This window comes from Sciurus vulgaris (assembly GCF_902686455.1).
Source record: "Sciurus vulgaris genome assembly, chromosome: 1".
NCBI lineage: Eukaryota > Metazoa > Chordata > Mammalia > Rodentia > Sciuridae > Sciurus > Sciurus vulgaris.
The window spans coordinates 63,576,995-63,721,173 of record NC_136461.1 but is presented as its reverse complement, the minus strand read 5'-3'; the positions used below and the strand labels follow the sequence as shown (position 1 = coordinate 63,721,173).

At 34.9% G+C, this 144,179-nt stretch overlaps 3 protein-coding genes across 3 annotated transcripts; 1 reads left to right on the top strand and 2 right to left on the bottom strand.

The window, feature by feature from the left end:
- Positions 1 to 6,877: 6,877 nt before the first annotated feature.
- On the top strand, positions 6,878 to 19,559 carry ASB17 (ankyrin repeat and SOCS box containing 17; the record flags this gene model as incomplete). Its single annotated transcript, XM_079100653.1, has 3 exons — positions 6,878 to 7,275; positions 16,851 to 17,130; positions 19,353 to 19,559. 3 exons carry the CDS (start codon positions 6,878 to 6,880, stop codon positions 19,557 to 19,559), a joined length of 885 nt encoding a protein of 294 aa, XP_078956779.1.
- Positions 19,560 to 33,113: 13,554 nt separating this feature from the next.
- MSH4 (mutS homolog 4) lies at positions 33,114 to 128,591 on the bottom strand. Its single transcript, XM_079128899.1, has 19 exons — positions 128,418 to 128,591; positions 115,864 to 116,024; positions 114,243 to 114,353; positions 106,511 to 106,626; positions 105,459 to 105,632; positions 100,459 to 100,631; positions 90,498 to 90,565; positions 70,545 to 70,619; positions 68,970 to 69,034; positions 67,515 to 67,684; positions 65,434 to 65,570; positions 64,337 to 64,440; positions 63,217 to 63,341; positions 61,290 to 61,490; positions 57,337 to 57,455; positions 55,917 to 56,045; positions 40,081 to 40,255; positions 38,284 to 38,372; positions 33,114 to 33,353 (listed from the first exon to the last, which is right to left on the bottom strand). Exons 2-19 carry the CDS (start codon positions 115,933 to 115,935, stop codon positions 33,159 to 33,161), a joined length of 2,298 nt encoding a protein of 765 aa, XP_078985025.1. The 5' UTR covers positions 115,936 to 116,024; positions 128,418 to 128,591; the 3' UTR covers positions 33,114 to 33,158.
- Positions 128,592 to 134,689: 6,098 nt separating this feature from the next.
- Positions 134,690 to 142,155, bottom strand: RABGGTB (Rab geranylgeranyltransferase subunit beta). The gene is made up of 9 exons (XM_079138992.1): positions 142,089 to 142,155; positions 140,735 to 140,842; positions 139,230 to 139,427; positions 138,670 to 138,775; positions 137,898 to 137,950; positions 137,700 to 137,810; positions 136,837 to 136,962; positions 135,680 to 135,829; positions 134,690 to 135,223 (listed from the first exon to the last, which is right to left on the bottom strand). Exons 1-9 carry the CDS (start codon positions 142,089 to 142,091, stop codon positions 135,083 to 135,085), a joined length of 996 nt encoding a protein of 331 aa, XP_078995118.1. The 5' UTR covers positions 142,092 to 142,155; the 3' UTR covers positions 134,690 to 135,082.
- Between the last annotated feature and the right edge of the window lie 2,024 nt (positions 142,156 to 144,179).

The window sequence follows — 144,179 nt, the reverse complement described above, 5'->3', positions numbered from 1 at the left end:
GTACAAGTCTTAGAGTGAGCATATTGGGACCCACTTTTTCTAACTTCCCTTTGAGAGTCTTTTTTCCAGATTCCACAGGCAAACATTCCAAATTTCCAATTATGTTTTATTACAGGATAGGAAAAGAAAAGTCCAAGGTTCAAATATGAACTGGTTCATTAGAGATTATTTTAACAAAATATAAAAGTTTAATTGGGAACAAAATTTGGCTAAAGATTTTTATATTTTGTTGATGTAGGGATAAAATATAATATTTGGTTTCAAGTCTCTATTCAACCAGTGATGCTAACCAACAGAGTGAATGCTATACTAAAAAGATAGACTAGTCTTACTTCACTAGCCTTACTTCTTTACCCCTAACTGGAAAACAGGAAGGAGTTCTCACTCATAATGTGATTTGGGCATCATGTAACTGGTATTCTCAGATAGTGATAGTCATTGAAAAGGTTATTTTAGTGAAGAGTTTTATCTCCCTCATGAACTCTTATTGATTTTCATTGCAAATTATTTTGTCCAATGACATTAATTCCTTCTGCCTAGATATCATCTGACCAGATATCCAAAAATAAGAGAGTTCAGATTAATAATGTTTTACTCTAGTCTTTCTTCAATATCTTTTAGCCAGTTGCTCCCCTTTCCCTTAAATGATTTGTAATGCAAATGAAGAATCTGAGAAGTCACAAGTTAGATTCTGACCTCTTAAATTAACTTCATTTAAATAGCTCTAACTACAGGAAAGAGCAGACCTTCTTGCTTTTGGGTTGAAAAGAATCACAATTTGAAATGTCAGTTGCCTCAGGCAGGCACATCACATTGAGTTGTATTTAAAGATAGCTTAAAGCTAGCTTCACACTGAATTATAATAGAAAAGTCACTGAAGTCATCTCTCTTCATCTACAGCAGAAAAAGGAGAATTTTAATATTATTTAATATTGGAAAATATGGTTCATGGATATGTAACAGTCCACTAATTTCACCTCTATATAATAAGTGTTTTTCTTTGGAAAATAAAAAAGAAAATTATAAAGCTATCTAATAACATACAATTTGATATCATATCAGTGTAAATATAAATTAATGTGATGAAAATATAGAAAAGTTAATTCAGTAAATATTTTGGTTTGGTAATGATGAAGAGTTATACTTAATGATTATACAAGGGGCATAAGACAATAAGACAAAAGGTTTTTGAAGTCTATCAGTATAAATTGTAAAAACAAGTAAACTGTGTCAGAAAAAGTTTTAAAAAGATCTCTCCTATTTTATGTAGACCCAGTTAACATTCCCTGCTTAGGCCACTAACATTGTTAGTCGGTTTTTCATCACTGTGACAAAATTCTGAGAAGAACAATTTAAAGGAGGAAAGATTTATTTCGGATCAGGACTTCATAGTCCATGATCAGCTGGCTTCATTGCTATAGGCCTATGCTGAGGCAGAGCATGATAGTGGTGAGGGCATGGTAAAACAGAGCTGCTTACTTCATGACAAATGGGAAGCAGAGAGACAGAGAATGAGGAAGAGCAAAGGCAAAAAATACTCTTCCAGGGTATGCCCCTACTGATCTACTTTCTCCCACTAAACCTCTCATCTCCTACAGTTTCTACCACTTCCCAATAATGTCATCAACCTCAAAATCATTAATGGATTAATCGTTGATGATGTCAGAGCCCTCATGATCCAATCATTTTCCAAGAGCTCCACCTCTGAACATTGCTGCACTGGGGAAAGCTTTCAACACTCTGAGCCTTTGGGGAACATTACAGATTGAACCCGTAACAAAGTTCAGAGGTAGGGCTCTTGGGAAGTGACTGGATCATGAGGGCTCTGACTACACCCTCTTCTCTCCTCTTAAGTTTTTTATAATATTGATGGAGTTTAGGACATGCCACTCCAAAATATGGCAACAAAATATGGGTAAGGAGAAGCAGGAAGGCCACTCTCACCTTCCCTTCACGCTTCTTTTCTAAAACAGGCCACGAAACCTAGAAAGGACACTCTGACCTTCTTCCCTCTCTCCTGAAGACCAAAGAATGACAGAGGTCCTGCTATATGCATACTCAGAAGGAATGAATGTCACACAGGGACCTATGACGAATCTGAGCACAGACCTTGCTAAGTTTCCCCCAATTTATTACTATTACATCATATCTTTTCGTCTTCCAATCATACTTATTTCTTCATGACTATCCACAAAAATACACAGATTTCATGGATTCTTTGTGTTTTCATTTCAGAAGCCTCTTGTTACCTAAATCTCATATTACATAAGCATGTGTATCTTCTCTTGTTAATCTTTTGTTATAAGAGTCTCAGTCATGAAGCTTGCAAGGGGAGAGGAAAAGATATTACTGTTTTCCTCCTACAACACATACATTGCCTTAAATTATTTGCTTAATATTTCTTAGTCCAAAAGAAAAATCAAGACTACAGATAAAGGCAATTTAGAAAATAACATGTCTAATTAATAATTTTAAATTAAAATTATTAATTAATTTAATAATTAAAAATTATTAATTTAATTTTAAATTAAAATTATTAATTAGATTGTAGTCTAGGTGATTCTCAAAGGAAAATGTATAACTAAATATTTTTATTAAACTGAACTAAAGAGATAATAAAGAAAAGGAAAATTAGCAGTCAGGAAACTATTAACAAGGGAAATAGAAAAAGAGAATAATATTAATAAGATCCAAAATCAAAATATTAGTGAAAGAAGACAGTATTATTTCATGCTTCAGCATTTCTGGTTTCTTTTAGTTTTCTTTTTCTGCCTCAGGGCATTTTCATAAACTACTTCCTCAACTTAGAAGAAATATTCCCCTTTTTTCACCTAAACAATGCTTCCTAGTTTCTTTGAGATCTTATTTAAACATTATTTCTTCAGAGACGTTTCCTTGATACTGAATAAGCCCTTCCTTGTATGTTTCCATTACATCCCAGTGCTTATAGTAACTTAACCTGCTCATAGCCTGCCTCCCTCACTAGACTGTAAGCTCTACAAGACAGGCACATCTGACCAGTTCACCAGAGGCCTCTATGCCCAAAAGAGTGCTCTGCATAGGAGCTTGGGTTTGTACTAAATGAATGCATAAGTGAACAAATGAATGGAAGCCTTGGGAGTAAATAAAATCAATTAGACAAATTTCTAGAAATTTGAATACAGAAATAAAAAAGAACCAAAACATACCAAGTTAAGAATGGAAAAATAACAGTTGTTATAAGGAGATTATAAATATTTTCAGAGAGTATTATGTGTAACCTCCTGTAAACATAATTTAAAATCCTACTAAAATCAATAATCTCCTGAAAATATTTAAGTCATAAAAAAATTACACAAGAAAAAAATAATTCAATAATCTGGGAATGATTTTAAAGTTTTTCAAATGTTTTATATATATATATATATGTATATATATATATACACATATACACTCTGCACTCAAAGAACAAATGTGATTTTATAAAACTAGCATAATCTAGCTTTAATAAACTAGATATGACAAATACAATACAAAAAGACTTAAACCAATCTCATTTATCAATATAGCAATAAAAATACTAAATTGTATCAACTCAGCTATAGGAGAATATTAAAAGAATAAGATTTGTTGACAAGAGGGGCTTATTTTTTTAATTCAAAGAGGGCAGAGATTTAAGAAATATCATTCTATAATATGAGTAGGCCAAAGGAAAGAAAATCATATGATAAAATCAATAGATGAACAAAAGAGGACATTTGATTATATTTAGTATGTTACTGATAAAAATACTTCATTAATCAAAAATAACTAAGATTACACTTATAGTAAAACAGAACAAGAAGAAAGGAGAGCAAAGAGGGTCCTTCATCCTTGCCATCTGCAACTGACTTGTAGAGGCTACCTGAAACACTGTCAAGAATTCCTAAGCTTCTTTCAGGTTCAGCAAGAAATAGTCTGCCATGGAAATGAAAGATGTCTTGCTGCATGGCAAAAACTGGAGAAGAGTAAAACTAATAAAAGAGTCTAGTAAGATTTCTGATAGTAAAATATGTATGTAAAATTCAAAAGTTTTTCTATAGTCCTGTAATAAATAGCCAGTTAGAAAACATACCAGTGATGCAGGTGGCTGAGCAGGAGCATGCATGTTTGAAGTCAGCCTTAGCAATTTAGCAAGTCCCTTAAGCAACTTAGAGAGACCCTGCTTCAAAATCAAAAATAAGAATGGCTGGAGATACAGTTTAGAGGTAAAGCACAATTGGGTTCCATTCCCAGTGCCCAAAAAGGAAAAGAAAGTATAATGGAAAATCTGAACACTGAATACAAATAAAAAAATATAAAATACATAGGAATAAATGTATGATGAAATGTATTAAGGTCTTCTATAAAGAAAATAATGAAACTTTATTGACTGACCTAAAAGGGGGATTTAAATAAACAAATGGGCATCTCAAATTTCTAAATGGAAAAATTCATTTAAACATCTTTAAAAAGATATTTATTTTCCCCATGTTAATTCATGTACCAAGTACAGTTTCAATCAAATATGAGAGAATTTGACTGCGATACAAAAACAATCTTGAAGGATACATCATAGAAAGAGGATAAAGTTGAACTGCTGCTTATTAGAAGAGACCATAAAATTAGAAAATTCTTGTGAGTACTGACACAAAAAGAAGAAAATAATTACATCTAATGCACAGAAAGTCCAGAAACGTTCATTCATTAGATCTATATATATGGTATGTGACATAGGGAGTATTTTAGTGATCAAAGGATGACAAAGAGCAAGGTTTGGGAAATAAAATTACATGTCTATTTCATGCAAAACCAAAAATCAATCTGAAAACACTGAAAAGAACTGATTATATATTAAAAAAACACCAAATCTAGGTGACAATACTACACAATCACACCACTCACTTATGATTTACTTATAAAATGCTTCTCTGGTAGAAGAACTCAGCTGGCCATTTGTCCTTGACACTACTCCTTAGGTAGGTGATGCCCTCTTCTTTGTGTAGTGCTATTGTGCTGTACCAGTTCTTTATTCCCAATCCTTGTTAGTACTCTGAGATTTTCCTGATATGCTTCCACTTAACAAAATGTAGTTGCATTAGATCAGTCAGGTTATAGATTTAACTATCTAGTAAAAATTAATTACCTCAAGGACTAATGAGTGATAATCCTGCCTGCATCAAACCCTAGTTTTACAACTTATTAGACAGCATCTTGGGCAAGTCATTCTTGCTCGAGAAGCAGTATATCTCAGCCTCCTTACCTGTGGAGTTATTTTAAATATTAAAGGAGTTAATTCTAAAGTATGTTAAATAGTGCCTAATATATAATAAGTGGTACATAAAAGTGAGCTATTATTACACACAGTCATACAAAGGTGCCCATAATATATTATTTTATAAATTAAAAGCAACTCATAGAACTACGTGTAATTTTATCCAATTTGTATAAAATTAACAAGTATAGAATAATATGCCTATATATTATTTCATATGTACATTAAAAATAAAAATATTTAAAAGGCTATACATAATTACTAACATGAATATCTCAAGAGGAGATTTTCATTGACTTTGTTTCAATTTTTATAATTTTTATGTATATTATTAAGAAATCAATAAAAATAGTTCAATTTAGAAATACTTTTTTTTAGAAATACATTTTTTATTGTAAACAAATGGGATACATGTTGTTTCTCTTAGAAATACATTTTTGAGAAAATAAAGAAAAAGAAAATAGAGGAAAACAACTCTTGGTTTTTATGACAGTAGTTATTAGGTTGGCATGGTGAGAAAAAGACTTCAGAATTTATTAAATTAAATGTAATATTAGTAGAAGTGTATTATAGTAAATCCAAAGTTATCATTTCCTCTTACTAAAAGGACATCAATTGTGTGATTTAAAGAACAATGTGGAAAAGGAAAAAGGGAACACATGAGTGCCTTTCAAAAATGCTAATACATATATGCTAGTAATATATAAACCCAAGGTTGTCACATGTAATACTGGTAACTCTGTGAATGGCATAAAAAGGTGGCTGAAACATAAACTACTAAACAACAATAAAACAACCATAACATATTTCCCCTTTGTTTTATTGGGGCAAGGATGCCATACCAAGCTGGAAGTACCTTTAATGCACAAATTGATATATATTCTCCTGGTTTTAAGAAGAATAATCTCTATAAAATATAAAATCCAAGACAAATTTCTGAATTTTATTTAATATTGTATTTCATTATATCTCTCTGAGAATGAATATGCACGTTAGCAAGTTACTTCAGCTAACAAATCAATCTCAACCCTAAAATAACCTATGAAGATTAAGAACAAATGGTATTCACACAGAACATAAAGACAATAGTACTTGTCTATTTGTTGACATGATAGCTTATAAAACAATCAATCTGTTTATTAACACTTAATGTATAGAATGTGCTTTTAGTCTATTTTCTACTTGTTTACATCCTAGTCTAAAAAAGAATAATGAGCTTGATTAATATTGTTTAATGTAATATATAAACTCTGCTTTCAGGACTTGAGAAACATACAGAGTAGCTTAAGCTGAATTTTTGGGAAATTGAAAATACTGTATCTTAGCTCCTTCCCCTATGTCATTTCTGTCCAACATGTCTCTCTCAAATGTCACCAGTTACATATAGGGTCTCAAATTTCTTGCCTATGCTGATGACAGTTCTGCATCTATTGTGATGTCATTCAGTACTTTATGATAATATTTCATTTGATATTTTTTACCTGGCTACAGTTTATAGGGCACTCTGTTTGTGGAGTAAAGCCTACACATTATCAAAATATGTAACTAAAGGATTACAGTATGAGTACCTCTGATTTTATTTCTATACTGCTGCCTTAAGAAGCAATGAGTAAATCTAAATTATGTCGTAAGACTTCTTTTCCAAGAAGCAATATATTCTGCAATCTCATTGACAAAATTGTTAAGAGACCCTCTTTGCAGTTTTTGGGTCAGTGGGGATACCACTGTTATGAACCTAGGATTTACAGAACGCTGGCAAAAATTCTGAGGTATGTCGACTTGGATGGGTTTGACATACTACTCACAGATTATATTGCATTTGTGGAAAAATCAGGATACCGTTTTGAACTAAATTTTAATCTTGAATTTACTGAAATATGTGTGAATACAATTCTGTACTGGGTTTTTGCCAGAAAAGGTAATCCTGATTTTGTGGAATTGCTTCTTAAGAAGACAAAAGACTATGTTCAAGACCGAAGTTGTAACCTGGCACTGATATGGAGGTAAAAATCTTATGTTTCTACCATTGAAAATTTTATCCTTAACAGATTATACTTCTTTTTTCTACAATTAATATGTATAGTGGCAGCTAACAAATCCTGACTCAACTGCTCATTGTTCACTCCTTTATTTCTTATGTAGTTGATAAACTTTTACCTATTTGAACATGGTTATGTACTAATAAATTACTAATTGTTCTGCTTTATGTAGCCTATGTGTTAGGTTTCAACGTAACACAATGTTAGAGAACATAGGCTTCTCTAACAAGACAAAGACATTATTTTGCGTGATACTGTGATCTTTTTGAGAATATTGAGATTATATATTTATAGTACATATATTAGTTGATTTTAAAAGTACAACTCAGAATTTACAAACATATTCACTTAGTAATATTTATTAAACATCATAGTTCCCTATTTGTATGTTAATCTTGACTGCAAATTTTCCATAATTGAGCACAAAGGAAATCAAGTTCCAACTGCAATCTGTTATAGGGTCAAATTTTTACATAGTCTGAACATGTCAATCTACCTAATGAGTACCTGAGAATCTCATAAAATAAAATCTCCATTGTGACCTCCTTGTAGAGTCTGTAACATAGTTTTTGAGGTTACCTAATTTGCATTACCTTCAATCTATTCTTTACTTAGGTATTAGACTGATTAGATGTGCATTTATTCATTTGTTCAACAAAGTATTGATCATTGTACTGTAAGTGCAGCATTGTGCTAGGAACAATGACAGGAGCAGGTGTACGAAGAGAAACAAAACAGAATCAGTTAAAGACTAATTCAGTTTAGGTTCTACCTGAAGCAGAGATTTTTTTTATTTTAATTTTGTTTTGGACTGTGTATCACTATGTTATTGGAAAACCTGTGGACTCTGTTCCTTAATGATTACCCAAGTACTTGGGTTGATAGCTGTGATTTGGAAATATCAATTTAAAAACCCCAAATAGCATTTTTTTTGTTGTTTTAAGTAACCAGTATATTTGTAACTATAGGAGACATCAGCAGCTTCTAAAGCTGAGTGTCACTAGCTAGACTAAGTAATGCCTATGTGTAACCTTAGCAGGTTCATGGGAAAGAAAAATGAAGTAAAACAGAAGAGAATAAAGAATTAAATATAGAGGAGGGATAGAAGAAAATTGGAAGAAAAAAATGAAAGAAAAAATCAGGCGCACACCTGTAATCCCAGTGGCTCAGGAGGCTGAGGTAGGAGGATCTCAAGTTCAAAGACAGCTTCAGCAAAAGTGAAGTGCTAAGCAACTCAGTGATACACTGTCTCTAAATAAAATACAAATAGGACTGGGGATGTGGCTCAGTGCCTGAGTGCCCCTGAATTCAATACCCGGTGCTCCACCCCTTCCCCCCAAAAAAAGAAAGAAAAAGAAACACACAGTGGAACATGATAGAAGGTCATGAACAAAATTTGTCCTCCCTTCGTGGTGCTGAGGATCAAATTCAGGGCCTTGTGTATGCTAGGAAAGTACTCTACAACTGAGCTATGTACATTTCAGTCTTTTAGAGACCGTTTTGAAATTAATAAATTTTGACTTAGATGCATCCACAAGATAAAAACTCATTACAGGTCAATTCTATTTACCACAACATCACTTGGATCTTCTGGAATCTTAGAATTTTAGATCTGGATGAAGAACGAGAATTTATTGGCAAACCCTAACTGTAGGCAGCAGCCTCTTGCACAGCATCCCTGGCCAATGCTCACTTGTCTCTACACAATTCTAGTAATAGAGGGTTACCTATTTCCAGAGATAAATCAGCCCTTTGCCTTGGATTCTTTCATCTCCCCGCTATACATTTTCCTCCAAGTTTTATCCAGGCCCATAATTTTAAATATTATGTATATGCCAAAATCTCCAAAATCTTTACCTTCATTTCTAACTTTGAGCTCCAGACTCCCTACTTGTCTACTTGACATTGCCACTTGGCATATCGAACTTAATAGAAACAAAACAGAATATTGATTTAACTTATCCTTCTCCTTACCAATCTGTTCCTTTCTCTGAGTTCCCTACCTGAGTCACAGCTGCTGTTGCTCTACCTTGTTGCTCAAGGCAGAAATCTGGCAACACATTGGCAAATCCTTTGTCTATATCTCTAAAACACAGTCAATAGTTTCATTTATTTTCATCTCCTCCATTTTTAACCTAGGTGAAGCTACCATCATCTCTTGCCTAGATAATGGCAACAGACTCTTAGCCTTCCAGCTTCCACTCTTCCCTGCTCACCCCTATAATTTATTCTTGACTTGGACATCTTAGTGACCTTTTTAAAAAGTAAAGTAACTCATTATTACCCGTATTTAAAATCCTCCAAAGTTTTCCCACTACAAATGGTATCGAACAATATCCCTTTTTATAAAATCTTACATGAATGGCCCTCAATATTTCCTCCAAATCCAGTCTCATGTTACTCTCTATAATTGATCACTATCATTCAACCCCACAGACCCTTCTTGAACATCTTAAATTCATTCCTGCCTTAAGGCCTTATAATAACTATTCCCTTCACCTGAAAAATCTCTTCACTGAGATCTTCCTATGACTAGCCTCCTTCTTAACAGTTGGAACTCAGTATAAATAACATTTCCTGAAGAGAACTTCCCTAGTCACCCAATCTAAAGAAACTCATTATCACTCATTATCAGAGCATTTTATTTTCATTCTCTGCATAGCACTAATCATTGTCTGTGTATTTGCTGCTCATGTTTCTTACGATTATTTGTTTGTTGTCACTCTACCCTCACTAAAAGTAAGCTCCACAAGAGCAGGAACCTTGACTACTTCATCACTGAATCCTCAGTGCCTACAACTATGCCAGATACGTAGCAAGTGCTCAGCCAAGATTTTGTTGTGTGAAATTTTGTTGTATGTATGTTATTTTTTAAAATTGTATGTCGTGTTATATATATATACACCCCATTGTCTTTATCCGTTCATCTGTTGAAGCGCACCTAGGTTGGTTCCATTGTTTATCTATTGTGAATTGAGCTGCTATAAACATTGACATGGCTATGTCCCTGTAGTATGCTGATTTTAAGTCCTTTGGGCATAAACCTAGGAGTGGGATAGTTGGGTCAAATGGTAATTCCATTCCAAGTTTTCTGAGGACTCTCCATATTGCTTTCCAAAGTGGTTTTTTCACTTTGCAGTCCCACCAGCAATGTATGAGTGTACATTTTTCTCCACATCCTCTCCAACATTTATTGTTGCCTGTATTCTTGATGATTGCCTTTCTGATTGAAGAGACATGAAATTTTAGAGTAGTTTTGATTTGCATTTCTCTAATTACTAGAGATGTTGAACATTTTTTCATATATTTGATTGTATTTCTTATTGTTGTTCAGTTCCTTCGACCATTTATTGATCTGGTTATTTGGAGGTTTTTTGGTGTTTTTTGAGTCCTTTAGGGACTAGATCCTAGAGATTAATGCTTTATCTGAGATGCATGTGGTAAAGATTTTCTCCTAATACGTAGGCTCTCTCTTCACATTATTGATTGTTTATTTTTTTGGGAAGAAGTTTTTACTTTGAATCTATCCCATTTATTGATTCTTGATTTTATGTCTTACACTTTGGGAGTCTTGTTAAGGAAGTCAGATCTGAAAACAACATGGTAAATAAAGACTTGGGCCTAAAAAAGTGAATTTTTTACAGATTTATTTGATTCTTCTTCCTTACAGGGTGCTGAAATCTGCCTTCTTTTCTCTAATATGCCCCTGTAGCTTTAACAGTCTACTTACTCTCTTTTCTACATGAAAACTTCTCAAATATTTGAACACAGCTATTATATCCTCAAAATGATTGCCTTAACTCTCCTACTACCTGTTGTTTATTTTTACAACAGAATAATCCTTTAGTTACTCTCATGTATACACTCCAATTTCATAATATCCCTATAATATTAATGAAGAGTTTTCAAAGTCCCTGGGATAGAGGAGATAGAATTAATATAAAAAAGGAATTTGTTCACTTTTACAACAAACTAGCAACAAACATTCTAATGCCACAGTGCAACAGATTATAAGCAGTGAAAGGGAAGTGATTTCATTCATTTTAAGTAACAATAATCAACAACATGTATCCCATTTGTTTACAATAAAAAAAATAAAGTAACAATAATCACTTATTAAGCATTTTCTAAGTGTTGGGTTGTATGCAACTTGTTGGAGATACAAAGACAAAGTAATCATATTTTCTGATTTTGGAGAGCTCACATAATAGGCATAAATGGAAAAACTTATAATTATACTCTAAGGGCCAAAATAGAAGAGATAGAGCAGAGAAGGAAACTGTTGACACTACTGGGAAAGAGTGTATATCTGAGAAAGTCTCTAGAAGAAGGGATGCATTTAATTGATTTTTAAAAGATGAGATTTTTCTCTTTCTTTCCCTTGAAGAAATGTAATGTAGACTGAGGGAGGACAACTAAGACTAAGGGAAACACCAAATATGTTGTATCCAGCAACTTCAGGCAGTTCAATAATAGCTATAAAGTAAAATGGGAATCCACAGTGGCAAAAGACAAAGCCTGGCATGAAACCTTGAAGGGCTTTGTAGGGCCATATAGAGGGATTTAAAACTGATATCATGGAGACGCCCAGCCAGTGAAGATGAAAATTATAGAATGAAAAGAGGGTAGAAATAATTCTGATCTGCCACCTTGCTCCCCAACCCTTATCACACTTCCATACCACAACTGTCCAGTTGTTATAATGAGAAATCAAAATAGCAGCAGTCAGAGAAAAAGAGATATTTTAAAATACAATAGTAAGTGATTAGAAGCGATGAATCAAAGAGGGAAAAGTTGGTCTTACATTTCTGAAGTTGAGAGTTGTTGATGGTTGCAGTAGTTTCCTATTGCTGTTTAAAAAGAAACACACACACACACACACACACACACACACACACACACACACACACCCAAAACGGCCACAAGCTTAGTGGTTGAAAACAACACAAATGTGTAGTTGGAGGCGGGGGAGGAGTCTAAAATGAATCCTATGGAAACTAAAATAAAAATTTCAGCACATCTGGCTACTTCTGGAGGCTCTACAGTAGGTGGGTTTTCTTACCTTTGCCATCTTCAAAAGCCCACCTACATTCCTTGGCTCACAGCTTCTTCCTCCATCTTCAAAGTCAGTTTGGTAGGGCATCATATCTCCTTCACTGACTCTGCTACCATGATTTTCTGAAACTTCCTGTAAAGATCCTTGTAATTACATTGGGCCTACCTGAATAATTTCCATCTCAAGATCCTTTTCCTAATCACATATGCAAAGTCCCTTTTGTCATTATTTAACTTGCCACAATGGTCATGCCACAAGTCTATAAAAATGTTACAAGAGATCTGAAAACTCAGTTTTAGATGTAGGAGTTTGCATTGCCTAAGGGATATCTAGGTAGAGATGTGCAGTACATGGATAACCTATAGTGTCATCCCTTGATGTCTTTCTCTTACATCCCCCATCTATTCTGTTAGGAAATTTGTTAGTTCTGTTTTCAACTTATGGAATAGAGCCACCTCCACTGCTATCACCCTGTTCCAAGCTGAGTTGTTTTCTTCCTCTGTCCTACAACAAATTCTCAACAAAGTGCAGGTCATGCTACCTTTCTAACCAAACTCTCCAATGGTTTATCCATTCCAGTTAAAGTAAAAGATGAAGCTCTTACAATGATCTTTAAGGCTCATCATAATATGGTATCCCATTTCCTCTATCCTCATTTCCTATTCTTCTTCACCTTTTTCACCCTTTCAGCCACACTGGCTCCATTATTATTCTTTCATCACTCCAGGCACACTCTTCTGCCTTAGGGCCTTTAAATATCTAAAGGGCAACTTCTTTATCCCTTTCAAAGTCGTTGTCCAGATGTCATCTTTCCATAAGTCCATCTCCTATCATACAATGTAAAAACAGAAATGCCCTCAATGCACTTCCCAGCATATCCATACTTCTTATCCTGTGCTACTTTTTCTATTTTCCACGGAATTTAGCACCTCCTAACATATAAAATTTATTTGTTATGTTCATCCTGTATTGCTAGTCATGTATCACAAGATACAAGCAAGAGAGCAAGGGTTTTTATTTTATTCACGTACATATCCAAAGCACCTAAATCAGTGCCTAGTACATAGTGTGCATTCAATATTTGTTGAAATACATGAATAGACAATAGTTGAAGTCATGGTCATGCATGAAATTTCCTGAGTCAAATGAAAATTGCTCAAAAGGCCGTATATTATTTAGATGATGAGGCAGAAGAAGAGGAGACTGTGCAGGGGAGTTGAGAAGGAATAGCCAAAGAGATAGATGGGAAAGTCTGAGACACTGGTCTGAATAAAAGGAAAACAAGGCTTCAAGAAATCCTGTGTTAGGGGCTTGGGCTGTGCCTCAATGGTAGAGTGTTTGCCTGGCTCATGTGAGACACTGGGTTTGATCCTCAGCACTACATAAAAATAAATAAATAAGATAAATGTATTGTTTCCATCTACAACTAAAAAAAAAAACTAAAAAAAAAAAAAACTGTGTCAAGTACCACAGAGATAAAATTATTATGGAGAAGCATCTATTAAGTTTGTCAGCTAGAAACCAAAAGAGAATGGGTAGAAAAAAATTAGAAATAATTATGGTTACAAAACTGAATCATCCTTTCCATGTCTATATGGAAATATTATGCTCTATTTCATAAGCATATATGACAAGTTTTCAGATACAGAGGGTTCAGTTCATTAACCTTACATTTTAAAATTGAATCTTGCTTTGCTTGCCTTACTCCATCCATATAAGTACTGTTATAATTAACTGTCACGACAGATTAAGCAAATTTTGGTTTATAGTATCATACTCTTCAAATGTGATGATTAATCATATATCATTTGGATACTGATTACACTTTTAAATATCATTCTAAACCTATTTGAGTTTTAGTCATGTTTTCAACGTTTTTCAAAAATTCATTTAATATTTCTAAAGGTAATGTCAATTTTAATATCTTTAAATCAACTAGTATATCAAATCTTAACAATGACCACTTAGGATGTATTTTGTTCCTCAAGTCTCCTGAATTCCAATACTATAAAACTAAGCCAACTTAACTTTCTGAAGAAATAGCAAAATGAATGAAATACATTGGCTTTGGTAAGTTTTAATGATTATATATCACCAAAAATCTTGTGAAGTTTGAGGGCAAATTCCAATTAATTATTTGAGTGCCTGTTATATGCCCAGTATTGTTTTAGGCACTTTGAGATACAGTATTGAACTAAAGCAAAAAATTACTACCTTTTTGGAACTTCAAGTTTTATAGATAATTTATCTCAGTCATTTATTTTGAAGATGATAAAAATGAAAGTTCAAGATATTTAAGTAACTTTTTCAAAATGATAAGAAATTAAGAGAGTTATGCTCAAAGTGCAAAGAATAAGAGAAAGTTCAGGGTAAATGACGACATCATGAAAGAATTTACTGTACAGGGTCTTCTAAAATTAGCTAGACTTTGAATTGAAAAGAGGCGCACATATACAAAGCAAAGAAATGTGAAAGCTCTAAATACAATGGTGGTCTGGAAAACAGAATGCCAATGATAGGTAACACAAAAGAAGTAGTTTAAGAGTTCAATTTAGTTACATATTAAAAGTATTTGTGAAAAAGATGAGGTGTCCAGGACAATATTCATCTGGAGATATTTCAGTAGGGAAAGAGGATACACACACACACACACATATGCAGTGCTAGTAGCAAAGTTAAGATTCACCTTTTGACTTCTAAACTGCTGCTTTGCACTGCAACATACTATTTTTGTCAATTACAAAATTCTGACATTTCAGAGCTCAGTGAAGCTTTGGATAATAGCTAGTTGGTGTCTAACAATAACTTTTGGAGTCTCTAACCAGGGAACTAATAGTGGGGAGGGCTCTAGCACCTTCAAATCCACTTCACCAAGAGATGCTTCTTTGTCTGAGTTTTGTAGAATTCTTCACATGAAAACAATTTGAAAACAATACATCTAACACAAAACATTTAGTTAGTCTTGGTATAACAATGCCCAAAGCCAGTTTATGCTTGTGCCTAAAACATTCTCATCTTTTTATTAGAAAACACCTACTAATCTTTCAGGTCTAAGTTCCCAGATAAACTACAGGAAGTGACTGTTCCAGGTAGAGTCAAGTACCACTCCTCAGTGCTTCTACAGTACCTCAAGCATACATCTATTGTAGCAATTACCACCTTATACTTGTCTGTTTTCTTTACTAAACCAAAATAATCAATGACTGCATCTTTCATCTTTATATAGCTACTACTCAGTATACTCTGCACAAGCAAATGTTAAATAAAAGAATGAGCGCAAATCAGTACATAAATACATGAGGAAATTGAGACAAAGATAACGACTTCCCCAAGATCACAGTCAGGAGAAACTCCTCTGTATACGGTTATATCATGCTGCCTCCCATCTTAATTATACACAATCTTAAAGCTTGCTTTCCTTGCTCTGCCTAGTTGTCTAAAACCAGTATTTATATTTGGTATACTATTTTGCAGTGTATTTTAGTATCTTATCAGGTCATCTGAGAGAATTCCAAAGGCAAGGATTATTAACCAAATTTCTCTTTCCTTGGTCCTAAAAGCCATGTTACTTGGCCAAATTAAGCCTGTTAGTATAAATTTCTCTGTGGTCAAAAACACCACCACATTGTTGACTCTATATTTTTATCAAGCAACTCACTAGTAAGTACCAAAGTCTATTAAAAGAAACAATTACAAACACAAAATAACATTAGGAAAAAAGTTTCATTTCTTTCAGAAGAGAGGAAAATTTTTCAATTGTAACCATCACGTCACACTCCAAGAAAAAGATTTTAGAGGCGACTCAAAACTTTACTTTTGAAGAAGAAAAACAAAATTCTGCCCTTGAGGAAACTGATACAGCTCTCATCCTAATTTACATTTCTTAAGCCCTTTCTTATTTTATTAAAATGAAAAAACAGAATTAAGGAAACTACACTTATTCCTTTTCCACCTAATCTCTAATCTCAATTCACACTCATATCTGACACATGATCAAGAACAAAATCAAACAAAAGGATAGCTAATGGTTCTAAAATTCTATTAACAAAAGTAAAATCGTGAAAAAAAATTCTTCCCCTTTTCCATTTTATATTTTTTCCAGAGTTTCATGAATTTTATAATGGGCTCCTAATCAGTATGGATTTCTCAAATGAGAAACACAGAATGTCTATGGCTATAAGTAAACACTTGCCACACACTAACTCATTTTTGCTTACCTTTTTTTTTTTTCAACTGTAAAGCGTGTTTTAGATGTTTTGTAGGAGTTTTCTTTTAACCTTCAGTTTGGTCTAGACTTACGCAATGGAAAACTTCATAAGGCATACTATCTGTAAATGTAAATTACATTTTAATAATAAAGGTAGACTTTAAAAGTTAAGATAATATTTAAGATAATGCTCTTATTTTTCTATTACTGTTCAAAGGGTTAATCACATTTCTTAATTTTGTATTCAATGAGGTTTTTTGTTTGTTTGGCTCACAGAACTTTCACACCAGTATACTGTCCAAGCCCACTAAGTGGCATCACACCTCTACTCTATGTAGCTCAGACAAGACAGTCTAACATCTTAAAAATACTCCTGCAATATGGAATCCTAGAAAGAGAAAAAAACCCTCTCAACATTGTCTTAACAATATTGCTGTACCCTTCAAGAGTGAGAATAATGGTTGATCATGAATTGATTGACATTGAGGAAGATGCCAAAACATGTTTAGTGCTATGTTCCAGAGTGCTTTCCACCATTTCAATCAGGGAAATAGAGGTAAGCAAAACATTGTTCTCTGGGTTTGGGTTCAACTGCTGATGAATTTTAAGATAAAACTGTGGTGGTAAAATTAAAATTAATTAAATTAATTTTAACCTACAGGTTACATCCTGTGAGAAATTAATCATATGCTTATTAATTAAAAATAGGAGGCAAAAATCCAAATTACCTGAAAAATTAGTCCTTTACTTCATAATTTTGATTTCATCAATATGAAAGAATTTTAAAAGTTAAATTTACAGTTTTAGTATTACTAAATAGTTGTATATTTAAATATCATTAACATAAGCAGCTGTGTTTATTAAGATTTCTTTGTCTCTTAAAAGCAAAATAGAGCAGGGTATGGAGGCACATGCCTATAATCCCAGAGGCTCAGAAGACTGATGCAAGAGGATCGCAAGTTCAAATTCAGTCTCAGCAATTTAGTGAGGCCCTACACAACTTAGTAAGATTCCATCTCAAAATAAAAAATAAAAGTTTTGGGGTGTAGCTTAGTTGTTAAGCACCCCTAGGTTCAATTCCTGGTACAAAAGAAAAGCAAAGTAGATTAAAAATATTGCAGACCTCCTTTCCAATAAGATATTTAAAAATGAAAGTTGCATTTCTCTTTACAAATAAAATCATAGGCCAAGAAATAGATTTTTCCATTCAAAATTCTGAACACTTCTAGGCATTATAAAACATAATGTTTTAAAATATTGTTCTAATAAATAAACTTCTCATAAATGTGAAGATATTCTTCTAAGTTTTTTGAAATAAAGTTTCAGAGAAAAAAAAGTGACCATCTATACAGAAAATTTTCGCCCTTCAAAATGAACAGCAAGTTTCAGCATCAAATTGTATCATGCCCACTAGTAGAAAGAAATGCTTGCTTAAAGTTATTCCTATAAACTTATACCAAATTACTACAGAATGAACAGTTCCCCTAATCTTTAAAAGTATAACTCCAGAAATAAACTGATAGAGATAAAACTCTGCTATTTTTTTTAATGACTCAGCAATAAATAGGAATGCCTTGGCCAAGTATAAGGAAAACAAGTTGGTCCAATTATTTTGGCAGTCCACTTTTAAACAACAACAACAAAAAAAATCTATTTTTTCACATTTTTAGCAACTTGCTTGTCCTTTTCCAGTGTTAATTCTGCACAATTATACCAGAACATAACAATTTTCAACCAATTCCATGAATGCTATTCCTGAGACATAACTACAGGAAGAAAGTACTAGGATAGAGTAAGTTGACCAAAATTACCCACATGAGTGGCAAAGAATTTATAGTTGGGTTCTAATCAATCACAGTTTAATAAGTTAAGGTAGCACTATGTAAGAAGGTAAAGGATCACATTAAAATTGTTGAAGAACACTTCCCAGTAGGGTCCCCATCATAGTGCATATAATTTATTGTCTAAGTATATGTTTAAATATCTCTAGCCCTACACCATGGATCTTAGCACAGAATCTGTGTCTAAATTTATGTTCCTTAGCAATTATTCCAAATACCTACCACAATGCTGAAGATATATTAGATATTTTTAAAGTAACTGATGATTGAATAAATAATGAATGTGTATGTATCTAATATAGTTAAATAATTGAAAGTGTCATGAAGCCTGAAGAGTACAGGTTTTACTAGGAAATACATTTGTAATACAGGAATATCCTTCTAAGTCAATCAATTAAACTTTGACCACTAGAACTATATCTTTAAAGAGATACTTTCAAAAAACTTTTAAATATTTTTTTTTGTTTGGACAAGCCTCTATTAGGCCTTCTGTGTATTAACTTTTACTCTATGGTGACTGGAACCACTGGGGAACTTCTAGGATTTATATTGTCTATGTTCAGCTCCAGACCCACAGAATCAAAATCTCTAAAATAGGACCTAAGCAATGAAAATCTTTACACCCACCAGTGTATGGCCACACTGACCATAAACTAATAAAATATAAGTATGATCATCCAAAATTAAAAACTTACATAGCCATAGTGGTAAACTACTTTGGTTTGTATCCTTATACATATATTTATTCAAACTTTATCATTGTTAGAATAAAATGGGAATAAAATACCTGCCTTGGGTGAAAATACTTTTGAAAAGGCTACAAGAGTTACATAAATTTAAGATCTATTTTTTGAATTTGAGTAAAAAAATAAAAGTAATAATTTGGACTAATCCAATGATTAATATGACAAAAATTAACCTTTTCCCTTTTTTTCAGACACAACTGAGTTTAGGAAGACATCCAGTTATTTCAAATTGGTTGGAATACATTCCTTCAACAAGATACAAAGATCCATGTGAACTATTACATCTTTGCAGAATAACCATCAGGACTCAACTATTAACCAACAATATGCTCCCAAATGGAATATTTTCACTCCTAATTCCTGTTCGTCTACAGAACTACCTGAATTTAGAAAGCTAATATGCATCTTTATCTTAAGTCCTTTAAAAGATGCTCACCATTGTGTCGCTTAGAAGTTAATAAACTATTAACTTCATGAAAGTTTTTATTTTTGTTTGAGGTTCATTTTATATGACGACTCTATTTTCCTTTGCAGTTATCCCATCTCCAAATAAGATCACATGTTGAGGTTCTGAGGGTTGGAACATCAATATATATGTTGAGGGAGACAAAATTCAACAGATAACAACTTCTCACTAAAAAACCAAATCTGTCACTAAATCTATTCTACATTTTTCAAGTTAATGTCTTCTATTCCTCACCAGTCATTCTACCCTCTCCTGTCTCTTCACCTCACACACCACATTCATACTACCACCCAGGTGATCTTATTAAATGAAAACCTAATCATGTCATACACCCCCCACTATCACCACCATCACCCCTTCCCCACTATCCAACAACAAAAACACCTTAAAACTCTACAGAGGTCTATAGGAGAAATTGATAGGAAGCACACGGCTTCATCCTTTGTTACTCTCTTGGGCACTCTATCCTCCAGTGAAGTCAAACTACTTATGTTTTCATGTCCTTGCTGATCCTGTTATCTAAAATGTCTGTTCCTTCCTGAACATTAGACATATTTTATTCTTTAAATTCCCTTGAGCCCACAGAGATAATACTCTTTGTGATGGTAGTTTATAGACTATAATACATTATTGTACTTATCACATATATCCAAATGTATGTGTTTTTTCTCTTTACTACTTCTGAAGTTCTCAAAGTCAGCCGTCCTATCTTTTGTATTCCCAATATATAATATGTTGACTGGTCTTTAGTAAATGTTTATTGAATTAGATTTACTTTGTGGCTTTCTAAGAGTAAGACTATTCTGAAAACTATTGCTTGAAGAGACAGATTTAGAAATGTGCTGTCAGAGAGAGTAGGCTAAAAGAAGCTAAAACATAATTCAAGAAAAAGAGAAGTAAAACATCAGTGCTAGATAAAGGCTTATCAGAATAACTTCAAATTTCTAACAAATTGTTGCTAAATACATACCTATAAGAATGGCTGAATTTTTAGAAAGAGCACTAACAATACCAAATACTAGGGTACACGAGGAGCAACTGGAATGCTTATATATGACTGATGGGAACACAAAGTAGAACAGCCACACTGGAGAACAGTTTGGCAGCTCCTTATGGAGTTAAATATAACTTACCATAGGACAGAGATTTTCTTCCTGTTTAATATAGATAAATGAAAATTTATACTCCCACAAAAATCAGTATAGGAAGATTTATAGTAAATTTAGTCATAATTAATGAAAACTGGAAAAACAATGTCCTTCCAGGAATGAATGCTTAAACTATGGCACATTCAATGTAACCTTTGTCAGCAGTAGAAAGGCCTAATAACAGGTAAATCTCAAGGTTATAAACTCTGTGCAGGTATCCACTAGGCATTCTGGAAAGAAACAAAACTATAGAAAGAGTAGGTCTATGGTTAGTGTGTTAGGGACAACACCAGGGTAATATTTTGGGGTTGAGTTTTATATCTCAACTGTAATGGTGGTTATATAAATCCTCAAGTATGTGTTTTAGTCAGTTTTTTCACTGCTTCAACTAAAAGATCTGACAGAACAACTATAGAGGGGGGAAATTTATTTGAAGATTCACAGTTTCAGCGGTCTTAGTCTATAGGAGGCAGGCTCTCAGCTCTCGAGGCAGAATAGCATGGGAGAAGAGTGTCGGGGAGAGAGAGGAGTAGAGGGAGAGGGGAAAGGGAAGGGAAAGGGGGGAGGGGAGAGAGAACTAGCCATACCCAGAGTGGAACCACTTCAGCTACACCCCACCTGCCTCCAGTAGGGATTAATTCACTAATTAGGTTAAGGTTATAACCCAGTCATTTCTCCTCCAAACCTCTTTGCATTGTCTTACACATGAGCCTTTGCAGGACACCTCACATCCAAATCATAACGTATGATAAAACTGTACACCAGAAAAGTTGATTTTACTTATGTATATTTAAAAATTAACACTTTACTTCCTAAGCATGAAGATAAGTTTCCTTTCTCCATTTCCACTTATTTTACTCTAGACTTAAAAAGACTACCTTATACAGGATTTTATCCTATGAGGAGAAAAGCAGACCGAACTAATAAAATGACTTTGAGGCCTTGGGCCTAGCATAGAAAGCTTTTACAATGTTGAAGTATGTTCCTACTATTCCTATTTTTTTTTTCTAGTGCTTTGAACATGAAGTGGTACTATATTTTGTCAAATGCCTTTTCTGCATCTATCGAGATGATCATATGGTTCTTATCTTTAAGTCTATTGATGTGACATACTACATTTATTGATTTCCATATGTGGAACCAACCTTGCATCCCTAGGATGCACTTAATTATGGTGCACTATCTTTTTAATATGCTTTTGTATGCGATTTGCCAGAATTAAGAATCTTTGAATCAATGTTCATTAGGGATATTGTTCTGTGTCTTCTTTCCTTGATGTGTCTTTGCCTGGTGTTGGTATCATGGTGATACTAGCTTTGTAGAATGAGTTTGGGAGAGTTCCCTCCTTTTCTATCTCATGGAATACTTTGAGGAGTATTGGTATTAGTTTTTCTTTGAAGACCTTGTAGAACTCAGTTGAGAATCTGTCTGGTCCTGGGCTTTTCTTGGTTGGTAGGCTTTTGATGGCATCTTCTATTTCATTGCTTGAAATTAACCTGTTATTCAACATAATCCTTGAAACTCTAGCCATAGCAATTAGACAGACAAAAGGAATATGAATAGGAATATAGACAGACAAAATTAAAGGAATATGAATAGGAAAAGAAGAACTCAAACTATCACTATTGCCAATGACATGATTCTATATTTAGAGGATCCCAAAAGTCTACCAGAAAACTTCTAGAACTAATAAATGAATTCAGCAAAGTCACAGGATATAAAATCAACACCCATAAATCTAATGCATTTCTAACATCAGTAATGGATCCTCTGAAAAAGAAATTAGGAAAACTACCCCATTCACAATAGTCTAAAAAAATAAAATAAAATAAAATATGTGGGAATCAGTCTAGCAAAAGAAGTGAAAGACCTCTACAATGAAAACTACAGATCACTAAAGAAAGAAATTAGAAGATGGAAAGATCTTCCCATGCTCTTAGATAGGCAGAATTAATATTGTCAAAATGGTTATACTATCAAAAATGTTACACAGATTCAATGCAATTCCAATTAAAATCCCAACATCTTTCCTCATGGAAATAGAGAAAAGAATTATGAAATTCATTTGGAAAAATAAGAGACCCAGAATAGCCAGTGCAATTCTGAGCAAGAATTGGCTTATGATTACAGAGCAATAGTAACAAAAATGGCATGGTATTGGCAACAAAATAGACAGGTAGACCAAAGGTACAGAATAGAAGGCACAGAGACAAACCCACATAAAGACAGTTTTCTCATACTAGACAAAGGTGCCAAAAAATACATTGGAGAAAAGATAGCCTCCTCAACAAATGGTGCTGGGAAAACTGGAAATACATATGCAGCAAGATGCAATTAAGTCCCTCTCTCTCACCCTGCACAAAACTCAACTCAAAATTGATCAAGGACCTTGGAATTAGACCAGAGATCCTAGAAGAAAAAGCAGACCCAAATCTTCATCATGTTGGCTTAGGACCTGACTTCCTCAACAAGACTCCTAAAGTGCAAGAAATAAAATCAAGACTCAACAAATGGGATGGATTCAAATTGAAAAGCTCCTTCTCAGCAAAGGAAACAATTATATGAAAAGAGAGCCTACAGAGTGAGAGAAAACCTTTGTCACACACACACATCAGATAGAGCATTAATCTGCAGGACAAATAAAGAACTCAAAAAAGTTAACACCAGAAAACAAATAACCTAGTCAATAAATGGGCTAAGGAACTGAACAGACACTTCACAGAAGATATACACTCGATCAACAAATATATGAAAAACATCTCTAGTAATTAGAGAAAATGCAAATCAAAACTAAGATACCATCTCTAGTCAGAATGGCATTGATCAAGAATACCAGCAACAAAAAGTGTTAGTGAGGATGTGGGGAAAAAGATACACTCATACATTGCTGGTGGGGTTGCATATTGGTACGGCCACTCTGGTAAGCAGTATGGAGATTCCTTAGAAAAACTGGAATGGAATCACCATTTTATCCAGTTATCCCACTCCTTGGTGTATACCCCAGACTTAAAATCTGCATAGTACAGTGATGTAGCCACATCAATGTTTATAGCAGCTTAATTGAGAATAGCTAAGCTATGGAATCAACCTAGATGCCCTTCAATAGATGAATGGATAAAGAAAATGTGGTACATATACACAATGGAATATTACTCAGCCTTAAAGGAGAATAAAATTATGGCATTTGCAAGTAAGTGGAGTTGGAGAGTATCATGCTAAGCAAAATAAACCAATCTCAAAAAACCAAAAGCCGAATGTTTTCTCTGATATGTGGATGCTGATCCAAAATGGGGGAGGATGAATGGGAGAACTTTGGATTAGGCAGAGGGAAGTGAAGGGAGGGAAAGGGGGCAGGGGTGGGAAAGATAGTGACATGAGATTGACATCATTAACCTAAGCACTTGTATGATTACGTGATGGTATGGACTCTACGTCGTGTATAAAAAGAGAAAAGAAAAGTTGGGAACTATTCAACATGGAGGCGGAGGTCGATAAGCTTGAACTAACGTTCCAGAAAGCTGACTCTGATCTGGATTACATCCACCATAGACTGGAATACGAACTCAAGACAAATCATCCCGATTCAGCAGGCCAGTACCTGCTCACAGACAGGAAATAGCATATTTTTCAGTTTTTAAAAAAATTCCAGCTTTCCACGGGGCCATCCAAGATGGCGAACTAGAGGGTGACTGCATCTCCAGTCATGCCAGAACCCAGGATTCAAGAAGGGGAGGTATTGAGAGACTCAGACCAAAATAGAGCCATGGAGTGAGTCTCCCCCACTCGGTGAAGCTCCGCCTGGGCGGCAGGCCCGGATAGGGACAGCTTATCAGAGAAGGCCAGGGCAGCTAGAGTCTTCCCCAGGCAGCCCTGCGCACTCCTGCAGTGGGCTCCTCCCACACGGCCAGCTTCTCCAGCTTCTCGGAACAGGCCCCGCAGTGAGAGCCTTTCTGCACAAAACCAGCTCCAAGTCCCGGAGCCAGCCCAGCGAGCTCCAGCCCACAGGTAGCTTCAGGGACCAGGATAGGGCAGCCAGGGACTTCCCCAAGCAGCCTGGCTCCCTCCGGCGGGAGGCGCCTTTCAAGGCTAGCTTCTCGGAGCAGACTGCCCAGTGAAAGCCTTTCTACACAGAGCCAGCCACAAGTCCCTGAGCCAGCGGAGAGCTCTGACCGGCAAACAACCTCTGGGATTTCTCCAGACGGCCCTGCCCCCTCCAGCCGCAGGCTCTTTCCACAGGGCAATCCAAGATGGCGAACTAGAGGGTGACTGCATCTCCAGTCCTCCAGAACCCAGGATTCAAGAAGGGGAGGCACTGAGAGACTCGGACAAATATAGAGCAACGGGGTGAGTCTCCCCCACCCGGTGAAGCACACCTTGGGAGGCAGGCCCAGATAAGGGCGGCTTATCAGAGTAGGACGGGGCAGCTAGAGTCTTCCCCAGGCAGCCCTGAGCACCCCGGCCATGGGCTCCTCCCACACGGCCAGCTTATGGGAGCAGGCCCCCCCAGTGAGAGCCTTTCCACACAGAGCCAGCTCCAAGCCCTGGAACCAGTAGTGGGCTAGGGGCAGTTTTCTTCAGAAGCACTGCATTATCAAGTTACTCCAAGACTTCAGGCTACTGAAGGCTGGGAGGTGATACACTGGAAATCTACAGGGACAATATAAGCCAATAGAGGAAATCTGCAATATCACAGAGTCCCACTGACATCTGACCAATATGAGAAAACAAGGGAAGAAAATGTCCCAAACACACCTAGATACTATATCAATAAAACCCAATGACAGCACAGCAGAAGAAATGTCAGAAAAGGAGTTCAGAATGTACATAATTAAAACAATCAGGTAAGCAAATGAGGAGATGAAAGAGAAAATGCAGGCATTAAATTATGACACCAATCAACAGTTAAAAGAGCAAATACAGGAAGCAAGAGATCATTTCAATAAAGAGTTAGAGATACTGAAAAAAAAAACAAACAAACAGAAATCCTTCAAATGAAAGAAACAATAAATCAAGTTAAAAACTCCATAGAAAGCATAACCAATAGGATAGAACACCTGGAAGACAGAACCTCAGACACTGAAGACAAAATAATTATTCTTGAAAACAAAGTTGAACAAACAGAGAAGATGGTAAGAAATCATGAACACAATCTACAAGAATTTTGGGATATCATGAAAAGGCCAAATTTAAGAATTATTGGGATTGAGGAAGGCTTAGAGAAACAAACCAAAGGAATGAACAATCTATTCAATGAGATAATATCAGAAAAATTCCCAAATCTGAAGAATGAAATGGAAAACCAAGTACAAGAGGCTTATAAGACTCCAAATATACAAAATTATAAAAGACCCACACCAAGGCACATTATTATGAAAATACCTAACATACAAAATACAGACAGAATTTTAAAAGCTGTGAGAGAAAAAAAATCAAATTACATTCAGGGGGAAACCAATAAGAATATCAGCAGATTATTCAATCCAGACCCTAAAAGCTAGAAGGGTCTAGAACAACATTTACCAAGCCCTGAAAGAAAACAGATGCCAACCAAGAATCTTATACCCAGCAAAACTTACTTTCAGATTTGACAACAAAACAAAATCCTTCCATGATAAACAAAAGCTAAAGGAATTTACAAAAAGAAAGCCAGCATTACAGAACATTCTCAGTAAAATATTCCATGAGGAAGAGATGAAAAACAATGACGCAAATCAGCAATGGGAGGAACTAGCCTAAAGGAATAGCCAAATAAAGGACAAACCAAATCATGTCAAAAAACAAAAATGAATCAAATGACTGGGAATACAAATCATATCACAATAATAACCCTGAATGTTAATGGCCTGAACTCATCAATCAAAAGACATAGACTGGCAGAATGGATTAAAAAGAAAAATCCAACAATATGCTGCCTGCAAGAGACTCATCTCATAGAAAGAGATACCCATAGACTAAAGGTGAAAGGATGGGAAAAAACATACCATGCACACGGACACAGCATAAAGCTGGAGTATCCATCCTCATTTCAGATAATGTGGACTTCAAGCCAAAACTAGTCAGAAGGGATAAAGAAGGACATTACATACTGCTTAAGGGAAGCATAAATCAGTAAGACATAACAATCATAAATATCTATGCCCCGAACATTGGCTCATCCATGTACGTCAAACAAATCCTTCTCAATTCCAGGAATCAAATAGACCACAACACAATAATACTAGGTGATTTTTACACACCTCTCTCACCATTGGATAGATCCTCCAAACAAAAATTGAATAAAGAAACCATAGATCTCAATAACACTATCAACAATTTAGATTTAACAGACATATATAGAATATACCATCCAACAAAGAATGAATACACTTTCTTCTCAGCAGCACATGGATCCTTCTATAAAATAGATCATGTTTAAACCACAAAGTTACTGTTAGCAAACACAAGAAGATAGAGATACACCTTGTATCCTATCAGATGATAATGGATTGAAATTAGAAATAAATGACAGAATAGAAAATAGAAACTTCTCCAATACCTGGAGATTAAATAATACACTATTATATGATGAATGGATAACAGAAGACTACAGGAGGGAAATAAAAAAATTCGTAGAAGTAAACCAGAACAAAGACACATCATATCAAAATCTCTGAGACACTATGAAAGCAGTACTTAGAGGAAGATTTACTTCACGGGGCGCATTCAACAAAAGAAGTAGAAATCAACAAATAAATGACTTACCACTACAGCTCAAAGCCCTAGAAAAAGAAGAGCAGACCAACATCAAAAGTAGTAGAAGACAGGAAAGAGTTAAAATCAAAGCTGAAATCAATGAAATTGAAACAAAAGAAACAATCGAAAAAATTAACAAAATAAATAGTTGGTTCTTTGAAAAAATAAACAAAATTGATAAACCCTGAGCCACACTAACAAAGAGAAGGAGGGAGAAAACTCAAATTACTAAAATTCAGAATGAACAAGGAAATATCACAACAGACACGAGTGAAATACAAAACATAATTAGAAGCTATTTTGAAAATCTATGCTCCAATAAAACAGAAAACCTCGAAGACATCAACAAGTTTCTAGAGACATATGAATTACCTAAACTGAACCAGGAGGACATACACAACTTAAATAAATCAATTTCAAGCAATGAAATAGAAGAGGTCATCAAAAGCCTACCAACAAAGAAAAGTCCGGGACCAGATGGGTTCTCAGCTGAGTTCTACAAAACCTTTAAAGAAGAGCTCATTTTAATACTCCTCAAAGTATTCCATGAAATAGAAGAGGAGGGAATCCTCCCAAACTCATTCTATGAAGCCAGTATCACCCTGATACCTAAACCAGACAGAGACACATTGAGGAAAGAAAATTTCAGACCAATATATTTAATGAACATTGACACAAAAATTCCCAACAAAATTTTAGCAAATCGCATACAAAAATATATTAAAAAGGTAGTGCACCAACATTAAGTGGGTTTTATTCCAGGGATGCAAGGTTGGTTCAACTTCTGGAAATCAATAAATGTCATTCACCATATAAACAGATTTAAAGTTAAGAATCACATGATTATTTCAATAGATACAGAAAAAGCATTCGATAAAATACAGCATCGCTTCATGCTCAAAACACTAGAAAAAATTGGGGTAGTGGGAACATTCCTTAACATTGTAATGGCCATCTACGCTAAGCCCATGGCCAATATCATTCTAAATGGTGAAAAAATGAAAGCATTCCCCCTACAAACTGGAACAAGGCAGGGATGCCCTCTTTCATCACTTCTATTCAACATTGTTCTTGAGACTCTAGCCAGAGCAATTAGACAAACCAAAGAAATTAAAGGGATACGAATTGGAAAAGAAGAACTCAAACTATCCCTGTTCGCTGATGACATGATTATATATTTAGAGGAACCTGGAAATTCCACCAGAAAACTCTTAGAACTCATAAGTGAATTCAGTAAAGTAGCAGGTTACAAGATCAATGCTCATAAATCCAATGCATTTTTATACATAAGTGATGAATCTTCAGAAAGAGAAATTAGGAAAACTACCCCATTCACAATAGCATAGAAAAAAATAAAATACTTGGGAATCAATCTCACAAAAGAGGTGAAAGACCTCTACAATGAGAAGTACAGAACACTAAAGAAAGAAATTAAAGAAAACCTTAGAAGATGGAAAGATCTCCCATGTTCATGGATAGGAAGAATTAATATTGTCAAAATGGCCATACTACCAAAAGTGCTATGCAGATTCAATGCAATTCCAATTAAAATCCCAATGATGTACCTTACAGAAATAGACCAAGCAATTATGAAATTCATCTAGAAGAATAAAAAAAACCAGAATAGCTAAAGCAATCCTCAGTAGAAAGAGCGAAGCAGGGGGTATCACAATACCAGATCTTCAACTCTACTACAAAGCAATAGTAACAAAAACGGCATGGTATTGGTACCAAAATAGACAGGTAGATCAATGTTACAGAATAGAGGACATGGACACAAACCCAAATAAATACAATTTTCTCATACTAGACAAAGGGGCCAAAAATATGCGATGGAGAAAAGATAGCCTCTTCAACAAATGGTACTGGGAAAACTGGAAAACCATATGCAACAGAATGAAACTAAATCCCTATCTCTCACCCTGCAGAAAACTCAACTCAAAATGGATCAAGGACCTTGGAATCAGACCAGAGACCCTGCATCTTATAGAAGAAAAAGTAGGTCCAAACCTTCAACTTGTTGGCTGAGGATCAGACTTCCTTAACAGGACTCCTATAGCACAAGAAATAAAAGCAAAAATCAATAACTGGGATAGATTCAAACTAAAAAGCTTTCTCTCAGCAAAGGAAACTATCAACAATGTAAAGAAAGGATCTACAGAGTGGGAGAAAATCTTTGCCACTCATACTTCAGATAGAGCACTAATTTCCAGAATCTATAAAGAACTCAAAAACTCTACACCAAGAATACAAACAATCCAATCAACAAATGGGCTAAGGAAATGATCAGACACTTCACAGAAGATCTACAAGCAATCAACAGATATATGAAAAAATGTTCAACATCTCTAGTAATAGGAGAAATGCAAATCAAAACTACCCTAAGATTTCATCTCACCCCAATTAGAATGGCGATTATCAAGAACACAAGCAACAATAGGTGTTGGCGAGGATGTGGGGAAAAGGGTACACTCATACATTGCTGGTGGGGTTGCAAATTAGTGCAGCCACTCTGGAAAGCAGTATGGAGATTCTTCAGAAAGCTTGGAATGGAACCACCATTTGACCCAGCTATCCCACCCCTTGGCCTATACCCAAAGGACTTAAAATCAGCATACTTCAGAGATACAGCCACAACAATGTTCATTGCTGCTCAATTCACCATAGCCAGATTGTGAAACCAACCTAGATATCCTTCAATGGATGAATGGATAAAGAAACTGTGGCCTATATATACAATGGAATATTACTCTGCCATGAAGAATGATAAAATTATGGCATATGCAGGCAAATGGATGAAATTGGAGGATATCATGCTAAGTGAGATAAGCCAATCTCAAAAAACTAAAGGACAAATGATCTCCCTGATAAGCGGATGAGGGCATATAATGGGGGGTGGGAGGGGTTAGCGTTAGGGTTAGGTTAGGTTTAGGGTTAGGGTTAAGGAGGGTGGCAAGAATGGAGGAAGGAAGTACTGTATAGCGGGAAAAGAGGGGGGGTGTTGGGAGGAAGGGATAAAAAATAGCAGAATGAATCAAACAACATTGCCCTATGTAAATTTATGATTACACAAATGGTATGCCTTGACTCCATGTACAACTAGAGAAACAACATGTATCACATTTGTTTAAATAATAAAAAAAAGAAAAGTTGTGCTCCATTTGTGTACAATGAATCAGAATGCATTCTGCTGTCATGTATAACTAGTTAGAACAAATAAACATATTTTAAAAATGGCTTTCAGGTAGAAGTTAAGGAAGGTACTACAAAAACATAGGCATTTATGTCAAAGGCTGGAATATGATATAATGATCTTCTTTTGAAAAATGAGAAAAAACTGAAAAACAGAACAAATAGATCTGAAAATTAAAGAATGGATTGTTCCCCCTGTATTCACCTCTCTTCATAACATAATTATATCTTCCTTTGATTTGCTTTTTGGTATGTTTCTGCTACACATACAATAGTTTAAGAAAGAATTTGATTTTAAGAAGATATGTCTATTTCTATTTTAGTATCTCAAATCTAAAATAAAAGGGATTATTCAGTTGGCTGCAATTTTGCATCAAAAGCTTCAACTGATAAAAAAATATTAAAAATTTAGAGGAACCTAATATTAGGGTTAATTCTACAAGGAAGCTAATGCATTTGAAGAAATGATATTCAGCATGTTTGATACTTTGCATCTGTTTCTGCTTGTCTTGTTTTTCTACTGCCTATTCCCCTTCTGCGTTTTATTGCTTCTTACATTTTATTTCCCATTCTCCCAATCTGCCATGACCTTTTCCTCTTCCATGTCTTTTAGAAATTTGTCAAGCCTAAATTATCTAACTCTCTTTAGGAATGATAACATAAAATATAATTCATTACTAAGACTGAATTAAAATATGGCTAATGTGAAAATTCAAGTACAGTGATTTTTCTAAAACATGACAATAGGGAATATAAGTAGTCTAACAAGACATTTAATATATATTGAATGTAAAACACTAATTTACCTGTACTTTTTCAAAGAATATGTATGTCATTTAAATTATACCTTTTCCAATGTATCTGGCTACTAATATTAAAATGCTGGGAGAGTTTAATAAAATCAATAAATTTAAATCTTATAAAATGTAATATGCATGTCAACAAAAATAAGGCCTTAATCGGTCTGTGAATAACTTTTTTGGTTAAATTACTATTGATACTATAATTATTGAATAAATGGTTCAAATGTATACCCTGATTTCCAGCTACTTAGTTCCTGTTATGATTTGAATTTTCCCCCAAGGCTCCTGTGTTAAAGGTTTGGACCCCAATGCAGCAGTGTTCAGAGTTGAGACTTTGGGGAAGTGATTGGATCACAAGCTCTGTAACTTCATCAGTGGATTAATCCATTGATGGATTCGCAATTTGATGGCATTATTGGAGGTGGTGGAAACTTTAGAAGGTAGAAGGTAGTTGGAGGAAATTGGTTTCTGAATGCATATCCTTAAAGGATATATCATGTTCCAGGCTCCTTCCTCACTCACTCTGTGCTTCTGGCAACTACGAGGTGAGCAGCTTTGCTCTTCCATCCCCTTTCACCATGATGTTCAGTCTCCCACAGGCTGAGAGCAATAGAACCAGTCAACTATTGACTAAAATCTCTGAAATCATAAGCCAAAATAAACCTTTCCTCCTTTAGTTGATTTTCTAAGGTATTTAGTTACATCAACAGAAAGCTGACAAGCAGTTGCCCAAGGAAAAGAATAACTTCCTTACATTAGGCCTTTAGACTGAAATTATGTGAATAAGTCACCTACTGAGTTAAAAGTATAGAAATAAGATGCTTGAGAAAACTCTTTCTAGTTACTGAGTAACTGTTTTTTTTTTTTCTATCCATTTATAAAATAAGAATAACCTTTGGATAAACTCAGAAATGGTGGTATAAGCTACATGCCTCTGAAAAAAACAGCTCCTTTGTGAAACAACAAATGGGGTAAATAAAAAATACAATACTCCCTTTTTACTTCCTTTTATTTACCTAATAAAGATGACCAAGACAAAAATTAGAAAAAAAGGAGAAAAATCAGTGAGTAAAAATTGAACTCCAGGATGTCTGGAAAATTAAAAGGATTAAACATTATGAAATGCTTATTTCTACCTCTGAAATGTACAAAAGAGTACTTTAAAATTCTCAGTATCATTCTAATAAACATAAGAACCATCTTGAGTTGGAATCTAAGGGTACTAATTAAGAAATTGTTGAGTCATAGGAATTATAGGGTATAATTACTTCAGAATAGAATGTTTAAAAAAAACTCAAACAATTTTTCAGCTCGAATAAGAAAGGATTTTTTAAAAGTTAAGGTATTTATAATATTTTAAATTATAACTTATAAATGCAAATAAACAGTAATGTGATTTTCATAAATGAGAAAGTTATGCATTATACTTTTTTCTAACATAAAGATCATTCCTTTACAGTATTCTCATTTGTTAAATTAAAACAGCAAATTTTTTTCATTTTAGAATATTTAGATAAAAATTCTGAGGTTAATATAAGGTGATTTTTAATTAAAATATAAAATTTAGCAAATATTTTCTTTTGCTTTTAGGAGATAAATTAATTTAAGGTTCCTCATATTAAGATATATTATTTCATTAGTATGAGATATGACTTGTTATTTTTCTTCAGTCTTTCCTGGAACTTGCTCAGCTCTGTATAAATCATCTTCATATTTTTTCTTGAGATTACTTAAATACATCCGCAAACTGTCTGGATCCAATTGAGAATTTCGAGCAGTTTGAACAAGTCTTGTGGCTAGATGATAAACAGCTCTCTGTCTTGCCATCTCAGGGGTACTCCTTTGGTGTTGCTGTTATTAAATATACATATATATAAATTAAAATATAAACAATTTTATTCAAATCATAGTTTGACATTGTTCTAACTTCATAGAAATATGGAACTCAAGGGTAAGAATCAGTTCCATCCAACTAGCAAATAATACACCAGAAGAAATTTCAAAAATTCTATTTGGAAGAATGAAAATACTATTTGGAAGAATGAAATTTCTCATGAGCATTTGCTACTTTATGACCAATCCTTATATCCTTGAAAAGTGTTTCTAAATGAAACAGAAAAAGAAAGTCTTCTTGGGAGAACGAAATTTCTCATGAGCATTTACTACTTTATGACAGATCCCTGAACCCTCAAATATCACTTTTCAATGAAAAAAATTTCCGTTAAATAAGTCAAATTCCTCAATATAATACCAAAAAATAACAGAAAATTCAACAGAGAGAGGTTCTACAAATACGTTTTCATTAAAAATGTATGGGAAAATAGCACTACTCATTGCTATGTAGTAATCATAATTTTAATGTTGCCCAAATATACCACTATGCTGTATCTGATTTTAATTCCTAAATATAAACTGACAGACAGACTTGCTTACCCCTAAGGGAGCTCTATGTAGAAATTGTTAGAGTCTAAGAGAAAATATTCATGGAGAGGCACAGTACATTTTAAAAATAAACAACATAAATAGCTATTTGAAAGTAGGTCTTAATTCATAACAAACTATACTTAAGGATACCTAAGAAATAATGTTTAAAATGGGAATTTGGAAGGCCTTTATATATTCCATTTTTGAGTAGTACTTAATAATTGAGAATATAGCTGGAAAATTCTTATTTCATACCTTAGCCTGTGCTAGATAGAATAAGCAACATTTTCAATCTTAACTACTTATGAAAAGTCTTGGTGAGTCTCCCAGAAATGCAATCCTGTCAACTCTTTCTCAATAGCAAGGAATTCCAAATATTTTCCTACTTTTACTATAGGGAAAGATGAGTAAAATTCCCTGTGATTATCATGTATTCACCCACATTTCTACTTGATTCATTAGTTAACTAGCAATTAGTCTATTATTTAAATAACATATTTTGTGTATTTATTATTATCTGTGTTCCAGACCCCAAAGCTTGTGTTTATATGTCTATGGAGGATACAAAATGTGAAACTTACATCATACCAGAACTCAAGGAACTTGTGGTCTTCTGGTGAAAAGGCTTATTTTAAGCAATTTATTATGGCACTTATAATAAGTCCCATAAGAGCAATACAAATGTTTTGAGAAAGGGAAGCTCACTTCTAGATCACATCAAGAGAAGCTTAAATTAAATGAGATATTTGGAATGAATCCTGAGAGTAGAAATGCCTAGAAAGGAGGGTGTTCTGCATAGAAGAAACAGCTAGAAAAAGCACATTAGAAAGCACAATACATAATCAAGTCAAAGTGATGAAATGACAAGTGATTCAACAAGACAAATATATATTGTGCAAAATTGAGTGAAATGATGTAAATCTTGTGTAGCAAACAAAGGGAAGATCTTCAAACAATACTCAACAAACTTCAGAATCATCCGAGGACTGGTTTAAAAAGAAAAAAACAAATTCCTGAGACCCTTAAAAATCTAAGATGTACCAAACATCCCAGGTGATTCTAACGTAGGTAATCTTAAAATTATATTTTGAGAAATAATTATAGACGACTTTTAACACTAGGCTAAAGGAGTTCAACTTTTATGATGTTAAGAAATGACTGAAAGTTTCTGAGTAGGCAAACAACACAATAAGAGATAAGCATTAGAAGATAATCTGGTAGAAGTGTGCAAGAGGTAATGGAAAGAGAGACAACCTAATGCATAAACAAAATGAGAGGTAATTAAGAGGAGAGATCCATAGATGACTCTTACAGATCACCGGGAGATTAAAAGTGAAGAGATGAGAGGGTTTTCAGAAGAAGTAATTCAATTTTCATTTATTTTTTGGGGTACTGGGGATTGAACTCAGGGGCAATTGGCCACTGAAACACATCCCCAGCCCTATTTTGTATGTTATTTAGAGACAGGGACTCAATGAGTTCCTTAGTGCTTTGCTATTGCTGAGGATGGCTTTGAACTCCCAATCCTCCTGCCTCAGCCTCCTGAGCCATTGGAATTACAGGCGTGAGCCACTGCGCCTGGCAATAATTCAATTTTTGTCCTAAAACGGAGATTAAGATATCAAGGGGAACCTACCATTTGACCCAGCTATCACACTCCTCGGCCTATACCCAAAGGACTTAAAATCAGCATACTACAGAGATACAGCCAAATCAATGTTCATAGCTGCTCAATTCACAACAGCCAGACTATGGAACCAACCTAGATGCCCTTCAATTGATGAATGGATAAAGAAACTGTGGTATATATATATACAATGGAATATTACGTAGCTATAAAGAATAATAGAATTATGGCATTTGTAGGCAAATGGATGAAATTGGAGAATATCATGTTAAGTGAGATCAGCCAATCTCAAAAATCCAAAAGAGGAATGATCTCACTGATAAGCGGATGATGTCACGTAATGGGGGGTGGGAGGGGGGCAAGAATGGAGGAAGGAGGTACTGTATAGAGGGAAAAGAGAGGTGGGAGGGGTCTGGGGGAAGGAAAAAAATAATGGAATGAATCAAACATCATTACTCTATGTAAACGTATGAATATGCAAATGGTATGCTGTTACTCCATGTACAAATGAAACAACATGTATCCCATTTGTTTACAATAAAAAAAAAAGATATCAAGGGGAAATGTATATAGATTTGGAGATGAGCAGTAGTGATACAGAATCTGTGAAAAAGGATGAGATCACTAAGACCGCAAATTTTTTTAAAAAGTGTGGGGGACAATCTTACAAACATTTATATTTAGTAAGTGTAAAAAGAAAAATTGTTAGTGAAGAAGGGAAAGAAGTAATAATTAAAGAAGTAGGAGGATAAAAATATCCATAAGAGAAAAACTCCACAGAACCAAGACAGGACAGAATTATGGAAAGGGAAGTGATAAGTGACAAAGAGATCAGGAAAGATGAGAAGTGATTTTAAAAAAATAAAAAGCCACAAGATGTTTTGGTTAATTGGGATTTAAGAAACAAGTTTCAAAATATTGATAATAAGATTAAGAGTACAAGTGGGTAGCAGAAAAAGAAAGTACAGATTACCTCTGAGTTTTCAGTAAAAAGAGAAATTCAGGGCTGGGGTTGTGGCTCAGTGACAGCATGCTTGCCTAGCATGAGTAAGGCCCTGGGTTTGATCCTTGGCACCACATAAAAATAAAATAAAGGTATGGTGTTTACCTACAACTAAATATATATATATATATATATATATATATTTAAATATATATATATTTAAAAATATATATATATTTAAATATAGATATATATTTAAAAATATTTTTAGTTGTCAATGGACTTTTAATTAATTAGTTAATTAATTAATATGTGGTGCTGAGGATCAAACCAGGGCCTCACACATGCCAGGCAAGTGCTCTACCACTGAGCCACAACCCCAGTCCATATATATATATATATATATATATATATATATATATATATATATATTTTTTAAAAAATTAAAAGAAAGAGAAATGGGAAAATAATTTAAGAAGGAGAGGAGCATATTCATAGGTAAAGGAAATCTCAGTGAAGAAAAGAAAAAATAGGCAAAAGAGAAGAAACAGAAACAATAATTTACTCAAAAGGAAAGAAGATAGAAATGTTAATTTTAAAAAGTCTGAAAAGCAATCTTTTTCCTTAAAATAGGAGGGATATGACATGGGTGAAAAGTAAAAATTCCCAGTACAGAATTTTGCAGGAATTGTGCAATAAGAGCTCACAAAGAGTGGAAATATTTTGAAATAATTACAGTAAAGGAGCCATAGAGATCAATAAAAGGAGAAGAAAAAAATTATTCAGTCAAATATTCCACTAAAATTAGAATGTAAGAATTTTATAGTGCATAAAATTAGGCTGTCTAGAAATTTATCAAATATCATAGGAAAGTCAAAGCCTATAAAGGCTAGTGAAGAGGTGTCCTATTATGGGAATTTGGCAAGATGAAATCTGAAGAATTGTGGAATGAGAGGTACTTCAGAATAAGAACACTGACAAAATTACAGGGGAAGGAATTCCAGTGGATAATTAGGCAAGTGAAGTCACAGAGACAGTCCAGGAAATCAGAGAAGGAAAGAATGCAATAAAAAATGGAAGGCAAGTTAAAAAAGGGTGAAAGAAAATTGTTACTGAAGAAATTTCACACTGCACCTAGCTCAACTTACTGAACACACTGGATTTCTTTTTTCTTTTCCTTTCTTTCTTTTTATTTTTTTAACATTAGATTTTTTGAAATACTATAAAGCAAGCTAATTTGAAAAATGAAAAAGATTTCCAATTTTCTGAGTCAATAGATGTGCTTTTAGTGTTGGACTTTGTAGCAAGTCACTTACCCTCTGTAAACCTGTAAAAATGACAGTGAAACTAATACTTTTATTATTTATCATTTATTAGAAAGAACTTACTACTTCATTTCTTATTTTCAATGCTTTGTAAAATTAATAAAACTATAAAAATGCAAATGTTGTGCATAGTGATTTTTATTTTTAGTGTCCATTTTAAATACTTATTTTCTCATTACAAATTCAGTTAGCAAATAATTAATACAGAAACTGAGCTATTGAATTCTTCTTTCTTAGTAGCTAATGTGCTGGGGAAAGCCATAATAGGTCAAATAAAAAATGTTTTGAAAAATAAAAATAATTTTCTTTTCTTAATAATTAAGCTTTATATTTTAAATATTTAATTATTTTAATTATTACTATTACTATATGTTTAGGTCAAAGTCATAATCAGAAAGTGCAATAAAAACATTTTCTTTGATTTGAAAAACAAACAATTTTTATTGCTGAAATGGTTTTTACCAAAATTTGTCTTGTAATTTGAGTTGTGATTTCTTTGGCATCCATGACAATTGATTGTGGAAGTGATGATACCTCTGCTGCTTTTAAACCTAAAATTATATATAAAAAAATAGCTTCAAAATAGTTACTTCTGGTATTCTTATGTATCTTTTATCTGACGTTAATATTTTCTTCACAGATTTAAATTTCCCTTCTACAAGCATTTCTGAACTACTCAACAATTCTCAAAATTAAGTTTTGGATGACAATTTACCAATTATTAGATTTAATTGCTTGTCTAAGGCAAATAAGAGTATCAATTACCCCTCAATACACCTCTGAGACAGCAGGAAGAAAAAGAGGTAACTAGGAAATAATAACATTAATATTCCAATAACAAAAGCAGTTGGTTGCTGGTCATGGTAGATCATGCCTGTAATCCCAGCAGCTCAGGAGGTTGAGGCAGAAGTATCAAAAGTTCAAAGCCAGCCTTAGCAACTTAATAAGAACTTAGTGAGACCCTGTCTCAAAACATAATATCAAAAAGATCTGGGGCTGTGGCTCAGTGGTTAAGCATCCCTGGGTTCAATACCTAGTACCAAAACAAACAAACAAACAAACTAAATAGTTGGTTAATAAAAGGTGGAAGGACATGTGGGTTTTTTAAGTGATGAGCAAGTCTAGTCACAGGGACAACCCTACAGTTGTATGTTCCTCTAGCAGATCCATGAGATTGGAATTTTTCAGAAGATAAAATGGTAGGTGACCACTCTTTATGTAAATTCAAAGAATAAACTGTTATTCTTGTCTTTTTAAAGCTTAATTTTATTGTATAAATGCCATGAAGGCACTCTACTGTGTGCCAATAGTTTATTGTATTTGTTGCTTTAGAAGCAATGACAATATTTACTGAGAAGTTACTCGTTGCCAGATACTACGCTAGGCAGTTGACTTTTGATAATTCATTGAATCTTCATCACTCTACATAATATGGAAAATTATCCCTATTTCATAGATAGTGAAACTGAGGTTTACAAAGATTAGACAAATGATACAAATAAGTTATCTGATTGATTTACCATTTCAAAAAGTAAAACAAGATGCTTTATTTTTCCTTACAGGGGTCAGTCACATCCATAGCTAACATGATTTTTTGAAACTTATATGTATGGGTCAAGTGAAAATTCTCTTAATCTGTGATGACTGTACATGTCACATAATTATTTACATAGAAAGTATCTAATAAACTTTAGGAATATCATATGGTTTGGTAATAATTCTCATATAATTATTAAATACTCTGGAATTGAAGAAAACTGAAGAACCCTGCTCCTGATAGTGTGTGTAGGAAATGTACAGTTTTCAATTTAGTATTTAACTTGCAATTATAAACTTAATTACTTTGCTGTAAGAGTAGAAACTAATACTTCTAGGGCTTTCATATCTCATATTTCTACAGTTACTTGTTCATGTAAATTTATATAAATTAAAAAGTTATATATATGTGCATGTATGTACATATATATAAACTTATATGGTATATATTTGTAAATATCATGTATTTATATGTATATATATGGTATAGCTTACTTTTCAACTTATATGAACTTATATGAACAAGTATAACAGATATATAATGTGAGTTTGACATAGGAAATATAGTCTTAGGGCATAAAAACATTCACGTACACACTCACAAGAAAAAAAAAAAAAACTAAGAAAGAAGTTTGCTTAGATTGATAGCCAAGAAAAGGGGAGAAAACAGTTTGTCTGAAGAGAATGTAAAATGTTTCAATGTAAAATTTATATATGTGATACCATAATTTTTTTCTTCTGTGAGTCCCTTAGAAAGTCTGTAAGTATACAAAATTGCTTCTTTATTTCTTGAAGCATTCTTTACATGCTGAACTTCAAAATGCATGTTTTCTACATTAGGATACAAGACATCTATATGACATAGTTCCAGGAAATGTGTAGCAAACAGTGTAAATGCCTAGAATACATAAAAGACAATGAATATTAGTGCATTTTAAGTGAACTAGAAAATTCAATTGTAACTATTTAAACATAAAATTTTAATTTCATTTTCTAAATAGTTTGACAAAGATAAAGGAATGAAACTAATAATGTGGAGGTTAACATGCTCAATCCATCTTAAAGGGTTTTGAAATTTTATATTAGGTGAAGGAATGTTTTTATTATTTTTGCACATATATGTGTATGGTACTTTATGGAAAAGAGAACAAATGTAAAATTAAAATCATAAGAAATATATCTGAAGATATTGAAAAGATGTTTACCAAAAACAAAACTGTTAACTGAGGAAATCACTTACTACGGAGATAACCCACACATACAATAAAATCATTTCCTCCAACTTTTAAAAACTCCACTTTGAAAGTAGCTTCCCTTCCTGTAAGTTTTTGAAAATTGTAATCAATGGATTGCTTTTAGGTATCTCAAAATTCCCAAAGATGTGATTTGTTTATTTGTTTGTTTTTTGTTTTGTGGTGCTGGGGATCAATCAAAACTACCAAAGTTTTTACTTTTGTGAAAATAAACAGGATTTTCATAATTGATTATGTTTTAGGATATTACCAATGAGAAAAGAAATAGATGATCAGTGTAAAACTGAGTACTAAAATAGTTAAAATATTTGGCTGGGGGCTGGAGAGCTCAGTTGGTAGAGCTCTTCCCTAGCATGCACAAAGCTCTGGGTTTTTTCCCCAGCACCACAAAAAAAGGTGGGGAGAGAGGGAGAAAAGATATTTGGTTGCAAAATGGTACAACCATGGAAGATGGGTAGCAAGGGAGGGAAGAAAAGGTTTTGTATATAACTTGCTAATAATTTGGATAGTGAGTGTGTCCCCTTATGAGCTGTTAAAAGCTTGTTCCTCAGTGTGGCAATGCTGGAAGGTGAAGGAACATTTAAGAGGTAGGGCTTAGTGGGAGGTAATTAGGTCACTGCCCCTAGAAAAAAATCAATGCTGGTCTCCTGGAGAGAGTTCTTGAGAACAAGAAGATATAAAAGAGCAAGGGTTAGTCCTTGATTACTGGAATGAACTATTTAAAAGCTAGGGACCATGTTCAATAACAATATTTTTTTTTCTGATTAATTATATGAATTCTTTATTTAAATTTCTTTTTTTATTTATATTTTTATTTAGCTTTTAATTATTTACAGACTGCATTTTGATTCATTGTACACAAATGGGGTACATTGTTATTACGTACCCCAATAACAATATTCTTAAAAATTATGTGTCTAACCTATCTACTATAGTAACTTTGTAAACTCTATTTTACATTAGTTCAACTTAACAAATAACTATTCAGGATCTATATATTGCAAACCTTGTGCTAGGCATTGAGGATAATAAGTTTAAAAAAATAATAATTAAGCTCCTTAAAAGTAAGCAGCAATATTATATGTTTACTAAATTACTTATAATAGAAAAAGATATTCAGACCTATCACTAAAGGTTTTATTCTTAGATCCCAGAGAGTACCACTAGGGTTTTGCATTCCTGCTGAGCCTTTGTGATCCTCCTGCCTCAGCCTCCTGAGTTGCTGGGATTATAGGTATGCAACCCATGCCCAGATAGGAACTGACTTATAATTATAGAGGCCGGCAAGTTCCAAGAGCTGTGGTTGGCAAGTTGGTGATCCAGGAGAGCCAATGATGTAGTTCTAGTCTGAATGCTAGCAGATTCTAGATCCAGAAAAAGCAGATGTTTCATTTTTAGGTTGGTGGCAGAAAAGAACTCACCTTCCAGACTGAAAGTAGTCAAAAAAAAAGCTTCTCAGGACTCTTAAGAGAGTCAATATTTTTGTTCTATTCAGGCTTTTAATTTATTATATGGGACCTACCCACATTATGGAGGGCCATCTGTTTATTCAGTCTATAATTCAAATGTTCATGACCTCCAGAACTATCCTCACAGACATACCCAGAAAAGTGTTGGACCAAATGTCACAGCAACTTGTGACCCAGTCAAGTTGATATATAAAACTAACTACAAGTCCACCCCTTGTCAACTTGATATCAATACATATCTCCCTACACCATATTTAATCTCCAAGTGAAGATAACAATAAGGTCATAATTTCACCTAAGATGATACAACTACCTTGAGAACCACCATGAATACATTAACTACTTCCCAAAAGAGGAGGTAAAAATCTTCAAGAGAAGTTTATTCTTCTCTTTGATGTCTTATACTTTAAAAACTATGATAGGTACCACAGATGTAGCTCTGTGGTAGAGTGCATTCTTAGCATGCACAAAGCCCTGAGTTCAGCACCAATAAAACAAAAACAAAAATGTATTTTAAAAACTATTATGTAAAATTAGCAATGTTTAAATCCTATGGTATTAAGTCAATATATTTTGTGTTACCTGATTGGAAATGAGAGGAAAAAATAAAGATGTCTGCTTAATATATGTGTATTTATGCACAAACATTCATAACATAAAAGAAGGGAAAAATCATAATTGTACTCTTCATAATTATAACTGGTAACATGGTCATAGCTGCTTCTAGTACTTATTCAATAATCCTGTTATCTTTAGGAAGCACCTTAGTTAGTCATGTTTCTTTACCTGCTAGCATGGCTCAAATCTTCATTACTGAGGGGTCTTGGCCAACCATAGTTCTTCCTCTATTGGATTGCTATAGCTTTTCATCAACTTTAATCACATCTCATAATTTACAAACAGATACCCTAAGGAATCTCTGGTATTCCAGACAGACTCCTCATCCCCACATTGTGGAGTAGTACTGTTTCCCTTTGGTGATCAGGATCAATCACTCCAGTCAGCATAGTAATTCCCTTCTTTGCCTCCTTTCTTTGATTTAGAGATATGAGGAACTCAAAGTAGTAGAGGAAGAGCCTTAACTTCAGGTCAAAGTAATTGTGTCTCCTGGAGGAAGCATTATTCCCTTTGTAATTAAGATGTTTATGCCAACAGAGTACAAGGTTGCAAGAACAAGTAGCAAAAATGTTGCTTGGGGGTTACTAGGGATAATAATGAGCAATGTCTTTTCCATTTTCACACTTTTATTCTTTGGACTCATGAATCTAGGCTATGGGAGAAATAGCATCATATATTGGAAGCTGACTTAGAACACATACAGTCTTCTGGAGAACCTTACCCAGTATTGCAAGGTACTGCCATCTACCTGGTGCATGATTCTGTGAAGGTAGTTACTTTGGATGATGAAGAACATGGTAAAAACAGTCAATTCCAAGGTTCTTTGCAACACTGCATTTATTGTGAATGGAGTTGATCAGAAGCAATTCTGTGTGAAATATCATGATGGTACATAAAGCATTCTGTAAGTCCACAGATGGTAATTTTGGCAGAAGCATGACATGTATAAAAGGCAAATCTGTATCAAGAGTATATACTGCAGTAAGAACATGATGGAAGTGAACCAGTGTAATCAACCTGTCACTAGGGAACTGGTTGATCATCCCAAGGAATGGTTCCTTATTGGGGATATCATGTTGATCTCTGCTGCTGGCAGACAGAACACTCAACAGTGGCTGAAGCTGAGTTGGTCTTGGTAAGTAAAATTCCATGTTGCCGAATCCATGTATGACCTCCATTCCTCCTATCATGGCTACTTTGTTCATGAGCCCATTGGATGATAATGACAGAGATGTCTGGGAAAAGAAGCTAGTTGGCTGTTTTAGTCAGTTTTGTTTTTTTTTGTTTTGTTTTGTTTTGTTTTGTTTTTGTTGTTGTTGTTGCTGTGCCTAATATACCTTACAGGAACAACTTAGAGGAGGAAATTTCAGAGATGCACAATTTCAAAGATTTAATAAATGACTGACTGTCTGGCTCCATAGCTCTGGGCCCAAGTTGAGGCAGAACATCATGCTGGAAGGGTGGTAGAGGAAAGCAGTTCAGAACATGACAGTCAGAAAAGAGAGGGAGCTCTGTTCACCAGGGATATAATATCAACCCCAAAGGCATGCTCCCAGTGACATATTTCCTCCAGCCATATCCTACTTACCTACAGTTTTCACCCAGTTAATACATTCAAGAGGATTAATTCACAGATTATTTATAGCTCTTTAATCCTTTCACTTTTGAATGTTTTGTATTCTCTCACACATGAGCTTTGAGGGGATACCACATATGCAAACCATAATACTTGTACCCACATAACAGATCATCCTATGCACTTGATTATTAAAATCATCCTCTGTTGAGGTCACTCTTTGGTAGGCATTCAAACAGGACACAAATACTTTTTTTTTTTTTGTCCATCCTCAGAAGTCTATTCGCATACTACATCCCCAAATTTCCTTGTCATCAATTGTTTGATCATATTCCAAGGTCTTGACTATGCAGCCAAACCACTGCCTGCAGTCTATGAATCAATATATAGTTGCATATCTGGCCGTTTTCCTTCCAGGAAGAGTGATCAACCTGGTGCACTGCTTAAAGTTCTTCCTATTGAGAGAATGGATTTCCTTTCATATAAGAGATATACCAGAAAGAGACTATAGTGCTGGAGTTGTCCACCATTAGGAATACTTGTAATTCTGTTGGCTTTCATTTGGCCTTTGCCACTATAATTTCCCTCAAGTCACAGGTCAGGGAACCAATGTAAAGATTTTTCCAGCTGTCTTGCATATTTTAATTAGGCATTACAGAACTGGAGAAATAACCACAGAACAAGTTTGAGGACTCACAGGGATCACTGTGAGACAGGTTTAAGCTATAATTTCATTGATCACCTGACCTTCATAAGTCCCACTTCTGACTAGTGGACTGCAGTGATATTTTGGGTGTCCCAAAATTACAGGAAGCTGAAAGCCAGCATCCTTACAAAATTTGATTGTTTCTTTTCCCCAGTGCACAGTTATCCTGGTGAAAGGCCATATATCCCTTTGAGGGATTGAGTAGGAGGAAGATTTACAGTACAGTTATCCCTCTATATCCATTGATTCCACATCCATAGATGCAACCAACCACAGATGGAATATATATGGGAAGAAATTGGTATGTATTAGCATGGACAATCTTTTTTCTTGGTGTTTCTTAATACAGTATAACAACTGCTTTCATTGCATTTACATTGTATTAGATGTTTTAAAGAATCTAGAGATGATTTAAAGTATACAGAAAGATGTGCATATATTACATTCAAATATTACACCATTTTACATAAACAGCTTGAACATTTGCAGATTTTGGTATCTTTGGGGGTTCCTGAACCCATGTCCCACAGACACTGAGAGATGATTGTATAAATTTTTGAAAGTGTACCAGGATTCTTCCTCAAGAGGACCTAGCTTCCCCTTTCAAGGAGTTCTGGGTCCATAATAGACAAGGTTGGAAGTTGATTGAGGGGTCATAACTGCTTTTATTTAGGTTAGTTTTTTGTTCACTTCACCTAAAACTTCTGTTTATATAGATCAAATAATAATAATTTAGTAGGTTTCCTATCTATTTCATTTCTAAGTACTCCAAGATCAACTAGACATTACCATAGATCTCAGAAAATCAGACTATTCTTTTTAATGATTGCATTAGTTCATTATAGTTATATACAATAGTGGGGTTTATTTTAACATAATCATACATGCATGGAATATAATTTGCTTCATTTCAGTCCCCTGTACTTTCTATCGCCTCCTCTCTCACCCTGTTCCCCTTCTTCTGCTCTACTGATATTCCTTCTATTTATTTAGTTTTATTTTAAATTGGCACTTTATATAATTTACATATTATACATATAATATGCATACATATATAGGTTGGTATATTCATATATGTATATAATATAATTTGGTCAATTTAATTCCACAGTTCCTTCCTTTCCTGTCACACCCTTTTCCCCTCAATGCCCTTCCTCTACTTCACTGATTTCTATTTTCATGGGATCTACCCCCTACCCTTGTTTTCCCCTTATTTTGTTCTAGTTTCCACATATAGAAGAAAATATTTGACCCTTGACTTTTTGAGTCTGGCTTATTTCACTTAGCATGATATTCTCCAGTTCCATCCATTTACCAGCAAATGGTACACTTTCATTCTTTTTTATGGCTGAGTAAAACGCCATTGTGAATATATACCACATCTCCTTTATCCATTCATCTGTTGACAAGCACCCATGCTGGTTGGGCTATTGGGAATTGTGCTGCTATAAACATTGATACTCCTATGTATCTAGTATGCTGATTTTGGTCCTTATGGATAGATGCCAAGGAGAGGAATTGTCTGCGTCATATGGTGGTTCAATTCCTAGTCTTTTGAGGAAACTGCTTTCCATACTGCTTTCCAAAGTAATTCTGTTAATTTATAGTCTGACCAAAATGTATGTGTGTACCTTTCCTCCCACATCTTCACCATTCTTTTCTTGTTTTTGCTTTTAATACCAGGGAATGAGCCACATCCCCAGCCCTTTTTAATATTTCGTTTAGAGACAGGGTCTCCCTGAGTTGCTTAGGGCCTCACTAAGTTGCTGAGGCAGGCTTTGAACTTGTGATTCTCCTGTCTCAGTCTTCTCAGCTGCTGGGATTACAGGTGTGTGATACCATGCCTGGCTCATTATTTATATTCTTGATGATTACCATTATAGCTAAACATAAAATCTCAATGTAGTTTTGATTTACATTTCCCTGATTGACAGGGATGTTGAACATATTTTCACATATTTATTTTCTTTTGAGAAGTTTCTGTTTAGTTCTTTTTCACATTTATTGATTGGGTTTTAATTTATTGTGTTGAGGCTTTTCAATTTGTTGTATATTCAGGATATTAATTCCTGTCAGATGAGTACCTGGCAAAGATTTTCCATCATCATCTTTAGGCTCTCTTCACTCTCTTGTTTTCTTTGCTGGTTATTAATTTTTAATTTGAGCCATCCCACTTATTGCTCCTTGGTTTTATTTCTTGAGCTTTAGGAAAAAGTCAGTGCCTATGCCACTATTTTGGAGGGCTGAGCCTATTTTCTTCTACCAGTTGCAAAGGTTTTGGTGTAACTCCTAAGGTATTTGACCCACTTTGACTTTTGTGCAGGGTGAGAGAGATATAGTTTCATTCTTCTACATACGTACAGTCATTTTTCCCAACACCATTTGATTAAAAGCCTATCTTTTCTTCAACATGACAAAATATGGGCAGTTTTGTCAAGGATCAGATGATACAATCTATGTAGGATTGTCTTTGTTTTTTGTTCTATTCCATTGGTATTCATGTTTGTTTTGATGCCAGTACCATGCTGTTTTTGTTACTGTAGCTCTGTAGTATAATTTGAGATCAGTTACTATGATGTCTCCAGCATCACTCTTCTTATTATTGCTTTATTTATTATTAGACTTTTATTCTTCTAAATAAATTTTAGGACTGTTTTTTCACCAATTCTGTAGAGAATAGCATTTTGATAGTGATTGCATTGAATCTGTATAATACTTTTGGTAATATAGCCATTTCGACAATACTAATCCTGCTTATCTAAGAACATGGGAGGTCTTTCCATCCTTTTGTTATTCTCCAACTTCTTTCTTCATTATTCTGTTATTTTCACTATAGAGGGATTTTTTGTTTGTTTGTTTGTTTGTTTGTTTGTTTTTACTTCCTTGGTTTTATTCCCAAGTACCTTAGCTTTTTTTTTGAGTTTATTTTGAATAGATGGTTTTCCTTATTTCTTTCTCAGCATATTCATTAACAAAGTATAGGCAAGTTATTGATTTGTGAATATTGATCTTATAGCCTGTTCATTTGCCAAAAAATCTTTATCAGTTCTAGAAGTCTTCTGGTGGAGTATTTTTTTTTTTTAAATTTTCAGGATATAGGATCATGTCATTAGCAAACAAATAATTTGACTTCTTTTTCTATTTGTGTCCCCTTAATTTCCTTTTCTTGCCTGATTGTTCTGGCTAGAGTTTCAGGAAATATATTTAATAGGAGTGGTGAAAGTGGATATCCTTGTAATTTTCCTGATATTAGAGAAAATTTCTTCAGTTAGTTTTTCTCTATTCAGTATGATGTTTGCTTTGGATATGTTGTAGATAGCCTTTATAATGTTGAGGTAATCTCCTTCTAATCTTTAGTTTTGCCAGTGTTTTTAACATGAATAAATGCTAGATTTTGTCAAAAGCCTTTTCTCCATCTACTGAGTCAATCATATGATTCTTATCCTTAACTCTGTTTATGTAGTGAATTACATTTATTGATTTGTGTATGTTGAACCACAGTTGCATCCCAGGGGTGAAATCTGCTTGATCATGGTGTACTATTTTCTTAATGTACTATTTTTAAAATTTTTTTTAGTTGTAGAAGGACACAACACCTCTATTTTATTTATTTATTCTTATGTGGTGAAGACTGAATCCAGTGCATCACACATGCCATGCAAGTGCTTCACCACTGAGTCACAACCCAGCCCTTAATGTGTTACTGAATATGGTTTGCCAATATTTCATTAAGGATTTCTGCATCTATATTCATCTGGGATATTGGTCTGTAGTTGTTTTTCCTTGGTGTGTCTTTTTCCGGTTTTGGTATCAGGGTTATACTGGCTCCATAGAATGAATTTGGGAGCATTCCTTCCCTTTCTATTTCATGGAATAATCTGAGGAAGAATGGTGTTAGTTCTTTAAAGGCCTGGAAGAACTTGGCTGAGAATCCATTTGATCCTGGGCTTTTCTTTGTTGGAAGGCTTTTAATTGCTGCTTTAATCTCATTGCTTGATATTGGTCTGTTCTTGGTTCAATTTGGGTAGCTCATATGTTTGTAGAAATCTGTTAATGTTTTCTAGATTTTACAGTTAATTGGAGTATAAATTTTCAAAATAGTTTCCAATGATCCTCTGGATTTCAGAAGTATCTATGATGATATCTCCTTTTTCATCTCTAATTTTGTTTATTTGGGTCTTCTCTCTCTTTTGGTTAGTTTGGCTAGAGGTTTATCAATCTTATGTTTTCAGAGTACCAGCTCTGTTGTATTGATCCTTTGTATTGCTTTTCATTCTGGATTCCATTAATATTGGCACTGGTCTTAATTATTTTCTATCTTTACTGATTTGGAAATAGTTTTTAGTTTTTTCTTCCTCTTTTTGGGTCTTGAGGTATATCATTAGATTATTTGGGATCTTTCTGGTTTTTTAATGAAGGCACACAATGCTATAAACTTGCCTCTTAGAACTGCCTTTTATAACATCCCAGAGATTTTGGTATTTGTCTGTTCTTGTTTGTTTCTAAGAATTTTTAAAATTTATGCTCTCATTTTTTCTATGATCCATTCTTCATTTAGAAGACTATTTTTCAATCTCCATGTATTTTTGTGAGTCCTATGATTTTTCTTGCTGTTGATTCTAATTTCTTTCCATTATGATGTGATAAGATGCACAAGATTATATCATTTTTTTGTATTTACTAAGTCTTGCATTGTGCCCTAGCATATGATGCATTTTGGAAAAGTTCCCATGAGCCACTGAGAAGAAAATGAATTCTTGTGTTTTTGCATCAAAGATACTCTAGATGTCTGTTAAGTCCAGTTAATTTATAATATTATTTGGTTAGAAGTATCTTTACTGATTTTACATCTGATGACCTGACTACTGGCTAAACAAGTATATTGAAATTACCCAGTGTTGTATTTGTGATCTATCTTGGATTTAATGTCTAGAAGTATTTGTTTTATGTAATGAAGCGGACTGAAATTTGGGGCATAAATATTTACTTTGTATTTTCTTGTTGGATTGTTCCCTTTAAAATATGTGGTGACCTTTGTTTCTTCTCATTAATTTTTGCTTGAAATCAGATATGAAAATAGATAATCCTGTTTGTTTGGGGACTCCATTTATCTTTCTCCATACTTTTACTTGCAGACTGTGAGTGTCTGTGTCTATGAAATGAGTCTCTTGCAAACAGCATGTAGTTTGATCTTATTTTTCCGGTTTTTTGGTTTGTTTGTTTGTTTGTTTGTTTGTTTTGGTGTGTGTGTGTGTGTACTGGTTTAGTGGTCAATAGCTCTTTCCATTTGTCCTTATTATAGAGTTTTTATAATTTCTTCTTTGATTTTGAAATATACTTTTTCTGGATATAACAATCTTGACTGGCAATTGTTTTTTTTTCAGAACTTGGAATATCTCATTCCAGTTCCTCCTTGATTTCAGTGTCTGAATTGAGAAGTTATAAACTTATCAGTTTACCTTTAAATGTTACCTGATATTTTCCCTTGCAGTTTTTAATATTCTTTCCTTATTTTCTGTTAAGCATTTAACTTATGATGTGTCTTAGGTTCTTTTTTGATCTTGTGTATTTAGGGTTCTGTATACCTCCTATATGTGGATATTCATCTCATTTCTAAGGTTAGGACATTTTCCTGTAATTTCACTGTAAAGGTTCTTATGCCATAGGCTTTATTTACATACTCTTTTCTATCCCAATGATTCTTAAATTTGATATCTTGAGGTTGTCCTGGAGTTCTTTTATATTCTGATCATGGTCTTTTTTTACCCCTACTGCTTACTGAATATTAAAATTCATAAGCCTTGTCTTCAAAGCCTGAAGTTCTATTTTCTATATAATCTAATGTGTTGGTAATACTTCCAGGTGAATTACTTGATTCATTGTTTCTTTCATTTCCAGGAATTCTGGTTGGTTTCTTTTTAATATCTCTCTTTCCTTATTAAAATGGTCTTTAACCTCCTGTACTTGTTATATTAATTGATTCAGTAGATTTTATTTTAGCTCACTGAACATTTTAATAATTAATTTTTTATAATTTTTCTCTGAAATTTCACCCACTTCCATATCTGTGGATTTCTTAGCTGGAGGGTTATAAATTGGCAGGGGGAGGACTAGTTTGCCTGTTTCCATATATTTTCAGAGGTCTTGGACTTGCATATCTGTAGAGATGGAGTTCTCATCCTCTTTATGCATGTGTCTTTTGGTGTGCAGTTATCTTTCTTATAGTCCTATGTAAGTCCTGTATCTTTTAACTTCACCACCGAGGCTCAGCATAATCCAAGTGTTAATTTAACCTCCAATTCTGCTCTGTTTGCTCCTGTGGAACTACTCATTTAATTTACTCTTGGAGAGCTGCTGCAATACTATGTGTTGCTCTGAGCTATCATCTTGGGAATCTCTCTGTTTTTGCTATATGGGTATATTTCTAGGAGTTGAACTTAAGGTCCCCCTAAAGTTGTTCCTACTTGGGGCCTGGTTATTGGTTTGATGTTTTGTCTCCTCTACCTTATTTGTTAAAGTATTGTTGGGGCTTGAGTGAGGTTAGTTCGTTCATGGAGTAAGGTTTGCTGTGATTTGGCTGAGTTGTGAGTATAGCTCAGCAGAAGAATTTCTACCCTGTGTACTTGTAGGGTCCCAATCACTTTCCAGAAAAAGGGGGAGTAAGTAATACCAATAATGGTAGTGATAAATACACAGGTTTAAAATAAATGCCCACCACCTACTATGACATTTACAACATTAATTACCACCCAAAGAGAAATGGTGGGTCAGTGTTGAACATCAGCAAAAACAATAATAGCCAGAAACTAGATCTAGCATTAAAGAGCAAGGTCAACTAAGTTATTCACCATAATAATAACTACACCATGAATGGGGAGGGCAGGAACTATACAAACTGAATACTTCTAACATATAGCACAATTTCAGTTTCCTAAGAGAAAATGAGTTCAGAAGGCAAAAAGAAATATTTTAAAAGTGAATAGAGGGGGAAGCAGGAGAGAAGTAGCAGGTGATAGGTATAAAGGAGTAAAAAATAACCAAAAGTAATAAATAAAAAGAGGAAGATGGAATAAAAGAATTTGGCTATTAGAGGGGGACAAAAAAAAAAAAAGATAAAAACAAAGTAACAAAAAAATCAAATTTAAATAAACCTACAATAAATTTTACCCCTCCAAAATCAAATCAAGGCTAAAATTCAAATGGGTAAAGAAAAAAAAAGATAAAAAGGAAAGAAATAATACATATACATAAAAATATAATATGCATGTGTGTATATATGTATACATACATATATATGTGTGTGTATTTATTTCCCCCTCTGTTTTAGTTGGTTGTCACTGTGACCAAAATACCAACAAGAAAAACTTAGAGGAGGAAAAGTTTATTTTGGGGTCACAGTTTCAGAGGTTCAATCCATGGTTGGCCAACTCCATTGCTCTGTACCCAAGGTAAGGCAGCACATCATGGGGAAATGGACCAGCAAAGAAAAGCTGCTCAGTCCATGTTGGGATCAAGAAACAGAGATGTGGGTGGGCAGAGGCAGTGGCTGCCCTTTCAGGACACACACCCAGTGATCAACCTCCTCCAGCCCTGCCTCACCTGCCTACAGTTATCACTCAGTTCAAACTAGGATATACGATTAAGTAACAGGTCTTACATTTCAATCACTTCCAAACATTCATGCATTAATATATGCATTAATACAGGAGCTACCACTGAGGTAGTCAAAACTGTTGACAAGAATGAATTGTCAACAGTTCATTCAATTGTCATTGCCTTTGATATTGCACCCTTTTTTTTTTTTGTTTTGTTTTGCATTTCTTTTTGTACTCTGTACCACTAGGATCAAGGGTTAGGGTTGTTAAATCTCACATCTTTGTGTTTCTCACCAAGTTGCCAACTGGTGTGGCTTGGAACCATGATGGTTGTGGTATCTCTCAGCTTCCCATCTCACAGAATAAGGCAGGACAAAATGGAGAGTACTGACAATTGGCATTTTGTCTCTACAGACTAGGTCACTGCACTCCCCAAGCAGGGTTGATGCAGTGTTCTAATGGGAAGGTCCAGTGGCTGGGGCTTAGTTCTGTCCTTTGAAACTTTGTTAGGAAGGATTTAATCCAGAGAGATTAGAACCATAACCCCTGTTGCTAAGTAGATGCCAATATCTACTGGACATCTGATTCTCAGGGACCTCCCCAATATTCCACTTTTGGAAGTGGAAAAAAAATTCCATATTTTGGAAGAACTAACCATCTGCATGTCTTACATATTCCATCACCACGGATGTGGATTTCCTAGGATCAGATCTGGAATGCAAATGAGTCACTCTGACCAGTTTTTGGCCTCTCTCCAGCTGGTTGCATGAGCTGCCAGAAACAATGGAAACACAAGCCTCTCTCCCCTTGACATCCCAGTGAGGATTCCCCTCTACACAATCCTCTCTGTTTCTATTTTGATTGCAATGGGCCATGTACACTCTGGACATCTAAGTAGGCATTTGTTGGAACAGGTTGGCAATAAACTTTATGAACTCCAGAGCTTCCACAACCAAATGTTGCCACCCAGACTTGGAAATGTCTCCTTTCTCAACTTTCTGCTCACTGCCAAGAGGTTCAAGTACTTTGAATTTTCAGCTTGCCCCACTATCTCTGGGTCAGTTGAGATCAGCTTCCCTCTCCGATTCATGGTTCTCCCATGCCAAATTTATTCACTATTTTTTTCTCTTTCTGCCTGTGTTCCCTGTCCCCTCTGTAGTGAACTGGAGGTGCTAATGCTGCTGCCACTAGCAAAGCTGCCATGTCTCTAACATGTCTCTTCTATGTTCAAAGCTTCTGAATTACTGTGTCTCTATGATTATTTTACTATTCAGTGTTAAATTTCAGTGAATTCCCTCAGGCACCCACCATGCTGAGAAGCAAAACTCCTGCTGCTTGAATCTCAAGCTGTGGAGCAACTGGAAAAGTACTCCCTTCCTCTAATCTGCCATCTTCATAAGCTCTCAAGTCAAACTGTTCTGATTTGACTCTCCTTCCATTATGGTAGTAACTATGCCCACTTTGACTTTGGTGATTTGAGAATCACTGTTTGGCCCCTGCCACCACAAATCCAATTATTCCTATTGGTTTCCCAATTCAGAAACCACAGTTCCCACCATAAGGTTTGGCCTATAGAAAAGGGTAATAACAGACCACTTCAAGAATGCCAGGACTCCCCTCAAGTTTATTTCCCATAATCTTGGTGAAAGGTATGTCTTTTCAACTTCCCCATAAGGGGTAAGTAGATCAAAAATGACAAAGATGCTCTAACATTCCAACCTCCCTAGCTTTGAAGCTCTTCCTCTACATTGAATTATATCCAGTATTTCCAACTCATTCATGATGGGTCAGTTATGGTCCATATTTCAGTCAACCAACCAAATTGTTAAGAGCCCTTCCTAACTCACTGAGTTGCAATATTAAATGTAGTCTCTGCTTATAGTCCATATCAATAAATTCACCTTGATCCAACTTTATCTTTCTTTTACCATTACCTCATACCCTTGAATACCCCTCCCCATTCATGTTTCCTAGATTTCTATTAAATAAATTTTCAAAAATTCAAGTAGTTCTTTTGGAGGGTGATGCAGTCCTTCCTAAGTCATATTTTGTACCTCATCTTTAGGAGTCAGGCAGTACTTGAGTCTAGTTATATGTCAAGAAAGAAGCCAAGATGAGTGGTGGGGGTGGGGAGTATACTCAGCATTGTCTTGCATGGAAATTGCTTCAGGGAAGTCATTATAGTTTCCTTAGGTAATGCTGGGTAATCTCTTCAGATGAGATGGAAAGCCACTTTCACTGGGGATAGAGAGGTCTCTTTCACTGACAAAGAAGATTCATCACATTTTAAGGATGAAATATCTCCAACTTCATCACGATCTTCCTATGAATCCCTATTCAAATTTTCAGTATCCCATATCCTTTTCCAAATCAAAGGCAGGCAGACTCTGAATCATCTGGCTCTTTGCTCTATTCAGGCTCTTAATTTATCAGAGGGGTCCACCCACATTAAGGAGGGTCATCTCCTTTAGTCAGTCTACAATTCAATGTTAAATGTCTAGAAATAACCTTATAGATACACCTAAAATAATGTTTGACCAAATGTCTGGCCTAATCATGTTAACACATAAAATTAACCACCACAGATACTAATTAGTTTTTGGTCTTAAGTAATAAGTACATCTTATTTATATGAGAAATTATGATTGACATTTAGAATTACAGAAACTAAAATGATCTATTAACATTGTTTTTAATTCATCATATACCTTTATGTATAAAATATTTTTCGTATTTTACATAATAAATCATTACAGACTCTAATGTAAAGAACTTCATCTTAGGGACATTTTAAGGTATTCTAGATATAAAAAGTATTTGGAATGATCATCTAAAAGGACATTTTAAAAATTAGCCTAATAAGAGAGAAAAAGTCACTGTTTGACATAGCTGATTTGTTAAAAACTGTTTTCTTTAAAGGAATTAGATTTTAGTTGGGTAGGTCAATAGACTTTTTTGTAAAGTGACCTCAGATGCCTAGTGTGTTACGTCACATTGTGACACCACAGACAATATAATTACATGTGAAAACAATTATTAAAATGTCTTCATATTTTACTATTCAAATTGATTAAAGCCAACCACTTTTTACATTGTACTTATTGATTTTCTCCTTTCCTTGTTTATATCATGGCTCTCATACTAATTATTCCCATTTCTGTCAGAAATAAAGCAACAAAAATATAAATTCTATGGTATATGTTTTCAACCCCAAAATTATTTGAAAAGCTATTTTGGGTGCCTGTGACATCCAATCATAAATACATATAGGATAAATACATAAAGGATACATCAAAAAAATGATTCAAATTTAATACATTTACAATAAATAGAGAAGTATACCTTTAAGCTTAGCAGGTATTCACAAACAGCATAACAAATACCAATACCTTCTTCTGTATTAGTACCTCTGCCAAGTTCATCAATTATTATGAGTGATTTGTCATTAGCATTATGTAGAATGTATGCTATCTGAAAAATATAATTTTAATATTATTCATTATAGTCAAACAGCTGTCAGTATCATAAAAAAGGGACAAAACTCAATCTTTTTATTAGTTCATCTGAAATGTATTTTAATATAGAAATCCTGCTGAGTAGAAAATAACACATTGCTTTTCTTTCTCAAGATCTCATAACTAAAGATTTCAATAGAATAGCTGATATAGAAAGAGACGTGCATATGAGACAAGAGTAAATAATCATTATCTAAAATATTGATGTCTTTAGAGATAGTGAAATAAAACAAAGCAGTGAATTAAGTGTTCAAATAAAGTACAATGATGGTCATTTTCTTCTCTACAAATGACTAACCACTGTCATAAAGTACTTAAAATCATCTCATAGATTTATTTTACCATCACTCTGCATTCAATAAAGATGGAAAGAAAAATTTAGGAAAAAGTACCCAATTCCTAATTCTTGGTTTAAGAAAAAAATAAATGGAATCCATGACCAACAAAGACTAAAACTTAAATTGTCAGAAGTGTTCCTTACCCCAAAGAAAATTACCCTCTTTCACAAAAGATAAAATTCTACCCATATTATATTATGACACAATAGAAGTTTTACGAACATTCTTCCTTTCAATGAGACTAAGCTTTTGAAGGCTAAGATGATTTAAAGATACACCTCAAGCACCTGGTATATTGCTATACTCCTCCACAGACATTCAATACATACTAAGTAATTATATGAACTGTGGGACAAATAACTATTCACTATTTACAGAAAAGTATCTAACTGTAATAGTGATCCAATAATTCCTACCTACTATAGGTATTTCAAGAGCTATCTTTAACTGTGAGGCCTACTTGATATAGGCTTGGAAATGGGGAAGAACACATATTTTACACAGCAAATGAAAATTCTATAAGGACAAAGGTGAGGGTAATTTTAAAAATCCTTCTAACAGTTATAGTTTATTTTAAAATCAAGTCTAACAGGAACAATAGATAACTATGCAGAATGGTACTAAATACTGTTTTTTGAAAAGTCTTTTATATTTTCCATGTAAAAACACGTAAGCACACTTTTATCATTCAATAACATAAGCTTTTTCTTTTAAAACTATTGTTCAAAAAATATTCACTTCCATTTCTTCCTAAGACAAAAATTAGGAAGCTGTCTTTGACTGCCCTCTGGCTCTCAGAAAGGAGTATAAGCACTTTGCAAGTATTACTTCAAGAATATTTTCTTACATAATTGACCATTAATGGGAAAATTTAATGTTTTTAACACAAGCAAAGTTTCGTTTGGGTACCTCTTTCATTTCCTTCATAAATGTTGATGAATTTGTTTCTATATCATCATCAGTACTGATCCTTGTAAAAATCTGGTCAGCAATTCTAAAGGAAGAATATTCTGCTGGAACATATGATCCTATAAAATATAAGATCAGAGTAAACTAAAATCCTTTTGTAAAATGTAAATATCAACAACATTTTACACTTCTTGGTTCATTTACTAGAATTATGTAATGGAAAGAGCAATGGATATCAAGTTAGAAAACACAGCCCAGCTCTATTATTTATTTCATAACCTTGAATAGCACTGAACTCTCTGAATATCATCTTCCTCATATATAAAATAGAAATAGTTGTACAAAGTTATCTGGAAGTTCTAATAAGATAGAGATTATTTTAAGTAGGATAATTTTTTAAATAATATGCTTAAATGATAATCTCATTCAAAATATGAGACTTGAAGGAAATGTTTATGAAGCTCAAACTGATAAAATAACTATAGAAAGGTATATTAGAAAACATTATCACAGGACTGGGGATATAGTTCAGTTGGTAGAGTGCTTGCCTCGCAAGCACAAGGCCCTGGGTTCAAATCCCCAGCACCACAAAAAAAAAAAAAAATTATCATAAATATTCAGAAATAGCCTGGATCAGAACAAATGTAAAACATCTGATCAAATGAAAAAGGTGAATTTTAATCCACAAGACTCTTTTTACCTGAGAAACTAATGTGCTAACTAATCTAAAATATTTGTCTTTTGAAAACAAGTCAATCTGATTAATGTGCCCATCTCTTTACAAAGTATGGGATATAAAAGACATTCTAACATCATAAGAATATAAATATACAATAATCAAGTAGGAAAAGTATCACACTATAAAACTCTTTATAGATAAAACAGTGAAATAATGGGAGCAAAGAAACAGACATTTAAAACAAAGGTAAGGACAAACAATGGAGCCAAGATCAGAAGAAAAAGATAAGCAGGGGAAAAAAAAAAAAAGTAAGTTATACTAATGAAACTAAAAGTAATAATGGCAATTATAATGATTGCACCTACTTTTCACATGCTAAACATTTTATATTCATTGTCCCCAATTCTCAAAATAATCCATTGAAATAGGTACTAATTTTTTTCTCATTTTACCACTGAAAACATGGATCCTCAGAATCACAAAGCTAGTAAGATATAGCTCTTTCATGTTATTCTGTTTTTTAATCTTCTTAAAAGCAGAGATTATAAACATAGATCAGCATCTAACACAAAATAATCTCATGATAAATGTTTTCTGAAAATAAATAATGAATTGATAAGGCAGAATTTGAATCAGAGCTGTCTGACTCAAAACAAAAACAAAAACAAACCATTTCCCCATACTGGGAATGAACTGCTTCTTTCTTAATATTCTAGCAAACAGGACATTTTGTTCACTTAGAGCTAAAATTCTAAGGTCATGCTGCCTGAGTTTGAATCTATAGTTTAAATACATCTGCAAACTATATCCATATATATATATCCATATATATATATATATATATATATAAAATATACCTGCCTCATAGAAGTTATGTGATCTTTGACAAATTACTTCCCAATCCTTTGATTTACTTATCTACAATATGGAGTTAATAGTAATATTCATTATATAAGTAATAAATAATACATATATTAGGATAATATATGGAAGGTACAGAGAAAGAGGATTAGCTATTAGGGCAAGTTGGTTAGACTAAGGCAAAAAATTGATATGGGGAGATGTTGAGCAAATCTTTGGCCCTGATCTTCCTCATTATGTAGACATTTAGCAAATACTTATTAAAAGCTATTATGTGTTGGGGTGAATAACACAGACACAGGACCTTCCCTCAAAGAGCAGAAATTATTGATCTCTTAAATACAACTTTCCTATAAGGCTTTCAGAAGAATTAAATTGAAAAATAAATGTTGAAAGTACCAAGAAGAGAATACAGCATATGTTGTTAATTGGTGTGTTTTATTTTATCCTCTCTCCTAACCTCCACCCAAAATATTCTCCAAATTGCTTATCTACATTATTACAAAAGCTGTCTGACTGATACTTTGCTTCTGGTCTGGCTCTTGTTCATAGCCAGTAAAAGTGATCTATCTAAGTCAAATCTGATCATGCCATTCTCTTACTAAATTTCTTCAATAACTCCCCACAGATTGCTGGATAAAGTTCAGTCTCCTCCTTTAAGGATCTAGACCCTTAATCCCTGAATAATTTAATTCTTGTCCATTTCTCCAGCATTATATCCTTCCACTTCTCATAGTCACTCTGCTCAACAAACCAAAGGAACTAGAAACCTCTGGACTATTTGTAAATCCTTGAGTACAACATAGTTTTTCTTTCTTCTTCTTTTGTGCTTTAAGAAATGCTCTTACCTCTGTCTGGGAAGTCCCTTTGTTTCTCATACTCTCCCCTCCACAGTACTTTATATGCATTATTTCAATTCTTATAACAATTCTTAGAAGTATGTACCTAATATTAAAATCTTCATTTTGAGATAGGAAAACTAAGACTTAAAGAGGTTAAGTAATTTACTTAAGATTACACAACTAGTAATTGGACAAAATGGATCTACCTGCCAAGTCTATGCTCTTAACTACCATGTCTTTCAAGTCCCAGTGCTTTCTTTCGTTCAGACGATACATAACAGTATATATAGTTTGAGGTATTTCAGAGGTTTAAGATGGGCAACAAGAGAATAATTATCTTCAAATATTTGAAGAACTAATATCAGAAAGACTAGATTTTTCTGTGATAAATAAAAGAATTAGAACTAATAAATACAAGTTATAGAAAGTTAAAATTTAGTATAATGAATGCTTTAACAATTAGAGTTGTTCAATAATTGGACAACTTGTTTTTTAGAAGATAAAGCTCCTCATAACTACTCAAATAGGAGTATTACATTACATATGAATCAGTTAGTTAAGATGTCCTTTTAATTTCAGAAAAATTCCAAACTCAATAAAATATTTAATCTTCCTTCATTTGTTAATTTCTGATTTCCTTCCCTAGAACTGAGTCAATTTGTTCTGCATCACCAATATTACTATTGCTACATTCCATTTGCAATCCTTTACATTAGACCAGGTTTCTCACCCATCATACTACTAACATCTCAGGCTCAATATATCTTTCTTATGTATTTGTGAAGGAGGGAAGGAGAAAGAGGAGAGCCATCCTGTGAATTGTAGAATGTTAGCAGCATTGCTGGACTATACTCCCACCAGTTGTGACAATCAAAATCTGTTTGCAGATGTTGCCAGATTCCTTGGTTTTGGGGATAGGGGTATGGAACTAAAACCAAATTTCTAGGCTTGTGGGTAGGGAACCAAAATCACTCCTGGTTGAGAATTCCTGCATTAGGGTCAAAAATCTCATCTCTGATCCACATATTCCTCAAGGGCACTCAGTTTTCAGAGATGGGAGTTGTTTGGACATCAAGAAATATGTGACAATGTTGTGTGTTCATATATGTATGTGTAACATCCCAGTTCCTATTGGTAACCTTCAAATTAAAGGATAAATTTCTTTTTCTGAAATGTTATAATTTGGGGAAAATCTCACATGGGTTATTCGAGGCAAAAGCTTATCCTACTCATTTCACTTTTTCTCACACAAAAAAAGTGTTTTTGAACCTAAAATACTTATATAATTCAATTCAATAAAAATTAATACAGTATTAATAGAGTGAGCAAGTTTCTATTTGTAATATTCCAGGATGGAATATTCTATTATGTAATACAAATTGGATGGATTTTAATGAATACCTATAATTAAAGTTATGATCTACATAATAGACACACTATCATACTTTTAGGTAGGAGAATCTACTCAAAACTTTCCTTAAGTTAATTAGACACCTGGACCTAAAATCTAAGCACAAAACATTTTCAAAAGGGAACATAATTGGTAACTCTAAAATAAAAGCATAACTTACCAATCTGGGCCATAATCTGACAAAGAGCAATCTGTTTTAAGTATGTGGATTTCCCACTCATATTTGGTCCAGTTATGATTAGAAAATTACTCCCTTCTGTTATATAGGTATTGTTGGTTACAGGTTTTTCCACAGATATTTTCTCAAGAATAGGATGCCATCCTTGTTTGATTGCTAAAGTGTCAGTAAACTCTGGGCGTACTGAAGAAAAAGAATGTTTTTAAAGATTAATTTATATCTAAAGAGTTTGTGATATGTATGTACTGCACAAAATTTAGTGATTTTACCAGGGTCAACTTGGGACATTAACATTGATATTATTTTATGGAAAATCCCTAACTAAATCCCTTTAAGTTACAATAGATATACTCTAATCATTTTTATTCACTTTCAGAGAACTCTGCAATTTAGTTCTTTGTCACTGTCTTGGGCTCCAGATAGTTCATTAGATTTTCAGATTTCTATAGATTTATAGCCATTGGTAATATTAAAATAAGTGATTACTATAGAACTAACTTTTAACATTATTTTGATATCCTTAGCACTTAAAATAAGGTATGATTATAGAATAAAACCAAATGCAAAAATACTTTTTTGTCCTACCCTCTGGAGAAATTTTGTCTAAAAAGAAATGTAAGAGGATAATATACAACAAAAAAGTTTTGTTAATTCATAGAAACAAATAATGATCAAGTCTCTGTGGATATCATTTGAAGGTGGAAGGAAGAAGAAGGTGGAAGTATAAGTGAAAACTAAAAATCTACATAACCTCTAAATGAAATGCATGAATAAACTTGAAAGCATGCATTATAAAACAGACAAAATTTTTAAAGAATTTTCAAAAATTAATATTAATTCATTATTAATATTATTATTATCCCTCTCAAACTAAAACAGAGCAATATTAAATCCTTTAAGAGTTAAAAAAAACTGTCAGGATGGCCAATCCCTAAGGTAAGGTTCTGATTTCAAAGGATACATAAAAGATTAATAAGATTCAGTCTATAAAATATCAAAGCAAAATATAGTACTTTAAGAACTATGGAAATATGAAAAATTTTGTAAGATACTTCCCATAAAAGTAAATTAAAAATCATAATTTTGAAATGTTACTATGGATTTTAGCTAGAAGTTTTAATGTTTTTAAAGTTATCAGGTCCACAATTATTAAACCATAATCATCACATACTAGTTCTATAAATTTCCATGCTAGAGTATGTATTCCTAAAAAGTCGGATAAGAAATTTCAAGGGGTTAACTTGACTGAAGTATTCACTCAGCATTAAAAAATTACTTAACATTTGTATTCAAGGTCTGTGCATAGACTTGAATACAAAAAGAAATGACATAATTCCTGATCTTGGTATGCTCACATCTAAAGAACAAGTAGATGAAAATGCTCACTTTGGAGATTCATTTCTCTCTATTAGATTTGTCATATTGCTTCTAATGGGTATTCAGATCTGAACTTCATAAATTTCAATCACTGCCATTTTCACCAAGGAAACGTCCTGTAGTCTCTCTCTTTTTTAATATCTTTTAGTTATAGATGGACACATACCTTTATTTTATTTACTTATTTCTATGTGGTTTTGAGAATCTAACTCAGTGCCTCACACATGCGAGGCGAGCGCTCTACCACTGAGGTACAACCCCAGTCCTTGTAGTCTCTCTTATTCAGGAAACCTTTAAAATTTCTTAAAGTTTTTTCTGTTTTGATTTTCTAATTTCTGAGTGAATAATTTTTTGAATTTTAAAAGAAAGTTTAGGGGTAATTTTACCTTATTCTGTGTCTTAGTTATATGACATAGGCAAGAGAATATATTTCATGTAAAAAATGTAAATATTTATAATTGTTAAATAAAATGATTTAAGTGGAATACAAATCTCAGTATGCAACATTCTTATTTCAAAGAAAGTAACTTACCATAATCAGAAAGAGTGCAGGCATGAGCAAATGAGAGTAGCATATCCACCATTGACACAGTGTCAGAAAGTTTATATAAGCAATGAATATGTTCATAAATCTCACTAAGCAGTTTGCATACTATCCTGAAAGCACATGTTGGATAAGACATGTAATTTTTTTAAGCACATACAATGTAATTATCAAATACTACTGAATTTATTGCCTGAGGTAGAGTAATATTCACAATGGAATTGTATATCACCACTATACAAGTCTATTATTCAATTGTTCCATTTTAGAGATGAGGAAATTAAGATCACAGCTACTTAGTAATAAAGAATCCATCTTCTAGTGTATTAATGTTTTTAAAGTTATTGCTTCTGTTAAGTATTAAAAAATATTTTATTAATAAAAACAACATAGATATTTCAAATCAAGTCCTCCCTATACTTAAATCCCATCTGTTAATTATTTTTTTTGCAAATGTTAGATTCAATACGAAGATATTATATATTTTAATTTTATTCTGTCTCTCACAGCATCCAAATAACATAATTATTTAAGAATTTATTTCTCAGTATTGTGATACGGTATAAAAGTGTTTCCCCTACAAGTTAAATATGTACCAAAAACTTAATATATTTTATAAAGTCTGTGGTCCATGTCTTGAAACTGTTTAGAAATTTCAACATTTCTTTATTATCTCAGAACACCAATTCTAAATTCTCTATTTCTTCTAACAGTATAGCTACTGTTTCATGAACAACAAAAGAACTGGCACCATTGTGATATTGCTATAGAAATGTCAGGATATGAGAAACTGAGGGCTTACTGACCATAGGAAAAGAATAAACTAAAAGAAACTCCAGATAAGCCCATGCTATGCTAAGCTCTATTTTATAGTGGAAAGCATAATATAGAAGTATTGGTTATAATGTTATAATGGTATTTTTTGTGTAATTAGATTTGAACTGAAGCTTCTGTGAAGCTCAGTGGCCCTCATCCTAATGACAGAATTTCTTTCATAACATTCATAATTTTATAATGGTCTGTAATCAGACAAAAAGTCAATTAATAAAATTTATCATAGTTCTATAACCAGTTCATTTCAATATTCAAATACTTTAAATGCTCTTACATGTAAGTCATGTGATAGATTTCTCTCAAAGATTCTTGGCATCTTTCATTCATTTTAATTAAATCTGCTGAGGTAAAGCTGTAAGAATTTTTCACTTTAGAAATCTGTTAGTTAAAAACAAATGTCAAGATATATGAACATGCATATGAAATAAAATAGATTTATACAACTGAAATATAGGCTAGTCACTTTAATTTTTGAGATATCACAAAGAAGTTCTACATAATGTTTGTGAAAAATAAAAGGAATACAACTTCAAAGGATAAAGGGGTCTATTTTAACCTGGTCCATCCAACATGACTATTTTGACAGGTTTTAAGTGGCCTGTGTAAATGTTAAAACACTGCATTTTATTACCAAGTAGCAGATATCAGTGACAATGACAGATATCAGTGATTTTCATGCCATGTGTGACTTCTGTCTTAGCCCTTATCCCACACCTGAACCTCACTCAAAATCTAATCACTTGCCGAGTTTCACCCATTTATTACTTCATCCATCCCTCATTTCTTGGAAACATAGTGTTTGCTTATACACATACACCTCTAAGCACATGCTTGTATATGTATGTGGGCAATATACAAATAAATTTAAAAGCTAAAGAGTTTGTTTTTGTAAAGGACCCCTTGGAAGCAGACAAAGCAATGACTAGAGCAGGACAGACTTTCTCAAACTAGCATACTGTAGAAAAGTCGACTAGTATGCAGAAAAAAAGATTTCCATGGTCCAAAGGTTTGGAAATAATTAAGTTTTAAAATTTAGGTAGATTTCTTTCCTTCAGGGCTTTTCAAAATAGGCTAATATGTCTAGAGAACTACCAAAATAGAAAATGTTTCTTTTTATCAAAAACACCTTTTGGATTTTGTTTCTTCATTTGCCTTTCTTTCTCACACCAACCTCCCCAAACTGCTTTTTCTCCAAAAATGCTTCTAAATCACTCTTAGTATAGTATAACTGTTACATGAGTGGGTGGAAAATAAAAGAAGCAATATACAAAGTATTCAGAAAATTGGCATGTAAACTTAAGGAGTATTGGTATATATGTAAATGTACTATAAACTCAGGAACAATAATTTCCTAACCACTCTTGAATGAACCTTAATAAATTCTGAAGGAAGTTGATCAATGGGTAGCAATGTACAATCTGTAGTCATCTGGATGAAAAATCCTCGAGCAGAGCTAAAACTTGTCCTTAAAGGCAGACTATATTTTTCTGCAAGCTGTGTTATCATTCCTAGTGACCAGAAACAAGAAAAACAAAAATGAAGTGAAATAATTTTAATGATTAATTACTGTTTGTTTAAAGCGTCACAAGATTTTTTTCTTATTATTTTTATATAAATAGTTTTTTTAACCAAACATTTTTAATGTTCAAAATACGTTGTTAATTTTTTGGTTGTTGCTTTGTTTGTTTTGTTGTATTACAGATTCAACCCAAAGCCTCGTACAAGCTAGGCAAACTCTACTACTGAACTACACCCTACCCTTTTCTATTTTTGTTTTGAGATAGGTCTCATGAAGTTACCAGGCTGGCCTTGAACTAATGATCCTCTTGCTTTAGTCTCCTGAGTAGCTGAGATTATAGGCCTGTGCCACAGAGCCCAGTTGGCTAAATATTCTTTTAAAAAGAAGACCTACTGATAGGTATTTTTAAAGAAAAAGAAATTGTAAAAATTAAAGAATCATGACTATTTTATATTGTTATATTAGTTTTTGATATATTATTCATTCTAATTTTTATAAGAGAACAGTCACATAAATTATTGCCATCATTAATTCACGGTAAGAAAATACCTCTATAAAATATATTTTACCACACAAAATATTCTTTTAAAGAAACAGTAATTCATCAAATAAAATTCCTAAAAAATCTAAATCTCCTATCAACTTTACACTCAATATAGTTTTAAATTTATATTTCTAATTTTTTTAAAAAAATTATATTTCTAATTTTATGACCATTAATATTTAACATTGTTTGAAGAAAACTAAAATCTTCATTACTCAAAACAATCACTCCTCTTGACTTTCCTGCTTGTCTCAATGGTACCATCATTCTTACATTAGAAATCTCATTAAGCACCAATGGCCACATTTCCCTTTACATGGTCATATTTACTTAATAATTAACTTCTATAGAATTTTCCTTCAACCTTAGCATTTTTCTTGACTCATATTCATTTCTATCATCCTAAATATTAATGTTAATGTTATTATTATTATATGCAATAATTTAAACTAGTTTCCCAGACTCCGTTTTACTCAACTTTACTAAATACATTTTTTAAAATCAATTTCAGTTCACAAGGCAAAACAATCTCAGTATTTCATTCTCTTTGGGGAAAACATTCAAACTCCTTCTAGCTCTCAAAGACTAAATTCTGGTTCCCAGTCTACTTTAGGATTATCACTTACTATTTCTGTAAGGGAATGTCTTATTTCATCCTATCACATTTGCTCATTCATTCCTTAAGGTGTCCTTATATATTCATCTTATACCACTGCCAGTGGGTGGAATTTATCCCTGGGCTATTCCAACTACGAACAAATGTCCATCTTCTATGGGAAGATCCTGTATTTATTCTGACTCTTCTCACATGTTGCATTTTTCTTTATATACCTTATTCTTGTGCAATTATGGTGTTTATGATCTACATCCACCAATAATGATATACAAGAATATGTGTACATATTTATGTATGTATGAGTGTGTTTTTTAATTTATTGTCTGCCTCCCCATAAGCTCTGTGAGGACAGGGACTTAATCTTGTTCACTACATATTCCTAGTACCCAGACTGGTGTCTACAGGTAGTAGATCAATAAATATTTATTAAAAGAATTACTGGACTGTCTTAAACACCATCTCTTCTAGATAAAAATGATATCTCTGCTGCTGAAACATTTTTAGCATTAATAGCCTACATTTTTCTCATAACTTACATAAAATATTGTATGAGAGTAACTATATTTAAGTTCAGAAAAGAGATGATATTATAATAATTTTATGTCCTTTTTTAAAAAAAGTTTCCTTAGGTGGTAACATATGTTAACATTGTTTTCAGATAAAAAATAAATTTAAAATATGCATGCCTAGTTATCACCAGCAAAAAATCCCAGCATTTCCTAAAAAGTTTGGTTTATTCCTTAAAATGATAAACACAGCCTGAAATAAATTACCTGCTATGTCATCTACTATCTCTGTATATGTTCTTCTAGCTATGTCAAGAAATTCGTTTATGTGAGACCTCACAGCATAGCACTTCTGAGTCCTCATATTCAAGCATCCTTTCATGTATCTTGCATCATCATTAATTACTGTTTTAATCTTTTCAAGTATGATTTCAAACCTAACATTAAGATAAAAAAAGGGTAATAAATCAGTTTTTTTTATAATTTGATCACAATTATAGCAAACTTATTGAAAGCTATTTTCAAATAACTATATAACAATTATTTTTACATAAGTTACAGCTATGACTCTATCAATTTTAAACTTTTTCATCAGTCAAAAGTAGTATAGTGTGAAACCACCAAGAATAATTCTAAAATCTGCTAATATACATATCTCCCAAATTACACATATACTGTGCCTGTGAGTATAAAATATATCCCTGAAGAACTGTCATAAAAATTCTGACTTTATGCTCATTCACTCAATAAATACTTACTTATACTATGTAGCAAGAGCTATATTAGGTGCAAGGATTCGAAGAAAGTTAACATGAGTTCCCTGCCCTCCTAAGAACAAGGAAGACTAAACATATATTTATGAGGCAACGTAACAGAGCCTCACAACTATCCGTGATCTAGTGCAAAGGTTATGCAAACCAGAAGCCTGGTAACACCAATTTTCTTTTATTCTTCTCTGTATTTTATTGCAATTAAGCTGGTTTTATTATTAACTTCAGTTTGTGGCATCACATTGGGTATAAATCTTGAATCAATAAAGTATTTTTTAAGTATGTTTTTGGTGACAAACCAAGATGCTATTGCTAATAATTTAACAAAATTAAAATCAAATTGTATTTAGATCTTATTCCATATTAATATCTATTTTTATTTTTATTAGGCCTTTTTTATTTAATAAAGGAGAAGAATATATTTCTATATTTTTAAGTCTTTCCATGAAGAATGACTAAAAAAGGAAGTATTAAAATCACCCATGGCCTGGGTAAGGTGGTGCACACCTGTAATCCCAGCAGCTTGCAAGGCTGGGGCAGGAGAATTGTGAGTTCAAAACCAGACTCAGCAAAAGCAAGGTGCTAAGCAACTCAGTGAGACCCTATCTCTAAATAAAATACAAAATAGGGCTGGGAATGTGGCTTAGTGGTTGAGTGCCCCTGAGTTCAATCCTCAGTACCTGCCCCACCCAAAAAAAAAAAAAAAATCACCCATGGATTTCAAACTCTTGTGTAATTCTACCTGCCAGTGGGCATACATAATGTGTTGTTATCCTATTTATTATACACATAAGAGTATAGCTCGAATTTTAATGAATAGTTTAAAGATTCTCTTAACCAAAACTCAAGTAACTATTCCATAGAATACAACTGGAATCTTTAAAATAGGTTGTGATCAGGACGAAAAGAATAATCTTATATTTTATTTTATTAACAGTTGAGTAACAGAAACCTCTTGTCTTCCAAGGTACCATAGTAAGCTCTTAATAAAGGTGTGTTACAGTTCTTCAGAGCAATCTAGTAAAGAATAAAATAAAGAAGAGTTAAGGATAACAAATTATGACATTATTCAAATACAGCATTTTATATTTGTTTAATACTTTATAGCTCACCAAGGGTTTTCTTGCTTTCTCACTTTTATGCCCAGAAAAGTATTTTATGTATGTAGGTGAGAACAGATTATTTCTTCAAATTTCCAGATAAAAAAAAGCACATTGTTAATGAGTGTAATCTACTGCTTCACCCTTATAACTTCTATTTTTCTTATCTCCTAATTGGCAAGATTTAACAACCTACAGAGGTAGGTAGTTATATAGTTCTGTTGCACATTTAAAGTACTTTACATACAATTAAAGAATTTGTATAATAAATACATTAAACTAGAAAAGTGCTTAGTATATTTGTAAATAAAGCAATGTCTTCATTATTATATGATAAAAGTAGGAATTTTATTTTATTTAATGAAAATTATGAGTGGTCACATTGAATAAACAGAAATGAGGAGAATATCTCCTTAACCTGATCTTTACCTGTTTTAGTTTGATTTGAGGCAATGGCAAAATCATTTTTCTTTTGCTTCAGAATAGAAAAATAATATATACATTCTGATAAAAAATTAGTTTGTAGAAACATAAAGAAAAACTTAAATCACTCATAATTCTCTTTCACAGATACTCTAAATATTACATATATATTTCCTGTCTATCAAAAGTCAAAAATTTTTTACTAATGTATATTCCTTCCCCCCACTTAATACTACATAATAAGTATTAAAACTTTTTTCACAGCAAAAATTTTATTAATTCATATTACACCTTGTGTGAAGCAAATTTTCAGTTCTATCCCCTTATAATTTCATACTAATACAAATAATGCTGACCATCACTGGACATAAATCTTGGTCAACATTTGTTAATATTGTTTTCAGACAGATTTGTAGGCATCAATCAAAAGATATACATTATAAATGTTTCCTATAAATCAGGTACAATTTGTATTGCTACTAGATGTTTAAGAAAGTTTTCTGTCTCATTGGTCTCTCATTTCTCCAAAATGATGATACCATGAATGGAAAGGCTAAGAAACTTTTTTCCGATTTAAATGAGTTTAAAACATTAAATATGATGTATGGTGGTGGATTGGATCTTGTATCAATAAAAACAAAACTTCTATAAAGAATATGGTTTAAAAACTGATAAAATGTGAATATGGGGTATATACTATATAACAGTATTATATCAATTAAATATTCTGAATATGAAAATTATATTGTCATTATATAAGAGAATATCTTGTGTGTAGGAGACATACATGCTAACATTTAGGTACTTCAACTTACTTTAGAATGGTTCAGTGAAAGTAAGAATGTGTGTGTGGGGGGGGGTGTGTGTGCATGCTGTATTATAAAGGAAAGATATGCAAATTCATTACACCATGTAATTTTCTCTAAGTTTAAATTTTTTTCTAAACACAAAGTTGAAAAAAATGATGTCTAATGTGTTATACAATATACACACATATAAATTACCTTTAAAGGATCCACAAGTTCCAAGGTATGTTTTAGATATATTAAATTTGTTATTTTTGATTCAGCTGCATTAACCTGTTAAGATAAAAATCTAAATGTGGAATCAATAAATATTTAATGCAAGAATGGGTTTTCCTCTTGAATATTCTACTCTCGTAATTTTTCATATATATTTATATAGCAGCCTAGTCAGGATGTCAGTCTACAGAATAATTAGAAATTACTGACCTACCATAATAAGGCAAGCAGACTAGTGTTTTGAAAATTGACAATGGGAGGAGTTCACTTCCTTGTACCCAATTTTCATTTCTATTTCAACATCTTGGGTTCAATTTAATTTGTACTAACAAAAGTAGATGTAGTTCAATCCTGAGTGGCAATCAAGAGACTAAGATTAACTTCTAAAAACACCAAGAATATCTGTGGATAGGTAAAATTTGAATGAATAGGAGTGGAAATAAAGACAGGAAAATTGAGCTACTTGGGGACAGAGCTATGTAGTCCAAACTGAGAAACAGTTGTAAGTATTTCACTTATTGACTTACACGAACGAGAATAGGGTCAACAAATTATCCCCAATGCTTCAAAAGCAAATAGCAATTCAAACATTAGTTCACATAAACACTGAAAGCAAAGATTGGCAGGGAAGATAGTCTTCACAGAACCAGAAAAAATTGTAGGGCTCCAACTGACTCTTGTTGGTAAAAATATAAAGTAAAAATTTTTAAAAATAGACACACTGGGATTGCAACTTGCGAGACACTAAGCAGAGGGCTAGGCAAAGATGTGCAGAGAATCTTGACCCACAGAAAGTGTTAAATAATAAGTACGTGTTAAGGGGCTATGGCTGCAGTTCTTTGTTACATGGCAATATAAAATTTACACAGATTCTCTTTGCAGTTTGCTGAAAAACTCCATAGGGAGAGTCTCCACGAAGAATAAGGACACAATTCTCCACTGGCCTTTTGCATTTTCACATACCTTGTGAGTGGCACCAAGTGCCTTTGTTTTGGACAATATTTCCAAGGATGAACAACTGTGAAAGATATAGTGTCTGCTTCTAGAGCAAAGAAGAGGTTTACCTACAGTCTTGGAAGATAAAGATAGTATCCCTCTTCAGAACAGCAGGGAGGCACATTTCCTGTCCATTATAAAAGATTCTAGTTCCCTAAGCTCAGTGATTCTTGCAACACACTGAATGAGCAGGTATTGCCAGGCTCCATTCATATCACCTTGTGAGAAATGGAGCTTGGGGAGCCAGTGCAAGAAAATGCGGATATTCAGGTTACTGCTACAGCATTGATACTAAAGTCCTTTCCTCTCTGACCTAAAAATCTTGTGTGTTCTGGTAGCATCGATGCAATGGTGGCACTCTAACTTGTTCTGCACTATTTGCAACCTAATGATTCTGGATAAAACATGCAATTCATAAGTAAAATTGTTCTATAACACATTTCTTACTTAAAACTATCATTCAAAGTAGTGGCATTTGTCAAAAGGCCATAAAGGCTAATCACAGTACTGTGTGTGTTTACATTCATAATTGATATTCATTTTTAAATCTTAAAAGTCCTAAGACATTTACTTACTCCAAAAACACTGCAAAAGTGAAAAAAGGTTAATAATCTGGGTTAGCACTGACTTTCAAAACTAAAGTGAAGAACCTTCTCTGTATAATCATAAATCCCTTTATTTTAATATAAATACTATGATTTAATATTAATTATTAGAATTAAAACTGGAAGAAGAGAGCATTCCTGGTGTGGGAGAATTAAAACCAGAGTAGGGGAAAATGGAGAGATGCTACAGTACAGGATAATGATAAGGACATCCAAACTGGAGGTCTGCCAGCACAGAGTATATGAGCTTGAACAAGGTCAGGAGAGTATTTATGCAAAGGGAGAAGAATAGTTTGACATAGGTTTTGCTTCTGCAAAGGAGGGAGGCTTGATGCAGAACCTGAGAGAAGCAAGAGGATTACTGCATAGGAGAGTTTATTAGTGGGTACTGGAACACAGGCAGAATGAGGATGGTCCCTGCATGGGGAAGGAGTGACAGCAGTGAGAAAACAACAGGAGAAATGGACCAAATATGTTAATATATTAAGGATAAGGAATTTCTCATCAGGATTCTCATTTGCAGTAAAGGAAGTTACAATAATGCAAAGGAAGAGAACTAGTATAAACCCAGGGATGGCAGACTGAAATTGGAGGTACTGGTGTGAACTCCTGATTTTCTATTGTATAGATGAATTTAGAAATAAATATAGAGGTAAATGTATATACTTTTACATTTATTTATATAAATATATATTTATATCCTAGCCATGAGAGGGTTGGGGATTTGTGATACTCCAATAGCAACAAATAATCAAATCTTTTTTGAAAAATTAATTCACTTATTTCTATTATTATAATTATTCCATCATACTAATTGTACAAATTAGTGTTTCACTGTAATATTTCCATACTTTGATCTTATCCACCCTCCCTATTATTCTCCCCTCTCAACTTCCTCTCCCCCAGTCCCTTTCCTTTTCCTTAATAGTCTGTCTTCTATTTTCAGGTCATCCTTTTTTTTTTCCTTCTCCAGTTTCCATACATAAGAGAAAAGGTGACAATTATTTTTCTGAGTCTGACTAATTTTGCATAACATATATGACAAAATTCAGTTCTATTCATTTTCCTGCAAATGACATGATTTTGTTTTTCTTTATTGCTGAATAAAAATCCATGATGTACATACACCTCACCTTCCTATCCATTCATTGGGCAATGGACACTTAGGTTGATTTTGTGTCTTGGTTATTTGGAATAGTGTCACAATAAATGTGTGTATGTAGGTATTTCTTTTATATGATGGCTTAACAATGTATAAAGCTTCCATTTTTCCACAATTTTACCTACATGTATTATTTATTTTTTGAACAATAGCGGTTATGACTGGGTGAGATAGATGGCAGTGAAATTTTGATTTGCAATTGCCTGATGACTAAAGGGGTTGAACATTTTTTCACATATTTATTGGCCATTTGTACTTATTTGAGAAATGTCTGTTCAGATTATTTGTCCATTTATTGCTTGAATTATCCTTGACTTTTTTTGAGTTATGCCATCCTTCAGATGGCAAACAACCTTCAGATTGAATAGCTGGCAAATATTTTCTTCCAATGAGTAGTTTGTTTTCTCACAATGTTGCATGTTTCCCCTGCTGTGCAGAGACTTTTAATTTGATGCAATAGTATTTATCAATTCTTGCCTTTATTTCCTTAGTTATTAGAGTCCTAGTCAAGAAATTGTTGCCTGTTCCAATATCTTGAAGTGTTTTCTTATAGTAGTTTCAAAGTTTCAGGTCTTACATTAAGATCTTTAATATATTTTCAGTTGATTTTTTTACAGGGCAGGTGATAGCAATCTAGTTTTAGTCTTCTCCACACGGTTATCCAGTTTTCCCAGGACCACTTGTTGAAGAATCTGTCTTTTCTCCAGCACATGTTTTGGCAGCTTAGTCAAGAATCAGATGGCTAGAGATATGTTGGTTTGATTGTGGGTCCTCTGTTTTGTTCTATTGGTCTATGTGTCTGTTTTTATGCCATTACTATGCTGTTTTTATAAGTAGGACTCTGTAGAATATTTTGAAATGAGGCATTGTGATATTATGTTGCACTTTTTGCTTAAGAACACAATAGCTATTCAGGGTCTCTGTGCTTCCATATGAGTTTCATTACTGTTTTATTCTAATTTTGTAATTATATTTTTATTTTTACAGACTAAATTTTGATTCATTGTACAAAATGGGGTACATCTTTTCATTTCTATGGTTGTTTTATTCTAATTCTGTGAACAAAGTCATTGGTATTTTGATGGGTATTATATTGAATACACAGATTATTTTTGGTAGTATGGCCATTTTAACAATATTAATTCTCCCAATCCGTGAACATGGAAGGTGTTTCCATCTCCTAGTGCATTCTTCAATTTCTTCCTGCAGGGTTTTATAATTTTCATTATAAATGTTTTTCACCTCCTTGGTTAGGATTATTCCTAGATTTTCTTTTATTCTTTTTTAAGGGTACTGTGAATGGGAATGTTTTCCTGATTTTTTTTCTCAGCAAATGCATTATTATTAAGAAGTATTAAAAAGCTAATGCTTGTGTTGATTTTGTATCTTGTTACTTTGCTCAATTTATCAGCCATAGGAGTCTTTTCATAGAGCCTATAGGGTCTTAGAATCATATCATCTGTAAATAGAGACAACTTTCCTCCTTTCCTATTTGTATCCCTTTTACTTTGTTCTCTTGCCTGATTATTCTGGCTAAAATTTCAAATACTGTATTGAATGAGAGTGGTGACAGCAGACACCCTTGTTTCATTCCTGATTCGAAAGGAAATGTTTTTAGTTTTTCCTCACTCAGTATGTTTGCTGTGGTTTCATCATAGTCTTTATTATGTTGACATATGATCCTTCTAGCCCTAATTACTTCAGGAATATTATTTTGAAGGAATGTTGACTTTTGTCATCATTTTTCTGAATCTATTTAGATGATCATATAACTTTTTATTCTTGATTTATGTGCTGTATGTGCTGTACTACATTTATCGATTTGCATGTTAATCCATTCTTGCATCCCAGCAATGAAACCAACTTGAACAGGGTGCACAATTTATTTAACGTGTTGCTGAATTTGATTTGCAAGTACATTATTGAGGATTTTTGCATTTGTGTTTCATCAACGATATTAGTTTATAACTTTCTTTACTTTTTCTTGTGTGTGTGTGTATGTGTGTGTATCCTTATCTGGGTAGTAGGGTCATGCTGGCTTCATAGAATTAGTTGAAAAGAGTTCCCTCCTTCCCTTTCTATTCTGTGGAACGGTTTGATGATATGCATTATTGTTGTATTAAAAAAGCTAATGCTTGGGGAGCCCACCCAACCCCCACACCGAGGTTGGACGCCAAAGCTGAGCCTGTCTGCCTGTTCCCCTACTGCTGAGGGACACTGCACTTGTCTCTGTGCTGACTCAACACACCCTTGCTGGGGCTCCTCAGTTTCTTTGGAGGCTGGTACAGGCATTTTGTATTATTCCTGAGGGCATGGCCATCATCATTGGAAGGGCAGCTCCCTTCCTCAGACACCTACAAGAGACTGGAGGCCCTTTGACAGGACTCAGGATTCAAGAAGAGGAGGTATTGAGAGACTCGGGAACAACTCAGAGCAGCGGGTGAGTCTCTCCCACTGGGCAAGGCTATCTGGATGGATCAGTAGTCCCAGAACACAGGGAAATCCGTGGAGTAGAGTTGCGCAGTGAGACTCCCCCTCTGGAGCCATGAACCCCTACAATCAGGAGCATTGTAGAGGAAGACAGCCAAGCAAGAGGCTTCGGAACAGAGCAAGGTCCCAATCTCAGGCGGAAGGACCAGACTGCAGGCAGCTTCTTGGAGGAGGGCCACCCAGGGAGAGACTTTGGCGCAGGGTGAGGGTCCCTGGCCCAGTAGGTAGGTCCAGACCCATGGGAACGTCACAGACGAGGGCTGCCCAGCCCAGGCAATAGTACTGGACTGAAGGGAACTTCTCTGAGGAGAGCTGCCCAGCGAGACTTCTCCACCAGGTGAGTCTTCCCCGCCATGTAAGGTTTCCCCACCAGGGCGGTAGAACCAGAGACACAGGCCCAGACCAGCCATGCCCCAGCCTGCAGTCTAGTCCCCCATTGGCTGACCATCAGTCAACAGGTGGAGGTGCCTCTGCCCACTAGCAGGAATATACCCCAACGGAAGGCCACCACCCCTAGAGGGGCACTTCCTTGTGAAGCACTCCATTATCAAGTTTCTCCAGGACTTCAGGCTACTGAAGGCAACGAGATGAGTTATTGGAAATCTACAGGGATACTATAAGTCAATAGAGGAAATCTGCAATATCTCAGTCTTTCACTACTAGACAGGTAGATACCTGAGAATATGAGAAACAAGGGAAGAAAATGTCCCAAACAAACCTAGATGGTATAGCAATAAAATCCAATGACAGCATGGCAGAAGAAATGTCAGAAAGGGAGTTCAGAATGTACATAATTAAAATGATCAGAGAAGCAAACGATGTGATGAAAGAGCAAATGCAGGCTTTGAAATCCTTGAAATGAAGGAAACAATAAACCAAATTAAAAACTCCATAGAAAGCATAACCAATAGGATAGAACCTGGAAGACAGAACCTCAGACATTGATGACAAAATAGTTAATCTTGAAAACAAAGTTGAACAAACAGAGAGGATGGTAGGAAATCATGAACAGAATCTACAAGAATTATGGGATATCATGAAAAGGCCAAATTTAAGAATTATTGGGAATGAGAAAGGCTTAGAGAAACAAACCAAAGGAATGAACAATCTATTCAATAAAATAATATCAGAAAATTTCCCAAATCTGAAGAATGAAATGGAAAATCAAGTACAAGATGCATATAGGACTCCAAACATACAAAATTACAACAGACCCACACAAAGGCACATTATTATGAAAAATACCTAACATACAAAATAAAGACAGAATTTTCAAGGCTGTGAGAGAAAAAAATCAAATTACATTCAGAGGGAAACCAATACCGTTATCAGCAGATTTGTCAATCTAGACCCTAAAAGCTAGAAGGGCCTGGAACAACATTTTTCAAACCCTGAAAGAAAACGGATGACAACCAAGAATCTTATATCCAGCAAAACTTACTTTCAGATTTGACGACAAAATAAAATCCTTCCATGATAAACAAAAGCTAAAAGAATTTACAAAAAGAAAGCCGGCACTACAGAACATTCTCAGTAAAATATTCCATGAGGAAGAGATGAAAAACAATGAATGATGCAAATCAGCAAAGGGAGGAACTAGCCTAAAGGAATAGCCAAATAAAGGAGAAACCAAATCATGTCAAAAAACAAAAATGAGCCAAATGACTGGAATACAAATCATATCTCAATAATAACCCTGAATGTTAATGGCCTGAACTCATCAATCAAAAGACAGACTGGCAGATTGGATTGAAAAGAAAAATCCAACAATATGCTGCCTGCAAGAGACTCATCTCATAGAAAGAGACATCCACAGACTAAAGGTGAAAGGATGGGAAAAAACATACCGTGCACATGGACTCAGCAAAAAAAGCCAGAGTATCCATCCTCATATCAGATAATGTGGACTTCAAGTCAAAACTAGTCAGAAGGGATAAAGAAGGACATTACATACTGCTTAAGGGAAGCATAAATCAGCAAGACATAACATTCATAAATATCTATGCCCCAAACAGTGGCTTATCCATGTACGTCAAACAAATCCTTCTCAATTCCAGAAATCAAATAGACCACAACACAATAATACTAGGGGACTTTAACACACCTTTCTCACCACTGGAAAGATCTTCCAAACAAAAATTGAACGAAGAAAGCATAGATCTCAATAACACAATCAATAATTTAGACTTAACAAACATATATAGAATATACCATCCAACAAAGAGCAAATACACTTTCTTCTCAGCAGCTCATGGATCCTTCTCTAAAATAGACCATATATTACGCCACAAAGCTACTGTTAGCAAATACAAGAAGACAGAGATACTACCTTGTGTTCTATCAGATCATAATGGATTGAAACTAGAAATAAATGACGGAATAAAAAACAGAAACTACTCCAACACCTGGAGATTAAATAATATGCTATTGAATGATTAATGGATAACAGAAGACATCAGGAGGGAAATAAAAAAATTCTTAGAGGCAAATGAGAACAAAGATACATCATATCAAAATCTCTGGGACACTATGAAAGCAGTACTTAGAGAAAAATTTATTTCATGGAGCGCATTCAATAAAAGAAAAAAATCAACAAATAAAGGACCTAACACTACAGCTCAAAGTCCTAGAAAAAGAAGAACAGACCAACACCAAAAGTAGTACAAGACAGGAAATAGTTAAAATCAGAGCCGAAATCAATGAAATTGAAACAAAAGGAACAATCGAAAAAATTGACAAAATAAATAGTTGGTTCTTTGAAAAAATAAAAAAAAATTGATAAACCCTGAGCCACACTAACAAAGAGAAGGAGATTCTCAAATTACCAAAATTCGGAATGAAAAAGGAAATATCACAACAGACACAAGTGAAATACAAAACATAATTAGAAGCTATTTTGAAAATCTATACTCCAACAAAATAGAAAATCTCAAAGACATCAACAGGTTTTTAGGGACATATGAATTACCTAAACTGAAATAGGAGGACATACACAATTTAAATAGATCAATTTCAAGTAATGAAATAGAAGAAGTCATCAAAAGCCTACCAACAAAGAAAAGTTCGGGACCAGATGGGTTCTCAGCCGAGTTCTACAAAAACTTTAAAGAAGAGCTCATTCCAATACTCCTCAGTATTCCATGAAATAGAAGAGGAGGGAACCCTTCCAAACTCATTCTATGAAACCAATATCATGCTGATACCTAAACCAGACAGAGGCACATCGAGGAAAGAAAATTTCAGACCAATATCCTTAATGAACATTGATTTAAAAATTCTCAACAAAATCTTAGCAAATTGCATACAAAATATATTAAAAAGATAGTGCACCATGATCAAGTGGGTTTTATCCCAGGGTTGCAAGGTTGGTTCAACATACAGAAATCAAAAAATGTCATTCACCATATCAACAGACTTCAAGTCAAGAATCACATGATTATTTCAATAGATGCAGAAAAAGCATTTGATAAAATACAGCATCCCTTCATGCTCAAAACACTAGAAAAAAACAGGGATAGTGGGAACATTCCTTAACATTGTAAAAGCCATCTATGCTGAACCCATGGCCAATATCATTCTAAATGGTGAAAAACTGAAAGCATTCCCCTTAAAAACTGGAACAAGGCAGGGATGCCCTCTTTCACCACTTCTATTCAACACTGTCCTTGAAACTCTAGCCAGAGCATTAGACAGACCAAGCTCTGATATTTTTTATTCCACTGAATCTTATCTATTGGAAAAGTTTTCAACTGTGTTTTTTGTGTGACTTACTGAGATTTCCACTTTCAATATTTCTGTTCACCTCTTTTTTAGAATCTTCCTTTATTGAATTGTTCTTTCATATTCTTCATTATCTTCCTTAATTGTTTATTTGAATCCTCTTTGAATTCATATTTTTATTATCGTTCTTATAAATTTTTTTTTTGCCCAGCAATATTTCTGTTCACCTCTTTTTTAGAATCTTCCTTTATTGAATTGTTCTTTCATATTCTTCATTATCTTCCTTAATTGTTTATTTGAATCCTCTTTGAATTCATATTTTTATTATCGTTCTTATAAATTCTTTTTTTTGCCCAGCAATATTTCTGTTCACCTCTTTTTTAGAATCTTCCTTTATTGAATTGTTCTTTCATATTCTTCATTATCTTCCTTAATTGTTTATTTGAATCCTCTTTGAATTCATATTTTTATTATCGTTCTTATAAATTCTTTGCCCAGCATTTCATCCTCTTCAATATCAGCTATTAAATCAGTTATTAGAATCAGTTACTTAATAGTTATGAACTTTGGGAGGAATCAAGTTGCCTTGTTTTTCCATGTCTCTTGTATTTCTGTTGAGATTTGTACATCCACTGAATGAATAGCTCTTCCACTTTTAATAAAAGTTCTTCTTTGGAAAAGAGCCTTTTCATGATGATGTACCCACTGGTTGTTGCATAGTTTTGAATTTAACTCAAAATGGACTTAGTAGTGTAGTTTACCTGTGGTTTCTCTGGCTATGATTGGTGAATTTTGACAGCGCATACTGTGTTGGAGCCTGAGGGTCCCCTTTGCAAGATCCAAAGAGGAAGGGGGTTCCTCAGGCTCCAACACAGTATGCACTGTCAAAATTCACCCATAACAATAGGAATGGCAGCTACAAAAATCATAAAGAATAAACAAAATAATTTAAAAATTATGGAAATAAAATTGAGATTATAAAAAATGGAAAAGGAAAGCAAAATAAAAATTTAAAAAGAAAAAGAAAAAATGGTAAATTTAGAAAGTGACAATAAAAAAGAAAAATTTGAATCTTAAAAAAGAGTAAAAAAAATTTAAAAGAATTGAAGCGTGTGGGTGTGTGTGTGTGTACATACATACATACATATTTGGACAAAATAGTAAATATTTTTTAAAGTCTTAATGCTAGATGAAAGAATCATCTCCACTGAGGTGATATATTGTCTGGGCAAGAGTGAATGAAAATCAGCATTTATTCCCTTGTCTTCTTTGGCTATATACCTCTTGTGGAAAGAGCAAAGACTGGGAGTTTTCACCCTCTCCTTCTTAGTTTTGTGTTGCTTGCCAGATGACTAGTAGGAGTGGACCAGGTTGGAACCAGTTGGAATATTTAGCAGTTGCCCTGTTTACCAGTGTGAGCTAAGGCAGCATAGGACATTACCCTGGCAGAAAACTACTCTGGAGATTAGACTTAGTTTAGTGCTGTTCTAGGACTGGGCAGACACTGTATTTGAGTACATCTGGGTCACCAGTGCCCTCTGTGAAGCCCACTCAGAGGTAGGGCAACTATCTGCACTTTGTAAGGGCCTGAGGATTGGGGTTGCCTGCAGCAGACGCTGCATAATCCACTGCCCATGACTTTGGCCTTCCAAGATCTAGTTCCTGTGCTCACCTCTTTAGTCCCCAGAACTTCTTTAGCTGGTTGCCCAAGTTGTCTGTCTTAAAGGGGAAGCACTGATCCCAGAGCCAAGTCAAACTTCAAGAGAGATGCCTGCTGAAACAGTGTAGTAATGTTTTCTGTGGGTTCTCTAGGTGCAGGAAAATGCAGGGACTTTTGTTTCCCAAAATCAGCAAGTTCAGATGCAACCTTCTCAAAATAGCTTCTATTACAGCAACATAAGTACACACTGGGAAGTGCAGAGAACCTCTCCAGCACCAGCCACCTATGCAGATACCAACCAAATCAGTGGTGTTCAAACTGGTTCTCGGCACTGTGCCAATTTCTATTCTACATGTGTTCACTAGGTCCCCCTGCTGTTACCCTAACCCTCTACCCCAGCTACCCTTGTCCTCAGTGACATTGCTATATTCACTGCACTGCTGCACACCGGGTTACATTTTCTCATTCTGTTCCCCTCTCTAGAGTCAGTCCCTGGGCTTGTCCAAGTCTCTGTCCACTGTTGAACTTCAGCATCTTTCCATAATTACCATCTCAATGAGCAGCTGCTCTCTAGTTGTTCTGATTCCAACTTACAGAAAAGTGGGTGAGTGCTGACTGGCCATCTCTCCTCTCCAAATCTTAACTTGCAAATATAATTCCCTACTAAAATGAATAAAAACTCCTGGGAGAAATATCTGATTCAAAGGCTGAGGCAGGGAAAGTACAAGGAAAGCCCCTTTCATTATATTGCACCAGAAAATGATAAAGAATAATGAGTACATTTCCAAATGACATAAAATTCAATTAAAAGGGACATCACTATTCATATATGAAACATTTTGTGAGTTGTCAGTCAACTAGTTGTTCATTGTTTTGATCAAAATATCTGGGAAGAACAACTTAGAGTTGGAAAAGTTTATTTTGGGCTCATGGTTTCAGAGGTCTCAGTTCATAATTGACTGACTCCAACTCCATTGCTTTGAATTTGAAGTGAGACATAAGATAACAGCAGAAGGGCACAGTAGAGGAAAGCCACTCAAAGCTAGGATGGAGAGTGAGAGGGAAGGAGGAAGAGAGAGAGAGAGAAGAAGAAGGGGAGATAGAGAGAGAGAGAGAGAGAGACGGGGGGAGGAGAAAGTCTAAGGACAGATATAGCCCCCCTAGAGCATGCCCCCAGTAACCTACCTCCTATAGCTACACCCCATTTGCCTATAGTTACCACATGGAAGTCCATTCAAATTATTAATCCATCAAATTGATTAACCAACTAATAAGTTTACAGTTCTCTTAATCCAATCTATTCATCTCTGAACATTGCTGCATTTCTAAAGTGGGAATAATCCTAGATTCAAACTAAAACAAGAGTCAATATAGATTCCAACAAATTGAATAAAGTATAAAACCATGAGTCCATATCAATCAAATAAATATACAAATTGATAAGTAAATTGAAAATTGATGAGAAATAGTAAGTATATTTAAAAGGTTTCAAAGTACCACTCCACAAAATTCCCATTAATTATACTGGGGAAACAGTAATTTTAGAGTGGAAAAGTCTGAGAGCTACCAACTCAATCAAGTGAACAAAGTCGACACCTTCACTGTGAGACAAATCAAAATTGTGCACCATCTGGCAAAATGCAGTGAGAACATGGCATCACTTCTGTGATATTTCTGCTATAGATACATTACTAGAATCCAAATAATAAGGAATCAACAAACACAAATGGAGGAAAATAACAAATTTTAAAATTTTATTTAAAATTTTCAATTTTAAAACTCAATCCAAAAGAAAGTAGGGGAAAAAATAAAAGAAAAAAGGGAGGAAATAGATGAGAAAAGTACAAAAAAAAAAAAGATGGCAGATTTAAATGAAAACATATGAATAATCTCACTGAATGTAAAAGAAAGATACCTCCATATATTCTGATTGGATACAAAAAATAAGACCCAAAATATATATTGCCTACAAGAAACTCACTTTAACTACAAAGATATAAATAAGTTAAAAGCAAAAGGAGTGTAATGATGTTCCATGGTAATACTAATTAAAAGCAAGCTGGCTATATTAATAAAAGAAATATAAATCTTAGAAATCCTTTGGATTTCAAAGCCAAAGATTTTAGTAGGGATAATGAGGGTCATTTCATGATAAAGGTTAAAATTAATCAAGAGAACATAACAATCTTAAAGACTTATGTACCTAATAACAGAGCTTCAAAATGTTAGATAAAAACTGATAAAACAGCAAGGGAAAAATAGAAAAATCCACAGTTACAGTTGGAGATTACAATGCCCCTTTCTCAATAATTGACAGAACAAATAGACAAACTAGTATGAAAATAAGAGACTTGAAGAACACTATCAACTTGAACGAACTGACATTTACAGAACACTTCTGCCAATATCAGCAAAATACACATTCTTGTCAACTTTACATGGAACACTAAACAAGATAGACCTATTCTGGTCCCTAAAAAACAAGTGTTAATAAAGTTAAAAGGATCTGTATTATACAACCTTTGTTCTCTGTCCAGTAGGGATTTAAATTAGAGATTAATAACAGAAAGGTATCTGGAGAGTCCCCAAACATTGGAAACAAAACAATACACTTCTAAATAACCTGTACATCAAAGAAAAAATAACACTTGGAATTTAGAAAGTATTTTGAACATTTTTGAATTAAAAAGAAAACAAAGTTTTGGATTGGCTAAAACAATATTCATAAGAAAATTTATAATACTAATTGTTTATATAAGAAAAGAAAGTCCTCAAATCAATGACTTCAGCTTTTACATTTAAAACCTTTGGAAAAAGTTAAACCTAAGTGCAGAGTAAGCAGAAGGAAAGGAATAAAATGGATAAAGCAAACCAAAAAAAAAACAAAACAAAACAAAAAAAAATAGTGAAACAAAGAATAGGAGAAATCAATGAAATCAAAAGCTGATTCCTTGAGACTAGCAACAAAATTGACAAACTCTGATAAGAAGAGCATATTTAAGTTATCATTATCAGAAATGAGAGAGTACATCATTGAAAATTTTACAGACATGATAAGGATAATGAGGAGGATACTACAAGCAATTTTATGCCAGTAGGTATGAAGAATTGAGTAGAATAAAAAATTCTTTGAAAGATATAACTTACCAAAGTTCATTCAAGAAGAAACAGATAACCTGGATAGACTCATATTTATGTAAAAAGTTGACTTTTTAATTAAAGAACTTCCTACCCAAAAAAAAGTACAGGTTCTAATGACTTCATTTGTGAATTCTACCAAATATATGTAAATAGTAATATCAGTTCTACATAAACACTACCAGAAAAATTGAAGAGTTGGGGGAATACTTTCAAACTTATTTTACAAATTCACTTAATTACGGTCCACCCATCAGTAGTGTCAGGTTATCTCCCATTTGTTTATACTAAATTTAAGGTATTTTAATTACTTAAAGAAACTTCCAGTTCTGTGCCTGTCCAACAGCTGAAGCTTTTCCACCTATTGAGCTTTTATTATAAATAGACTTCGAAGGGTGTTTCATATTTGGGATGACTTCCCAAATACAAATTAGGCTTCAATGAATTATTAAAAGTAATCAAATTTTAGATCAAATTTTATTGATGTAAAAGATTTTATTTCCTTAAAGTAAATATTCTTTAGTTCACCTTGAAAGGAAGACTAAAAACATGTCCTATTTCCTTTATCTATAAGGACTATTTAAAATTGAAAATTACCCAGAGAAATAGTTTTATTCTTAAAGGTTGATCAAGATTTGTGAAGATTATCAAATTTCACATGATGATCACTTATCAAGAATAAGCTACCTCCAGCGGAGAGCGCCTTTGTAGGCTAGCTTCTCTGAGCAGACCACCCACTGAGAGCCTTTCTACACAGAGCCAGCCACAAGTCCCCAAGCCAACAGAGACCTCTGACCCGCAAGCAGCCCCTGGGACCAGGGCAGGACAGCCAGAGACCTCTCCAGGCAGCCCTGCCCCGCTCCGGCCACAGGCTTTTTCCACAGGGAGATCCAAGATGGCGCACTAGAAGGTGACTGCATCTCCAGTCGCTCCAGAACCCAGGATTCAAGAAGGGGAGGCATTGAGAGACTTGGACTAAAATAGAACCACGGGTGAGTCTCCCCCACCCAGTGAAGCTCGGCCTGGGCGGCAGGCCCGGATTCGGACGGCTCATTAGAGTAGGGCAGGGCAGCTAGAGTCTCCCCCAGGCAGCCCTGAGTACTTCAGCGGTGGGCTCCTCCCACAGGGCCAGATTCTCCAGCTTCTTGGAGCAGGCCCCCCAGTGAGAGCCTTTCTACACAGAACCAGCTCCAAGTCCCTGATCCAGCGCACAGCGAGCTCCGGCCTGCCCGCAGGTTGCTTCAAAGACCAGGACAGGGCAGCCAGAGACTTCCCCAAGCATCCTGGCTCGCTCCGGCGGGAAGCGCCTTTCTAGGCTAGCTTCTCCGAGCAGACGGCCCAGTGAGAGCCTTTCTACACAAAGCCAGCCACAAGTCCCCAAGCCAGCGGAGACCTCCGACCCAAAAGCAGCCTCTGGGTCCAGGGCAGGGCAACCAGAGACCTCTCCAGGTCTCTCTCCCTAGAACCAGTAGCGGGCTATGGGCAGCTTTCTTCGGAAGCATTGCATTATCAAGTTACTCCAAGACTTAAGGCTACTGAAGGCTGGGAGATAATACACTGCAAGTCTACAGGGACACTATAAGCCAATAGAGGTAATCTGCAATATCTCAGAGTCCCACTGACATCTGACCAATATGAGAAAACAAGGGAAGAAAATGTCCCAACAAACCAATATACTATATCAATAAAACCCAATGACAGCACAGCGGAAGAAATGTCCAAAAGGGAGTTCAGAATGAACATAATTAAAACAATCAGGGAAGCAAATGAGGAGATGAAAGAGCAAATGCAGGCATTGAAGGAGGAGATGAAAGAGCAAATGCAGGAATTAAATGATCACACCAATCAACAGTTAAAAGAGCAAATACAGGAAGCAAGAGATCATTTCAATAAAGAGTTAGAGATATTGAAAAAAAAAACCAAACAGAAATCCTTCAAATGAAGGAAACAATAAACCAAGTTAAAAACTCCATAGAAAGCATAACCAATAGGATAGAACACCTGGAAGACAGAACCTCAGACATTGAAGAAAAAATATTTAATCTTGTAAACAAAGTTGAACAAACAGAGAAGATGGTAGGAAATCATGAACACAATCTATAAGAATTAAGGGATATCACGAAAAGGCCAAATTTAAGAATTATTGGGATTGAGGAAGGCTTAGAGAAACAAACCAAAGGAATGAACAATCTATTCAATGAAATAATATCAGAAAATTTCCCAAATCTGAAGAATGAAATGGAAAACCAAGTACAACAGGCTTATAGGACTCCAAATATACAAAATTACAACAGACACACACCAAGGCACATTATTATGAAAATACCTAACATACAAAATAAAGACAGAATTTTAAAGACTGTGAGAGAAAAGAATCAAATTACATTCAGGGGGAAACCAATAAGAATATCAGCAGATTTTTCAATCCAGACTCTAAAAGCTAGAAGGGCCTGGGACAACATTTACCAAGCTCTGAAAGAAAATGGATGCCAAACAAGAATCTTATACCCAGCAGAACTTACTTTCAGATTTGATGATGAAATAAGATCCTTCCATGATAAACAAAAGCTAAAAGAATTTACAAAAAGAAAGCCGGCACTACAGAACATTCTCAGTAAAATATTCCATGAGGAAGAGATGAAAACCAACGATGCAAATCAGCAATGGGAGGAACTAGCCTAAAGGAATAGCCAAATAAAGGACAAACCAAATCATGTCAAAAAACAAAAATGAGTCAAATGACTGGGAATACAAATCATATCACAATAATAACCCTGAATGTCAATGGCCTGAACTCATCAATCAAAAGACATAGACTGGCAGATTGGATTGAAAAGAAAAATCCAACAATATGCTGCCTGCAAGAGACTCATTTCATACAAACAGATACCCATAGACTAAAGATGAAAGGATGGGAAAAAACATACCATGCACACAGACACAGCAAAAAAGCTGGAGTATTCATCCTCATTTCAGATAATGTGGACTTCGAGCCAAAACTAGTCAGAAGGGATAAAGAAGGACATTACATACTGCTTAAGGGAAGCATAAATCAGCAAGACATAACAATCATAAATATCTATGCCCCGAACATTGGCTCATCCATGTACGTCAAACAAATCCTTCTCAATTCCAGAAATCAAATAGACCACAACACAATAATACTAGGGGACTTTAACACACCTCTCTCACCACTGGATAGATCGTCCAAACAAAAATTGAATAAAGAAACCATAGATCTCAATAACACAATCAATAATTTAGACTTAACCGACTTATATAGAATATACCATCCAACAAAGAACGAATACACTTTCTTCTCAGCAGCACATGGATCCTTCTCTAAAATAGACCATGTTTTATGCCACAAAGTTACTGTTAGCAAATACAAGAAGATAGAGATACTACCTTGTACTCTATCAGATCATAATGGATTGAAATTAGAAATAAATGACAGAATAAAACACAGAAACTTCTCCAACACTTGGAGATTAAATAATACACTATTATACGATGAATGGATAACAGAAGACATCAGGAGGGAAATAAAAAAAATTCTTAGAAGTAAACAAGAACAAAGACACATCATATCAAAATCTCTGGGACACTATGAAAGCAGTACTTAGAGGAAGATTTATTTCATGAGGCGCATTCAACAAAAGAAGTAGAAATCAACAAATAAATGACTTAACACTACAGCTCAAAGCCCTAGAAAAAGAAGAGCAGACCAACACCAAAAGTAGTACAAGACAGGAAATAGTTAAAATCAGAGCCGAAATCAATGAAATTGAAACAAAAGAAACAATCAGAAAAAATAACAAAATAAATAGGTGGTTCTTTTAAAAAATAAACAAAATTGTGAAATCCTTAGCCACACTAACAAAAAGAGGGAGAAAACTCAAATTACTAAAATTTGGAATGAACAAGGAAATATCACAACAGACATGAGTGAAATACAAACATCATTAAAAGCTATTTTGAAAATCTATACTCCAACAAAACAGAAAACCTCCAAGACATCAACAAGTTTCTAGAGACATATGAATTACCTAAACTGAACAAGGAGGATATACACAACTTAAATAAATCAATTTCAAGCAATGAAATAGAAGAGGTCATCAAAAGTCTACCAACAAAGAAAAGTCCGGGACCAGATGGATTCTCAGCCCAGTTCTACAAAATCTTTAAAGAAGAGTTCATTCCAATATTTCTCAAAGTATTCCATAAAATAGAAGAGGAGGGAACCCTCCCAAATTCATTCTATGTAGCCAATATGACCTTGATACCTAAACCAAACAGGGACACATCGAGGAAAGAAAATTTCAGACCACTACCTTAATGAACATTGACACAAAGATTCTCAACAAAATTTTAGCAAATCACATACAAAAATATTTTAAAAATAATTAAAAGGATAGTGCACCACGATCAAGTGGGTTTTATCCCAGGGATGCAAGGTTGGTTCAACATACAGAAATCAATATGCAACAGAATGAAATTAAACCCCTATCTCTCACCCTGCACAAAACTCAACTCACAATGGATCAAGGACCTCGGAATCAGACCAGAGACCCTGCATCTTATAGAAGAAACTGTAGGTCCAAACCTTCAACTTGTTGGCTGAGGATCAGACTTCCTTAACAGGACTCCCATAGCAGAAGAAATAAAAGCAAGAATCAACAACTGGGATAGATTCAAACTAAAAAGCTTTCTCTCAGCAAAGGAAACTATCAGTAATGTGAAGAGAGAGTCTACAGACTGGGAGAATATCTTTGCCACTCATACTTCAGATAGAACTCTAATTTCCAGAATCTATAAAGAACTCAAAAAACTCTACACCAAGAATACAAATAATCCAATCAACAAATGGACTAAGGAAATGAACAGACACTTCATAGAAGAAGATGTACAAGCAATCAACAGATATATGAAAAAATGTTCAACATCTTTAGTAATAAGAGAAATGCAAATCAAAACCACCCTAAGATTTCATCTCACCCTAATTAGAATGGCAATTATCAAGAACACAAGCAACAATAGGTTTGGCAAGGATGTGGGGAAAAAGGTACACTCATACATTGCTTGTGGGGTTGCAAATTAGTGCAGCCACTCTGGAAAGCAGTATGGAGATTCCTCAGAAAGCTTGGAATGGAACCACCATTTGACCCAGCTATCCCATTCCTTGGCCTATACCAAACGACTTAAAATCAGCATACTACAGAGATATAGCCACATCAATGTTCATAGCTGCTCAATTCACCATAGCCAGATTGTGAAACCAACCTAGGTGCCCTTCAGTTGATGAATGGATAAAGAAACTGTGGCATAAATATACAATGGAATATTACTCAGCCATGAAGAATGATAAAATTATGGCATTTGGAGGCAAATGGATGAAATTGGAGAATATCATGCTAAGTCTGATAAGCCAATCTCAAAAAACTAAAGGACGAATGATCTGGCTGATAAGCGGATGAGGACATATAATGGGGGGTAGGAGGGGGTAGCGTTAGGGTTAGGGTTAGGGATAAGGAGGGTGGTAAGAATGGAGGAAGGAAGGACTGTATAGAGGGAAAAGAGGGGTGGGAGGGGTGGAGGGGAATTGAAAAAAATAACAGAATGAATCAAACAACATTGCCCTATGTAAATTTATGATTTTTAATAAAAAAAGAATAAGCTATACTCCTTGAATTTAACAATTTTATTTACTTATTATGCAAATGTTATTATAATTTGTTTTTTGAAAATTAAATATAAATCTTTAAATAAATATTCTATTAGTTAAAATATACCAATTCCTGAACTACCTAAGAAAATTTTTATTATTTCATAATATGTGTGCTAATACATTTTTGAATGACAATATTTTTGGGGGGGGATGTGGTGCTGGGGATTGAACTCATGGCCTCACATGTACTAGGAAAGTGCTTTATCACTGAGCCATATCCCCAACCTGGGATAATACATTTTTAAAAGATTTATCTAAAGAGGAATTAAAACATTCTAAATATCAATAATGAAGTATTTTCCCAAAACATTTTTATATTTTCTCATTGTTAAATTATATTAAGATAAGTTATATCATATAAAAATAATGTCATATAATATTGTATTATCATATCACATATAAAAACACATAAAGTGTAATGTATAAGTAAGCATACCGTATCTTGCTTTGGAATTTGGACTAAAACAGAAAGCAGCTGCTCCGTATCAAGGAATCTTGATATAACTGAAAGAAACAAACGAAATGTGAGCATTTAAACTTCATGGCTAGCCAGGCAAGGTGGACTACACCTCAGGCTCTTAGTGCAGCCCTAGGTAACTTAGTGAGACCCAGACTCAAAAGAAAAAGAGATAGGCAATCCTGGTACCAAAACAAAGAAGTCTTCATTTTACAGTCAAAAATATATACATCATGTAAAATATTTCCCACAAATAATAAAATAGAACAGTTCTACCTATAACTCTTACTTATTTTCATTTCATTCCTTCTCTGTCTACAAGGAATAAAATCAATAGATTCTAATGTTATTTTGTTAATTTGATTGTTCACCATCTTTCCTCAAAATTTGACACTAGTGACCATCCCTTTATTCTTGAAGCTACTCTGCCTTTTGGATGATACCTATAAAATTGTTTTCATCTTTTTTGACTTCTACTTCTCTTCCTAATACTTAAAATGCTTAGTTTAGCAGCATAGCTCAACCACTATCCATATAAACTTCCATGAAGTTACCTAACTTCTCTGAACTTCGGTTATTCTCATTTTTTAAATGTGGATAGCATCTGTATTCCAGAGTTGTGAGGATTATGTGAGATAATATGTATAAGTACTTTGTACAACTTTCAAAATTTATTCTTCTCAGCTCATTTTCTATCCTAAAGTATTCTACAAAAGTAAGTTTATAGATAATTTCAATCGATATCTTAAAAATCCCCAGGTTTTTCATCTTCACCATGAATAGATCTTTTAAAAATGAACCAGTTCCCCATACTTAAAAAATAGTAAACTGCAGTAAGTATTTCTTAATGATTAATAATTATTATCATCATTGTAATATCTAACCTCAAAAGTTTTTGTATATATTCGTTTATACTTTCATAAAGTGGTCTGAAGCTGTTATCCCTTAATTTTTTTTTTTAAATTTGAATTGCTTCCTGTTCAAATTATCAGGTACCTTTTAATAGTTTTCAGTTTTTCTCCCTGTACTGTACCCATTTCTAATTTGCTACATCTACAATCTACCAACCTAGATGCCCTTCAATAGATGAATCGACAAAGAAAATATAATATATATATACACATGGAATATTACTCAGCCTTAAAGGAGAATAAAATTATGTCATTTGCAGGTAAATGGATGGAGTTGGAAAATATCATGCTAAGCAAAATAAGCCAATTCCCCAAAACCAAAGGCCAAATGTTCTCTCTCTGATACATAATGTGGGGGTGTGAAGGGAAGAATGAAGGCACTTTGGATTGGGCAGAGGGTAGTGAGGGGAGGGGAGGGGGCAGAGGAGTGGGAAGGATGGCAGAATAAGGTGGCCATCATTACTCTAGGTTTATGTATGATCACATGAGTTGTATGACTCTACATCATGTACAACTAGAGAAATGAAAAAATGTGCTCCACTCATGTACAATGAATCAAAATGCATTCTGCTGTCATGTATAACTAATTAGAATAAAATTTAAAAATTCAAAAATGAATTTAAAAGAATAAATAGGATGAATATACTGCTATTATACTATTGTTAATTTTAACAGAATACCATTATGACATTTTACATGTGCTTCCACTAGTCAGTCTAAGTAAAAGTTTACAAAAAATATGACTAGTGTCGCTGGCTCTTTGCGGTACAAAATCCGTGGATATTTGTCACCGCTTGCAGCAACAACTTGCATGGGTCTTATGGGTGGTGGACTGGAAACTGAGCTACTTCTCTCTTTCTCTTTAGTGCACTGCTTTCTTACTTGTTTGTTTATAGAGGATAGAGGAAATGAGGTTTACTTGCTTTGAGAGGAGAGAGAGAGAGACTTTGCTTAAGAGAGACTTTGAGAGAAGGACAGGCTTTGCTTAGAGCTTAGAGGAAGAGAGACTTGCTACGCCTCACTTAAGGTCTGCTGCCTCTTACTGGTGCATCCTGCATCCTGTGAACTAAGGGTATGTCTACCTAAGGTGGTTTAGTGATGCGTCTCAGTTCTCCGTTCTGCGATCTGCCTTCCGCCACTGCCCCCTACTCGCTGCTGCCGCGCGTGTTTTTCCTTTCTTCTGGCTGCTGTCCCACCTGCGTTTTTCCCTCTAGCTGCTGCGGCGCATCTAGCTGCTTTCGTGTGTGTCTCGTTCTGCTTATGCTTATATCACCTCCAGGAGGCGGAGAGCAGGGCCACGCCTCTTATGCAAAGATTAGCAAGACGCTAGATGTCCGAGCAGGCACAATTAGGAGTGCTCGAGAACACATGCGCATACATTGTGTGCGTGGACAATAAATCACCTGAGTGTGCTTATGTCAATTAACCTCCTCGCTGCCGATGTGATCAACATGGCACAGCCCCCAACAATTCCCCCTTCTTTATATACAATGAAAAGAAAGCTGGCAAGGATCATGTCTGTCTTAGGTTGTCCATGGCAGAGCAACATCCTTACCCATCATTGGACAATGTGGCTCTAGCCCTCATTTCCTGTCTTAGGTTGGTATGAGCTCCCCATGAATCTTACCCGTCTTCGACTACCGATCCAGCACACCAAGCCATATACTATACTGGGAGATTGTTCTGCTTCAAGGGCAGCCATGGCCTGTTTTATGATGACATAAGCCTGTTGACTGGCTTTGAGGTGTTTGTAGATGTAAGATAGAATTAACACAAGCGCACCCAAACCTATTAGTGTAAAACCTAAAAATCCCCAAAATCTGGTGCCAATCTGTGCTAAAAAAAATGTTTCACCCTCTCTACATTTTTCAATATTAACTCCATTAACTTTCTAGTCAGTGCACTTCCCTTTACTTATAAACCCTCCTTAAAGGTGAGGTATCAACATGAGTGATTAGAAAGTGAGTTACACAGGATGAAAATAAGCAGCTTGCTTTACTGAGAAAAAGATGAAAATCATCTGTGTGGCTAAATCAGCTTATGAGGGGCTATGGGTCCAATCAATCCCAATTTAGGAATTGCCCGAGTGATGCAATCACTATCAGAAAAAAGATCTGTTACTCCCCAAACTCTACAAGGGCTATGACAACTGCTTCCATTTTGTGAGCTTTGAGTTGAAGAGTTCTGTGCCTTGTTTCTTAAATGATTTGGTAACATCTTTCCCTCAACAACAGTAACTAATTCGCACTTGTTAACTCAATGTTTTCCCTTTCTGCACTTTGGGCAGAGGCCTGGGATACAAGGTGTAACAGATTTTACTATAGTTATCTCTTGGCTTTTCTTTTGTTAGGGCATTGTCTCTTTGCTGCTATATATATGTGCATACACTCCAGGATCATATTGATTTTGAGTATCTATTGAAACATATTAGCCTTCTATTATCAACATTTCTACCTTGCTACTGTGTTTCTGCAAGCAGTTTCAACAGCTATTTCTTGCCACTGAGCTCTCCAACTAGACATTGTCCTCCAGATAACACTGCTCTGTATAGCTTTTTCCAGTCATCACTGTCTAAGTTCTTTGTATTAGATTCAGCTCTCTCCTACCTTTTTCCCTTGTTCTTAAGCTTTCACTACCACTTAGTTATTCCTTTTTGGGGTTCTTTGTATTAGGTTTAACTTTCTCCTACATTTTCCCCTTGTTCTTAAACTTTTAGTAATTGTTTTCTAAGTCATTACCATGCAATTATTCCTCACTTTGTTTTCTTTAAAAGTTCTTTTCTGTTGCTATTAGATCCTGTTTCTGAAGATCCCCTTGTGGCACATTGAACAACTTTTCCTCTATAAACCCTGGGCTTATTTCTGCTAGAGTTTGAACATATGATCATACAGTGGCTTCCTTATTTTCTAATTCTTCCCCAGTGTTTCCTTCCTCCCCAGAACTTTCCTGTTTTTGGTTACCCCAGCTAACTTCCTTTTTAATCTCTCCCAGCACTTCTTCTTCTTGTAATATATTTTTCACGCCTCCTTTTGAATTATCCCTTCAGACTGACTTCATGATATTTTTGAATCCATCCTTCACTGTACAAAGGCCACACTAACAGTAGTACAAACAAACAATACAAAATACACACATTCCGGAGCTCCTTTATCCATTCTGATCGAAGACATGAACTCTTGACAAACAACAAACACACAAAATCTTATTTTAATAATGCCTGGCCAGTCCACTGGGGGTTACTTTACCCAGCTCCCTGTACCTGAGCCCTCTTCGACCCAGCTTCCTGTATACTGCTTTAACTTTTCTTGACTTATTTTACTTGACTTATTTTAGTTTTAAACACAAACAACACATATACACGCATTTTTGCACTTTACTGTCATGTCCTTTGTGACCTTCAGTTTTTGACCAACACTATTTCTTTTTACTATCCCTCACCCTTAAACTGCTCTGGCCAGAGACTCCTGCGAGGTCCTACTTTCCCTGCTGTATCTATTCCCAGAGGCGGATCTTGAATTTTCCCTTACCCTATTCCTGTGAGGTTCCTCAGTTTCCCCACCGTGCAGATTTCCCTTTTTTTTCTGTAAGGTTGTTGCTAATTTTCCTTCCCCGCATGCTCCCCATTCCCTGGACGGGCCACCATTCCCCAGACGGGCCACCATTTGTCGCTGGCTCTTTGCGGTACAAAATCCGTGGATATTTGTCACCGCTTGCAGCAACAACTTGCATGGGTCTTATGGGTGGTGGACTGGAAACTGAGCTACTTCTATCTTTCTCTTTAGTGCACTGCTTTCTTGCTTGTTTGTTTATAGAGGATAGAGGAAATGAGGTTTACTTGCTTTGAGAGGAGAGAGAGAGAGACTTTGCTTAAGAGAGACTTTGAGAGAAGGACAGGCTTTGCTTAGAGCTTAGAGGAAGAGAGACTTGCTACGCCTCACTTAAGGTCTGCTGCTTCCTTACTGCTGCGTCCTGCATCCTGTGAACTAAGAGTACGTCTACCTAAGGTCTTTGGTAATGCGTCTCAGTTCTCCGCTCCATGATCTGCCTTCCGCCGCTGCTCCTACTCGCTGCTGCTGTGCGTGTTTTTCCTTTCTTCTGGCTGCTGTTGCGTGTCTAGCTGCTTCCGTGTTGTCTTGTTCTGCTTATGCTTATATCACCTCCAGGAGGCGGAGAGCAGGGCCACGCCTCTTACGCAAAGATTAGCAAGACGCTAGATATCCAAGCAGGCACAATTAGGAGTGCTGGAGAACACATGCGCATACATTGTGTGTGTGGACAATAAATCACCTGAGTGTGCTTATGTCAATCAACCTCCTTGCTGCCGATGAGATCAACATGGCACAGACCCCAACAGACTAGTCTTTTTTCCTTCCTTTCCCTAAACCTATTATAACTGGAACAGTGTTCATAGAATAAGAATTTGATCATATTAGTCTCTTGGTTCCCTATTATCTAGAGGAAAAATTCAAACCCCATACCATTACATAAAAGCTCTTCATAAACTAGCCCCCATCCTCATTTCCTGCCATTCCCTAAGGCTTCAAGTCATAAATAATTACTAGTCATGCCTTAAAAACAGCAAGTTCTTTTACATCAACATAAGTACCATTATAGAAACTGATGCACAGTCTACCTTCACCAACTTCCCCAGAAATATAAGTGTTATGGTTAGATATGAGGTGTCCCCCGAAACTTGTGTGAGACAATGCAAGAAAGCTTACAGGTGAAATGACTAGGTTATGAAAGCCTTATCCTAATCAGTGTATTAATCCTCTTGATAGGGATTAACTGAGTTGTAACTGTAGGCCAGTAGGGTGTGGCTGGAGTAGGTAGGTCATTGGGGGCTTGCTTTGGGGGTATATATATTGTCTATGGTGAGGGGAGTCCTTCTCTCTCTCTGTTTCCTGGTGCCATGTTCCTAGATGCTTTCCTTTGCCATGATGTTCTGTCTCATCTCAGACCCCAAGAAATGGAGTCAGCCATCTATGAACTAAGACTTCTGAAACTGTGAGTGCTAAATAAACTTTTTCTCCTTTAAATTGTTCTTGTCAGATCTTTCGATCACAGCAGAGAAAAAGTTGACTAAAACAAGTGTACCCTAGAAAGTAATGACTTCAAAATCACAGTCAACGACGTGTACACCATATCTTTATCAGCAATTACATCCCAAAACTGTTTTTGTTACTCTTATGCATATCAATATACCCTACACATGAATGAATGGTCCCTTTTGTTTGAATATCATTCAAGGCAAAAATTCTCTTGACAAAATCTTGCTCATTTCCTTAAGACAGAGCTGAAATATTATCCCTGTGAATCCCACCTGGTTTCCATCTTTATCCCAGCTCACTCCTCTGTGTTTTCATAATATACTCAATAATTATTACATTTATTACACTGTATTATAATCACTTTTTGAAGTTCTGTTTCGCTAACATGAATATGAGTCCTTGTTGACAGAAACTTAAACTAACATTTATATTCTTTTAAAAAATATTTTTAGTTGTAGATAGACACAGTGCCTTTATTTTATTTATTTATTTTTATGTGGTGCTGAGGATCAAACCAGTGCCTCACATGTGCTAGGCAAGTGCTCTACCACTGAGCCACAAACCCAGCCCCTGAGGTTTGTATTCTTAAATTTTAATAAACTAAAAATTGCCCTTCCAACCTGCTCTATGTCTGGTCACCTTCTTGACTGTATATTAAGAAAAATTATAAACTGTCAAGATATCAAAGATATCAAAAGCAAAACTGTTTAACATCTATAAACACCAACTTAAAACTTTAAGTTATAAGGAAATATAAAACTTAAATAAAAGTTAAATGTTTCAAATAAAATTGATAATTTTCACCAAAATTTCATTTTATAAAATAATATTTATTTTGGGAACAAAGAATAAAATTTTCAACAGGTTGAACAATGATAGTTTGAAAAATATGAACACCTATTAGGTCCTAATCTTATAAAGGAATCATTCAACAAAACATGCATTTATAATGTAGTAAAGTAAGATAAATTATAACAATGATAGTATAGAAACATGCAGAAAAGATGTTTAGCACAGACTGGGGTAGTCAGAGGCTTCTAGTAGTAGAGACATTCAAATTAAAATGGTAAAACATGAACTGCAGCTAGCTAAACAAAAGCTTGAAAGAAAGTGTTTCAGGGAAGAGGAAGGCAAGATGTATAGAGTACCAAGGTTAGAAAGTGAAAGCAGATATGTTTGAATAACTTAAAGAAGTTCCATTATACTAGAAAGCAAAATGGAAAATAAGGAATAAAAAGATATGCTGTGGTAGATGACAGGGAAAGAAATATATAAAAGAGTTTGAATTTTATCCTAAAAGTAAGTAACCTCCCAAAGCTGTCCATTTCCTAACTCCTGGAACTGGTGACACAGTTAACTGGTAAAGGGATTTTCCAAATGCGATTAAGATAAAGATTTTCAAATGAAGAGATTATTTTAGATTTGTCTGTTGGTCCCAATGAAGTCACAGGGTCCTTACAAGAGGGAGAAGGTCAGAGTCAGAGAGAAGGTGCAAGCACAAAAACAGAAGTCAAAAACAGAGAAGGTGGAGCTGAAGAAATAGCTCCTTTTGGAGAGCGCTCGCCTAGCATGCGGAAGGACCGCGGTTGAAATCCCCGGCTGCTCAAATGAGAAGAAAAAAAAAAAAACCTACAAAAACAGAGAAGGTGCTATGTTGCTGGCTTTAAATACAGATCAAGGACCACACCAAGGAATGTAGGTGGCCTCTAGGAAAAGGAAAAAGCAAGGAAATGGGTTATTCTGCAAAACTTCCAGAATGAGAATGAACTGCTAAGACATTGGTTTTCAGCCCAGTGAAGCTGATTTGGGACCTCCAGATAACAAATTCATGTTTTAAATTTGTGGTGATTTGTTACACCAACAATAGAAAACCAGTATAGTGTGAAATGCCCAGATTGATGTTTTCAAAAGATCAGTAAGGCAACAATGTATCAAAGAAAGAACAAGATTAAAGGAGGGAGACCAAACAGGAGGCTGTTAAATAAATCAGATGAGAGTTAATGGTATCCCGGCAGGAGCAGCACAATAGGGATAGAGAAAGATACATTCAAGATAGAAATAGGAAGATCCAAGAGGACAGAACAGTGAACCAACAATATCTACAACAGTGACCCTGACAAGAACAGTAGCCGTGCAGTAATAGGCACAGAAACAGGATTTCAACAGACTGAGAAATAATAATGAAGAGAAAATAGTGCAGAAAATTCATCTTTCAATAAGTTTGGCTATGAATAGAAGAAATAGAAATAAAGTGGTAGCCAGAAAAGATGAAGGTCAGGGAGAGTTTTTATAAAGATGAAAGAGACACCGCTGGATGTGGTGGTGCATGCTTGTAATCCCAGAGGCTGAGGAGGCTGAGGCAGGAGGATTGTGAGTTCAAAGCCAGCCTCAGCAATCCAGTGAGGCCCCAAGAAACTCAGCGAGACCCTGTCTCTAAATAAAATATAAAAAAGGACTGGAGATATGACTCAGTGGTTAAGCGCCCCAGGTTCAAACCCCAGTTAAAAAAAAAAAAAAAAGGGGTGGGTGGAAGAGACTCGAAAAAGTCTATTACCATGGAAGGAGTCCACAAGGAGAGAGAGACAACACAAACGTAAGAAACAATCTAGTGAAAGGATGGGATGCAGAACACAGGTGGCAGAATTAGCTATAAAAAGGAACAAGGAATAACTACTTCTAGCTGAAACAAAGGGAAAGCAAAGTGGGTGAGTATACTGGGTGAATATTTGGTAGCAGAAAGCTTAAAAAGTCAACAGTTGGAGCTTAAATTATTTTCATATTCCTGGCACTTCAGTTTTACACTAAATGCTAGGTATAGACAGGCCAACAAAATGTTGCAGCAAACAGTAAGAAAAGGGTCACCAGTTAAAAATGACTTCTACATTTCCCACTGTCTCACTAAATACACAGGTACATAGGGGAAAAGGAATATATTCAACAACATTGGAAATGCAGTGAAATAGTCAAGCCAATACCAAAATTTGAAAAGAATTATAAGGTATTTGGAATTAGACTGAGGAAATCTCACTGAAGCTATAAATGCCTTCTGGATTTTCAGGTACCACTTCAGTTTAGACAATCAAAACACAAGGTAGGGTAGTGAAAGGAATAGAGTATGGAAAACTGACCAAACTGCTAGTAATCAGATACTGGACTAGGAAGTGTATATAAACTATTCTTCCAACTACAGATTTAAGAAGGAACTGCACTGTCATGTCAGTAAACAGATAACAAGCTTCCCAAGAGCAATTTCCTTGTTCCATGCTATGAGCTGAACTATGTTCTCCAAAGAAATGTTGAAGTGGTACCTGTGATGTGACTTTATTTGGAAATTGGGTTTTTGCAGATATAATCAAGTTAGGATGAAGTCATTAAGGTAGATCTTAATCCAAAATTGACTAATGTTCTTATAAGAAGACAATGTGAAGACATTAAGAACACAATATGCCAACAGAGGCAAAGATTTGATTAACAGAGCTGCAAGACAGGCACAATGTGAATAGCTGCCACCAGAAGCTGAGAAAAAAACAAAGGATTCTCCCCTTCATTTCAGAGGGACCATACTCCCTCTGAAACCTTGATTTCTGCTCCACCTTCCAGAACTACGTCAAAATTTTTCAGTTGTTTTAAACCACGAAGTATGTGGTTCTCTTTAAACAGAAGCCCTAGGAAACTAATAATATCCCATCTGTTAATAATTATCTAATTTGGACAGATCTTCCCTTCTCTGAAGATTACCACAGAGTTTACAAAATGTTTATCAAAAGAACAGAAAAAAGGGACAGAATAGCATTCAGAAGATCAAAATATAAAACATACCTCTGAAATTATTTACTGTGAAATATAAAGGAAATTTTCAGGAAAACAGCTTCCATATAAGAATAAAGCCATTTATACCTTCACTAACTGCCTTTCAAAAACTTAGAAAAAAATAATTCAACTAAACAAACTACATTTTCAAAATTAGATGATGTTTACCTGATTGAAGTCCAAAAAAGAGTTCCTCATCTTGAAGTAGTTCTTGAACACAATCTAATCTCATGTTAATGGTTTCAATATCAACCAGAGGTTCTAATATATTTGAACGGAGTCTTCTACTCCCTCCAGGGGTCTTAGTATAATTTAAAACACCAAAAAGAGTATGATTATTCCTTTGAAAAAACAAGTTGGAAAATTTCATTAAGTATACAAAGAAAAATCCAAGAAAATTGCATTTAACTTCATAATTAAATAATTCTACAACCTATAACAGTGATATTTAAACTTTAGTATGCATACAAACTACTTGGAGATTCTAATTCAATATGTATGGGAAATGGTCTGAGAACCTATATTTTTATTTTTTAAATTTTTTAATTGTTCTATTTAGTTATATATGACTGCAGAATGCATATTGATTCATTATACACAAATGGAGTACAACTTTTCATTTCACTGATTATACATGATATAGAGTCACACCATTTGTGTAATCATACATGTACATAGGGTGATGATGTTTGTCTCATTCCACCATCCTCCCTTCCCCTTCCCTCCCCTCCCTTCATTTTCCTCTACACAATCCAAAGTTCCTCCATTCTTCCCTTACCTCCCCACCCCACCCATTATGTGTCAACATCCACTTATCAGAGAAAACAGCTGGCAGTTAGTTTTGAGGGATTAGCTTATCTTGCTTAACATGATATTCTTCAACTCCATCCATTTACCTGCAAATGCCATAATTTTATTATTCTTTATGGCTGAGTAGTATTCCATTGCATATATATATACCACAGTTTATCCATTCATGTATTGAAGGGCATCTAGGTTGGTTCCACAATCTAGCTATTGTGAATTAAACTGCTATAAACATTGATGTGGCTGCATCACTGTAGTATGCTGATTTTAAGTCCTTTGGGTATAGGCCAAGGAGTGGGATAGCTGGGTCAAATGGTAGGTCCATTCCAAGTTTTCTGAAGAATCTCCACACTGCTTTCCAGAGTGGCTGCACCAATTTCCAATCCCATCAGCAATGTATGAATGTACCTTTTCCCCAACATCCTCACCAACACCTATTGTTGCTTGTATTCTTGATAATAGACATTCTAATTGAAGTGAGATGAAATCTTAGGGTAGTTTTGATTTACATTTCTCTAATTACTAGAGATGTTGAACATTTTTTCATATATTGTTGATTAGTTGTATATCTTCTGTGAAGTGTCTGCTCAGTTCCTTAACCTATTTATTGATTGGGTTCTTTGCATTTTTGCTATTAAGGTTTTTGAGTTCTTCATAAATACTGGAGATTAGTACTGTATCTGAAGTGCATGTGGTAAAGATTTTTTCTCACACTGTTGGCTCTCTCTTCACATTTTTGTTTCCTTTGCTGAGAAAAAGCTTTTTAGTTTGAATCTATCCCATTTATTGATTCTTGCTTTTATTTCTTGCACTTTGGGAGTCTTGTTAAGGAAGTCTGGTCCTAAGCTGACATGAAGATTTGGGTCTACATTTTCTTTTATTTGGTGCAGGGTCTCTGATCTAATTCCTTGAGAATCTATATTTTTAATAAGCTCCCAAATATAGGGTCAGTCAATGAACCACATTTAGATTAACAAGGATCAACAGTATCTCCCTGCCCTCAGTGTCTTTTTCCACAGATCAATTACAATATTCAGACTAATGTAAAGTTTTTAAATCTATGACATCCCATGAATAATAGCAAGATTATCAGTAATACATCCTTAAAGGGGTACTTTTACATTGATAAAAAAAATGAGTATTTAATCACTTTTTACTAATTGAAGAAGTTAGAGAATTATAAGTAAAAGAGAATTCCATAATTTCTAAGTGATTCTTATAAAAAAATAAGCTATTAGTAAGAATGCATTTCACTGGACTTTTTATGTGACAATTTCAGTGTGTGTAAAATAGCTGATTGATACTAATATTTGGTAAATATTCATTGAGTCCTTACAGTATTCAGAACTCTATGCCATGTCCTAAGAACACAAGACAGACATAATTTTTATGGCCTTTATAGTTAGGGGCTAATAACCAATAATTTTTTTTAGTTGTAGATGAACACAATACCTTTATTTTATTTATTTTTATGTGGTGCTGAGGACTGAACCCAGTGCTTATCCATTAATTGTTCATGACAGAGGACAAGATAATGAGTGGGGAGAAAGATACAATAAACACATAATCTTAAAAAAAACAGCCAGGCATGATGGCTCATGCCTATAATCCCAGCGGCTTGAGAGGCTGAGGCAGGAAGATCACAAGTTCAAAGCCATTTTCAGCAATTTAGCAAGTCCTCAGCAACTTAGCAAGACCCTGCCTCAAAATAAAAAATAAAACAGTCTGGAAATGTGGCTCAGTGGTTAAGCAATCCCTGGGTACAATCCCTGGAAGAAGAAAGAAGAAAGAAGAAAGAAGAAAAGAAGAAAAGAAAGAAAAGAAGGAGGAGGAGAAAACATTTCACAAACATAAACTGTTAAAAAAAATAATAAAAATGCATAAGAGAATGATCAGGAGATTGCTGATTAGTTAGTTTGATTAAGAAAGACTTCTCTGTGTATTCAACAGTTGACTTAAGACCTGAGTGACAAATAAAAGGAAGCAGCAATGCAAAGATGATGATGGAATGGGGATTATAATGATAATTATGAGGATAGCTAACATATGTTGAACACTTAGTATGCACCAGGAAGTGCTTTAAGCACTTTACATGGATTGACTCATTTACATCTAACAACCATATGAGGTAGATGCTATTATTAGTCACATTTTACAACTGAAGAAACTGAAGCCCATAGACTAACTATCCAAGGTTTCCAAGTAAGTAATAGAGTAGCAACTTAAATTCAGGAAGTCTGACTCTAGAACCAGAAAGTAGATCAAGGTTGATACAGCTTTACAAGTGGAGCTAAGAATGAGAGATTAATGAAGAAGTTGATAGAGACTAGGACACAGAAGTCCTATAGTCTGTGGTAAACAATTTGGATTCTATTCTGAATGTAAAAGGAACCACTGGAGGGTTTTATGCAGGAAAGTTAGAAAACTTGATTTCTGTCTACTAACTGTAGAAGGGTAGGAAGAAGGCAAAAATACAAGTTAGGAGGCTATTATATTAGTCCAGTATAAAGAAAACAGAGGTTTGGGTTAGGGTGTAATTTTAGAAATGGTGAGAAGTGATCCAGAATTGGATAGACTCTTGAGGTTGAGTCAGAAGCATTTACAAATGAATTAAATCTGGGATGTTAAAAGGAAAGGAAACAAGAGTGACTCTTAAGTTTCCAGTCATCAAACTACTAGATTTTGGACATAGCAATTTAAACAAATTTTTAGGGAACTATTCAGATTAGCTGACGGGCTCTCTCACAACATGCACAATTTTTTAAAAACCTTTTGAGGACTTGATTTCTGCAGGAACAAAAGAAGTGACCAGCACACACAAACCTGACATTTGCTACTGAAATTAATGGGTCTAACAGGCGACAAGTCCATATAAGCACTGGAGCTATTCAGATAGTTCCATAGATAGACTATCCATCTTTTAAAGATTCTTGGTTCAAGTCTGTCATTATAATACAAACTCCTAGAGACTGGATATTCTCTTAAGTTTGTGTATCCCTAATATACAAGCAATGTTTAACAATGATAAACAAAGATGAGTATGCAATTTGATAAGGCAAAACTGGATATAAAGCTGTTGGAAGCTATGTATAAATAATGGGTTTGTTTGAGCCAACATAAGGCAGGGAGGGAGGCTACTTTTCTGGGAACTCCTGGGTGAAATTTCCTGGTTTGAGAAAGCACAGATCATGCTGGCGCCCTGCCTTAGCTCACAACCCTAGGTTCAAACATAGCCACCAGGAGAAGGGCATAACCTGCCAAGCCTCAACCTGTTTTCCCCATCTTATTCTGTTCTCCTTCCACACTGAAATCTTTTTATGTATTTCCCCTTAAATAAAGTATTGGGGCCTTTTTCACTTGTTCAGTTTCAGTTCCTATCAGGGCTGGAAGACCCACCAAGCACCCTGCTTCTAAAACTAATTTCTGTCTTTTGTCTTTTATTCCTTACTGATTATTTTTAGACTTTTTATTTTCTAAGCTGGTTCACACCTCCAAGAAGGAATCTGCTCTACCGTGGTGCTGGTAACCCTGGCATAAAGCACTTTACGACAATTACCAGGTTTGATCAATGAATTTTTATGTTAAAATAACACAAGAAGAATAACAGAAAATCATTGAGTAGTTTTAACCCACAACCCAACAGATGTGAAGTGGTACCTTAATGTAGTTTTAATTTTCATTTCTCTAATGACTAGTTTTTATGTACTTACTGACTATTTGTTTATTTTTTTTTTAAGACATGTCTCTTAAGGCCCTTTACTCAGATAGTAAGTGGATTTTTTTGTTGTTTAGTACAAATGTTTTAAAATCTATTTTTTGTGAAACATCTGAATGGTTCACCAACAAGGGTACAATGATTAAAAATGTTTATTCAGTATTTCTCTATCAAAAAATTAACTTTCAAGAATTCAAAGAATGGAGGAACTTTAGATTATGTAGAGGGGAAATGAGTGAGGGGAAGGGGTAGGGGTATGAAAGATGGTGGAATGAGACAGACATCATTACCCTATGTACATGTATGATTACATGAATGGTATGAATCTACATTGTGCACAACCATAGAAACGAAAAGTTGTACAATGAAAAGTTGTGTACAATGAATGTTGTGTACAATGAATCCAAATGCAGTCCGTAAAAATAAAAAAAACATTAATATTCAATATGTAAGAGGAACTCCTATAAATCAATAAGAAAAACAAAATAATAATCAAAAAGAAAGTTGGTAAACAATGGGGATGAAGCATTTGGCACAAAAGAAAGAAAAGGATGAGCCCTACCCAGACAAAATAAATAAATAAATAAATAAAATATGACATAAAATATACTGATATATTTTGTAAGAAAAAACTGTATGCTCTTACCTACAGTCTTGGTTATTAATTAACAATTCAAGGTTTTGGGCTGAGGATGAATCTATCATGGCTGTCTGCTCACTACCTTGAAAACAAATCTTCAGCGATTTTGGTGCATAAACTGAATTTTGAATAAATTCAACATATTTTAATAAAGCTGCAACAGCTGCAAGGCAGTAATACCTGTAAGGTGACCAATGACACAGCATTGTGTGTTTAGAATTAGGAAAAAATATTGATAGAGAAGAAAACATTTATTTCACATTAATATTAGGAAAATTACAAGTACTTACACAGCATCACTTAAATTCAAAGGCAAAAAGTACATTGAATATGCCTAACTCTTGAAAACTGTAAATAACCTCTAATCCACAAAAAAGGCCTGTTACTTAAGAGATATATTAGACTCCAATAAATTACTTAGAAGAAAACATTCAATGGTATTTTGTGTCAATTTTTGACATATCATTCTAAATATTCAAATATGTTGAAAAAGTCTGAGACTTTACAGGTATAGTCAAGAGGTCCCACTGTATAGGAAGTATATTATGATCCTGATGAGAACAGCCATTATGATTAACTGAGTAAACAGGCTCAGAGAGTACCTACTTAGCTCATTTGAAGAAATATCTTTTCCAAAAGTTCCATCACTGTCTCATGCTGAATCTTTTAGGAATAAATGTATGAAGTAACAAAAACACAGCCTTAAATGTGTTTCATTTCCTAGCACTCGCAATTCTAGTATACTGTAGCTACTTTTGTTTTTAACTCCAAAGAATGGTAAGAGCAACCATTAGGGCAATAGATTGACTAATTTGAAGAAATTCTACATAAATTAAATTAGTAATATATGCCTTGTGTATAGACTTTATTATTTTTCTATTTCAGTAATTACTATGTATTAGGAACCAGGCACTTTTCTAGGTGAAAGGGATATAACAAATAACAAAACAGAAGAAAGTCCTTGCCCTTGTGAAACTCGCACTAGAGATTAATTTCTATTTTATATAAATTTCATATTATAAGTTATATTATAACATAACTTTTATATTGTAACTTACTTGGACTGAACCTCCATTAGGACAGTGCTGAATTCAGTAATACATAATTGTTCAATGTATTCTAATCCTTTTGTTTCATTGAAGTATTTCCTTTGGATAGCAGTGAAATTAACATTCTGAAAAAAAGTTTTTTATTTTAAAACTATGAAAATTGTTGAGTGCCATGCACTTACTAAAAACTGTTTGCTTAGTTTTTTGTTTGTTTTGTTTTTTCCTTCTTTGATACTAGGGATTAAACCCAGGGGAACTCTACAACTGAGCTACATCCTGACCATTTTTTTTATTTTGTTTTTTAATTTTGAGACAGAGCCTCACTACGTTGCCTGGACTGGCCTCAAACTCGCCTCCTGCATCAGCTTCTCAAGTCACTGGGGGGGGGGGGATCCAAAATGGCGGTCTAGAGGAAGGCTGCGTTCCTTGTGCTCCGCAATGCCAGATTCAAGCAGAGGATATCTGTTTCTCAGTGAGGCAGTTTTTGCTGCTTATCGATCCCCTGCTCTTTACCCCTCTTGTCTGCTGTGATCACCTGCAATCTGCCAGCATATCGACGCCTTTTTTGAGAGCAGATTGCTCACTGTCAGGCGTCTATCATCTGCCATTTGCCTGCCTCTCACCTGTCCATTGCCTGCCTTACCCCTATGCATCACCCAACACTCCCGATCACCTCCCGATCATCCGACAGCTGCCAGCAGATTGACCGCAGACCGCCAGTGGAGAACCAGCTGCCTGCTGCTGCCTGGAAGTTCACTGTCACAGTACCTGCAGGTTTGATTACACGTGGCTGCCGCCATTTTGAGACAACAGCCAGGCCCTGTAGGACCCCTGGCCGGACTGACCGAGTCCCGTCTCCAGGATCCCTCAGCCCGACCGATCACTCCCTGCCTCTGGGGCCCTCACATCAACTGACTGCTCCCTGCCGCCAGGACCCCCAGACCAACTGACTGTGCCCTATCACCGGGAACCCAGACCAACTGATTGCACCCGGCCTCCTGGATCCCACAACCACACCAAACACACCCGACCTCCAGGACCACTGCCGGACCAACTGCATCCTGTCTCCAGGACCTCCAGCTGACCACGTCCACCCCTGAGCTGCAGCTCCCCATTTGCCAACACATTTGGAAGCCAGAGCAGCCATCTTGGATAATCCTGGAAGCCGTAGCTCCGATCTTCGGGTGGGGCAAATCCCATCCTGAGACGCCTGCTGGAGGCTTGAAGCTCATTGTCAGGTACCTCTCATACATCAGGCTACTGAACACTGGGAGGTTTCATTAGTATATGACTATTATACAGTAGATTTTCTTTTTTCTCCTTTTTTAAAAAAAAATTTAAGTTTTTATTTCTTTATGGTTCTTGCTTTCTTTTCCTTCTGCTTACCTGTTCCCTCAGAGTCGCTTTCTCCCTTATTTACATGATGTTATTGTCCCCATAGGGGCTATTTGGTCTAGGATTGCATAGTGTCTGACTTGGGCACTGCTAATATTGATCTCCCCTTAAAGAAAGGGTTTTGGAAACCTATAGGGCCACTATAAGCCTATAGGGGGAAATCTGCAATACCCCAGATCTGCAGCGCTAGAGGGAAAGATACATGAACAACATGAAAAACAAGGGAAGAAAATGATCCAAACAAATCTAGATTCTATAGTAATAGAATCCAATGACAGTATGTTAGAAGAAATGTCAGAAAAGGACTTCAGATTATACATGATTAAGATGATTCGCGAAGCAAAGGATAAGATAAGAGAGCAAATGCAGGCAATGAATGATAATACCAATAAGCTGAAAGAGCACCTGCAGGAAGCAAAAGATCATTTCAACAAAGAGATAGAGATTTTCAAAAAAAAAAAAAAAACAAACGGAAATCCTTGAAATGAAGGAGACAATAAACCAAATAAAAAACTCAATGGAAAGCATCACCAACAGACTAGACCACTTGGAAGACAGAACCTCGGACAATGAAGACAAAATATTTAATCTTGAAAATAAAGTCGCCCAAACACAGAAGATGGTAAGAAATCATGAACAGAATCTCCAAGAACTATGGGACATCATGAAAAGACCAAATTTAAGAATTATTGGGATTGAGGAAGGCACAGAGATACAAACCAAAGGAATGAACAACCTATTCAATGAAATAATATCAGAAAATTTCCCAAACCTGAAGAATGAAATGGAAAATCAAATACAAGAGGCTTACAGAACACCAAATGCACAGAATCACAACAGATCCACACCAAGGCACATTATAATGAAAATGCCTAACATTCAAAATAAAGATAGGATTTTGAAGGCTGCGAGAGAAAAGCATCAGATTACATATAGGGGGAGACCAATACGGATAGCAGCAGACTTCTCAACCCAGACTCTAAAAGCTAGAAGGGCCTGGACCAACATATTTCAAGCTCTGAAAGAACATGGTTGCCAACCAAGAATCCTATACCCAGCAAAACTAACCTTCAGGTTTGAAGATGAAATAAAATCCTTCCATGATAAACAAAAGTTAAAAGAATTTACAAATAGAAAGCCTGCACTACAGAATGTTCTCAACAAAATATTCCATGAGGAGGAAATGAAAAACAACAATGGATGTCAGCAAAGGGAGGAACTACCTTAGAGAAAAACCACTCAAAGGAGAAACCAAGCCAACTTAAAAACCAAAAATAAGCCAAATGACTGGGAATACAAATCATTTCTCAATAATAACCCTGAACGTTAATGGCCTAAACTCATCAATCAAAAGACATAGACTGGCAGAATGGATTAAAAGGAAAGACCCAACAATATGCTGCCTGCAAGAGACTCATCTCATAGAAAAAGACATCCATAGACTAAAGGTGAAAGGATGGGAAAAAACCTACCACGCACATGGACCCAGTAAAAGAGCGAGCGGGGGTTTCCATCCTTATATCAGATAAAGTGGACTTTAAGCCAAAGTTAGTCAGAAGGGATAAAGAAGGACATTTCATACTGCTTAAGGGAACCATAAATGAAGTCACTGGGATTACAGGCTTGTGCCACCACACACCCACCTGAAAACTGCTTTCTTAAGTGCATCATAGTACATCGGTAGGTGGGTTTAGTATTGTATAAAGTTTATCTTTTAATATTTTCAACATTGAAAGTAAAAGTTTTCTTAATTATTGAAAAAAGAGAATGTAGAGTGCCTGCTTAGCATGTATGAGGCCCTGGATTCACTCCCCAGTACCAAATAATTTTTAGATTAACAAATAAACATGAAAGTCTTTGCTTTCTAGTAATTTTATTCTATAGGAACAATTCTATAACAACATCACACAGGTTTTATTCTCAGTCTTCCATATTCTAACATAACTGAGGAAGGATAAACTTTATTTTTTTAACGATTCTAAACTTTATTATATAGTCTCAAAACAAAACAAAAACTTGACAACACATGACTAAATAGACAAATTCACAAAATGGTAGGCAATTCTTTTCCAACTCTTCCAGTAACTAATTGAATATACAGACAAAATCATTCATAAACATAACCCCCTTTTTATGTACAGAACAATTCAACTGACAGATATAAATTTTACATTATTTCCAGGTAAACATGACATGTTTTTGAATGCTGAGCACAGGCTAGGCCTTTAAAAATGTTTAATAAAAAGATAACTAGGAAATCCTCACATATTTGTAAATTAAGAAATATCATTTAAAAACCCTCAGGTCTACATCAGAATTAAAATTTTAAAATATTTTGAACTGATAATGAAAATATAATATTAAAATTTATGAGATGCACTTAAAAAGTCATGCTTAAAAAGAACACAGAGCTTTAGGTATTAGGAAATCCAAATTAACAAAGCACACATAACCAAAACAATTTGTTTTAACAACATAAAGAAACATATCCTTATCCTTTCTCAGTTTTTTCTAAGTGTAACTTCTATAAATTAACAAAGGAATTTACCCCCACAATATTCTAAGAAAAAAGATGCAACTACCTGTATAAAAATATTACAGCTATTGGTGAGGTCCTCAGCAAATTGATCCATTCTCTGCTCTTTTAGGTATATACGGGGGAACAACACCCATTGAACAAGATCAAGGAAATAAACAAAATGTAGGCAGGCAATGATGAAGAATAAAGAAACATTTTTAAAAGTAAAAAAAAAAATCCTGGAAATAGGAACTTCCAGTTATAGACAGATGATTTCCTGCAGAAGAATACAACCAAAATAAAACCTCAATGGATGGGTGTAACAGAATGGAGTGAACTGAAGATCAGTGAACCTGAAGATTGAGCAATAGAAATTACCCAATCTGAACAACAGAGAAAATACACTGAAACACAAAAGAAAAAAATAACAGTACTTCAAGAACTGTGGCACTGTAGCAAAAGATCTAACATCCACATCTTTGGAGTTCAGGAGAGGAGAGAATGGGTGGGGTTAAAATATTTCCAAGGAGGACTGACTGAAAAGATCCCAAATTTGGCAAAAGACATAAATTCACAGACTAAAAAACATGTGTAAACTCTAAACAGGATAATACAGAATAAATTCACATCATAGTCAAGTTTATGATAGCTGTTAAATTTAAAAAGAAAAAGAAATTTCAAAAGCAGTGAGAGAGAAATGAGACCTCACCCACAGGCAAGACCCAAGTCACGTAGCAGCAGATTTCCCATCAGAAACTGGGGAATATGGTGACACAAGACTTCAAGCATGTAAGTAAAAGAACTGTCAATCCAGGAAAAATACCTTCAGAAATGATGAAGTAATCCAGAAATTTATTTTTGAGTGTTGAGGATAGTTTTTATTTTCAGAGATGGGTGTTTTTTGTTTGTTTGTTTGTTTTTTTAGAAGCCAGTCTTTATAATGTGTAATTCCATTTCAGAACATCATGCACTTTTGATAGATAATAGAGAATTCTTTCAATTCACCCTTTTTCCCAAATATTTAATTGTGGCCACATGATATAAACTATGTTTTGATTGAAGGGAGTCCAGCTTTTGAATGGGCCAAAGATGCTGAGGATTAGGGGACAAAGCTCAATGTTTTGGGGAATGACTTTTGCTCTGTTTGTGGTTTCTAGATTTGCAATTAGCATATTGTTCGTCTCCCACCCTACTTCTGATCCTCAACCCTTCTTATTCTGACATCTGAGCCTCTGACTCCTAACTCTAATTCTATTTGACTGGTCTTGTGTGGACCGATGTTTCAATTGCTGGCTTCACCATAGGGATTTTCTCAGCTCAGTTCTGCCTTTTTTTTTTTTTTAATTCATTTTTATTGTAAACAAATGGAATACATCTTGTTTCTCTGTACATGAAGCAGAGGCATACCATTTGTGTAATCATACATTTACTTAGGGTAATAATTTTTTATTCATTCTATTCTGTTATTTTTTTCTCCCTCCCCCTGCCCCCCTTATCCCTCTATAGAGTCCCTCCTTCCTCCATCCGTGCCCCCTTCCTACACCCTATATGTGTCATCATCTGCTTATCAGTGAGATCATTCATCCTTTGATTTTTTGAGATTGGCTTATCTCACTTAGCATGATATCCTTCAACTGCATCCATTTGCCTGCAAATGCCATAATTTTATTATTCTTTATGGCTGAGTAATATTCCATGGTATATATATACCACAGTTTCTTTATCCATTCATCAATTGAGGGGCATCTAGGTTGGTTCCACAATATGGCTATGGTGAATTGAGCAGCAATGAACATTGTTGTGGCTGTATCTCTGTAGTATGCTGATTTTAAGTCCTTTGGATACAGGCCAAGGAGTGGGATAGCTGGGTCAAATGTTGGTTCCATCCCAAGTTTTCTAAGGAATCTCCACACTGCTTTCCAGAGTGGCTGCACTAATTTGCAACCCCACCAGCAATGTATGAGTGTACCTTTTCCCCACATCCTCGCCAACACCTATTGTTGCTAGTATTCTCCAGAAATACTGATTAGTCTAACATGAGAAAATGAACAAAGCATTTGTTCCCTGGAACAAATGCATCCTTCCCTGGAATTCTAATATGGACATGGGAAGAAAGACATTCTTTTCTCTCTAATTTGGTTAAGCTGAGATTTCATTAGCCTAAAGCCATCAGCAATTATCTTCTTAAACTTCATGGAGGTAACATATCTTCAGTAGAAAAGAGATGGTACTGGGGATGTTGTAGGGGCAAAGATTCTGTCATTGACTAAATTCTAGCCAGGCTCTGATGAGCCCTCTTCTCAACTGGATCTCAACTTTGACCTACACAGACAAACTAAACACTAACAAGGTTTCTAACAGCTCAAGAACCCATTGCTAGGATGATTCTAAACCCTCTTGAAGTGCCTGCTTAAGAAAACTCAAGGGTGCCAAAAAATCCTTACTATTTATTTTGGCCATTGACTAAAGATAGAGTCCTTGTCTCCCATTCTCTGTGAGGGAAGGAGCCTACCTTCAATGCCCAGATAGTTTTCACATGGACCAACTCCACTTTCTTCCTTTTTGTAATTTTTCACTTCCCTGATTCTACTGAACCCCTTCTCCCTTCCCTCCCAAGTTCCTCATTCTCCCTTTAAAATACTCAGTCACCTCTAACAAAGTGAGGTTCAGTTCACTTCACACTGAACACGTTTTCCTATTGCAATAGTATATTACTGACTAAAAATCTGTCCTTCCATCTTATCCAGTGATCAGATATATCTTTGACATAGGATATATCCAACCACTGACTTCCCAGTTACATAAGCCCAATAAGTTTTTGGCTAGTTTAAGTTGAATTCCTGCTATTTACCAAAAGACTTAGAAGGCCTAATCAGGACAACAAAAAGTAAGAAAGGAATATGTAAATAAGGATGATGAAAAGAAGTATGAGCCAACGAATGAAAAGCAGAGAGAAAGACACTTGTATAATAGAGACAATAAATTTAGAATAGGGACCATTTCCAGCAATGAGTCAAAAACAAACCCCAGCTGAGCTATGTAGGACCTCTAAGAGTACCACAAACAATCTTATATGACTACAGATGCTGAATATAATAAGAACAAGAAAGGAACTCATTAGACCCTAAATCTCATACTGGTTCCAAATGTATTAAAATAAAAGCTAAGTTTAAATATTTAACAAAATATTGCATATTCTGAAAATAATTAGCACTCCTCAGAAATTATTCCAATTGAAATGTTGCTTACTTTCTTGGGACCACAGTCCCAATTCCACTAAACAGGGAGAGTTATGAGAAGGATAAAATAAACTACATGGTAAAAAGTCTTTCTGAGGTACAAAGCATTTGTTGGAGAGGTTGCACAGCATTTACACGTCACAGTAGGCTAAACTAGCAGGCTAACTGTAAGGAAGTGCATGTTCCCAGGGGAAGCTGAAACAATTCTATAACACAGATCAACCTGCCTAAAGGAAAAAAGCACTTGCTGAGAGCTGCTATCCCTTGAAAGGATGAGAACTTCAATTTTAACAGTAACTAGTTTACAGAAAGCTACATCTAAAGAAAACTGTGCTTAACAGTCTGTCCCTTGTATACTCTGAGAAACCTCTTATTACCTAAAACATCTTTTCTTTTACTTAAGTAGATCCAGAATATCCAATCAAATATGAAGATTCTTTATCATTTTTATTACTTGTTTTAAATTAGTGTTTGCATTTATTGACTACTTTAGGATTCTGAATATACAGTTGCTCAAATTATTGTTCCTTATATTTAAAAAGTCTAAATAATTAAATCTTGAATGTTATTTGAGAATGAAATTGTTTACCTTGAAATTTTCTGTGATCAGAGTATACAACTTCGTTGAATTCCCCACAACACAAGCAGTATTTGACATTATTATTTCCAAAGGAGATAAAATTTTGAGCTTAGTGATCACCTAAATTTGTTGGTATAAATAATTTCATCAATGTAATCTTAGAACAGTCTTCAAAATAAAAAATTTCACAATATTCTGATATAATGAATAATGTTAATTCATAAATAACAAAATTACAAATGGTTCAAGTTATATTTAAAATAATTTTTAATGATATATATTAAACATATATCCATGTATACATTATCATAAACAGGCTATATTTAACTCACATTAGTTTGTAATAACTATAAATTAAAAGTTAATTTGAACTTATCAAATATATATTCCCCAAATAAGGTATTATAAAAAAATTCTTCTACTCAGCATTTTACCCATCTTCATGAAAAACACGAATATATCTAATCATGTAAGCATGGTATTGGTATTAGTACATCCCCATCAGTACAGTTCAGAAGTTGAAAAGTACAAAAAACAGGTGAGAAATATCTGCTTTCTGCCTTGTGCTTTTAAAAAGGTGCACTGCTTGGAGCTACTCCGGAGAGAAACTTGATCAGTGTGTCCACCATTTCTGTTTTTCTAAAAAACTTTTCTCTATTCTTTTGAAATTATATAAAAATTTTAAAATACCCAGAAATGAAGTTAGTGTGCAGCATTAATGTCATTTAGATTGTTAAATATAATAAAAAATTATTAGGAAAATGAAGCCTATATACTGGGGAACCATAAAGAGGAACGTGAGAAAATTAAAGAACAATAAAAGACTAAAAGTAACAGAGTAGATCATATTTTCAAAGTAATTATAATTTTGTCAAATAACTTTAGCTGGGCATGGTGGTGCATGTAAGCCATCAGATCAGGCGGCTGGGGCAGGAGGATTGTACATTCAAGCAGCCTCAGCATCTTAGCGAGACTTTAAGCAATCTAGTGAGATCCTGTCTCAAAATAAAAAGGGGTAGGGGATGGGGATGTGGCTCAGATGTTAAGCATCTTTGGGTTTAATTCCTGGTGGAATAATAATATTAATAATAACAACAACAACTTCTCTAAATAGAAAGATAGGAGTAGGTTATCATCTAACTGCTAGATCACACAAATTCCCATGACAACAGGTCAGTGGCCCAAATTCATGTAAGTGATATGGAGGCAAAATAAGTGAGGGCAAGAAGCTAAGAAACTAGACTGTGACTGATCTAAGATACTAGTTTCTTTTAACTCCAGAAAAATAAAATTCAAATATTATTTCAGTGGAAATAATCTCTAGAGATAGGATTATCACGTTACCTTTGGAATGAGTCCAGGTATTAATTTGAATACATTAATTTTAGATACTAATGTTAAAAATAACTTTGGAATATTCGAGTAACAATAAAACATTTTCTTTTTAAGATAAAATATATTTTTTAAAAAATCAGATATAAAACAATTTTAATACACAATAACTGGAATAACCATGAATAACTTTATCCTACCATAAAGCCCAAATCAGAAACTAATTAGAAAAACACTGACTTGGAAATCTGTATACTGCCTACTAAAACAACAATTTTCTAGGATTATTAATACTTACCTTGGCATATGTTGTATTGTCTGCAAACTGGGATAATATAATTTGAGGGTTTTTTAAATCAATGCTTGCCATTCCTATTTCACCTCTGGCAAGTCCTCTCCCTTCTACCACAGCTACAATAACTGATGGGGCATTTGCAGAAACTGCAGAAGAGGATGTAGCTATAAAAATTTTTTAAATAAAGAAAATATGTAACATTACTAATAATCATTTCTAATTTCTTCACATAAGACTTCAAAGCCCCAAGGATGAATATATAAGGTAGTTAACAAAAATGCAGTCTATATCTCAAAATAGTTGGAAGAGAGGATTTGGTATGTACTCACCGTGAAGAAATGATTGATGTTTAAAGTTACAGAACTGGTAATTATCTAATTTAATCATTGTGCTATGTATACGTGAATCAAAACATTATATCCACAAGTACTTACTACTGTCAATCAAAAAATTTTAAATGAATTATTATTACATAAAGAATAAGAAATATCCAGGTGCAGTGGTACATGCTTCTAATTCCAAAGGCTCAGAAGGCTGAGGCAGGAGGATCACAAGTTCAAAACCATCCTTAGTAACTTAGCAAGGCCCCAAGCACCTTATCCAGACCTTGTCTCAAAATAAAAAATAAAAAGAGTTGGGGATGTTGCTCAGTGGTTGAGTGTCCCTATTCAACTCCTGGTACTCCTGGGTAGGATGTTCTACTAGATAGAATTATTATAAAGTTAAAGATGGTGTGATAATGGAACAGATATAGACATAATGACCTATTCAGGTTAACAGAGAGCTAGATATAGAAACAAACATACACAAATATCAAAAGTTTTAGTATGCAGAATAAAGAATTGATACAAATTTTTTAAATCTACAGAATGGAGAAATCCAAGATGGCGGGATACAGAAGGTCACATTCTTAGCTGCTCCGTGGTATGAAACCAAGCAAGCAGACAGGCAGCTTCTCTACAAGGTAGGTAAACAAAAAAAGAGGGATGGGAAGTGGGGCGGAGGTAGTTTACTGGAACCTAAAACTGGATATTCAAAGCAGATCGAGAACAGGAGGTTGGATATAATAAAATAAGGGAAAAATCCCCAGTGGCACAACCGCTGCAACAACCAGGCTGGAAGCTCCAGTCAGAAAGGTCCCTCCAAGAGCACAGTGGAGGGATATGAGAATTAAAGGAACCCCGCATTTTTGGGAGGCCCAAGGCATATCTGGGTACAGAGCATTTAGAGACCAAGAGCACTTCCCAACAAACTTAAGGACTTGCTATACATATCCAGGTTTGGGGGGAAAAGCCGCAGTCTCTCCAGGCAGCTTGTGGAGGAACATTCTTGCAACTGTGGTGGGGGGACTGGCAACTAAGGAAGCTGATTCCTGGAAAACCCAAGTTTGGCCTGAAATGCAGGCCCAGTAAACACACACTGCATGACTTAAAGTGTGCTTAAGTGACCAGAAGAAAATCAAACATGGAGACAGGTTTACACAAGGGAAAACTGGTCTCAGAAACTCTATCTCCCCCTTCCCCCACCAATCTGACTGCTTTCAGGGGGAGATGCATCTGGCCAGGAACTCAGAAGGGTGGGGGCAGGAGAAATTGGAGACTGAAGTAGAGACCAGGAAACATGGCATCTGCAGGTGCCCTAAGGGACTAAGAATCAGCTCCCCCACCACATTAGTGGAATCAGGGGAGAACTAGGGTAAAGTCCTCCTGGGCCCTGGAGATACACTGATTTAAAATCTCCAGACCAATAGCATTCAGTGAAGAGACACCCACCTAAGCCTAAATCCTGCTCCAGGAATTCCATCTAGGGGAATACCTCTCTAACTCCAGCAATCCAGAGAGTGGAGCATCACACTACAGAAGACACCACATAAAACTGCTGAGAAGAGAAGCTGAGAATATTTTGAACTCCAATGAAAAGAATCTGTTAACTTTTCTTCAAGAATTTTGTTGTTGTTGTTGTTTTCTTGTGACCTTAATGGTACATGGACATTTATACAGTTTCCTATATTTTTTTCTTCTCATCTTTACCGTTTTTGAAGCCAATTATTTTACATAGATTAGTTTTTTGTGAACTAGGATGTTTGATTAGTATATTTTAGTTTTGTTTTGTATTCTTTTATTTTGATTAACCCTTTTGTAAACTTGCTGATTATATTATAGGCATAATTGATTGTATCATTTCTGTTTATTATGATAATTAATATTGTAGACATCATAGTATGAACTATTTGGTTTAATGCTTGTAAATTGTTTGCCTTAGTTGTTGTTATTATTTGTCTCCTAATAAACAGTGAGGTACTAGAAACCTTTAGGGACACTATAAGTCCACAAGGTAGAAACTCTACTGTCTCCAATCCATACTGTTAGATGGGTAGACAAACAACATGAAAAAGCAAAGGAACAAATTGCCCCCAAGCAAATAAAGATACTACAATAACAGAATCCACTGACACCACAGAGGAAGAAATGTCAGAGAAGGAGTTTAGAATATGCATAGTTAAACTGAACTGCAAAGTAAAGGATGATGTAAGAGAGAAAATACAGGTAGCAAAAGATGACTTCAATAAATAGAGATTCTGGAGAGCCTCCCGACGCAGAGCCAGCCACGGGTCCCCAAGCCAGCGGAGACATTCGACATGCAAGCGGCTTCTGGGACCAGGGCTGGGCAGCCAGAGACCTCTCCAGGCAGCCTTGTCCCCCTCCAGCTGAGGCTTTTTCAACGGGGCGATCCAAGATGGCGGACTAGAGGGTGACTGCATCTCCAGTCGCCCCAGAACCCAGGATTCAGAAAGGGGAGGCACTGAGAGACTCGGACTAAAATAGAACCACGGGGTGAGTCTCCCCAACCCAGCGAAGCTCGGCTGGGCGGCAGGCCAGATTCGAGTGGCTTATGAGAGTAGGACAGGGCAGATAGCGTCTCCTCCAGGCAGCTCTGTGCAGTCTGGCAGTGGGCTCCTCCCACAGGGACAGATCCTCCACCCTCACGGAGCAGGCCCCCCAGTGAGAGCCCTTCTGCACAGAAGCAGCGCGGCCAGCTCCGGCCCGCCCCGGCCAGCTCCAGCCCGCCCCACTGCCAGCTCCGGCCCGCCCACAATTGCTTCAGTGACCAGCACAGGGCACCAGGGACTTCCCCAAGCAGCCCAGCCCCATCCGGTGGGAAGCGCCCCTCTAGGCTAGCTTCTTGGGGCAAACCGCCCAGTGAGAGCCTGTCTACACAGAGCCAGCCACAAGTCCCCAAGCCAGTGGAGACCTCCGACCTACAACCAGCCTCTGGGACCAGGGCTGGGCAGCAAGAGACCTCTCCAGGTCTCTCTCCCTGGAACCAGTAGTGGGCTAGGGGCAGCGTTCCTCGGAAGCACTGCATTATCAAATTAATCCAAGACTTCTGGCTACTGAAGGCTGGTAGGTAATACACTGGAAATCTACAGGGACACTATAAGCCAATAGAGGAAAACTACAATATCACGGAGTCCCACTGACATCTGACCAATATGAGAAAACAAGGGAAGAAAATGTCCGAAACAAACCTAGATACTAGATCAATAAAACCCAATGACAGCACAGCAGAAGAAATGTCCAAAAGGGAGTTCAGAATGTACATAATTAAAACAATCAGGGAAGCAAACAAGGAGATGAAAGAACAAATGCAGGCATTAAATGAACGCACCAATTGACAGTTAAAAAAGCAAATAAGGGAAGCAAAAGAGCATTTCAATAAAGAGTTAGAGATACTGAAAAAAAAACAAACAGAAATCCGTGAAATGAAGGAAACAATAAACTAAGTTAAAAACACCATAGAAAGAATAACCAATAGGATAGATCACCTGGAAGACAGAACCTCAGATATTGAAGACAAAATATTTAATCTTGAAAACAAGGTTGACCAAACAGAGAAGATGGTAAGAAATCATGAACAGAATCTACAAGAATTATAGGATATCATGAAGAGGCCAAATTTAAGAATAATTGGGATTGAGGAAGGCTTAGAGAAACAAACCAAAGGAATGAACAATCTATTCAATGAAATAATATCAGAAAATTTTCCAAATCTCAAGAATGAAATGGAAAACCAAGTACAAGAGGCTTATAGGACTCCAAATATGCAAAATTACAACAGACCTACACCAAAGCACATTATTATGAAAATATCTAACATTCAAAATAAAGACAGAATTTTAAAGGCCACGAGAGAAAAGAATCAGATTACATTCAGGGGGAAACCAATAAGAATATCAGCAGATTTTTCAATCCAGACCCTAAAAACTAGAAGGGCCTGGGACAACATGTACCAAGCTCTGAAAGAAAATGGATGCCAACCAAGAATTTTATACCCAGCAAAACTTACTTTCAGATTTGACAATAAGATCCTTCCATGAAAAACAAAAGCTAAAGGAATTTACAAAGAGAAAGCCAGCATTACAGAACATTCTCAGCAAAATATTCCATGAGGAAGAGATGAAAAACAGCGATGTAAATCAGCAACGGGAGGAACTACCCTAAAGGAATAGCCAAATAAAGGACAAACCAAATCATGTCAAAAAACAAAAATGAGTCAAATGACTGGGAATACAAATCATATCACAATAATAACCCTGAATGTCAATGGCCTGAACTCATCAATCAAAAGACATAGACTGGCAGATTGGATTAAAAAGAAAGATCCAACAATATGCTGCCTGCAAGAGACTCATCTCATAGAAAGAGATACCCATAGACTAAAGGTGAAAGGATGGGAAAAAACATACCATGCACACGGACACAGCAAAAAAGCTGGAGTATCCATCCTCATTTCAGATAATGTGGACTTCAAGCCAAAACTAGTCAGAAGGGATAAAGAAGGACATTACATACTGCTTAAGGGAAGTATAAATCAGCAAGACATAACAATCATAAATATCTATGCCCCGAACATTGGCTCATCCATGTACGTCAAACAAATCCTTCTCAATTCCAGAAATCAAATAGACCACAACACAATAATACTAGGTGATTTTAACACACCTCTCTCACCTCTGGATAGATCGTCCAAACAAAAATTGAATAAAGAAACCATAGATCTCAATAACACAATCAACAACTTAGACTTAACCGACTTATATAGAATATACCATCCAACAAAGAGCAAATACACTTTCTCCTCAGCAGCACATGCATCCTCCTCTAAAATAGACCATATTTTATGCCACAAAGCTACTGTTAGCAAATACAAGAAGATAGAGATACTACCTTGTACTCTATCAGATCATAATGGATTGAAATTAGAAATAAATGACAGGATAAAAAACAGAAACTTCTCCAATACTTGGAGATTAAATAATACACTATTATACGATGAATGGATAACAGAAGACATCAGGAGGGAAATTAAAAAATTCTTAGAAGTAAATGAGAACAAAGACACATCATATCAAAATCTCTGAGACACTATGAAAGCAGTACTGAGGAGGAAGATTTATTTCATGGGACGCATTCAACAAAAGAAGTAGAAATCAACAAATAAACGACTTAACATTACAGCTCAAAGCCCTAGAAAAAGAAGAGCAGACCAACACCAAAAGTAGTAGAAGACAGGAAATAGTTAAAATCAGAGCCAAAATCAACGAAATTGAAACAAAAGAAACTATTGGAAAAATTAACAAAATAAATAGTTGGTTCTTTGAAAAAATAAACAAAATTGATAAACCCTTAGCCACGCTAACAAAGAGAAAGAGGGAGAAAACTCAAATTACTAAAATTCGGAATGAACAAGGAAATATCACTACAGACTCCAGTGAAATGCAAAACATAATTAGAAGCTTTTGAAAATCTATACTCCAACAAAACAGAAAACCTGGACATACACAACTTAAATAGATCAATTTCAAGCAATGAAATAGAAGAGGTTATCAAAAGCCTACCAACAAAGAAAAGTCCGGGACCAGATGGGTTCTCAGCCGAGTTCTACAAAACCTTTAAAGAAGAGCTCATTCCAATACTTCTCAAAGTATTCCATAAAATAGAAGAGGAGCGAACCCTCCCAAACTCATTCTATGAAGCCAATATCACCCTGATACCTAAACCAGACAGAGATACATCAAGGAAAGAAAATTTCAGACCAATATTCTTAATGAATATCGACGCAAAAATTCTCAACAAAATTTTAGCAAATCGCATACAAAAATATATTAAATAGATAGTGCACCACGATCAAGTGGGTTTTATCCCAGGGATGCAAGGTTGGTTCAACATCCGGAAATCAATAAATGTCATTCACCATATCAACAGACTAAAAGTTAAGAATCACATGATTATTTCAATAGATGCAGAAAAAGCATTTGATAAAATACAGCACTCCTTCTTGCTCAAAACACTAGAAAAAATTGGGGTAGTGAGATCATTCCTTAAAATTGTAAAGGCCATCTATGCTAAGCCCATGGCTAATATCATTCTAAATGGTGAAAAACTGAAAGCATTCCCCCTAAAAACTGGAACAAGGCAGGGATGCCCTCTTTCACCACTTTTATTCAACATCGTTCTTGAGACTCTAGCCAGAGCAATTAGAAAAACCAAAGAAATTAAAGGGATACGAATTGGAAAAGAGGAACTCAAACTATCCCTGTTTGCTGATGACATGATTATATATTTAGAGGAACCTGGAAATTCCACCAAAAAACTCTTAGAACTCATAAGTGAATTCAGTAAAGTAGCAGGTTACAAGATCAATGCTCATAAATCCAGTGCATTTCTATATGTAAGTGATGAATCTTCAGAAAGAGAAATTAGGAAAACTACCCCATTCACAATAGCATCAAAAAAATAAAAATAAAATACTTGGGAATCAATCTCACAAAAGAGGTGAAAGACCTCTACAATGAGAAGTACAGAACACTAAAGAAAGAAATTAAAGAAAACTTTAGAAGATGGAAAGATCTCCCATGTTCATGGATAGGAAGAATTAATATTGTCAAAATGGCCATACTACCAAAAGTGCTATATAGATTCAATGCAATTCCAATTAAAATCCCAATGATGTACCTTACAGAAATAGACCAAGCAATCATGAAATTCATCTGGAAGAATAAGAAACCCAGAATAGCTAAAGCAATCCTCAGTAGAAAGAGCGAAGCAGGGGGGGTATCACAATACCAGATCTTCAACTCTATTACAAAGCAATAGTAACAAAAACGGCATGGTATTGGTACCAAAATAGATAGGTAGATCAATGGTACAGAATAGAGGACATGGACACAAACCCAAATAAATACAATTTTCTCATATCAGACAAAGGGGCCAAAAATATGCAATGGAGAAAAGATAGCCTCTTCAACAAATGGTGCTGGGAAAACTGGAAAATCATATGCAACAGAATGAAATTAAACCCCTATCTCTCACCCTGCACAAAACTCAACTCACAATGGATCAAGGACCTCGGAATCAGACCAGAGACCCTGCATCTTAAAGAAGAAAAAGCAGGTCCAAATCTTCAACATGTTGGCTTAGGAGCAGACTTCCTTAACAGAACTCCCATGGCCCAAGAAATAAAAGCAAGAATCAACAACTGGGATAGATTCAAACTAAATAGCTTTCTCTCAGCAAAGGAAACTATCAGTAATGTGAAGAGAGAGCCTACAGAGTGGGAGAATATCTTTGCCACTCATACTTCAGATAGAGCACTAATATCCCGAATCTATAAAGAACTCAAAAAACTCTACACCAAGAATACAAATAATCCAATCAACAAATGGGCTAAGGAAATGAACAGACACTTCACAGAAGAAGATGTACAAGCAATCAACAGATATATGAAAAAATGTTCAACATCTCTAGTAATAAGAGAAATGCAAATAAAACTACCCTAAGATTTCATCTCACCCCAATTAGAATGGTGATTATCAAGAACATAAGCAACAATAGGTGTTGGCGAGGATGTGGGGAAAAAGGTACACTCATACATTGGTGGTGGGGTTGCAAATTAGTGCAGCCACTCTGGAAAGCAGTATGGAGATTCCTCAGAAAGCTTGGAATGGAACCACCATTTGACCCAGCTATCCCACTCCTTGGCCTATACCCAAAGGACTTAAAATCAGCATACTACAGAGATACAGCCACATCAATGTTCATAGCTGCTCAATTCACCATAGCCAGATTGTGGAACCAACCCAGATGCCCTTCAGTTGATGAATGGATAAAGAAACTGTGGCATATATATACAATGGAATATTACTCCACCATGAGGAATGACAAAATTATGGCATTCGCAGGCAAATGGATGAAATTGGAGGATATCATGCTAAGTGAGATAAGCCAATCTCAAAAAACTAAAGGACAAATGATCTCGCTGATAAGTGGATGATGACATATGGGGGGGTAGGTGAGGTTAGTGTTAGAGTTAGGTTTAGGTTTAGGGTTAGGGATAAGGAGGGTGGTAAGAATGGAGGAAGAAAGGAATGTATAGAGGGAAAAGAGGGGTGGGAGGGGACGGGGGAAGGGAAAAAAATAACAGAATGAATCAAACAACATTGCCCTATGTAAATTTATGATTTTTAATTAAAATAAAAAATAAATAAATAAATAGAGATTCTGAAAAAAAAAAAAAAGAAATCCTTGAAATGAAGGAAATAATAAACCAAATTAAAAATTCAACAGAAAGCATCACCAACAGACCAAACCACTTGGAAGACTGACCTCAGGGAATGAAGACAAAATACAAAATATATAATCTTGAAATTAAGAGTTGACCGCAGAGAGATGATGTTAAGAAACCATGAAGAGAACTTCTAAGAATTATGGGGTAACATAAAAAGACCAAATTTAAGATTTATTAGGATATATGAAGGCACAGAGATACAAACTAAAGGAATGCACAATCTTTTCAATGAAATAATATCAGAAAATTTCCCAAAGCTAAAGAATGAAATGGAAAATCAAATACAAGAAGCTTGCAGGACCCCAAATGTACAAAATTACAACAGACCCACATCAAGGCACATCATAATGAAAATACCTAACATACAGACTAAGGATAAAATTTTAAAGGTTTTTGAGAGAAAAATACCAGATTATATATACAGGGAAACCAATTCAGATCTCAGCTGGTTTTTCAACCCAGCCCCTCAAAGCTAGGAGGTCCTGGAATAACATATACCAATCTCTGAAAGAAAATGGATGCCAACCAAGAATCCTATATCCAGTAAGATTAAGCTTCAGATTTGAAGATGAAATAAAAACCTTTCATGAAAAACAAAAATTAAAAGAATTCACAACCAGAAAGAGTGCACTTCAGAACATTCTCAACAAAATATTCCATGAAGATGAAATGAAGGGGAAAAAAAGTGAAAACCAGTGAAGGGAGGAACTACACTAAAGGAACCGTCAATCAAAGGAGAAACTAATTCAAATTTAAAACTAGAAATAAACCAAAAGAACCAGGAACACAAATCATCTCAGTAATAACCTTGAACACTAATGGCCTGAACTCATCATCAAAAGACACAGACTGGCAGACTGGATTAAAAAACAAGACCCAAAAATAATCCTGTCTCCAAGAGAGTCACCTCATAAGCAAAGAAATCCACAGACTGAAGGTGAAAGACGAGGTAAAACATCACTCACGTGGATCACGTAAACAAGCAGTGGTTCCTATCCTCTAAAATAGACCAAGTTATGTAAGCTATGTAATTGTAATTATACTATTGTAATATTACCTTAATACATTTTTAGCACCTATAGGGTTGTTTAGATAGCTCCCTTTCCGTTGATATTTTTTGCTTGCTTTCTTCTTGATTACTTTTTAGATTATCAACTTTCAGCTGTATTACTTTTCTATTTCATATATTTCTGTTCCTACTCTGATTTTTTCCTTCCTACCACCTAATCTGAAAAAAATTTGTTAGTCTAGCTTCTTTCTGATATAAATACTTGAAGTTGTAAGTGTTCATCTGAGTATTATTTCATCCCAGAGATTCTATTTTAAGATTTTTTATCACTTAATTCAAAGAACTTTTTATTTACTTTTCTTGTGTGTTCTTCTTTGATCTGTGAGATATTTATAAGTGTGCTGTTTAATTTTGAAGTAATTGAGATGTGGGGGTAGGATTCTATATATCTTATGGTGATTGATTTCTAATGTAATAAATCAGTCTATATGCTTTCAAATTTTTTAAATTTCTCAAAGCTTATTTTATGACTGAATATACTAGATCCTTATTAATTTTATACTTGTCGTTTTTATGTATAGTTCTCTGTAAATAACAAATAGGTTAAGATGGCTGATAATGTTGTTAAGCCTTCCATATCATTACTTCTTCCAACAAAGTGAAGGAGCTTAAAATCTCCAAATATGATTGTGAATTTCTTTCCAGTTTTATTAATTTTTATTTCATGTATTTTGAAATTTTACTATTAGGTATATACAAATTTAGGACTATTATGCTTTCTTGAATAAGTTACCATACTATGATTATGAAATATTTTCCTTTATCTCTGAAAATACTTTTTCTTAAAATTTATTTTATATTAATAGCTGTACTTCAGATTTCTCATGCTTATTTTCTCCTTTTGCTTTAAACCTATTGGTGTATTGATATTTAAATTGTGACATGTATAGAGCATATAGTTATTGTTTGCTTTTTTACATGTTGAACATTTATACCTTTTAATTACAATATTTAGTTCATTTATATTAAATTAGTTATTGATATTATTAAAAAAAAGAACATGTGACATGAAGATCAGTGAAAAATTGGGTAAATGATAGGTTTGATGATGTAACATTTTAGAAAACAGGTTGAATAGTGCTATTGTCAGTCTCAGACAGAAGATTGTTAGGATGCTTTTGTTGCAATTGTTCATTCTCTCATTTATCATATGGTACATAGCAACAGATACATATTATTGTTTTTTAACATATTTTATTTTGCAAATAAAAAATAATATATATATCTGCATATATCTATAGATATATAAATATATGTATATATGCATATATTTATATACACACATATATACTCATATATAGTTCCATAGTTAATCTCTTAAGGTATCCCATTATGGCTTTTTTTCTTCTTTTTTGTCCCCATTGTGGTTTTAATGTGAAATTCTCTAACAACAAAAATGCTGGGTATTCAAATATTTATTTGCCATTTGATTATCTTCATCAATGAAACACCTGTTTATGTGTTTTGCTAATTTTTAATTGCATCATTTGCTGATTGTTGAGTTTTCCGTCTTTGTATATTTTGTAAACAAGTATACGTATTGCAAATGTTTTTTTACTGTCTATGGATTCCTCCTTTATAAATGATTTGCTGACTGAAAAAATAAAATAAAATTCAGGGGAAGAAAACCCTGCAGAATAACGGGCAAAAGGTATGAACATTCTTTTCAAAGAAAATTAAAGATATATGGTCAAAAAATACACAAAAAGTTAATTAGCTTTGTTAGTATCAGAAAATGAAAGTTGAGACTATAGTTAGATTGTATTTCTACTAGAGTGGTAAACATTTAGAGTCTGACAATATGAATGCTGAAGAGTACTCTCTTATGTTGTTAATAAAAATGTATATTGGAAAAAAACAGTCATGTGTCACCTAATAATGGGAATACATTGAGAAATGGATCATTAGCAAATTTCATCGTTGTCCAAAAATCAGAGTGTACTGGACTAAATGTAGATGGTATAGCCTAATACACACCTAGAGTATATGGTATAGACTATTGCTCCTAAACCTATATAGCATGCTACTATATTGAGTACTATAGGTGTCTATAACATAAAGGTAAGTATTTGTGTATCTAAACACAGAAGCATATTGTAAAAATACTAAGCAATAGGGATTTTTCAGCTCCATTATAATCTTATAGGAACACCACCACATACAGTCTGTCTTGAAATACTAAAATGTATCATTATATACTTTGTAAAACAACTTGTCAATATCTTATAACCAAAAAATTTTCTTGTATATACTTTATAGAACTGATATACACACACACAAAAAGAACTGATATACACAAAAACCTATTTCATCCACTTATCCAAAGAAGTATATTAAATAAAAATTAAAATTTGAATATTAAAAGACATTCAATAGTATTATCAGAACTAACTTGGATTTAAATGTCATGGATATAAGAGAGAGCTTTTTCTTCCTTGTATTTTTTCGTCAGAAGGGATAAAACTTCATAGGACCACAGATAACAAACAATATCAGAAGCTGTGTAGCCATACTAATGTAGCTAAAAATTATGAATATGGGTCATCTCACATTTACTTTTCAAACATCCTTATCAGTTATAGATGACTTCAAATAAAATCAATCACCATAATTTCTAATTTACAAAACTCTGAAAGATTCAAACTGGGTGAATCTTAAGCAGCTGAGACAGTAGGTTCACAAATTTGAATCTAGCCTGAGAAACTTAGTGACACTGACCCTGTCTCAAAATACAATTAAAAGGCTTGGGGACATAATGTAATGGTAGAGCAACCCTGGATTCAATTTCAAGTACTACTGAACAAAAAAAGAAGTTTCAAAAGGCCAAAAGGTCATCAATGTTAATCTTGCACTCATTTACCTGAATATCCTATTTGTGGTGTCCAACTTTTATAACCTGATCTCTGGGGATTTCCAGCAGACAATGGAGTTTTAAGTACTTGAGGATAAGTATCTCGTACAGAAGATGAGCTTGTACCAAAATTTGATGCAACTGTGTTTGGTGTGTAAGATCTTTTGTTTCCGAAGTGTGAACCTAAATTCGAAAAAAAAAAAGTCTTAATTCTTAAAGATTAGAATTATGTAACAATGTATTAATCCTCAAAATTTACATCATGTCCACTTTCTATAAAACTTCATTCCATAACAATTTTTTAAATTGGGGAGATAGCTCAGCTGGTAGAGTGCTTCCCTTGCAAGCACAAGGCCCTGAGTTCGGAAAAAAATTAAAAAAGAAAAAAAAATATATATAGTATATATATATTAGTATTAGTATAGTATATATATATTAGTATAGTATATATATATTAGTATAGTATATATATTAGTATAGTATATATATATTAGTATAGTATATATATTAGTATTAGTATATGCTAATATGCTAATATTATGCTAATATGCTAATATGGCTTTGTTTCTACAAGTTCACTGAGGCTACTCTTGCTAAAATCATAAATTATCTTCTAATCTTCAAATATACTGGATATGTTTAATTTTGTAGTAATTATTAGGCCTCTTTCCTCTATTGACTTCCTCATTGAAATTCTCTCTTCACATGTAAATGGTGCTATAAAGATAAGTTTCAGACTCAGCTTCAGTTACTTTTTTAAATATTTATTTATTGACATAAGATATTACCTGTTTTACAGTATTGTCATAAAGTTTGAAACAAAGTGTATAAACAGCCTAGCATAGTGTCCTGAAACATGCGAGGTGGCACACACCTGTAATCCCAGAGGCTCGGGAGACCAAGACAGAAGATGGAGAATTCAAAGATAGCCTCAGCAATGGCAAGGCACTAGCAACTCAGTGAGACCCTGTCTCTAAATAAAATACAAAATAGGGGTGGGGATGTGGCTCAGTGGTCAAGTACCCCTGAGTTCAATCCCCAGTCCCCGTCCCCCCCAAAAAAAATTATTTTCTACTTTTTCCTTTAATTTTCATGGCAACTTTTTATCTTGGGTCTCTTCTAACTATTTACAGTCTCCTTTGCCAGATCCAGTGTCTTCCGTATTCCTTTTAACTGTTCGCCTCCAGAGTTCCAGTCTATTAAACCTTCTCTCAAAAATCAACATTGTATATTTTCTCTAAGCATCTCATCTGTTCCTGATAACTTTTATTTCCTGACAACTCTCAAATCTTCCTATGCAGTCCTGATTCCTCTATTATAAACAAATACTGTAAACAGGGTTTGGTCAGCTTTTTAATAAAAGACCAGACTGAAAATACCATATGTTACTGTCACACTTATTTAAATCTGACACAGTAGTACGGAAGCAGCCACAGATAATACACGAGTGAATGAGCATGGCTGTGTTTCAATAAAACTTTATTTGTAGACACTAAAATTTAAATTTTATAAATCTTCATATGCCATAAAATATTCTTATGATTCTTAAGACTTTTTAAAAATGCAAAAACCATTCGTATCGCTACACTTGCATTGTTCAATACAGAAGCCAGTAGCCACATGTGGCTATTAAATTAAATAAAAATTAAATAAGATTAAGAACTCAATTCCTTAGTCATACCAGCCATATTTAAAATGCTGAAAAGTCACATTTGGCTTCTGGTTACCATATTGCACAGCATAGATCAGGAATATTTCTATCCTCAAGAAAATTCATGTTTTTAAAATTTTTTGGCACCAGAGCTTGAACCCAGGAGTGCTTTACTACTGCACTACATTCCCAGACCTTTTTTTATTGTTTTCTTTTTGAATTTTGAGACAGGGTCTTACTAAGTTTCTTAGGAACTTGCTAATTTGCTGAGGTGGGCTTTGGACTTCTGATACTCTTGCCTCAGCTTCCCTAGCTGCTGGGATTAGAGGCATGTGCTACTGCATTAGGCTAATCCTCATACAAAATTCTATCAGACATTGTGGTAAAAAGCCCTGTATCTAACTACTCTTTGAACATAAACCTCTAGATATTTTCCCGGAACTTACATCCAAAACTGCACTTTTTCTCTTTCCCCCAATATGTATTCTTTATTACCAGTCATGTTCAATTGTGCCATCTTAGATCCTGACACTCAAGTCATAAACTTAGTAGTAATTTTAAACTCCTCTTTCATCAATCCTAACACCCAATCAGAATTATCGTCCTTTAATTCTTTTTGTTTATTCCAAACTTAATAAAGTTTCCAACTCTCTTCACTCCTACCAGCACTTTTAAAGCCTGTATCTTCCTCAGGAAATATTCATGTGTGGACAGTGTAGGGGTATCATCATAAAAAAGTATGTAGAATCTGACAAAATACCCTTCATGAGCATCTCTAGGCTTAAAGGAGCTAAGGAAGGAACTAGATACCAAATACTGGAGACAGCAAGCACTGTTTCTTGATTCTAAGCCCTCTTGAAACTTGTTCACTAGTGGTAGCTTTCCTCCAACATTTTTGACTCCCGTTTGGCTGTATTTCCTTCAATATTCTCTCCTCTGATCCCAAATATACATCACTTTTAAATCTGTATCTCTTCCAAATTTCTCTTCTTAGCCCTAGCTATATGGATATCCCAAAAGTTCTTCACACTCATTGTGTCCATAACAGAACTCATCAGCTGCCTTCTAAAAGTTGTTTCTCCTACAAAATTCCTCATATCAGGAAAGCGTATGACCATCTATTCAGTTACTAAAGCCAGAGAAGACCTGTTGTTGGCATGCAGAACAAAACTAATCTGCTTCTCAGATTTAATCCCCATAAGTACTTCGGATTTACCTACATCAGCTCACCTGCTCTAGTGACACAAAATTATTTGCAATTCTATCTGCTGCTTCTGTGCCTTTGCACGTGTTTCTTTCTTAAGAATGCTCTTTAGTTTCTTTTCTACTTCCCTTTAACTGGCATTCTTTGTCCTACTTTTAAAACCAACTCAAATTGCACTTACTCTATAAAATTTCTTTTCTCACTTTGGTTCCCCTACTTATAAATATCTCAAAAATGTGTAAATATAGTTAGTTTAAATATAGTTATCTTTTAAAAGTGTATTTACAGATTTTTAAGTTTGCCTTCCCTACTGAATCATAACTTCCTCAAAAGCATGTTTTTACAGATTTTTAAGTTTGCCTTCCCTACTGAATCATAACTTCCTCAAAAAGCATGTTTTTCTTATTTCTAGTTCCTAACAATTTGAGTCTTGCTTCACCTATTTGGGCCTTGGTTCTTTCTGTAAAAAAAAAAAAAAAAAACTACTTTGGGCACAGTAGTACATGCCTATAATCCAAGTGACTTGGGAGGCTGAGGCAAGAGGATCCCAAGTTCAAGGCCAGCCTCAGCAATTTAGCAAGTTCCTAAGCAATTTAGTGATACTGTTTCAAAATAAGCAAAAAAGGGAATGTAGTTTAGCATCCCCAGAGTTCAATTCCAGTACAAGCAAAACAGAATAACAACAAAAACCCTTACTTTGCAGAATTACAATGAGCATTGGAGTTTTAATATACCTAATAAGAAACTAGAATGAAGTGTATGAATTTTAATTGGTGGATGTTATTAGAACTGATGAAAATGGATGACAAAGCATTTTGTGAAGAGGGAAAACACAGACAATATGAACATGCATGTTGCCTGGAGGAACTGCAAGGGGCTCAGTTTTGTTAAAAAGCAGTGTAAATATTAAGAAGGGATGGTAGATAAAGCTATAAATACTGGAAACAGATCCAAAATGGCCTTGGACAGTCTTCTAAAACACTTTGACCTTGTACCTGTTGATACAGAGCCACTGACATAAGCTGAATGAGATATAAGAATTTTGCATTTTCCACATAACTCTGGTGGTACTCTAACCTGGAAGAAGAAAGAACACTGGCATAAAAATATGAGGACCCACAATGGCAGAGATGGAAAGGAACGGAATACTTTGTGTCACCCTCTTTCCATTCATGATAAAAGCATCACTTTTTCCACACACAATTGCAGTGTACAGTTCGATCTCATCTGGTTCCAGATTTCTATGTCAGACTGTTTAAATTTCCAATGATGAATAGATAATTCACAATTATACTTATTCATTCTGAAGCTTTTTCGCCTGCTTCTTATATTTATCTCAATCACCTGATAACCTAATCTTACAAAAGACAACTTCAACAATTCAAGTATTTCCTAACTCATAACAGTTAACAAGTCCTGTCTTTATTTTTTAAATTATACTGAACTTACCTAGACTGACGTATTAACAGTAAACATATTCACCTGGATCAGATACAATGTTCAAATTAGTCTATTTTTTTCCCACTCTATGCCTGAAGGCTGACTATTCACCAGCCCAAGCCCTCCTCATCACTCCTATCAGTAATAACATGCCCAACAGTCACTTGTCACAAACTCGGGAGAGGGGAAGTTATGGTGGGTGTTACTCCGGCCTTCAGAACTGAGCCCTCTACCACCTCAGTCCTGCGGTAAAACCATTTGAGGCATCCAGTCTTTTAATGTCTGATCCATGCAATACCCAGGGAACCCTCTTCGCATCCTCCCAGGAACCACACTGTCCTCCTCTGTGGTGCCCACCCAGACCACAGGGGCACCTTCACCCCATCAAGCACTCCTTGCCTGGGGCTGGCAGGGAGCTTGGAGGTTGGCAAGGGAGGCTGCTGCTGCCGCTGCGATCTCCAGCGACTCCTGAAGTGCCGGGAGGAGTGGATCCCGAGGCCTGAGCTGAAGGGCGACTTTGAGGTGTCGCCTGGAGTCCAAAACTGTAGCGAGGACCCCGGGATCCCTGTGGGTGAGGCCCTCTAGTCAAGGGGGAGGCCGCTAGAGCAGAAGCAGGGGTAGCAGGTCTCAACATCCTCACAAACCTCTCCTGGTCTCAGAAGGGTGGTTTGTGAGCGCCCGGTCCCGCGGCAAGGGCGGAAGCAGCCACACAGAAAAAGGCGGGGGAACGGTGCGCAGAGAGCAGGAAGCCCACTTTCCACAACCTCTGAGGCTTCATTGGTTCCTAAGAACTATTGGCTACGCAGTCCCATGGTCTTGGCACCACTTTCAGAAAACTCCCTTAATCCAAAATGTGAGCTTTTTAAGCATTTCCCACATTCCCAAGCACTTTGTTAGAAAGTTAGAGACTAAATGCAGGTCCTATAGGACATGCTTTACGCGGTGGAATACATTCCACTCGTTTAAGAAATCGCGAAGGTGCGCCTGGGGTCTAACATGGTGAAAAGACTTGTACTCAAAAATCTGTAAGAACACAAGGGCTATTTTATCAAGATGATGGTATGTTAGGGACCGAAAGACTGGGCAAAATCTCAGTTTTAACCTTTCCTGACATCACCAATTTCTAAGTATTAGGGTTTCACAAGTTTAAACTGCAGTTTTAATAAAAAAACAAAACAAAACCCTCACCTTTGGGGCATTATACTTGTATTCTTCAGATAAAACTATAGTACCATTTTCCTAGTGATGCCAGGAAAAGCAGCTTGATATGTATGCTATTAAAAGACACTACAAATATTAATAAAAAATGTTGAAGGCCTTAGGTACCAGGTACCTAATTACCTAATTGGTTCCTTACCCCAGAGACACAAAAGGATCATTCATTGATAAGGAAAAGTGAACTTGACAGGGAGACAGGTGTCTGTAGACAAGAGCCAGCACTGACACATTTGATCCCTTGAAGGAAACTTAAAAAGAAATAAAGACACTACAGGGCTGGGATATAGCTCAGTTGGTAGAGTGCTTGCCTCACAAGCACAAGCCTGAGTTCAAACCCCAGCACCGCGCAAAAAAAAAAAAAAAAAAAAAAAAAGACACTGCACTACTAAATTACATTGAGTATCTCAAATCAGCTATGCATAGTCCTTTTCACCCATATGCAATGGTTGCATAACTGGAGAACTCTACAATGACTATTACTTAGTTATGACAAAAACATGCTTGAGAAACATCTTAAATCTCTTATTCTCCCCCAAAATTAAGGCTGGACCAACAATTTTTAGTCTTGAAAAAACATTGTGCCATGAATTGTTACCTTTCCTTACTGGGATAAGAAGAGTTGAAACTATCCCTCAGGTAATTCAGGTCAATAAAATATTAAAAATTAGTCAAGGTCCAAACTGCAAACCTTTTCCAAGTTGGAATTATGATGAACTCAAAAGCAACCACATTCAAGCCTATAAATCATTTCCAAATTTCCACAGCCAATTATTTTGTACATCTTTTAATTAATATATATAGTTCATCCATTTGCATCTGTGAACATTCTTGTTGACACAAACCAATTTACATCAACTATGGTTATTAAATACAGAAGCACATTCAAAGAAATCAAGTAAAACCCAACTTCTTTTAAGTTTCCTGTACGGAGATATGAATAACACACTTAAGTAAAAACAAAAAACCACTCTAAGTAACAGCATTTCAGAAAGGAAATCTAAAACCGAAAATGCAATACATGCCTTTATTTTATAGTATGTATAATTATATAATTTATTAAAATTAATTTAATATACAAAATATTAGCAGTAATTTTTAGGTTCAAAAACAGAAATGTTGAGATGGCAAAACTCTTAAGTTCTTTTCCATCAACAATCTCATCTAGCTCACTAGTTCAGGCTGAACATTCACTCTTCGAAGCACTTCTTCAGGCATGCAAAAAACAGGACTAACAGGTTTAATCTGTTCTTCTCCCAAAAGTGACAATCCAGCAATGCCAAATAATGTATGAAAAGGATCCACCTATTAAAAAAATTGTAGACAATTACAAAATGAAAATTTCTTTAAAAATTATAAGTACTAAAAATGTCAGTTATGCTATTTAATACATATGCTTAAAATTTTTCTGAGACTAACTTGTCTTTACTACTTTACCTTTATGACCTAACACTTATTGATGAGATTCTCCCTCATCCCCCAAAACTCAAGACTCATTTAGGAAAGCACAGAAATACACATTCAAGGAAGAATGTAGGTCATATCCAGAGGCAAAGAACTGGTGATGAGATATTTCTGTAAACCTGGATCCATCCTATTCACTATGTTTTAAGTTATAAAAATACACACTGCTTTCAAAACTACACTGGGATCATCCACTGGGTGTACCATCATTAAATGCCAAGAACCATGAAATTCAACACTTTTAAAAACAAGAAAAACAAGACCAACTTTAATCAAACACGTTTGAAATATACTTGCCATGTCTCCTGGCCTGTCTGCAAACCCTCCAGTTTCTTCATCCTGACATGCCAAAATGAAACTTCGAAGTTTCTCTCTGTCAATCCAATGAAGTCTTCCAATTATCTTTAAGGAAGCCAATACCCACCATGAATAACACACATCGGGTAACTGGAAGGGGAAAAGCAAAAGGACACAAAAAATAATTGTCACTATTTCATCCTCTTATATTCTTAGCTTTGAGAAATATTTATAAGTGAATAAAGTCTCATTTTGTTAAAACAATGGGGGTAGAAATCAAAGATGCTACCAACATGCTGTTTGGAATGTTTCTTTAAACAGATCACTGGAAAAGAGCAATCTCTAATCCACTGATACCCATGCTGTTTAAATTCTCAACGAACAAGCGTACATATATCTTATAATCTAAACTATGTGCATTTATGATGTTTTTTTTGGTGGTACTGGAGCTGGTTCCTGTATTTGTTCATGAGTCAAATCTAGACTATAACTTAATAGTTTTTAAATTATTAAATAGTTTAGAGGACAAAGTACAAATGTTAATCCGCAGTAATTTTAATTGGAACACTGCCAGACTAATTCATTTCTATGACTGCATTTGCCCAATGGGACAATCAGATGGCCCTGCAAACAAACTTGCATACCAGCAAAATCAAAATAGGATGACTATCCTATATCCAAAATGCCTTGAAACAGGAAGTGTTTCAGATTTCAGAATATTTGCTATCTTTGAGATGGGACCCTAGTCAAAACATTGTTCATATACACTTTATGCATATGGACTAAAAGTAATGTTAAAACACTATTTTTAGTGTGCTTGTGTTTTGGTGGTAACCTGTCACATAAGGTGTGGAATTTTCTACTTTGCAGCATCATGTTTATCTGAAGCTTTCATATTTGGAATATTTTGGACTTCAGGTTACAGATACTTAATCTGTATTCACTATGGCCCTCCGAGAGTTAGATTTAGAACATAATGTGGAGAAGATTTTAATAACCTTACCTCTAAGTCAAAATTTGGACTTTCCCAGAAAAATGTCTTGTTTTATAAAATATCATTTGGTAAAATCTATTGTGCTTTCAAATATATGGGCATGAAGTGTCTGCTCAGGGTTTGAAAACTGGAAACTGGTAGAATACAGTTTATGAAACAATACCTTCTCTGGTCTTCCATTGAGTCCGCCTGAAGGCAACTGTCGTTCACAAAGCCACCAACCAAGTAAATCAGAATTTACTTGATGCAACTGACTAGTAATAGCCAGGAATCCTGTGCAACAATAGATCTAAAATTACAGACATAAAGTACATTTGTGTAACTTCGTGATAGCAAAAGTGATAAAGATTATTCAAACTATTTAAACTCCATTTTGTACCTTAAGTTTTATTACTAGGAGTCAATTCTGCCTTGACATACTATAAATTTCTTCACGGCCCCTTTTCGCAACCATTTACACATACCATATATTCTTGGCAAAAGCAAAGATATGCTCACTTAGGCTGGACAGGAAGAGTATTTTCATCTGCATAATTAAAAATTAATGGAGGGGCTGGGGAGATAGCTCAGTTGGTAGAGTGCTTGCCTTGTAAGCACAAGGCCCTGGGCTCGATCCCCAGTACCTCCCCCCCCCCCAAAATAATAATGGAAAATCCTTCTACATGTATGATTACATAATGGTGTGACTTACATCACATACAATCAGAAAATAAAAAGGTGTGCTCCCTTTGTGTATAATGAATCAAAATGGGCATTCTGCTGTCATGGATAACCAATGAGAATTAAAAAAATTAAAACATTCTGATGACTATTAATCTAATTATGTTTTTCTGGATCAGAGGTATCTAGAAGAGGGAAGATACATCATGAGACAAACTATTGTAAAAATGCTTTCCTTGTGTAGCAATAAGCAATTCTTATGTAATATCCCATATTACAGTCAAATTAACTTCATTTGCATTTAACAGATTTACTACAAAATGGTCTCTTCAAAATGGGTACAGAATTGTAATTAACACAAATTACCTGTCCAGCATGGGATTCAGAACCAGGTCTACAACCAAATCCACCATCAAAGTTCATACAGGATAAAACAAATTCAATTGCCTTTTCCACATTAATAGCATCAAGTTTCCCCTATTGACAGAAGAAAAAAAAAAATGACTAAATTCCAGAATATTCACAAATGTCTATAATCATTTCAATGCAATATTCAAAGCTTACCAACAGCGCCAGAGTCGCTACTGCACAAAAGGAGAATCTTGTATCGATTTCTCCTGAAACAAAAATGGATTAAACCAAAACATGTAACCACAGGCTTCTGATCAGAAGAGTTCAAGTTATCTAAAAACAATGTTGGACAACTAAAACCTCCAAAAGTTTAAGCTTAACTTTTACGTTGTACAGTCAGGAGGAAACTGAACAAACTAACAACTACAACTTTCAAAAATAAGAACAAATTATCCTAATTCATTTACATAGGACTGACAGGATTAGTGATTTCTAAAATTCAATAAACTTACCCTATTTTATAAAAGTAGATTTTCATATCCCATGAAGCAGCTGGTCTCTCTGGTCTGCACTTGTGTTCAGCCCTAAAGCAGAGATTATCTACATTTATCAAATAAACTGCTATTCCCTCCCTCCATTTAAATATTCAGAAATTTCATATATTTGTTTTTGAATATATTGTTTTTTGGTTCTCTTTCCATCAAAAAAATGTTCATAAGAACTTTACCACACCACCAAATACTGGGGAAAAAAGGTATCACCTACCTTATCTTTTAGATTGGGCCCCTCTGTTCCAGTGCTCCTGTATGCTGATATAATTATCACAGGGCATGCTGGAACCTCCAGACCATTAACTCCAGTTAGACCAGCTGCTTACTGGGACCTGAAAAGATGAAAAACTTAATCTCCTTATAAACTGATTACTACCAAGGCCAGGATATTTTAATATTCAATTTACAGTAGCATGGACAAAATGTGATATTACCCCAAATGTCTCCAGCAAAAGAACCATCTTCTTTCTGTAGACTTTGAACATATTCCACAACCTTATTTATATCAATAACATTAATACTATCATAAAGAGTAAGAATCTGTAAGAAAGATAGATAAATCTGGTAAGTAACCTATCAAGTTTCTTTTTGCAGTTACTTTCCAAGATGTCAAGCAATCATCTCCTTTTGTCTATATGAAATTCTCAAATATGCAGACTATCCTGTTATTAAATAAATTACAGGTTTTATCAATTCCAAAATCTTTAAATGTAAAGCATTTTCTACATATAAACTGTAACTAAGATACTCAAACTCTCATTATTTTCAATGTTACATATACTAAAGGAAAAAATTTAACCCTCAAGGTCTCAGTGTAATTTTAAAACTCACATCAACTTTGCATTCAGCTAATACATGCCATCACATCACTGACCTTGTGGGACTGACTTCACTTTTTAACATGACATACTGAATTTATCATCTTCCTAGTTTCAATTCCTGACTCTTGGGAAAGAGAATACATTACCAACACTATTGAATCTAAAACATTTACCTGGACAGCACTAAGAGTATACAAAAGATGAGGATCATGTCCAATGCTAGCACTTATTCCACCACACTCATGTTGGCATGACTTAATAAATGTCAAAATTTCTTCTCTATTCATCCGATCAAGTTGTCCCATGAGATCCATTACTGTCAGACCCCAATAGATGCCGCTCATTCTCAAATACTCAGACATACAGTATTCCTAAAACAACACAATTTCTTAAATGTGTCAGTTTGAATTTATGACAGGTTAGAGATTTAATCAACACTTGTAACTAGTTTATTAACTGGGTTAAACATGATTAATTCACCTGTGTTCGAAAATCTGGGCAAACCAGAACTTAAAATAAGTAGATGTGTAGATATTTATGCCCAAATCAAACAGTAGATAATCAAGACTTAAAAATTAGTATGGATTCCAGAAACAAATTTAAAAAAATTTTTAGTTATAGATGGACACAATACCTTCTATTTATATGTGGTGCTGATAGAACCCAGTGCCTCACAAGTGCTAAGCAAGCACTCCACCACTAAGCTATAACCTCAGCCCCCACAAAAAATTTTGTTGCAGTAAACAATGCATTATTTTAAGGTTGTAAATCAGGTGAGGATCTTAGATGCTGCCAAACCAAATACAGGGCTTATAGGAGACGGTTCATAATAAAGGTAGAAATGAGTGAAGTTTCATGTCTCTTAAGTCAGGTAGGGGAAATTTAAGTTCTGACTTAAGTCCATCATCCTATTAAGGAGTGTGTAACTATGGGCTTATGTTAAGAACCTAATACTTAAAGCTGAAGTTAATCAGATGTTTGTCTCCCAAGATGGTAGAAACGTGGCTGCTCAGATAAATATTTACTCTTAGCCAAATTGTTCACTACTACTTGCTAGGATTCTCACAGGGGTGAGATAATCTACTTGTTTAAAAAATTAAGGCAAGGTCAGACAAGATGGTGAAGCCTTCAAAGCTCCCAGCAGCTTTGAAGGCCTAGGCAGGAGGATCTCAAGTTCAATAATAATTTCAGTAATTTAGAGAGGCAGTAAGCAAATCAGGGAGACCATTTTTGTTTAAATGGCTGAGGATGTGGCTCAGTGGATAAGCCCCCCAGGTTCAACCCATTACCAAAAAAAAACCTTGAGGCAAGTTTTTCAAGGTCTCAGTGTAATTCTAGAGCTAAGCATTACACATCAGCAGTACATTCAGGTAATACATGCCAATACATCATTGACCTTGAACATATAACCTCAACTACAAAAATAGCTTATTTTGTACCTTATACCCATCTACTTTGTCTGGCAGTCTCTAGATACAGGTAAGATCATGGTTGATTCTGCCAAATCCCCCCAACTTCGATAAACAAGCAACACATATTAAAATAAACTTTTAAGGTCAAATCTTCAGTCCTCTGCATGGAGAAATTGGATACCACTTCAACAGGACATAAATACTGCCATATTGCTTAGACCTGTCACAGACTTCTTTAAAACTTTGAACATAAAAATCATACATACATAATCATCTTTCTTTGAGCCATAGGATGCAATATAGTCTGCATGTTTCTCCAGTAAAAGGGTGACAGGTGCATCAGACTTGATGGTAACATCCTTCTGAGGTGTGCCCTTTCAAAAATAAAAAAGCAGTAATCTCATCAGTGTTTATTCTGCCCCTTAGCATACAATTTACAGTTGAATTTTTTTCCTCTTATCACTGAAAAATTACCAATTTAAAAATTTCAAGTATCTGAAATAAAAACGAACTTAAAGCATTAACAATCAGTCCAAATTGAGGTATTTTTCAGGTCTCAGAGTAATTCTAGAGCTAAAGTATTAATAATCAACTTTACATTCAGAATACATGCCAGCTCATCATTGACCCAAAAAATTACCACTTGCACTTACTGTTCCTGTCTTTCACACAGTTAAGCAAAAGCTTACCAATCGAGGAGAATTTAACACGTGGCAGAAAGCACGCAATTTTTAAAAAATGTTTAGGTAACCAATCATTTGCACTCCTGTTTAACCAACTTCAGGTTTCAAAGTATCCTCTACTCTTCATACACTATTCCAATGTTCAAGTACGCAGTCCCACTAACTCCTTCACCACCTTTAAGCTCAATCTCCAATAATTCCCAAATAATGCGGATGCTGCTTAGTTTTTTCACATTTCTACACCTTCGTCATTAAGACTGCATTGTAGTTATTAGACTTATGTCACGGCAATTACCAAAAAACTGAGCAGCAAATTTCCTTTGGATTCCATTTAAAATTTAGGAGAACTTCCAGCTATTCCAAGAGGGTGAAGCACAAGGATCTCAAGCACAAGGGAGTCTGGACAATTCAGCGACACTGTCTCAAAATAAAATTAGAAAGGACTGGTTTGCGTAGCATGCACGAAGGCCACGATTCAAATCCCAGGACCAGGGAAAAGAAAAAAAATGGAGAGACCTTATCACTAACGACCTCTAAAATTTACTCGCGCCAAAAACTAATTACATATAAGTATGCAAAAATATGTGTGTGTGTGTGTGTGTGTGTGCATACAGAAATCAATAAATACGGAGGGAAAGCCAGCAATCAGCGCGGCTTTCTCAAGAGAACCAAGAAACGCGGCTGCTCTAACCAAGGAGGCCCACCCAAAAGGCTGAAGCCTAGGTAAAATTAGAAGCCGGAATTGTGCCTGCGAGGCCTGCGGAAAACGCTGAGTAATACTTCAACCTCTGAGCCCTCAGAAAGCTCCCAAGGCCCGCCTCTTAACCTAACCATTCTCTAATTCTAGGTAGGTAACCTACAGCAACCAATTGCTCAACAGTACATATTCTATTTCTAACCCAGCTGAGCAGCCTAGTAAAGCTCACCCTTAACTCACCATGTCTAAGAGCGAAAAGAGAGAACCTACCCACCTTCTGGGTAGTCTTACGATTCGTGCGCCTGCGCAGTAGCTTCCTTGAGGCCCCCACCACACCCGGCATAGCTGCCCATCCGTCCGCCTGAAGGACGGGCAGTTCCCTGGCTACCCTAGGACCCCAATGGTTTGTCATAGGTGTCTTCACTGCCTGCGGCTTAGATTTTATGTGTCATCTTTTCCCGTCTCACGCACAATCAGTTCGATTTATATAAAGCAGTTTTAAGTAGCATTGAAATACCTGAGCCGTTTTAAACTATTTGTTCTTTAGGTGCTTTGTACTTCAAAGATCTGACATAGCGATTAGAAGAAGGCCTGTTTGCACGTAGAAACTGTTAAGTCCTGTATGGCCTTCCTGCTCCCCAATTCTTGAGGAAGTACTACTATAATAATTAAGATAATTGGGAATTTTTTTCCAAAAAAGAAACCTTTTACGAGCTTTTTACAAAATTTGGATTTTTTTTTTTTTTTTTTTTTTAAAATTCGGATTTTTTTTTTTTTTTTTTTTTTTTTTTTTTTTTCTCATTCGGATGTTGTTTCACTCTAAAGGTTTTTGTTTTGTCTTGTTTTTTTTGGTACTGGTGATTTAGCCCAGGGTCACCTGACCACTGAGCTACTTCCCACCCTTTTAATTTTTTTTTTTTTTTTTTTTTTTGTGACAAGATCTGTGCTAACTAATGGAGGCTGGCTTTGAACTTGGAATCCTCCTGCCTGAGCCTCCTGAGTCACTGGGATTACCGGCTTGCAACACCATGTCTGTTCACACTTAGTATTTTTGAGCATCCTTTAGAAAAGAAAATTGACTGCTTTAAGTTAGGATTTGCGGAAGGATTCCTGATAAGCTGATACACGTAAACTGTCAATAATTGAGGCAGGCTATGTTGATGAGCTTCATTATTTTTCCCTATCATTCTGTTGGTTTTTCCATTTATAATTTGGGACTGCTTTACTGAATGCATCTAAAATTGGTGACTACTTTGGTGAACTGAGCCTTTATCATTAGGTGAGGACCATTTCTGTCTTCAACAATGCATTTTATCTAAAAAATTCTCCTTTGTTAGATATTAATATAATTTTCCTAGTTTTCTGTTGGTTAGTAATAACTTCCAAGGGGATTGTTTTTTCAATTTTTTTAAGCTTTCATCATCCTTAGGTTTTAGAAAGACTATAAATAAGACTACAAATAGTAGCAGGTTTGTTTATTGTCTACTTTTAACCAGTAACTTCAGTCCATTTATATGTGTTGTGACTTTATTTGGACTTGTAGCCAACTTTCTACTTTCTATTTGTTCCTCATTTTCTAAACTTACTGTTATGTTTTTCTTCTTGCAGTATCGGGGATTGAACTAAGGCCCTTCACATATGAACTCTACCACTGAGCTTCACCCCCAGCCCTTTTAATTTTTTTTGTTTTGAGACATAGTCTCACTAAGTTGCCCAGGCTACACTAAAACTTGGCATCTTCCTGTCTTAGTCTCCCTCCTAAATAGGATGACAGACATTAGCCTCCACATTTAGCTCTATGCTTATTGTTTTGGCCTTTCTTGCCTTAAAAAATATACATATGTGTGTGTTCTAATAATCTGTTTCCTTACTGTATTTTTTTCTAGTCTTCTGGTTTAGAAGTTACAGACTATAATTCTTTTATTTTGGTGACTACTTTGAAATTTACATTGTATTCTTAAAAACACTTTAAATTTTTTTAAGTTGTCAATGGACACAATACATTATTATTATTATTATTATTATTATTATTATTATTATTAATGTGGTATGAGGATTGAACCCACTGTCTCACACATGCTAGGCAAGTACTCCACCACTGAGCTATAACACCAGCCCACTTAAAAACATTTAAAGTTTATATCCTAACTCTACCTCCCAACAGTATAAAAACCTTAGTATATTCCAATTACCCTTCTTTTAACTTGTTCTCTAGTCTTTTAGGGATTTTTAATCTTCAAAAATAATATTCTGTTATTATCACCTTATGGGAGCAAAGATTTATCAGTTCACTTAAGTATTTCCTTCTGCATATCGCACTCTCCTTTTGGA

Coding starts and splice junctions, on each gene's coding strand:
- MSH4 (XM_079128899.1), bottom strand. CDS start 115,935: ATGGCAAGCATTGATTTAAAAAACCCTCAAATTATATTATCCCAGTTT. Junction 106,627..114,242: donor TGATCACAGAAAATTTCAAG/GTAAACAATTTC, acceptor ACTTTTTTTCAG/AATGTTAATTTCACTGCTAT. Junction 100,632..105,458: donor ATTAATAACCAAGACTGTAG/GTAAGAGCATAC, acceptor GTTTTTTCAAAG/GAATAATCATACTCTTTTTG.
- RABGGTB (XM_079138992.1), bottom strand. Junction 137,951..138,669: donor TTTTGCTGGAGACATTTGGG/GTAATATCACAT, acceptor TTTTTGTTTCAG/GAGAAATCGATACAAGATTC. Junction 137,811..137,897: donor TAGCGACTCTGGCGCTGTTG/GTAAGCTTTGAA, acceptor TTCTGTCAATAG/GGGAAACTTGATGCTATTAA.